Source organism: Orbicella franksi, chromosome 3, assembly GCF_964199315.1.
Source record: "Orbicella franksi chromosome 3, jaOrbFran1.1, whole genome shotgun sequence".
Classification (NCBI taxonomy): domain Eukaryota; kingdom Metazoa; phylum Cnidaria; class Anthozoa; order Scleractinia; family Merulinidae; genus Orbicella; species Orbicella franksi.
In genome coordinates this window covers 28,149,179-28,293,357 of record NC_138147.1, presented here as the reverse complement: position 1 = coordinate 28,293,357, position 144,179 = coordinate 28,149,179, and the positions used below count along the sequence as shown (strand labels likewise).

The window sequence follows — 144,179 nt, the reverse complement described above, 5'->3', positions numbered from 1 at the left end:
AATATTGTGTAACTGAAGCTAACATACTCTGGTCCCCAAACTGGGATCAGTTCTCTCCAAAAGAGACTCAAAACCTTAAAGGTATTCATTCAACGTGGTGGTTTTCGATTGGATCGCAGCCTCACATCAGGTTAACTTGCTGTTATCTGGGCCGAGTTGTTCGGAACTCGGTTAACGCTAACCCAGGATTAAAAGTTAACCGAAGAAGAAATTTTTCTTGAGATTATTTAAACCAAAACAGAAGGCGGAAAAAACAAAAACAAAATCTCACCGCGAAGTTAAAGAACTCAAATGGAAACTCTCGCTTATCCTGGGTTAGCTTAATCGGGCTTTGAACAACCCGGCCCAGGAGCTCCGCTTTTAGGCTTGGCTAAATCTATATATTAAACCAGTCTTAACAGGCAGATAAGGTAATCAAAGAGCATGTGTATACCCTGTTTTACAACAAGCGTAAGTTTAATCTACTGGTTATTGTAATGTATTCGCGAGTGTATTTAACAAATTGACGTCAGTGTTTATGCGTCTGTCCTCTTATTGATGATAAATTGCGTCATAACATTGTCAAAGTGGTTCCGCAGTAAACTCTGACAATGTTATGACGAAATTTATTATCTCTAAGAGGACAGACGCATAAAAAAACTGACGTCAATATGTTTTTTACAATAACAAGACCACAAAAGGGTCAAATGCTGGAATAAACGAGGGGAAAAGACGTCGTAAGCTTGCCATAAACAAAGATAAGTGAATTTTATTCAAAATGAAGCGAGCATTGTCAATAGCTTTTCTCGCTATTTGATTGGCTACTTAAAAAAGTCGATAAAATCTCATTGGTTAAAAAGTTGACAATTTGACAGCTGAAAATAAAACTTGAAAGCTTGCGTAAATCAAGATTTTATCCGTCTGTACTGTTATTGATGATAAAAATGAGCCAATCAGCACGCGAGAAATTAGACAGTTATTGTAAAAATCCTATTCGAGACCCTTAAGTTTTGCATTTAATTTCGAGCGTCAGATGGCTCGATTCTACTCAGTCAAAGGTGGCTCACCTCGATCTTTCGGTCGCCCATCATCGCTAATTTAAACTGCTGATGATTCACGTCATTCGCCGTTTATACCAATGACACGGATGAAAGGGGCTGCTTTGACCGGCGAAACTTAACCGTGTTGGACAACTATCCAAAAATGTTTGTGTAAAATAAACGATTTTTTTTATTCATCACTCGCACATCTCTCAGCCTTATTGAGAACCTCTGTTTTCTTCACAATGTAGCTAATTAAAAGTGATTTTTTCTTCACGCTATATTTAGAATTAACTTCCCACGCCAAATAAACATTTTATGTTAAAATACTGCTTCTCATAAAAACACATGCCACCTGTCGATTTTAATTTCTGTATTCTGGTAGACAACTCATTTTGCACCTGCACTTACAGAAATTTGGCCATCTATAAAACAAAATTTCAAACATTTTGCCTGTTCCAAAAAATGAAAACTTAAGTCATAATTTTTCCCCACGCTATATTTAGAATTAACTTCCGACGCCACATAAACGTCAACATTTATACCAAGAAATATGAGCCTTGCTAACAAGGAAGTCCTAACATTTTTTCCGTTTTTCCTGAAAGTGATTAAATTTGACGCTAAATAGTTGTTTGTTTTCCATTCCAACAACTTTATCGACATTATTTTTACGACACATTTATCTCATCTATGGTATAATCCGCCAAGAACGTCACCCTGCGAGCAGAGCCTCTTTTATCGCTTTTTTAGGCGGACAGGAGACGAAAAAAGAGGCTCTGCACAAATCTGCTTTAGCCTTTGAAGTCGCCGTATCCCCAAATCTTGGGCTAGTCATTCCGGTTTACAGTCGTCAAACTGGTTTTTCGAGTGCGAGCATCAACTTTTACGAGAAACCGATGGTCGAAACTGAGCCCACTGGATGCAAGAAAAACATGGCGGCGAAAGGGCCGGCGAAAGGAGATTGTGCGAAAATACTTGACGATGCTCTTCTTACACGCAAACATTAGTCAGCTTCTATCAAGTGTTTTACATCTGGGACTTTCGTATCTTTACTTAGGGTCACTGGTCACGGAAAATCTTTCATTTTATAAGCTCATTAACCTTCGCTCCCGTTCGCAAAAGAGTTGCAAAAGCACTCTGAACTCTGATTTTCTCTGCCCACTAACTGCGCTGATCGAAGACCAAAACCAAACTTACCAAGTTTTCGGCATGAATTGTGTGAAGCTCGAGGAATTTAAACAGGACGACCCTGGCGAAGCGAAAAAAATATTTTTGGCGTTGTTTTAATTAGATGAAACTCATTTTGTGGTTATTTGGTGAGTTGTCATTCTTTTTTCAGCTTCTTACAGATCATGAGTAATACTCATCTTTACTGTTTTTCATTGTTATTTTCCTTTGTTTCGGGGAAGGATAACTATGCACAAACCTGAAATAAGTGAAATAAAACGTTAAATAAAACCAAGAATTAAATTGAATCATGATTGTATATACCTGATAATTTAATTATATCATTTTGGTTTGAGAGATAAACTAGTTTACTAGGAAGCATATTGTGCTGTTTTTATTGTTACTCAGGCATACTTTTGAGCATTTTTATTATTAGTTTGGCATTATTTAATCTTTGCTACAATGAATCAACATTTATTACTGATTAATTATCACTTATTGATATTCACATGGTGACATTCATGCCACACTGGTTAAGTTGGACTGGTAGTCATGGCCAAGTTCCCTTCCAGGCTGCCTATTCCATAGTTGGCAACCTACAGTAAAAGCAATTCTGAAAGTTCCAATGTTTGCCTGACTGCAACAGCCAGCACAAAGTTGGGGGAAAATTAATAAAATTAATAAGATGTTAAATATGACAGCTGTCAAAACCATTAGGATATCACCTGACAAAAGAAATGTCAAATATATTGTTGAAAAAGCTAAGGGTGTGTTCCTTTGGGGTGATCTGGATTAGGATTAGGGATCCAAGATCACTCAGATCATTGTGCATCAAACAAGGAGCTGATGAGTCCATGACCAGAGTGGATTCATCAGTTCCTTTGATATACCATGATCTGAGTGATCTTGGATCACTGATCCTGATCCAGATCACCCCAAAGGAATGCATCCTTAAGAGCGAACCATAGGATACCTTTAATTGGCTTATCAATGATATGGTAAACAATGCGCATGCTGAAAAAATCACAGTTTTCTGCTAGTCATTAAAAGTAGTGACGTGGTGACATTTATGACACTTTTCAACTCTTCCTTCCATGAAAAAGTAAAATTAGGGACTATGTATCACTCAAGGACCCTTCAAGACATCAAGGATAATATGTTTTTTTCAGGACTGATTTACTGTCTCACAATGGAAATACTTGCCTGGTAATAATAGCTAGTGCCCTGGGAACGGGAGTTAACATACCCAACATCTGAAAGGGTTGTTATTTTTGGAGTGCCAGAGAACATGGAATCCTACCTTCAAGCAGTTGGAAGGGGTGAAAGGGATGGTTCTGATGTTTTGTCCATATTGTTTTACCATGCATACCACTTGTATCACTGTGATCCCACAGTGAGGGCATTTGTTATAAACAAAGTTAAATGTGGACATGTGGAAACAGTTTTCGAAACAGTTTTTTAATGAGAAGATACAAAAACCTTCCATACTGCACAAGGGCTGTGATGTGTGTGGTAAACAGTGTGATCGTGAAGCCTGGTCAAAAGAAATGTTAAAAAATTATGCTTGGACGATCAAGATAAAACTTCCTACAAGAAGGGAGATCAGAGCCATGCAAACTTTGCAGAAAGTTTTATCTTGATAACCCTTTTCATTATAATGCTATTAATTTGTATCATTTTTGACAGCTTATATTAAGTCAAGAGGATTATCAGAACACATTTAACAAATTTGTTTAGCATTGCCAGGAGGTGCAATGTCTCTTAGGGGTACAAATCAAAGATTTCGGTTTCACTTATAATATGGGTGTTTAGAACAAACTACCTCCCTTCCAGGTTGTACATTGCTGTCATTCTATTTCTGGTGTCTTTAATTTAACTTTACGTTAATTAGTATAATTGCCTATAGCTCGCTAATCCGGCAATGGTGATCAGGAGGGTGCTCAGGTGACACATTTACAGCGAAGGTGAATACAAATTACATAAAAGACACATTAACAAATAGCACACGAAACTACTCACGCATGCATACGAAGAACGATTACGATTTGTTTGTGCTTGATTACAAGGAAATTTGTATTTAAATGTCCTTTCGACTATTGTCCTCCAGTGCTGATAAGAGTTCGGTTTTGCAACTTTATCCTGCCGAATTGCTTCGGTTGTGTTTGCTTCTAAACTGTTCCAATTCTAAGTCTAAGAAGGACGACTTTTTTCCGATCTTCTTGGCAAGGCCATCGCGACTCCGCAGTATAAAGTTGTACTTATTTCCAGCACCGCACAAATTTAGGCATTCAGCCCACAACAGAGGCAGCAAGAATCCTTCTCATTCTTTACCTTAACTCTTCTATTTCAATTTTAACTAGAGTTTGCGAACCAAGGGTAGGAGGCAAAACCTCCAAGTTCTACACGACGACTCTTTTTTGCGCTCTGTTTACATTTTACATGAAGGGCGATCCGGCCTGGGTTCGAAACTGTATCTTAGCAACGCCCTGAGCATGCTCAACAAGAACTTGGCACGATTCGTGCAGAGTCTTTTCTCGGTACAAAGGATAGGTACCGTAAGAAAAGGCTTTGGTTACAGGGTGCAAGAACGTTTGTTAAGTCTAGAAGTCGATCTTCGTTCAATAAATAAACGCTTCAATTCATATTAAAGACGGATAAGCTGTCTCGAAAGAAAGACGTTTGCAACACAATCCATTGTTTTTAATAGCACGGTTTGAAAAGTTTAACAAGAATGCCGCTCACCTCAATTCAATTCTCAAATTCTAAGCAGATGTATGTTCTATCACTGAATACAGTGTAGCTTCCAAATTTTATGTTCATTATAAAATACTGCTTCACCTAAAAGCACATCCCATCTGTCGATTTTAATTTCTGTATGCTAGTAGTGAACTCATTTTGCACTGGCAGCTGCAGAAATATGCGCCATCCATAAAACAAAATTTCCACAATTTTGCATGTTCCAAAAAATGAAATTTATCTTAAGCCTCAATTTAAGTCTTAATTTTCAAATAACGCCCGCCTGAGTGTTCATTACGCATCCCACAGTATCCTTGTCTTATTCGCTAAATCTATAATAAATTATTTTGTGAATATTCCGTAAGTTTTACAACTAAAGACGAATCATGGAAACACCAGAGTCAGGCTGAACTCGAGACGGGTCATTCTAAAAATTAAGTACATAATTTTTGTCTTACGTCGTACAAGACATTTCGTGTCGGAATAACTCATCCATCTCATAAGAACTCCACGCTTTCTGCCTGTGTTATAAAAAAGAAAACATCAAAAAGCACCAAATGTCTAATTTTATGACTGTATTTTGTGTGATGTAGTCCACGCAGTAAAAAAATGGCAGTTTATTGTTTTTCATCTCTATTCGCAGTTGCAAACTTACAGTTTGAAACAACTTTTTTATTTACAGCAATGATGAAAACTTTCTCCTTGTTTATCTAATTGCTAGAGAAACATTTCATACTGATATATCAAAACGAGTAAGCACCCCTTTTAATTTCAGACAATGCTCACGAGAACTTTCAAAATCCCAGTCTTAAAACATCATTAACTTTTCACCATATTGCACTACAACAACTAACTCGAAAAACAAAGGCAAAGCACTTGTCTGATCGTGTCCTTCACCGCTTGTCTGACTTCATCTAGTTTCCAACAGTAAAGAATCGGGTTTAACGACGAGTTTAAGAAACCTAAAGTGGCTGTATAAGCCCCAGCAAGATAAAGAGATGCAGGTATTCCACTCCTAGCCCACAAAGCCTCCACTATGCCATAGGGAAGATAACAAGCGACCAGCGTCAGTTGCAGCCATATTGCAACGGACACTGCCTTTTTATATCGCGCTATGTGCAGTTGATTTGTTTGGTTCGGTTGTTGAACATGGCCTTGAACTTGATTTTGATGATTACGGAGGGTGAAGAAAATCTTTGTGTAAGAAAAAATAGAGATTATAAGACACAGTGGTATATAGATGATGCCATACCAAATGGTTATAAGGGGATTCCTAAAGTACATTGCTGAAAGGACAGCGGGCAAAATCCATAAGGTAAAAACGATCACGTAGGCCCGATTTAAAGTTACAACTTGTCTGTATCTCAGTCCCAACAACAGGGCGAGAAGTCTGTCTACGCTTATTGCAGTCAGAGTTCCGACTGACGCTCCACACAAAATATAAGCCATTATAAAATTTGCCGCTATAAGGTGAGGACAAATATTCCAATGTTCATTCACCACAGACATCCAACAGGTAACAACCAGAGGCTCTGCAGTAAGACCAACACAGAGATCAGTTGTTGCAAGGCAACGAAGCAAGAGTTTGGACGGCGGATGAAGCGAAGACTCCTTGTGAAGAGCAATTAGGATCAGAGCATTCCCAAGAAATGCAGTAACGGACAAGAAAGAGTTTAAAACTGAAAGAAATGTCAAATGGCCGTGCAGTCCAGCAGTTAAATCGGGCGAACAAAATAATTCTTCGAAAGTTTTCCGTTGTCCATCTCCAGTGAAGTTTGGTGCTGCCATAACGATCTGCAAAATAGCTATTTGAAGTTTATCTGGAATTAATGGCGAAACTTCTCAATTTAGTAAAGTTACGGCGCAGTTATCTGCCACCACAGTAACTGAGGAACTATCTAAACGCCTGTTTTATTTATTTCCTCCAACTTGTCACTATATGGATCATTGACAGGTTGGAAAGACAACTTAACTAGCCAAGCAGCTGGTGAACTGTCATAACCTGAAGGCTGACTGGTTTATGTTTTGCAACGTCAAAGAAGAAACTCGATATGTGTAAGCCACACATTCTTATGAAAAGGTGCTAGCGAAATATTCTCATGGGATTTCTGATTTCCCACCCCAAGGAAGTGTTTTGTTGCAGGTTCTTTCACAATGCGAATATTTTTTCACTGAAGGTTTTTTACAGTTGTTGAACTGTCCATGCCCCACTCCACGGCGGGAGAACTGGACAGTCCATCTTAGTTCGCTTTGTTGATTCCAATTTCGCTGGAAAACGTCAAGCTATAGACCCTTTTCATAAATGGCTACCAATTATAAATTCTTTTGTAAGTATTAAAATTAGCCTGACTAACCTCGTTTTTCAGTTGATAATTCAAAAGAATTTTTACACCCAAACGAGTTTAGTGAGGCTAATTTAAATGAAAACAAAAGAATTAAATTGGTAGCCATTTATGAAAAGGGTCTATATTTCGTAATAACTTTGATAAAATGGAGAATCTTCTCTGTACCAATCATGAATGATTTATATAACCTTTCCAGCAGTGTCACGCATGTAGGAGGTAAATATTTTTAAGTGAATAATATTTAAAAGGGACGGGGACTACATGTTTTTTCCTGTTTCCTCTCCCTTGCTTCCCCATTAACTAATTCGACTGTTCTCCAAACTATCCATAGAAAAGTTGTAGTTCACGGCAAAGATAGAGTGAGAATGATCCCTTGCAAATTTAAACGGAGTTGTTCCCTCGGTATCATCCAGAAATGTCCTTTGTTCCCGAAAGAAATGACCATTTTCACATGTTCTCAGGAAAGCCCTAATTGGCTTACATGAGGCAAAAACGCCTTGCCAGAGTTAATCATTACGTTTTCCCTAAAAATAAAATCTCTCCACAAGTATCTTTAATTCCACCAAAGCTTCCGAAGCGCGGACTACTTACTACTGTTCATTTCGTCGAAGACAACTTTAATTTGCTGTTCGTTTGTTAACTAAGATGAAATGGATGACAGGTTTCGTTTCCTGTCACTTCACCTGACGAAAAAGCTCTCCTTTATTTACTTTGCAAATGAATGTAAGCCCAAAATATGATGCAAAGAAAACACAGAAATGAATAATTGCTTTCTAAAATCTTAATTGATATTTACTCGCGGTTAAATTGAATTTTGAAGACGTTAAACACGCTTTCTGTGTTCCAACAACTCATACTCGATGATTTCTTCTTTTGATTGCGTGGATGTGGGCTTCAATTACAGTTCTTGGTTTTGTGAGTATTTTAGACTTGAAAATGTGTAAAACCAAGCGAAAAGAAAAATAACTGTTTTCCCAGGAAACGTTAAGCAGCCGAGTCTTTTGAAAGATGATATTTACTTTGTCAGCTCATTAAAGCGATGACGACAGTTTGCTAAGTTTAATTATCTTAAAAAATCTCCTTTTCAGGTCTGTTTCAGTTAAACTTGACCATATTTAGGCTACAAGGGTGTACGAAGTACCCTCACACGTTTCAATCTCTTTTTAAATAAAACAGCAATTCACGTCATTGTGGTCAAACTTTGGGACTTTTCTTAAGAACTGTTACGGAACCTTTCGGCGTGTCAACTGTTTGGTCACATGATCACATGACGTGACGTTTTTTTAACAACCGTGCTTTTTTCAATGGGATTTTACGCAAATTTTGGTTATTAATTTTAGCTTAAGTTTCCGTACTTGTTCGAAGTAAGATTTTTTTTTATAATTATTTCATTTCACAATCTTCACATTTCTTGTTGTTCTTTTTTATTGTTTTGATTTCTTCAAGAAGGCAAAGTTGTGATAAAAAATAACTCATCAATTTTGAGATTAGGTGTATTACATCATAAAGAATTGGTTCATGCTTAGCGTGCATATATAATGGTAATTGAACTGAGCGGAGTGCAATTTGGTCTGAAATCATACGCGTGATAATCGAAGGAGCGCGCAGCGCGAGTTCGATTTGAAATCACAATTATGATTTCAGACCAAAATTGCACGACACGAAGTTCAATTGCCACTTTATTAGATCCATTTTGAAATCGCACAATTTTAAATTTTAGATGTTTTTCCTGAAAGTCTCGAATCGAAGCCGTGTTAAAATGTTGATATATCGAACGTAGATTATTTAAAACGTTGTTATTAGGTACACAGAATCGAAATATATTAAAGTTGCATGAAGTTTCTTCCCGATTTGCCTCTTTTCGCCTTTGCTCGACAGATTTGTTTGTTAAAATATAGTCACTAAACCACGTAATACCAAGTAGAATTGAATTTCTACTGTGATTACCCAGGGCCTGCTACCATCTACACTCGTAGCTTAGTCGACGGAGAAACGGGTCTCTAATCTGGAGGTCCTGGGTTTGAACCCGCCAAAGTGCTGCGAGGTGCAACTTTGTGTTAGCAAATGCACCCTTAACTCCAGTCCACTCATTCACGATGCACTCTGTCTTAGAACACTGACTGGACATTGCCACTGCAGGCAACTTCGTCTCACATGCTCAGGATACTAATACCACTAATTACTTAAACTAAAACCTACAATATGGTAACTCCCATTGCCCACTTTAAACTTACCCTCTTCTGTGGCATGATACTCAAAAGCAGTTATTTTTGTTGATAAATGCGTTCATCAATCCGTTGGTCTATAATAATGGATCGAATGGTTGGATCTTATAACACCCAGTTGTCAGTAAATTACCCTCCCTGAGGAATGTTTCGTACGCGTTAGCCGTTTATTTGCATTTTTATTTCGAACTTAATTCATATTTCCTTCTCGGTCGTTTTTTCACCGCTGGTTCAAGGAACGCACATTTTTCAGGGTAACTGTTGCACAGAGTATTTCTACAGCGCCATAACAAGTGCTAGTCCAGATTTGTTTGCTCGATTTTCCGTTAAATTTTCGCCGCTTTTCATGCAGTGTTGTACATCTCGTTTTGTTTATCCTTTTGTAATTTCTGTTTAAACGTCGTCTATCCTCAATTGATTTTGACCTTCAATTCACCATTTATCTTCAAAGACTGACTGACGTTCAGGTTTTTAGCGCTTATTGTTTGCCAGGAGAGAAGTCGCCTACGGCAGTTACTAATAAAGACAGAACACGTAAAGACTGAAGCAACGTTCCGTCTGCGATGGATGTTATTTTCAAAGGGGGTGAGCGAAGTTTCGATTTCGTAGTTTCTTTTGGATGATGCCTAATCACTGAGTGATATTACCAAGGAGGACTTCCCCTCCTCACCTTCCCTGGCCCGAAACACAATGGAAGTAGAACCCCGCATAGCTGCAAGTCTCAACTAATACTTTTTGACACGAGACGATGAGACGATGATCATCGTCTCCTGTTCTCGTTGTTCTCTTAAATGAAGGTTCGTTCTGAGTGATGCTGCAGATTCAACTGTCCTCCTCAGGGCTCAGAGCAATGTTTTCTTCGGGCAGAGGGTTTCGACTCGTAAACCACCTCGTATAGCTTTTACTCCAAAGGCGAAGTGGAATTCATGGTATAAAATCCAACTTATTTAAATTGAAATTAAATTAATGCTCTGCCCTTCCAAGTGAGATCATGCGAAAGGCGAATAATTTGCTCGCTAAATAAGCTTAAGATATCAGATATTAGCTATGCTTCTACTCCGAGAAGGATTAGTTAGGTACACATGTATCCCGTAATCCCTGCATGCCTCGATCTATATTATCACTTAGTATATACCACACAAGTGAATAGTGCTTTTCGCGCGCTGTGATTGGTTACCTCGGAGGTGATTAGCAAGTACTATTCACCTCCGAGCAGTCGACGCGAAAGATTTTAAAATTTCCGACCGCTTGTCACACATAAAATAACGTTTTGGTCCGCTAATTATTCAGCTTGTGTGGTATATACTAAAACAATCATTCGCCTCATTGTCGGTGAAAGTGATGGATTTTTACCTCGACGCTTCGCGGCTCGGTAAATATCCACCACTATTCACCTCCACTTCGGTGAATAATTGTTAACTATTATTGATCACATGACCAAATCAGTTAACATGGACGCGATCCAAGAGGGCACGGAGGAATGTGTTTTATTTCATCGTCTTCTCTAACGAATGATTCAGAATACACTTCCTCGCTTACCATTTGTTGATGGGAGCTTCGTAACACGGTTTGTTCTGGAGAATTTAGTATAGGTAATCATACGATTTCGAGTTCAATTTGGAATTTATTTGCACGAGTGAGTTTTTCAAAAAAGCTGAAACTGCACGAGCCGCTTCGGCGAGTGCAATTTCAGCTTTTTGAAAAACTCACAAGTGCAAATTAATTCCACATTGAACGAGAAAAACCGTATGATGACTTATTGATAATATAGACATGAAAAAATTTGCGTGGAGAAAGTGCTGGAAGACCTTTCTTGAAGCCATTTTTTCTCATTCGAGAAAACTTTTTTCAAAGTTTCCGCACAAAATTTCCCTCATCATTTTACGTAATACCATTGGCTTGGAAAATTTCCTATTGTCTTTCAGCCAATCATAATCCAGAATTACGATGTGTAGTTTGCACTGTTGTTACACTTTTTGCACCGGTGTTACACTTTTTGCACTGGTGTTACACTTAAACTGCACTGCTCTCAGCCAATCAGAATCGAGTAATTTTTTAATGTATATTATTACTCACCGAACACGATCGAACGCTGTCAATTGAATTGTGTTCGATTGAGATCGGTTGCCGAACTTAATCGAACTCATCCTAATGAATTGGGTTCGACTGGCTTCGATTAAGTTTAACTGTTTCGGAAATCGAATTCACACATAGTTCGATTGAGTTCGATTTCCAAACGTTCGATTGTCTATGCCGGATAAACGTGAGCGGCGGGTCGAAATAACACGCTTGTGCTGATACCAACTGATCATACAGACCCTCAAACTGGTAAGAAAACAACCGAGAAAAAAAAGACAACCAAAATATCTACGCGGTGAAAAATAAAACATCATATATACTCCAGATGCAGCTTTATTTCTCTAGAACTGGTGAAGGAGCGCGCGAGCCAAAGTATGCAACCCAGAAAAATTTACACGCGAAAAGAAACAAGGAGCTGATACACAACATATATACCTCGCTACATGAACATGTTATTGTTGTTGCTGTTGTTGTCGTTGTTTTTGAGCTGATATAATGTTCCATGAACACGAGGCGAGAAAGAACAAAACAATACACCAAATATTGTTAGACCTCTCTTATCCCGCAAATTTATACACCGGTCTATTGTATTGTATTCGCGACTGTTTATCCTATTCGCGACCCGTTAATTTCGAGCCTCAAATAACTCGATTCCACTTAGTCGAAGGTGGCTCACCTCGATCTTTCGATCGCCCACCATCCCTTATTTAAACAGCTGATGACTCACGGCATCAGCCGTTTATACCAATGACACGGATGAAAGTGGTCGCTTTGACCGGCAAAACTTAACCGTGCTGGACAACTATCCAAAAATGTTTTTGTAAAATAAACGACTTTTTTTATTCGTCACTCGCACATCTTTAAATTTACTGATAACTTCAGTTTTGACCATAATTTCCTCACGCTATATTTAGATTCAACTTCCCGCGCCAAAATTGTAAACATTTATGCCAAGAAATATGAGCCTTGCTAACAAAGGAAGTCCTAACCTTTTCCCGTTTTTCCTGAAAGTGATTAAATCTGTCGCTTAATATGTCGGGATCTGTTTTCCATTCCAATTTTATCGCCATTTTTTTACAACACATTTATCTCATCTATGGTATAATCCGCTAAGAACTTATTTTAATTCTCGAAGTCGATCTTCTTTCAATAAATAAACGCTTTAATTCATATTAAACAGGAAAGAGCTGTCTCGAAAGAAAGACGTTTGCAACACAAACCATTGTTTTTAATAGCACGGTTTGAAATTAAAGTTTAAGAAGGATGCCGCTCACCTCAATTCAATTTTCAAATTCTAAACCGACATATGTTCTATCACTCAATAGAGTGTAGCTTCCAAATTTTATGTTCATCATAGAATGCTGCTTCACATAAAAGCACATGCCACCTGTCGAAAATTTCTGTATGCTAGTAGTGAACTCATTTTGCATTCACAGCTGCAGAAATATGCGCCATCTATAAAACAAAATTTCAAAAATTTTGCATGTTCAAAAACTGAAATTTATCTTAAGTCTCAATGAAGACTTAAGTCATAATTTTCGAATAATAATCGCCCGAGTGTTCATTCCGTATCCCACAGTATCCTTGTTTTATTCGATAAATCTATAATAAATTATTTTGTGAATATTCCTTAGATTTAAGAACTAAAGACGAATCATGGCAACACCAGAGTGGGGCTGAACTCGAGACTGCACGACGACATTTCATGTTGGAATAACTCACCCATCTCATAAGAACTCCGCGAAAAAAAACAAAAACAAAAAAAAAACACCAACTGTTTAACTTTATAACTGTATTTTGTGTGGTGTAGACGAAGCGGTAAAACATAGCAGTTTATTATTTTTCATCTCTATCCTCAGTTGCAAACTTACGATATGAAACAATATTTACAGCAATAATGAAAAGTTCTCCTTGGCTATCTAATTGCTGGAGAAACATTTCATACTGATATATTAAAATGAGTAAGCACCCCTTTTAATTTCAGACAATGCTCACGAGAACTTTTAAAATCCCAGTCTTAAAACATCATTAACTTTTCACCATATTGGTGTACAAGAGCTAACTTGGAAACCAAAGGCAAAGCACTTGTCTGATTGTGTCCTTCACCGCTTGTCTGACTTCATCTAGTTTCCAACAGTAAAGAATCGGGTTTAATGAAGAGTTTAAGTAAACTAAAGTGCCTGTATAATTGGTAGCAGGATAAAGAGATGCAGGTAGTCCACTCTTAGCCCACAAAGCTTCCGCTATACAATAGGGAAGATAACAAGCGACAAGGGTCAGTTGCAGCCATATTGCACTGGACACTGTCTTTTTGTATCGCGCTGTGTTAAGTTGATTTGTTTGGTTCGGTTGATGAACATGGTCTTGTACTTGATTTTAATGATGACGGAGGGTGAGGAAAATCTTTGTGTAAGAGAGAATAGAGATTATAAGACACAGTGGTATATAGATGATGCCATACCAAATGGTCATAAGGGGATTCCAAAAGTACATCGCTGAAAGGACAGCGGGCAAAACCCATAAGTTAAAAACGATCACGTAGGTTCGATTTAAAGTTACAACTTGTCTGTATCTCAGTCCCAACAACAGGGCAAGAAGTCTGTCTACGCTTATTGCAGCGAGAGTTCCGACCGACACTCCACACAAAATATAAGCTATTGTAAAACTTGCCGCTGTAAGGTGAGGACAAGTATTCCAATGTTCATTCACCACAGATATCCAATAGGTAACAGCCAGAGGCTCTGCAAATAGACCAACACAGAGATCTGTTGTTGCAAGGCAACGAAGCAAGAGTTTGGACGGCGGATGAAGTGAAGACTCCTTGTGAAGAGCAATTAGGATTAGAGCATTCCCAAGAAATGCAGTGACGGACAGGAAAGAGTTTAAAACTGAAAAAAATGTCAACTGGCCGTGTAGTGCAGCAGATAAATCGGGCGAACAAAATAAGTCTTCGAAAGTTTTCTGCCGTCCATCTCCAGTGAAGTTTAGTGCTGCCATACCGATCTGCAAAATAACTATTTGTAGTTTAACTGTAATCAGTAGCGAAACTTCTCAATGTAGCAAAGTTACGGCGCACTTACCTGCCACCACGGTAACTGAGGAACAATCCAAACGTCTTTTTTATTTATTTTCTCCCACTTGTTAATATATGGATCATTGACAGTTTGGAAATACAACTTAACTAGCCAAGCAGCTAATTAACTGTCATAATCTGAAGGCTGACTGGTTTATGTTTTGGAACGTCAAAGAAGAACAAAAGTCCTCTGAGAGGACATATGGTTACTTAATAGTGAAAAACCACAATGGTACAAAAAAAAAAGTTGCGGAGCTTTAGTTTTAATGCAAAATATTTGTCTTGAAATTTAAATGCTTGACACATATGTCCGAAGGCCAGGACGGGAACGGCAGTGGACGCGGGAAACTTTTGTTAGTCCCATCGCCAAAGAGAAAATGCTTTTTCTTATGGGACGGCGACGTCGATTACCCTAGCTACATAAAAGCTTTTCAGTATCACGTGATCATATCGCGGGCTTACTTAAACGGTCATCGAGATCACGTGGTTTTTGGAAGTCGATCGCTGGCCGAGTCCTTGTTTTCGATAGGATCGCAGGCTCATGACAGGTTAACTTGCTGTTATCAGGGCCGGGTTGATCGGAACCCAGTTAACGCTAACCTAGGACTAAACGTTAACCGAAGTATAGATTTTTCTTGAGATTATTTGGACCCGCAAAACAGAAGGCCGAAATCTCACCGCAAAGTTAAAGAATTCAAATGGAAATTCTCGCTTATCCTGGGTTAACTTAATCGGGCTTTGAACAACCCGGTCCAGGAGCTCTGCTGTTAGGCTTGGCTACATCTATATATTAAGCCAGTCCTAACAGGCAGATAAAGTAATCAAAGGGCATGTGTATACCATGTTTTAGAACAAGAGTATGTTAAATCTACTGGTTATTGTAATGTATTCGCGAGTGTATATCCAATTCATGATTCTTTTTTGCATTTAATTTCAAATGGGTCGATTCTACTCAGTCAAAGATGGCTCACCTCGATCTTTCGATCGTCCACCGTCCCTAATTTAAGGTGGCCGAACACAGTTTTTAAGAGCCTATGCCTAATTCACCATTACTTTTAAGCTATTTATGCTTTGGCGCCCGTCAAGGTTAACCACAGAAGGGTTTATTATCGCATTTTGGCTAAGGTGTGTGCTGTTGCCATGGCAACGGGGCTGGTTAAAAACAAGGCTTAAAAAATGGTTTTTGTTTATAAAAAAAAAATTCAGTCGTTAGATTTTTTTCATCATTTGCCCACTACGAATTGACATTAAATCCCTTCTGTCAACACTGTTCTAATAAAATTTTGACATAGGCGATTTTCGAAATTCGTCGTTAACCGTTTTCACTGCATGTTCTGTATTATTAAAAATTCCCTAAGTCAAAATTCAAATTTTTTGCGATAAATCATTCACGTGGTTTCTGAACTACTGTTTTGCCAAATTTCTTGAAATTCTAACGACTGGATCGTTAGAAATCGGCATGTTTCTGCAAAAGCAATCGGTCTCAATTTTTCGAGCAACTGCGCATGCGCTGCATTTAACTGGGTTCTTTCGGTAACAAAGAAAAAGTTGAGAATTGCTGGGTTTTTTGCGTCGTTACCTTTTCTAACATATCTTTGTAATAAAAGACTAAAGCCATCAATATACTGCGTTCAATAATAGAGAAAAATAGCGCAGAGAGTGCGGGTGTTGAGTAAATAAAATGATCACTCTGTTGACGGCATGTTTGTTTTTTGCAATCCTTGTGCGCGCGCTGAATTGCATCAGCAAAAGAGCGCGCGAAAACTGTATTCGGCCACCTTAAACAACTGATGATTGTCGGCATCCACCGTTCATACCAATGACACGGATAAAAGTGGCTGCTTTGACCGGTGAAACTCAACCGTATTGGAGAACTATCCAAAAAATGTTTGTGTAAAATAAACGACTCTTTTTTTATTCATCACTTTGACATTTTTAAACCTTACTGATAACTTCAGTTTTCTCCATAATGTAGCTAATTAAAAGTCATTTTTTCTTCACGGTATATTTCGAATTAACTTCCCACGCCAAATTAACATTTTATGTTCATTATAAAATATTGCTTCTCATAAAAACACATGCCACCCGTCGATTTTAATTTCTGTATTGTAGTGGTGAACTCATTTGGCACCTGCAGCTGCAGAAATTTGCGCCATCCATAAAACAAAATTTCCAAAATTTTGGCTGTTCCAAAAAATGAAACTTATCTTAAGACTCAGTGAAGACTTAAATCATAATTTTTTCCTCACGCTATATTTAGAATTAACTTCCAACGCCACATAAACATTTATGCCAAGAATTATGAGCCTTGCTAACAAAGTAAGTCTTAACCTTTTTTTCGTTTGTCCTGAAAGTGGTTAAATTTGACGCTAAATATTTTTTGTTTCCCATTCCAACAACTTTATCGACATTATTTTTACGACACATTTATCTCATCTATGGTATAATCCGCCAAGAATGTATGTTAAGTCTGGAAGTCGATCTTCGTTCAATAAATAAACGCTTCAATTTATATTAAAGACGGATGAGTTGTCTCGAAAGAAAAACGTTTGCAACACAAACCATTGTTTTTAATAACACGGTTTTAAATTAAAGTTTAAGAAGAATGCCGCTCACCTCAATTCAATTTTAAAATTCTAAACCGACATATGTTCTATCACTCAGTAGAGTGTAGCTTCCAAATTTTATGTTCATTATAAAATGCTGCTTCACATAAAAGCACATGCCTCCTGTGGAAAATCTCTGTATTCTAGTAGTGAACTCATTTTGCACTTGCAGCTGCAGAAATATGCGCCATCCATAAAACAAAATTTCAAAACTTTTCCATGTTTAAAAAAATGAAATTTATCTTAAGACTCAATGAAGACTTAAGTCGTAATTTTCGAAAAATGCCCGCCTGAGTGTTCATTACGTATCCCACAGTATCCTTGTTTTATTCGATAAATCTATAATAAACTGTTTTGTGAATATTCCTTAGGTTTTAGAACTAAAGACGAATCATGGCAACACCAGAGTGCGGCTGAACTCGAGAAGGTCGTTGTAAAAGTTAACTGCATGGTTTTTCTTTTACGTCGTGCACGACGACATTTCATGTCAGATAACTCATCCATCTCATAAGAACTCCGCGAAACAAAAACACCAACTGTCAAACTTTACGACTGTATTTTGTGTGGTGTAGACCACGCGGTAAAAAATGGCAGTTTATTATTTTTAATCTCTATCCTCAGTTGCAAACTTACAATGAAACAATATTTACAGCAATAATGAAAACTTCTCCTTGGCTATCTAATATCTAGAGGAACATTTCATACTGATGTATTAAAATGAGTAAGCACCCCTTTTAATTTCAGACAATGCTCACAAGAACATTTTAAAATCCCAGTCTTAAAGCATCATTAACTTTTCACCATATTGGTCTACAAGAACTAACTCGAAAAACAAAGGCAAAGCATTTGTCTTGCAAAAGTTAACTGTAGTGCATAATTTTTGTTTTACGTCGTACACGACGTTTCGTGTCAGAATAACTTACCCATCTCATAAGAACGCTGCGCTTTCTGCCTGTGTTATGAACGAAAAAAAAAACATCAAAAAACACCACCTGTCTAACTTTATGACTGTATTTTGTGTGATATAGTCCACGCGGTAAAAAAATGGCAGTTTATTGTTTTTCATCTCTATTCGCAGTTGCAAACTTACAGTTACTTACAGCTTAAAACATTTTTTTTATCTACGGCAATGATGAAAACTTTCTCCTTGGCTATCTAATTGCTAGAGAAACATTTCATACTGATATATTAAAACGAGTAAGCACAACTTTTAATTTCAGACAATGCTCAAGAGAACTTTTAAAATTCCAGTCTTAAAACATCATTAACTTTTCACCATATTGGTCTACAAGAGCTAACTCGAAAAACAAAGGCAAAGCACTTGTCTGATTGTGTCCTTCACCGCTTGTCTGACTTCATCTAGCTTCCAACAGTAAAGAATCGGGTTTAATGAAGAGTTTAAGTAAACTAAAGTGACCGTATAAATCCAAGCAAGATGAAGAGATGTATATACTCCACTCTTAGCCCGCAAAGCAGTCAATATACTAAAGGGAAGATAACAAGCGACCAGCGTCAGTTGCAGCCATATTGCACTGGACACTGCCTTTTTGTATCGCGCTATGTTCAGTTGATCTGTTTGGTTCGGTTGTTCAACATGGCCTTGGACTTGATTTTGATGATGACGGAGGGTGAGGAAAATCTTTGTGTAAGAGAAAATAGAGATTATAAGACACAGTGGTATAGAGATGATGCCACACCAAAAGGTTATACGGGGATTCCAAAAGTACGTTGTTGAAAAGACTGCTGGCGAAAGCCACAAGGCGAAAACGATCACGTAGGTTCGATTTAAAGTTACAACTTGTCTGTATCTCAGTCCCAACAACAGGGCGAGAAGTCTGTCCACGCTTATTGCAGTCAGAGTTCCTATCTACACTCCACACAAAATATAACCTGATATTAAACTTGTAACTAATGCGTAACGACAAATATTCCAATTTTTGTTTGCTAAAGACATCCAATAAGTAACAGCCAGAGGCTCTGCAAATAGACCAACACAGAGATCTGTTGTTGCAAGGCAACGAAGCAAGAGTTTGGACGGCAAATGAAGTGAAGACTCCTTGTGAAGAGCAATTAGGATCAGAGCATTCCCAAGAAATGCAGTAACGGACAGGAAAGAGTTTAAAACTGAAAGAAATGTCAACTGGCCGTGAAGTCCAGCAGTTAAACCAACCGAAGAAGACAAGTCTTTGAACGTTTTCTGCCGTCCATCTCCAGTGAAGTTTAGTGCTGCCATACCGATATGCAAAATAGCTATTTGTAGTTTAACTGTAATCAGTAGCGAAACTTCTCAATGTAGTAAAGTTACGGCGCAGTTACCTGCCACCACAGTAACTGAGGATCAATCCAAACGCCGTTTTTTATTTATTTCCTCCAACTTGTCAATATATGGATCAGTGACAGTTTGGAAAGACAACCTAGCTAGCCAAGCAGCTTGTTAACTGTCGTAACCTGAAGGCTGATTGGTTTATGTTTTGGACCGTCAAAGAAGAACAAAAGTCCTCTGAGAGGACATGTGGCTACTGGATAATGAATAACCACAATGGTACCAAAAAACAAAGTTGTGGAGTTTTAGTTTTATTGCAAAATATTTGTTTTGAAATTTAAATGTTTGACACGTATGTCCGATGCGAGGATGGGAAGGCCAGGACGGGAATGGCAGTGGACGCGGGAAACTTTCGCTAGTCCTGTCGTGTCGCCAAAGACAAAATGCTCTTTCGCATAGGACGGCGACGTCAATTACTCGAGCTACATAAGAGCTTTTCACAAAACCAATGACATCCTTTGGAGATGGTAGAAATCTATTAAGCTTAAACGATGGTGAACTGACGACGCTGAAATGATCTTTATATAAGCTTATATGAAGCAAACATTCCTGACCTGTCAGTATTTTAATAATAAAGAATCCAGAATTTCCATATGAAGAGATCTTATCGACTTAGTTCAGATGGCTTTTTGCCGGCATTTACCGGCCGAAACAACGAAACGAAACCACCGAAACGAAACCACCGAAATGACCGAAACGACCGAAACGAAACCCCTGAAGCGAAACGACCGAAACGAGTAAAATAGTAAGTAAATAAATAAAAAAAAGTTTAAAAAAGCCTTGATCTCTAACATGTTACTATGGCAGCCGGATCTCGTACCCAGATCCTGCTCTTAAGCCACATGTGTGACATCGTGACATCACAAACCTGAAAGGTGGATGAGCGCAAACGTGTCGAGCAGGAAGACATCGAGAAAAAGGTGGGTATTTTCACATTCTGAATGGTATTCTAGTTAAAACAAGAAATCTAATTTCAAAGAAAGGTTTTCTGGTCGTATCGTAAACTCTTAGACGGTGGCGAATCGAATGGTCTTTTCGAGAATGACTTTGCAGCATTCTTCGTGCGAACCAGAACTTTCTTTAATATATACCTCTAAAGAAAAACGAGGGCGACTTGACAGGCTTTAATCATATTAACGTCAGGCCTTCGTGACTCCTGCAGTTCTCAAAGTAATTTCTTATTAGGCGCTCAGCTCCTCACGGATAGTCTTGAGATTGTGTTTCCGTACATCCTGGGCTCGGCGTTGTGGATTCGCTACCGCTTAAGAATCCACGATACGACAAGGAAACCATTCTTTGAATTACATTTCTTGTTTTAGCTAGAACGCCATTCAAAATGTGAAAAATACTCACCTTTTTCTCAATGTCTTCGTGGTCGTCGTCGACAACCTTGCGCTCATGCATCTTTCAGGTTTGAGATGTAACGATGTCACACATATGGATCTGGGTATGAGATCCGGCTGCCATAGTAACGTGCCAGAGATCAAGGCTGTTTTTTTTTTTTTAACTTTTTCATTTATTTACTTATTATTTTACTCTTTTCGGTGGTTTCGTTTCATTGTTTCGGGTTTTAGTACATGCCCTTTTTGCCAGGAGCGTTTCATAATCCTGTCGTGGAATTCTGACTTAGGTGCATAGTTCAATTTCCATTTGTAATTGAAACAAGTATTTATATTGAAACAAACATTTACATCTAATTCCGGGTGGGTAGTATGAGAAAGTGAAATAAACATCAATTTGAGAATGTGTATTTATTTGCTTGATGGATGCTTTCAAGGCACGTAACAATCGCATTTCCAATCGAAACCTTTCGGAAACCGCTCAAAATCCTGCAAGATTCTTCAAGAAAAATACTCTGGCACATTCGGTGAAAGCTGTGCCTGGTTATATGAGAAAGAAAGATGGAAAACTGAGAAAGCATTGCGGCCACTCACCAACATATTGATTATTTAATGTCACGTCATGTCGAAGAGCGTGGGAAAACGAGTCTGCAATGTCCTTCGTGCGGGTCACCGGTGAGAGATCGTAGTCATTCGTAATGCTCCATAACGCTATGTTTCTGCTTGTAAATTTGCTTTTTCTTTCTTTCTTTCTTTCTTTCTTTCTTTCTTTCTTTCTTTCTTTCTTTCTTTTTTCACTCCAGTAGAGATCTCAAATTAAACGGAACCAATTTTAAACAGTAAAAGTAGTTTTAAAGGCGAAAATCGATCAAAAGAACTTGAGCACATCTCGAGGTATTTTCGGTCTCGCTTCGTGAGATCCGAAAACTCACTTATTTACTAACGGACCCGATGACATCAGTACGGCTTCTTCCAGTAACCACAAAAACGACATGTGTAAGCTACACATTCTTATAAAAAGTGCTATCGAAATATTCCAATGGGATTTCTGATTTTCCACCCCAGGGAAGTCTTTTGTTGCCGGTCCTTTCACAATTCGAATATTTTTAGTTTTAGCTACTGGTTTAAGCAGAATTCATTTTAGTATCACTGAAAGTTTAAGTATCACTGTAGTCGAGCAGTTAAATCTTTGAAACAAAAGAGTTTTTCAACTGTTTTAATAACTTTGATATTTTAGAATGGTAGAAGCTGCTCTTTAGGCCAAGGAAAAGAGAAGATGTACTTTTCTTAGCAGTTCCGTTCATGTAGGTTGTGAAATTTGTTATTTAAGAGAGCCTCTCAGGGAGGGGGTCTGACATTTTCCCTTGATGCCTTAATAATTTTGCATTTTCTCTCCTGTTCCTCAGTCACAGGATGTTGCCCAAAATCTCCACAGAAACGTTCCCTTTATTGATGAAAATCTAAAGCAGGTAATCTGTAATGAAAATAAATGGTGTCCCTGAAACTAGTCCACAAATGTCCCTTGTTTCCCTGTTCCCCTGAAAGAAAATAATGACCATGATGACATGTTGCCAGCTATGCGCATAGGCGTACGAGCTGGGGGGGGGGGGGCGAGGGGAGCTGCAACTCCCCCCCCCCAGCCACGGAAATTATGTAATTTTTCGGGCAAAACGCTAATGGTTCGGGCAACTACTCTTCAGCGAAAGCATTACAAAATAATGCTGTTGGCGTGATCTCCAAAACTCGTAAAGAAAGTTTCTATTCAGTTGCTTCTTTAAAATGTTTTTTCTTTTAATAAATTTTAGATTTTTCTCAGATCGAGACTGTTGATAGAGTATGACTGATTGATTATGTAAGCTTTAAATATAACTGTTTTTGGAATTATAGCAGTTTCATTAGATGTGGGAATTGTGAAAATTTTTGTTTTTCATGTAATTTGAGTCCGTTTGCATCATGATTTCAACACCCTCACATTCGCGCATTGTGTAAATTTTCGGGCAAGAAAGTCACCGTCCCCTTAAGTCCCAAGGTGCCCGTACGCCTATGGCTATGCGTGAAAGACTCTCATTTGATAGAGGACATGATTTTTAGTTTGAGTGACATTTAATATAATATTCAAGTGATTCACAGAGACAGGACTAGAGGAGACATCACATTTTTTTCTGAAACTAATTTGCAAAAGTTAATGTAAAAGGACTGGACATGCAACAGTTGAAATTCCGACAAAATCGTCTTAAAATTAATCATTACGTTGTCTCAGAAAATGAAAACTTTGCACAAGTTCTTTTGATTCTTCAAACACTTTAAAGCACTGAGTACAAGTTGCTGTTTATGTTATCGAAGACAAAATGTTTCCAGCTTTACTGTTTCTTTGTCATTTAAAATGAAATGACTGGCTTCCTTCCTTTGTTGTCACTTTGGCTGTAAAACAAGTCCTCTTTAAAAACTTTGCACGCAAATGAATGATGCAGAGAAAACACAGAATTAAACATCTGTTTTGATCTCAATTTATATTCACTGACAATCCAAATGAATCGCGCTTCCTGTGTGCAAGAGGCTTGTGATGTCATATTTGCTTTAGCCCTACTCCTCAAAATGTAGAAAAACCAAGCGAAAAGATAAAATTATGCGTTTTCCTGGGAAGAGTTAAGCAGCAGTGTTCTGAAGTATGATATTTAAATTTATAGGTTATCCTAGCGATGGCGACAGTTGGCTCGTAATTTGTCAACCTTAATTATATTTCTTTTTTGAAAATTTCATTTATTGGTCAGTTTCAATCAGAGATAACTTAATGCTCGATCCTAATTTGTGTCCATACACTCACCTCTGAAATGTTCTCATCATTTTCAAGCAAATTGGCGCCATATACTCATATTTACTTATAACTTCTATCAGAAATAGGTATGCATTTGCATACATGTGTCCAGTGCTAGCTGGTTGTTTCTATGCATCCAAAATTGTTGCAGTAATCAACAACGTCTTCTTTAGGGCTACTGGTGAGAGAGTGCTTTGTTTTCAAAGGCCTTAGTGTTACGTTTGAGATGAATTGATTCTCATTGTGGGGATGTGTGCAATTGTAAGAGAGGACATAAACAACGAACATTAATTACAAACTAGGAATGTGGAACGCAACACTTTTATTAAACAGAAACTGCTAAATATCTTTCAAGGAAATATATGCATCATTTGTATTATAATTGACTGGCCAGTACAGATAACGGCATGTCGTGGGCTAGGTCACAGGCTTACTTGGAGAAACGAAAAATGAGACAGCTCGAAGCTAGCATTATCATTGCAACTATATCAAATGTCGTCAGTCAATAGTTTCGGAATGAATTGACACTGCATAAAATCGTCTGTATAAGGAGCCTTCCTCAGGTCGTACACAGTCAGTATATCTATTGGTATAAGACAAGTATAAGGATGCGGCAGGATGTATAAGGTCCGTATAATGATCAGTATATTTCAGGGTTGGCCAAGAAAAATACCAGGATCTTATACACTTGTGGCATGATTCCTTATATGTCACTATACATGTCAGTATACATCATGTATACTGTGTGAAACAGGAGGTATACTGGCAGGTCTGTGGAAGGTGTGTATACGGAATTTTACAGTTGCGGCAGGATTCCTTCCATGTCAGGTCAAATGTCAGTATACAGTACGTATACTGGGCGAATCAAGGGGTATACTGAAAGTGGCATGGACGGAATGTGTACTGATTTCGTATATCTTATGGACAATGACCCCTGGTTTTTAGCTACAATGAAATTTGTTTTCGGGATTTCTAGTGACAGGTTTTATGGGTATTCATTTTCAAATCTTAGCTTAGAAACTGATCGTAAACAAACACCATTTACTTGTGTTCCTCTCTGCTGTTTATTTAACATTTGCAAATAAAAATCTACTTGATTACTATCTTCATAATCTCCTGAGTGTGGTCGAAGCTATTTCATGCTTCTTTAAGTCTTAGTCTACATGGAGTTAGAACTGTAATTGTGATAAGCAACAAAACAACTATTTTACACATAAAGTAAAATGTCTTCCAATGAGGTTTCGGGTACACGTCGAAATAAGTTAAAGCAGTAGAATTTAGTAAACCTCATCAAAATTTAAATCTGCATCATCTACACTCTGATCACTTTCATGATCTTCGTCATCACATGCTTCGTTGTCATTTCTGTCAAAGGAAAAAAAAATAAGTCAGCTTTAGTTCTATGACGTAGAGAATAAGGTTTAAGTAAGTGACAAACAAAAAAGAGGAGTGGAATTTCACGTCCACGTAAATCCCACGAAATTACTCATTTCACGCACGCAGCTTATTGATAACTTTGGGCAATGCGTAAAGGAGCGTACAGATACGTTATGGATATCTTTACGCAATGTATAAAGAAGCCGGCGTTAAGCTGCGTTATTGATATATTTACAGAATGCTTAAGAGGCGTTAAGATGCCTTAATGATACCTGTAAGAAATCCGGAAAGAAGCGCAAAGACGCCTAATAATACCTGCTTTTATAGCTGTTTATCTGACTTAAGGCTTCCTTTACAAGTAAGTTCTTCGGTAAGAAGCACTCATTATTTTCAGCAACCGGAGCCTTCATTTCCTTCATTTCCTTCATTTATGATGCAAAAGAACAATCAAGTTGAATTTACTTTGTCAACTCGTATAATGTTCCCTTACACTAGGTATAAGGAAATCTCCACAAGACAGTATACATTCGTATAAGGATACAGACGTATACTGATCATTATATAGACCTTATACATATACTTCAGTATACATCATTATACCTCTCCGTACACATTATGTATACGGGTTCATTATACCTCCTTATACATGCCATTTCATGCAGTGTGACGAAGACGAGCTAACTGGAACAGTTCAATATTGTGTAACTGAAACTAAGATGCTCTGGTCCCCAAACAGGGCTCAATTCTCCCCAAAAGAGACTCAAAACGTTAAAGTTATTCATTTAACGTATTCATGAAAGCGTCGTTGACATTTCCCTGGCGACCACCTTACCGATCGAACAATGAAAAACATCTTGTTAAGCCTTTCACTCGGCCAGACTGACCCGTACTTCGAAAATTGTGGCATATTGAGAAACTAGCTTAAAGGAAATTCGTCATAAAGGCTACAAAAGAAAAGCTTCACTCACTAAATTGTCTAAATTCACCATCCACGAACCCTTGGGTTTGACGACGCACATAGTCGAAATCACAGGGATTTGTCGATTCGTCGTTGTCTTTTCGTTCTCGAATTTAATTTGTCCCGACTGTTCGTCGCTCTTTTTTCTTGAATAGAATTAGTCTTTTCGTTCTCGACTGCTCACGACCATAAATCGATTTAGTTACAGATTCCTGTGTTACGCTTTCTTTTCCATTCATGTTATTAGTCACGAAATGTGAACCTGACTGTAGCCTCACCTGTATGACGTATTTTGCCGTATATAAAGTATTTTTCGAAGTTCTAGGTGTCTACGTACGTGCCAAAGCACTAGACACCAAATACTAAAATGTGCATACAGTATGCTAAACTGGTTTGGCTTGTTTGATTAGGTTGTCTTGTCTCTTCCCTAGAGTAAACAAGCCTCAAAATGATTATATTGTTGATCTCTCTAGAGAGGTATGTCAACGTTGGGGAAAAGACGGTGTATCTCTAACATAAAAGTGAGATTCTACAGCTTTTAAATATCCTCATGCAGTTCCATGGAGTGTATAATTAAACGAATATTCGCTGATATCTTATCCCGCAAATTTATAGCGGAGCTCCGGTGGCCCGAAGGGCCCCTAAGCGGAGCCCCACACACATATAGGAAAGAAAAGGAAACCCATGAATTGATTTTCTCATGTTTATCAGGGCTAGCGGTATTGCTCGTGGGCGCGTTCGCACGAAGGCGATGGTAGGGACAGGTCTCAAAAACCGCTGATTGGCTGGGGACTTTTTTTAAGAACGCGTGCGCAGAACCTTGACCGCTGACTTACTGCGGGGATTGGAAGCGCGATCGAGTGGCCATTGAACGGTAGTTTGTGTGAACTACGTTTGATTGTGCTCTTTTCACCACAAGTTGGTGCTTTTTGCTTGGCCAGTTTGTCAGCATACTTGCAGTTTTATTAATGGTTATTTATGAAGAAAGACTGGGTTGTCGAGGATGAGCATAAAATCAATGGATTGCACTTGATGTTTACCGACAACGACGATGTTAGCCTGCGCTTGGAGGAGCACAGCAAATTCGGCGCGAAATTCTGCTACATCCTTGCACTGGTTTCTGTTTGGGATTTGTGTATAATGGAAGGATCTCTTGTGGATTCGTTTCCTTGTAAATTCTACCCTGGTCCCAGAGGTTTTTCTTGATTTTACTTTTCGCGAAGCGGCGAACACGAGTCGCGAAGTGGCGAGAAAGAAAAACCTCGTTTTTCTTTCTCGCCGCTTCGCGATTCGTGTTTTCACCACTTCGCGGCTCTCTCGTAGCTCTCTCGTGCGGAGAAAAATCAAGAAAAATCTCTGGGACCAGGGTATGTAAATTCAGAAGCGCTCCGCAAATTTTGCTTGCATTGATGTCATCAACCTTTTTCCTGTAATCGATCATCGAACTTGTCATCCTCTCGATTCTCTGATTCTCTATTTGAGCTTTCTTCTGGTTCGTCGTCGTCTTCATCTCCACTGTTTTTGTTTTCTTCATGCTGAGCTGTCATTGGCGTACACCTCAGCTCATACAGTAAAAGTCAAGAATAAGAAATTGGTAAGCAGAATTCTGTATACATACAGTTAAGAAGGTCATTAATAACTTACATTGTACAACTTTCAAAAATAATAGTTCATTATATCATGTCCACTTCACAATACATGTTTGTGATGTTTCCACCTTTCAATAAAATTCCATACCAGTGGCCATAGCACCTGACCATGCAATGTCTTCATTACTTAGGAATTCGAAAACGGAAAAAACCAGGAGATTATTAACCATAATTATTTTGACAATTTTTTTTTGAAGTTTTTCTTGAGTTAATTTCAACAATTTACCACAGGTTGAATGATTCTGTTACAGTTTTGAGGCAATTTATTGCTTCTAAAGCCTCCTCTTTTGAAAATTTCATTTTCCTACACAGTTACAAAATTAGCTACCTTCTAAAATTAGAGTGAAGGATTTCAATCTTTTTCCCTGTGAAAACTTCAAGGTGGTTCTGAAAATTATGTGCCATACCTTAGCAGCACAAACCATTTCATGTCTTGTGTCATGCTAAATTCTTAAAGCACACTGCATTTTATACAAACTTAGATTACTGTCATTCCTTAAAACTTTTTTCAGTATTTGACCAGTTGAACTCTTTGAATTGCAGAGGGAGATGTTGAAGGAAGTTTTGGCAGTGATAATTTCCTCTTTCAACGGATACAACACCAAGGAGATGTTGAATGTCAATAGCCCCTTGACAAGGGCGGACTGTGCCACCCTCCATGGTCACGTGAACATTGCGGTGACTCTTAGTGATATCATCTCCCAAATCAACTACTTCCATGTTGTTGTGACTTTGTACATCCACAACTGCAGTGCACATATGCCAAGTGGTACTTGCTACGGAACTTGTGGACCAGATAGTGCTTGGCATGCAAAAAAATGTCTTCCTTGATGAAGAGCGTGAACTTTCTATTCTGCAAATTTTGGGTGAAACACTGTACATTTCTGCTCTCGGAGTATACAGTAACACTGAAACTTCTATCATAACTCTTATTGGTATTACCTCCTTGTATTAATGCAAAGTAGACTCATCTTCTGTCTACGATCATTGATTGGACAATAATTTTGTTATGATCCACAACAAATTTTTCTGTTTTCTAAGTTGGGCACAAAGTGGAAATACCAAAAAATTGCTGGCTCAGACTAACTAATTTAATTCCAGTTGATGATTATTAGCAACATGTGATCTCACATTTATTGCCTCCCCTATTAAACAAATGTTGTTTTTGTACTTCTGTCTTCTTGTCTGTCAACCAAGGTCTTTTCATAGTTAAGTAGTGGCTGTGGGTTGCAGCTGAACCCAAGAACCATGTACACATCAGTGAACTGTGACTGGCTCCTTTCATTTTGAGATTTGAGCCATTTGCCCTCTGGATTGGAGAGTTCTTCTAGCACGAACACAAACACAAAAAGATGTTATGCCAGATATCCCTGGTAAAATGCTAAGTAAACATGTTGTCTCTGAACTACTGTAGATACATGTATTTTGCCACTGACCAAACAGTCCAGCAGAATGCTGATCACAGAAAGTTTCCATTTCAGTCAGATCATAGAGGTGTTTACCACCCTTGTGTATAGTGCTTGGTCAGTACTCTGTGAAACTGCTGAACATGTTTGCCAAATTCTGGTTCTGCTACAAACGTTCACAACATTTTAAAGGAGCTCAGTCACGGTTTGCACATATTGAAAAATTTAGCCTCAATTTTTCAAATTCGTTGTTTGTAATCCATGTTAATCTTCTCCATCCTTAGCCATCCTTGTTCCTTTATGGTTTATCATTATCTCTTTGGTGTTTTTCTATCTTATTCAACTGTTATTTTCAGGTTTCCTACCATTTAAAAGTAATTTTGTATGTGGCCAAAATTACTCAAAATACCATGACTGAGCTCCTTTAATTTCTACCTGTATTAACAGTTGAGTACAGTCAAGTATAATATTATCTTTATACCTTCATTAAACATGGGTTAGCACTTCAACCCTTTTGTTGTTTATTAGCTCTGATGCATGCTCAAATATAGTTAAAATTTGTAATGAGCCTTGACTACAGAGTGATGGTTGACTCTAGGGGGAAAGGTTTATAATGATCCCATTCTCAAACTGCAGCTTCTTTTGGATTTTGCAAAAACTGACTTATTTGTGTGTTTTCAATTTCAAATAAGAAATTAAATTTACATGTTTGGTCACAATTTTTTTTTTCACTTGAATGGAATGGTTGGGGCAGAGACTGGTGATGCACAACTTGCCAGTCAAAATAGGGTTTTAGTTACTTTGTTTTCTCCGGTAACTTTGCACTGACTTGTTCAAGCTCCTCAACTACATTGTGTATGCTTTCATGTTGTAATCTGGCGACATTTAAGTTACCATTCTGCTGAATGATTTAAAAGGTCTAATGTAATTATTTTGATGCTATACCTGTATACCTGTGGGGAAACCAGATTTGATAATGATTGGTATTTTTTCATTCTTTTATTTTCTTACAGACATTTTCATTGAATGATACATTTTTTTCTGACATTCAGATTCATGAAGTAATTTTTTTTTTTCACTTTAAATCCTAAATATTGTTTTTTGGGTTTTATATTCCAACAATACTTGGATCACACATTGACCCAGGAGTGCTTTATAAATCTGGCTCTCTGTTTTTATTAAAAATCAATAAGTTGAGTCTTTTAGGTTGAGTTGTGTCAACTAGTAAAGCATTTTCTGTATGTTAAACTTTTGGTACTGATGCTGGAAAGCCCTTTTTAGGGATGCTCCGTAAAGTAAACGCAGGTATTGTATGGTGCAAGATAATTTTTCTTTACTGCTTGAAAAACAAAAGAAACCATTACAATGCCCTGATTAGAAGCCAGTGAAGTGCTTATGCTACCAACCTTGCATCCTACTACGGTGTACGATTATTTTTAATTCTGAGAAGTAAGTTTGAATATAAGCTTATGTACCTACCTATTTCGGCGAAATATAATGTTTGCTGCAAACTATTCGCTCCTGTGCGTCTGCTTGAATTAACTTAAGCTTTAGTGTTTGTTACAAATGCTCGGGTTTAAAGAAAGCTAAATGGCTGTGGTCCAGGCTCTCGAACACTGTAATGAGATGTTAGGGGTACTTTAGTCAGCCTCCCTCAACAGGTATCACCAGCGGAACTTTGCGGAAAGCAACAAGTTGTCTCGTTTAATACTTTTCCGTGAATTTTCATTTGGCCGAAAGAACAGAAAAATACCCTTCTCTAATTCATTTCATTAACAGCGATCTGATCGAGTAATCCTTTTCTTTACCGCCTCGAAGGGCCCGTTGTCCCTTGGCGCATATTATTGATTTCCACAAAAAGTACAACAAGATCTAAAAGAAATCCAGTTGCTTGTTTTGAGTTAGGTAAGCTAAATTTTTCAAAGCGGATGCACCTTGAAATGGCGGGAAAAATTCGACAGCTAACCGTGACGCTGAGAAGAAAGACTACAACTCCATCTTGATATTCTAAACAAATCCTATTTTATTTCACATGAACAAAGAGAGGCGTGCAATACACTACAATAGAGCATTGATTAAATGATGGGAATTACAATCTTGATGGTATTTAACACGAAAGGAACGCCTAATGAGAAAACAACTTGTCTCTACTCACAGAGCCACTTTTTGCATCCGCTCGGACGAGGCCTTGCCGTCAGATTGCCATTAATCCAGCCATTATTCATCGTTAAAGAGCTCCACTGAGCTGCTCCTTTCGGTTTACAACCATATAATGCCTGTGGGAAGTGTTTTCTCAAAACCATGGAAACGAAAAAAAAGTCATTTTTGATATTTCCTTGCGGAAGAAACAACGATAACGTAGTCCAAATCTCAAGCTTAACAAACACTGGGCTGTCTTAACAAACGAGAAAATCAGAGTCCAGTTTCTCTTCCACCAGTAGCGAACGTTAACACAAGGGGGAACCAGGTAAGGGTGAATATTCTGTAGAAAATAACCGCCGATCTAACTAAACACAATGCCAAGGCAAACTAGAAACGTCGAAGGCGAAATTCAACCGATTATGGAAGTTTGAATAAATGTATGAGCAGCCTGATGAAAGGCTGAATTACGTGGCGAAATCTTATTCGTCGTCCGCCATTTTGAAACATTTGAAGGCGGGAACTGAGTGCGCATGCTCAGCGGTTTTTGAGACCTGTCGATGGTAGGGATGCGCAGGATGGCGGCCATACTCCAGCTAATAGGTTGACAGAGATATACAGCCTTGGTTTATAGCGTCCCTCTTCATCACTCGCACATCTTTAAGGTAGCTCCCTAGAGTATTTACGAACACCCTCCCTATAGAGCGCATGTTAGAAAGGAAAACTTAGTTAATTTCTCTTAAAGTTTTCCCTGTAGAGATTTACCAGTATGGGTACCGTCAAAATAAGGCTTAGTTTTTGGTTGTCGATTTTTGGATTAAGGCCGACACTATAGCAACATTTCATTCAATGACAGGCAGACATATCCCTCATTTTGGCCTAAACTCCTTATATGTATACTTTCCTTCGGTGAAATTTTTCTTACTTTGCCACATCATGGAAATGAAATTGCCTGAAATTTTGAATTGGTAAAAAGTCAAGGTTGTTCAGACGGCTCATGACGTCATAAAAATCGAAAAACACTGACGTTTTCCCTTGAGCGCGCGCAGATTACTTGAGCTTTCGTCCTATGCGCGCATGTAATTGTAAAGCTATACGGAGCCACCTTAAACCTTACTGATAACTTCAGTTTTCTCCATAATGTACCTAATTAAAAGTTATTTTATCCCCACGCTATATTTAATATTAATTTCCCACGATAAATAAATATTTAGCCAAGAAATATGAGCCTTGCTAACAAAGGAAGTCCTAACCTTTTCCCGTTTTTCCTGAAAGTGATTAAATTTGCCGCTGAATAATTTTTGTCTCCTATTCCAACAACTTTATCGACATTTTTTTACGACACATTTATCTCATCTATGGTATAGTCCGCTAAGATGAAAACGCATGTTAAGTCTGGAAGTCGATCTTCTTTCAATAAATAAACGCTTCAATTCATATCAAAGACGGAAGAGCTGTCTCGAAAGAAAGATGTTTGCAACACAAACAATTGTTCTTAATGGAACGGTTTGAAAAGTTTAACAAGAATGACGCTCACCTCAATTCAATTCTCAAATTCTAAACAGGCATAAGTTCAATCACTGAATAGAGTGTAGCTTCGAAATTTTATGTTCATTATAAAATACTGCTTCTCATAAAAACACATCCCACCTGTCGATTTTAATTTCTGTATTCTAGTAGTGAACTCATTTTGCACTCGCAGCTGCAGAAATATGTGCCATCTATAAAACAAAATTTCAAGCATTTTGCATGGTCTAAAAAATGAAATTTATTGAAGCCTCAATTAAAGTAAGACTTAAGTCATAATTTTCGATTAATGCCCGCGTGAGTGTTCATTACGTATTCCACAGCACCCTTGTTTTATTCGATAAATCTATAATAATTTATTTTGTGAATATTCCGTAGGTTTTGGAACTAAAGACGAATCATGGAAACACCAGAATAGGGCTAAACTCGAGGCGGTTATGTAAAAATTAACTGCATAATCTTTTACGTCGTACACGACATTTCCTGTCGGAATAACTCACTCATAAGAACTCCGTGCTTTCTCCCTGTTTTATGAACCAAAAAACCATCAAAAAACACCAACTGTTTAACTCTGACTGTATTTTGTGTGATGTAGTCCACGCGGTAAAAAATGGCAGTTTACTGTTTTTCATCTCTATTCGCAGTTGCAAACTTACAGTATGAAACAATTTTTTTTTATTTACAGCAATGATGGCCATCTAATTGCTAGAGAAACATTTAATACTGGTATATCAAAATGAGTAAGCATCGCTTTTAATTTCAGGTAATGCTCACGAGAACTTTTAAATCCCAGTCTTAAAACATCATTAACTTTTCATCATATTGGACTACAAGAGCTAACTCGAAAAACGAAGGCAAAGCACTTTTCTAATTGTGTCCTTCACCGCTTTTCTGACTTCATTTAGCTTCCAACAGAAAAGAATCGGGTTTAATGACGAGTTTAAGAAAACTAACGTGGCCGTATAAATCCAAGCAAGATAAAGAGATTCAGATAGTCCACTCTTGGCCCGCAAAGCCTCCACTATGCTATAGGGAAGATAACAAGCGACCAGCGTCAGTTGCAGCCATATTGCACTGGACACTGCCATTTTGTATCGCGCTATGTTAAGTTGATTTGTTTGGTTCGGTTGTTGAACTCGGTCTCGTATTTGATTTTGATGATAACGGAGGGAGAGGAAAATCTTTGTGTAAGAAGAAATAGAGATTATAAGACACAGTGGTATATTGACGATGCCATACCATAAGGTTGTGAGGGGATTCCACAAGTACATTGCTGAAAAGACTGCGGGCAAAAGCCATAAGGTAAAAACGATCACGTAGGTTCGATTTAAAGTTACAACTTGTCTGTATCTCAGCCCCAACAACAGGGCGAGAAGTCTGTCCACGCTTATTGCAGTCATTGTTCCGACCGACACTCCACACAGATTATAACCTATTATAAAACTTGCCGCTGTAAGGTGAGGGCAAGTATTCCAATGTTCATTCACCACAGACATCCAATAGGTAATAGCCAGAGGCTCTGCAATGAGACCGACGCAGAGATCAGTTGTTGCAAGGGAACGAAGTAAGAGTTTGGAGGGCGGATGAAGCGAAGACTCCTTGTAAAGAGCATTTAGGATCAGAGCATTCCCAAGAAATGCAGTAACGGACAGAAAAGAGTTAAAAACTAAAATAAATATCAACTGGCCGTGTAGTCCAGCAGTTAAATCGGGCGAACAAAATAAGTCTTCGAGCGTTTTCTGCTGTCCATTTCCAGTGAAGTTTGCTGCTGCCATACCGATCTGCAAAATAGGTATTTGTAGTTTATCTAGAATCAATAGCGAAACTTCTCAATGTAGTAAAGTTATGGCGCGGTTACCTGCCACCACAGTAACTGAGGAATAATCCAATGCCTTCAAGTCACTGCGTGAAAACCAAAGTATTCCAGAGTATTCTAGACTCGAATTTGTGATTGTGACGCAATAGAATCCTGGAGTATTTAAGGCGCACACAATACGTGACGTACACCTGGAATATTCGTATCGAATATAGTGAAATATGCTCCCTTCGTAATCGTTCGTGGATTTTCGTTAAAGTATACCACACATCTGTCGTACTCCTAAAGTATGATGGCGAACCCTTTACAAAAAGAATTTTATGAAAGAAGGTAACAGTTCGGGTGCATAGCATTCTCCTGGAAGCAAAGTTTAGACTATGAATTCAAAGTATGTGCGATCTGCGTGTGTATACTTTTATCGTTGAATACGTGATCTTGACGCCAAAGCTATAGAATTCTAGAGTATTCATGGCGTGTTCAACTGTGATGTAGACCTGGAATATTCTTATCGAATATGGGCATATTGCAGGAGCACGACCGTGTATTCGCTCGTTGACCAGAACAATTGTACTTTTTTGTTTCATGTTGTGGGAGCAGCGTATGTGTTTTGTCAAAAATTTTGCACACTTTGTTGTGACATCGAATTCCCCTCATTCGGTTTTGACCGGCGTTTTGGGGGTAATCACTACAAAGCGATTTCTCTTTGTGTGACCTGTCAGTCGTCTGAAGTGGTTATGTGGTGAACAGCACGAAATCGCAAATTTACGTGACATTACGGGATACGTAAAGTTCCGTAAAGTTAACCAGACTGCTTTACGGAGATTTAATAGAGACACGTAAAGCTGCGTAAAGTTTGGTTAGTAAGAGGAATCAAGCTCGTTTCGGAGAAGTTTTGGTGTATTCAGCGGTGCAAGTCGCGAGACCTTCAGACAAAGACATTTCTTCTGTGGGATGAGTTTAACGCCGGAGCCGGCAGGGCAAGGAAACTGCTAAAGGTGTGTTCTAACTGTAACGGCCCAGTAGCTGCCTCAGTCGAATCCCTGTCATCATATCTTATCATTGCATTACAATATCATTGCATTACGTTTGAACAAGAAATCACAAAACGTATCACTTTAATTGGATTTTTCCCTCGAGGTTACTTTTGAAACGAAATTGACTTTAAATGAGAAACGAAACGACTTGTAACGAAATGCATAACGACCTACATCAGCATTCCGAGTGCCCGACCTGGCACAAACACGGATCAGCGGTTTTCCACATTAGATACCAGGTTGTCTCGGTTCTCGCTCCATTTTTTGGCGTCCTTTTTGAAAGGTGTGAAATGTCGAAGCTTCCATCGATTTCTTGGTCCTTTTTCACTATTGAAAAACTCTACTTTGGCGGACAGAATTCAGTTTACCTTTACTTCTTCTCTGTGCACGATTTCAAGCAGTTTTTGGCGGCACACAGCTGGTGAAAACATCGATACATACGGAGGTACGAGTCAACAACAGCAGGTAAGCCATTAATTGTTGTCTTCCTGGGTTGTCTTGTACGTACGATTAAGTTAAGCTGAAGTTTCCAGGATAAAGTTCAGTTGTAAAGTTTGCTTAAGATGTATGGAATTACCTCTGGTTGTAAATGTTTCTTTAACAATCAGAAGCTATACATTGGAAGTTAATGTAACCTTAGTTTCAAAAAGGACAGCAATGGGAATTAATGGTGGTGGATTAACCTATTAATCAAACTGCTGTGTAAAATTTACCGATTGATTTATTATGATATTTTCCTTAGTACAGCAAGCTTGATTTGAGGTTTTCCAATACGGATTTACACATAAATTTAACAAACCTTTTATGCTTATAGTAATTGTATTTTATTCATAGGATGAAGTAAAATTGGTAGTGCCTCATGTATAATCCCTGGCATCCTTACTTGAAGAATAAAGATGAAAAACTGTGAAGTAGAACCCTGGCTTACAAGATACATGCATGTATTTATGACTATTTAGGGGGCCATGGAGACTTTTAAGATTTATTTTTGTAAGAGCTATCGAAAAATTATATTGACAAGTAAATTTTGGCATTTCACTCGTCAGTCTCTATATATATTTTATATATAAACAAGGTGATTAGCAGATCTGTTTTCAGAGTTGCTCAATAGTAAACTAGAGCGTGATTATAACAGATGACCAACTGAGCAGCTGTAGGTTTGACTTGGCATTTTATTACTATTTAGTTTTGTACTAAACAACTTGTGTGCAGCACTCATCAGATAAAATTGCCAAATGCGAATTTACATTATTACACTGATTTGAAATACACATGCAACCGTTGGAAATATGATAGCTACAATAAGTGAATGCTTTCACAAAACAACCGAAAGTTGGCAATTGTAGATAAACGCTGTTACTATTGTGTGACAACAGAAGCTTTAAAAGTTGAAATTTAGCATTTTTTAGGAAGAATTTGTTTGCATGTCTACATGAAGTTATCAGGTCATTCTGTTTGTTCAGAGAGGCTAACTCAGGTTTACAAAGGTACTTCTCAGAGGCATAGGGTACATCGATTTGAAGTGGGGTTATATGGGATAGCTTGCTTTAAAATCTTTCAAGTGACTCTGAACTTTGATCTATTGTCAAAGTCACTAGGAAGCTGCCCCATGTAACCCCGCTTCAAATCGATGTACCCACGCCTCTGGGAGAAGTACTTTATTATTTGCAAACCTGAGTTAGTTTCTCTGAACAAACAGAATGAGCTGATAACTTCATGTAGACATGCAAAGAAATTCCTCCTGAAAAATGTTAAATTTTAAATTTTAAAGCTTCTCTTGTATTTCAATAGTAACAGAGTTTATTTGTAATTTCCAACTTTCCTTTGTTTTGTAAAAGTGTTTGCTTAATGTAGCTATCATATTTCCAATGGTCGCATGCGTATTTCAAATCAGTGTTATAATGTAAATTCGCATTTGGCAATTTTATCTGATGAGTGCTGCACACAAGTTGTGTAGCCTCAAATTTTGGACAGTAGCTAGTTTATAGTCCATGTCTACAAATTTTTATTTTGAAATATTTTTCCCCTGAGAGTGATTTTTGTACGATCACTACATGATTCTTTAATCCTGTTTTAAAAATGTTCTGTAAAATTTTACTGCGATTCAATATGGTAACATGAAGACAATTTTTTTAGCGTTTTCTGTCCACAAACTGAGAAACAAATTAAATTAACAAGAAACAAAGTCTGCTTTGACTTGTACATGTAGCTTTCAAAATGTGATGATAATAATAATGATTTATACGCTTGCACTAAATCATCTAGGAAAATTTTACGATTCATTTTATTTGAAAGTCATTGGTATAGTTTGATAACCAGCTCTATAAGTTTTGAATTTGATATGGGGTTTACATACACAGTGTCTACAGGTTAAATCAGATGCACTACATCTCTTTTGTGTGAGACCCCTCTAGAGGCAAAGGGTAATGCTAAGAGGGTTCCTGTCATTGAAACAAATACTGATGTTGAATATGCAAAATAGCAATTCATTAATTCATCCTTACAGCTTTTTGGTAACATAGCAGCATCTAGTTCTAAAGTTTGCATCCAAAATGTTAGTGTTTTTTTAGACTTTGCTTCTCAGATGGTTCCTTATGCTTTTTCATAACATAGCAGCATCTAGTTATAAAGTTGCATGCAAAATGTTAGAGAAGTGATTTTAAAGACTTTACGTCTCAAGCCAGGACTTTCCTTTCGGGGAGAAATCAGTAAAACTGTCAACTTAAGAGATCATCACGGGGCCAAATGTTATTCGCATGACAATACCAGAGTCTATAGTCACGCATTATTTGACTTACCCACAGGAATGTGGCTCCACTCCACTGAGCCGAAGAACACTCTTAAGAATCCTGACTCTTTTTTCCGCCTCTGTACGAAAGTCTCTCCAAGGTCTCGATTATATAAGTTCTGCAGGTAGTCAAGCCTTCGACGATCTCGCAGACGTAGTAACCAGATTGGGCGATGAATTTATGGGAATGACTTGGGCAAGGGAACAAAAGGAACGCCTGAAGTCTGCAAAGCGTTATCTAGAGGTCGATTTTAAGGTAAAATTGAAAGTACTTTATGATATGCATGTATAGAGATCATGACAAACAGATTCCCACTTGCCATGTAATAAACTTAGTTTTCATATAGGGCTATATAGGGCCATTTATAGGGTCATAAGGGAGGCTGCAGTCTCGACTGCAATTATGCACCCTATTGAAATAAAGTGTCATCCTCAACGTGGTGTGATGACGTCATCAGTCACCTGACTATGTCTAAAAGTGCATTTTATCTCATCACGAGGACAAGCACTGAGAAATTGGAAAGCATTTTACATAATTGAAAGGGTGCTGTTATAGAGCATTTAGAAACGGCCAGGTGACTTCTGCAGTCTCTCAAATAGGGGAGCTATTTGCCTGAGGGGATGGGAATGGGGAATATATCTTTTCTTTGTTGGAACGTACAGAAACTTAGACTAGCGTGCTGGTCAGTGTTTTATGAAGAAACACTCTATGTGACCTTGAAGTTGTTACGTCATTGGTCACGTGATTAGAATCACGTGACCAATGCACTTCTCGTTAATGAAGCATATTTTACTTCATGTGTTGACCTGGGCAAATAAAAGGTGATTATTTATGATTAACTGATATTGCCTTTGCAGGTGCAGGTATCGAAGCAATCCAACATACCAGACCATTGCAGAGCATATGCCCTGAGTGATCCAAAGGACAAGGATTATCAGATGACCAGTCCACAGGATCATCTAGACACCTGCGATCGTTGTGAGTTGCTTGTGTTGGTTCTGGCTGATATATTTGACGCTCTTGAGAAGATGTCTGATGGCAATGTGTCACGTGACGTCACAAGACAGCTGCGCGGTGCTTTCAGTTATGAAGGATGTCATTGGAAAGCTAAGGTCACTCTTGCCTTAACTGAAATCTGTCTTTTATAGGCAGGCGTGAGTTTGATTTTCAATATTGAATACAACGACGGAAGCCTGACGGTCTGGAGGGCACATGGAATAGGACCTGGTAAATGCATACGACTTTCAGAGCTGACTACTCCGCAGGTGGTGCAGTTTCCAGATCTTGTGAAATGTGATAGAGATACAGCCAAGAGAAAGCCAAATGCACACTTCATTAAAGTGGAGTCCAGGCCTCAGCCTCGCACAGGTGCCAGGTCTCAGAGATGTTCAGATACTGAAGAAGAGCCTGTAGGTGATACCTCGACTGTTTCTATTTTTTTGCTGTCCGGCGGAAGGATGTGTGAAAACGTTTCGAAGATTTTCCTCCTTACAGCACCGTCTGGATCTTGGAAAACACGATCGTGCTTTAGAGAATGACACACTTCTTGACAGCTGTGCTCGGCTACGCAGACAGCCTACAGGAGCAGTTCTGTGGTATACCGTAGATACAAGCTAGAAAGCGTCTAAACCTCAAAAGTCAGCCGTGTTTACCGATGGGATGGGCCCTGAAGTCTATTCATGTTCGAAGAACAAGTTTACAGAAAAGCAAAAAGATTACTTGACCAGTAAATTTCGTATTGGAGAGAGTACTGGCCAGAAAGCGGATGCAACGTCTGTAGCCAAGTCCATGATCACTGCCAGGAACAGCAATGGAACAGCCTTTTTACAAGTTCTGAATTTCTGACGGGCCAGCAAGTTTCAAGTTTCTTCTCAAGGATAGCCTCGAAGCGCACACTTAAAAATGACGAAATGACGGAGAGTGATATTGAAAGAAAACTAGAACGTGGAGGATGAGGAAGCCTTCAGCGAGCTGAGAAGTGAAATCCTTTAAGAAGTTGCACTCAGTCATTCCATCTACTATAACAATTATAACATTTGTGAACTTCTGGCGGATTCAAGGCTGCCAAAATTTTCAATGCAGATGCTTCAGAATATCTGTGAGCACTTTGATATCCTGATAACCGGCATCAAAGTGAAGAGGAAAGCTCCTTACATCGAGAGGCTGATCACCTTTGGCAAAAAATGCACCTTTCAGGGAAAAGTTTAAATCGCTTTTGTTAAAACGATAGCTGTGATATGTCAGAACATGTGCCGGTCTGAAAGACTTGCCTTTATGAAGGTCAACCATTAAACATCGGCGGAATTGTAGTAAAGAGTACAGCGCTTTACCACAAAAGTCTCATAGAAAACTCAACACAAGAGATTGTTTTCGATTGTTTGCTTTAAATTTTGTGACAAGTTTTCTATTCTGTAAGACCCCCAGTTTTGTTCTCTTTTTTAATTCAAGCAAAATGGTATTGCGAACATATGTGGAGTCGCAGACTAGAACACTGTATTAGAAAAAAAAACCTTCATTTAAGACTTGATGAACAGTCGAATTTTGAAGAAAAGGATGTACGAGAATTACAACTGTTTACTTAAAGTGAAATCTAAAACAACGGAAACAGGTCCTTTTTCGCGTCGTTGCTTCTCTACACCCTCCAGGTGAAATAGTTTTGTTCTGTCACGCAACACTACAGCAATCAAAGACAAATGTGCCTTTGGATACTGGAACGTTTAGCTGTAAATTATTTTGAGCCTTTTGAAAGCTTCAACTTTGAAAGTGTACAAGATGTAAAAGTTGGATAAAAAAAAGGATTGATCGAATCTAATATTTCCGATAAAATGCTCAATTTAAGTCCACGGATGAAGTTAGAGGATTCGCTGCCTCGAGTTCGTTGAGCATTGGGAAGAAGAATTGACACGGATAACCAAGAAACAAATTGCCTGGAGCAAATTTAAAGTCAGCCAGAAAAGGGTAAGACATTATGGTAATTTTGTATTGTAAATCTACTAACAAGCTCGTGCGAGTTAAGTTTTCGACAGTAGCGGCAAGCCGTCGCCGTAAACACCAACAAACCGTCACTTAGGTCTCATATTTCAACCAAATTTTGTTCAACTTCGGAGAGTTCTTGTGAAGTACTAACTGAATTACCCATGTCAGTTTTTACACATGTCTTAGTGCAATGCTTCCAGACCTTATGGCTTGAGTCTCAGGATAAGCCAAGGTGTAGCGCATGCCTAAAATTTTGATCGCGACTGTCAGCTAAAATGTAAATTTTCGTCGGTTAAGAATAAAGCAGTGCTAAAACATTGCTGTTTGTCGTCCAGATTACTGCTAAGTTGAATATTTACCACCAAACTAGAAGTAAAACCCTATATGAACCAGTGCACCGGAAAATATTTTAGCTCGCTTTCCTTCCTCTTGTATACAAGCGAAGTTTTGAGAACGGCCAATTTCGTCTCAAATTTTGGCTATTTTGAAGTTGCCGACAGCAAAAATAGATTTTATCGATTTCCTCTAAATTGAAGCAGCCTTTCTGAAAACAAACTACATCACGCTTAGTTGCCTACCAATAGCTACTGATGGGAAAGATATCAGGGAAAAAAAATTTTCGGCTTTGGCCACGAAATTTCAGTTTTGCTTGATTTTTACAGGCATTGGCTCAGGGGCATGTTTTGTATAGCAACAATAGTTTTCTTATTACGTGACACTCATCTCGGTTTGTAACAATCAGCGGTTCTTATTTATATCTGTTCCAAAATAACTTCCACATCAGTCATCAAAATCATCAGGTGATACAGAGTATACCATGTAAATATAAGAACATCTTAACAACGTTTTCGGCAGCCTCAGATCGCAAAAATAATGTGAGAGCGTTCAGCCTCAACTCCAAAATTAGAGGTTTTTTTTAACAAAATAGTGTATTTAGAATTAACTTCCCATGCCACATAAACATTTATGCCAAGAAATATGAACCTTGCTAACAAAAGAAGTCCTATCCTTTTTTCCGTTTTTCCTGAAAGTGCTGATTAAATTTGTCATTAAATATTTTTTGTTTTCCATTACAGCAACTTTATCGACATTTTTTTACTACGCAGTTATCTCATCTATGGTATAATCCATCAAGACCTTATGTTAAGTCTGGAAGTCGATTTTCGTTCAATAAATAAACGCTTCAATTCATATTAAGAGTGCCTGCCAGTAAAAATCAGGCAAATTCGTAATTTCGCGGCAGGGGTCGAAAATTCGATTTCGTTCATATTCTTATGGTAGATAGGCTAGGGCATGACAAAAACTACTGGATAGTTTTTTTGGCAAAATATCCTTTTATTTCAAAGAAATAGGCAAATTACCAAATTCCGTTAAAATCGTCATTTGACGCACCATTTTATTAAACAAGTTTGAGAGCCTCGCATGCAAAACCACATCATTCTTCCGTCTTTAAAACACAAATATTTTTGTGCAATGTTTAAATGTGTACTGGCTTGATTTTAGGGAATGTTGCGTTGCCTTTTTAGGTGCAAAATAATTAAATTTCGAATACATGTATTTCATTCACTTAAAAGTACTTCGTGAATATAATTAATTTTCACCATGTGCGAAACCTTCAAATGGACTAAGCTTCTGGTGGTTGAATCGCAGAAGGATGGTCTACAGATTCCTGTAAAAATTTCTTTGGGCAAATGATTGTGAACGACGCGAGAGCTTTCCAAAGTACGTTAAAAATGCAAATATTTGACCACCCGTCGTCAAATTTCAATTTACGGGTTAGACGTATATTGTAGCATGCGCCACATGCCTTGACCTATGTTAAGTTTGAAATAGACACAGAGCTGATAATTTCGAAATGTTCTAACCTTATTTGTTGTAAAAGGCAGGTCCAAAGCCGATTTGACGTGTTTCTAGACGATCTCTTGTTGTGTCCGGAAAGGTACCAAGACAACAGACATTAACGCAACATGCTTTAATACGGTCGATTCCTACAGCTAGCCCAATTCTCTCCCGCTACCGCCGGTCAGCGGTCAGTTAGGGCCTCATGTTACTACATCTCTCCCCATTCGTCGCACATAAAGCAGAAGTTTGCTTTTGTTTACACAAGGTTAACGTCCGATGTACATCATCTACTCTCAACCTATTATTGGTCGAATACCATGAATCTGTGACCATCTTTCTGCGCATATGAACATCACTGCATCTAAGTAAAAAACGGCTTAGTCATTTGTAGATAGTTGCTTGCTTTGCGCTGCGCCAAAATATTACGTTTGACTGATTGCTGACCATTGCTGATAAGCGTGTCGGCGCAGCACAATCTTACAGCCGTTATTTGTTCGTCACGCAATGCTCTCACGGCATATGCTGCACATTTTGATCTATTTTGTATAGAGCACTCTCAGGATAAGTGGAACAATTTAATCATTGTTCATCTGTTTGTTCATATACATAATAGTATGTGCATATTTATATAATCGTATTCTATAGTGTACGTGGCCTCGGTCCAAATCACGTTTGTTGTACGTTCTGGTGTTTCAGACAGCAGTTGATAAAGCTAGTGCCTGTAATCACTAGAATATTAAAAAAATCGCCATAAACAAATTATAGATTAATGAAGCAAGAACTAGCTGAAATAAAAATAGGAAATCACAACGTGTCTAATTGGTGAAAAAAAAGACTTTATTTAGTAATTACATGAGTAAATAGCCCTGGCCATGCCATTTTATTTGGCGTACTTTGTTTCCTTAGTGGCGTGGCATTTGTATGTTTGTAACAGAAAATACAGGACTGTTGTCAATACAGTCCAAAATTATTGTCAGAAAATATTGTAAATAAAACACCTATTGACCGGTTACCTCCGCGGTCACCATTTGGTCGTTATTGTCTTTACCCCTATTAAGCGGCCACCCAAAATTTAAAAACTTTGTTTTGGAAAGGCCGATGGCAGATAAGAGTCTGAAATTGAAAGTGCATGACGAGTGATAATTCAAACACACGTCTATCATGATTGTCTTGAATTGACTCCATATTCACCAAGAAATTTATAACCCGATAGTGAAAAATTAAATAATCAAGGTACACCAACCTCTATTTAAGCGGCTAGCTCCATTAAGCGGTCACCACCCATTTCCCCGAGGGTAGCCCACTGTATTACATGTATTACATTTCTTAATTTAATCTCTTCCTACTCAACACGAATGTGTGCTTCCTGTAGTTCTCAGTCTTACGGAGCCTTACGTATTGAAATTGTCATACCACTACCCCCTAAAATGGGATGACAGCATTGCGTGACCAACAAACAAGGAACCGCTGCAAGGAAGGATTCAAGCAGCAATAGATCATACGATGATCAAACGTAATATTTTGGTGTAGTGCAAAGCAAGCAACTATCTACAAATCACTTAGTCGTTTTTGACTTAGATGCAGTGGTGATCATATGTGTCGAAAGAGGGTTATAGATTCATGGTATTCGACCATTAAATAAGTTGACCGTTGGTGATGTACATCGGACGTTGCGTAAACAAAGGCAAACTTCTGCTTTATATGCGACGAATGGTGACAGAAACACGTCAGATCGGCTTTTGGACCTGCCTTTTACAGCAAATAAGGTTATAACATTTCGAAATTATCAGTAATTTGCATATTTCTTTGAAACAAAAGGATGTTTTGCCAAAAAAAACTATCCAGTAGTTTTTGTCATGCCCTAGCCTATCTACCATAGGAAAATGAGCGAAATCGAATTTTCGACCCTTTCCGCGAAATTAAGAATTTGTGTGATTTTTACAGGCAGGCACTCTTAAGATGAATCATTCAAACACCAGAGTATGGCTGAACTCGAGGCGATTATTATAAGTCGTCATTTAAAACAATTATTTACAACGATGATGAAAACTTTCTCGATGGCTATCTTATTGCAAAAGAAACAGTTCATACTGATATATTAAAATGAGTACCGAAGCACCACTTTTAAATTAAGGCAATGTTTACGAGAACTTTTTAATAATCTAAGTCTTGAACTTCATCCACCATTTTCATGGCATTGGTCTACGAGACCTAACTCACAAAATATGGCAAAACACCTGTCTGATTGTGTCCTTCACTGCTTGTCTAACTTCTTCTAGCTTCCAACAGTAAAGAATCGGGTTTAATGACGAGTTTAAGAAAACTAAAGAACCTGTATAGATCCAACGGTGATAAACAGATGAAGATAGTCCACTATTAGCCTTCAATGCCTCTGCTATACTAAAGGGTAGATAACAAGCGACCAGCGTCAGTTGCAGCCATATTGCAGTGGATACTGCCTTTTTGTATCGCGCTATGTTCAGTTGATTTGATTGGTTCGGTTGTTGAACATGGCCTTGTACTTGATTTTGATGATGACGGAGGGTGAAGAAAATCTTTGTGTAAGAGAAAATGGAGATTATAAGACACAGAAGTATACCTATGATACCATACCACATGGTTATAAGGGGATTCCAAAAGTACATTGCTGAAAAGAGAGCGGGAGAAACCCATAAGGTAAAAACTATCGCGTAGGTTCGCTTTAAAGTTACAACTTGTCTGTATCTAAGTCCCAGCAACAGGGCGAGAAGTCTGTCCACGCTTATTGCAGTCATAGTTTCGACCGATACTCCACACAAGATATAACTTGTTATAAAACTTGCTACTGTTAGGTGAGGACAAACATTCCAATGTTCATTCACTACAGATACCGCATAGCCAACAGCGAGAGGCTCCGAAATAAGTCCAACACAGAGATCAGTTGCTGCAAGGCAACGGAGCAAGAGTTTGGACGGCGGATGAAGTGAAGACTCCTTCTGAAGAGCAATTAGAATCAGAGCGTTCCCAAGAAATGCAGTGACGGACAGAAAAGAGTTATAAACTGATGTAAATGTCAACTGGCCATGTAGTCCAGCAGTTAAATCTGGCGAACAAGCAAAGTCTTCGAACGTTTTCTGCTGTCCATCTTCAGTAAAGTCTACTTTTGCCATGCTGATCTGATAGATGGCTATTTGTGTTTAGACGTAAGATCAAGCTGGACATATCGGTTTTCGCCAAAATTCAATTTACATGGATCATTGACAGTTTGGAAAGGCAACTTATAACTTGCCAAGCAGGTGCTCTACTGTTAGACTCCGAAGAATGACTGGTTTTGTTTTCGAGCGTCAAACGAGCGAAACGACATGTGTAATTTCACATTCAAGATTACGAAAATAATATCGGAATAGTCCCATGTGATTTCCGATTTTCAACCCCAGGAAAATGGTCAGTTGTCTCAGGTTTTTCACAGTACGGAGATGTAAGCAGAATTGTTAAAGTAACATCACTGAAGGTTTTTTTCAATTGCTGAACTGTCCCTGCGCCTGTCCACAAACGTCTGGATCCTGTGCAGAGGGCAGAGTGCGGGAGAACTCGATGGTGCATGTCAGATCGCCCGGTTAACTCCAATCTCCCTGGAAAACCCCATACTATATTTGGTGATAACTTAGCTATAATAGAGGAAGCAACTCTGTGGCAGGCGGTAATGAAAGTTTTAACTAAACTTTGTAGCAGTTCCATGCATTAAGGAAGTTAATACTTTCGAGTTTATTATTTAGTGGGCCTTCCAGGGACAGTCTAGCGCTCTGCCAACTGAGCTAACCAGGCGGGGTGCATGTCATAACACCACAATAACTCTAACTTCCCTGGGGAAAGGTATATTTGGTAATAACTTTGCTAAAAGGGTAGAAGCTGCCCTGTAGTCTAGGGCAAGTAAAAGATTCACTTTTTCTAACAGTTCCATTCATGTAGACCGTGAATATTCTCAAGCTCAGTTCACTATTTATGAGATCGTTTCAGGGAGGGAGGCTACATTTTCCCTAGGAGCCTTTATAATTCTGCATTTTCTCTCCTGTTCTCCATTTATAGGTTGTTCCCCAAAATCTCCACAGAAACGCTCCCTGTATCGATGAAGATCAAAAACGTCTCTTGTTCCCCTGAAAGAAATGACCATGTTGACGTATGCATGTTGCCAGCTATGCCTGGGAGACTCTCATTTAATAGGGGACATAGTTTTCAGTTTGAGTGACATTTATAGAGGATATTACATTATGGCGAGAAGATATAAATTTTATGTTCGAGTGGCAAGAACAATAATTCTTGCAACGAAAACATAAAATTCATATCTTCGAGCTAACGTGAAATGTTCTTTTTATTGTGTAGACATACTGATGACCGCATTTTTGACGATTTTCCGAAAATTTCTGACCACTTTCCGAAGATTTCCGAAGATTCTCCAAAGCTTGTCCGAGGGTCACACGAACATTGCCGAACATTTTCCGAAAAAGTTCCGAAGATTACCGAAGATTTCAGAAGATTGCCGAAAATTGCGGAAGACTTTCGAATAACACCCGAAGGTTTTTCGATAATACACCAACGAATTTAAGTACAATTTAAGAGACAAACTTGATATCAGTGAAATCTTCGACATCGTCACTTGTGAGGATATGGAAAATACGCCACCTAAGTCCCAGATGTGGTCTCGTATTAATTTTACGAGTTTCTATATAATAATATGTACTTATCGACTGAGTGGGAGCGCCGAACAGGAAAATATTTAACTCAAAGTCCGTACGTCCTGACTTTGAGCCAAATATTTTCCCGTTCGGCCCGACCTTACTCAGTCAATAAGCATTTTGTCATATGACCACTAAGTGTCGAAAATTTTGAAAATCATGTTTGAACCTAAATAGGACGCGATTACATAACCTCAGATGACCGCGTGCTGAACAACTACAGAAAAGATTTTACAATAAAAACTCGTCATTTATTTCTTCGCTTCGAACAAGAAACTTGCAATTCATCGAAAAGCACGATTCAGTTTCTAATTTTTGTTTTTCAATGAAGTCCACAATAGTAAAATTCATGCTAAAAAGTCAACAGAAAGTTGACATAAAGCTGTCGAAAATATGTCAAAACCATCAAGAACTTAGCGAGTCACAAAAGTTCGCTTTACGCTTCACTGAAATTGTTCACAAATCTTCTTCATCTAAAGACTAAAGAAAATGTCGGCGTCGTTTCAAGCTTTTTTTCGACCTCTTGGATTCTCTTGAACAAGGGAGAACCAGCAACTGAATATTAATCACACTGATGTTGGCTCCGCAAACAGTGCCTGGGTTTACTGATTTTGCTGGCTTAGCTGTGTGGAGGAAATTACACTATTAAACACAAGAGAGTTTTATTATCTGGATGAACTGTACGGTAGTGAACTTGTGTTCGTACTCAGTTTTGTCTCTTCAAACAACACTGATGTAGAAACTGCATAGTAATTTATCCTACTGTGCACAAGGTATGTTTGTAATGTCTCTGGTTTAACCAACTTCTCCCAGAAACTGTGGAAACTCGAAGAAAGCATTTATATCGTACTTTTTTTTCTTCACGTAGGTTTCTTGCTTTTGACCCACGATGAATTCTTTGATGCTCTCCACTGAAAGAACTTTCGCCTCAAGACTATTTGCTTATTCCAAAGGTTAATTATCGGACAGTTCATCCGGGAAAATCATTTTCTTGACCGTCTGTTTGCTTGTGGTTGGCTTCTGAGAAAGTTGTGAACTTCTTCATTTGTGACGAGTGTTGAATTTCTTTCTTTGCTTTCGTCGTGAGTTGGCGACTGAAGTAGTTCTGCATCGGACAGTTCGTCTGGATTGTAAAATTCGCTCTCAGAATATTCACTTTCATCACTCATTTTGAAAAGAACAAAATTTTGCAACAACAAAATTGTTTCTGTCATTACCTCGCATCGATTTTGCCGTACTCATTTCTAGTAGGGCCGTACGCGTCGGAGAGACGCGTACGGCCCTCATACGGGACCTCTTCTCTTATGGTTTTCCAAGGAAATTGCGCGCGAGGCTGTATGGGTGATATGATAAAAAAAATATATAGATTTAGCCAAGCCCAAAAGCGGAGCTCCTGGGCCGGGTTTTTCAAAGCCCGATTAAGATAACCCAGGTTAAGCGAGAACTTTGATTTGAATTTTGTAACTTTGCAGTGAGGTTTTCTTGATATTGTTTGGCCTTCAGTTTTGAGTTTGAATAATCTCAAAATACACAAAACAAAAGCAGTGAAAAGCATTTGTTTAAAATAACTATTTATACTTCTGTTAACTTTCATCCTGGGTTAACGTTAACCGGCTTCCGAACAACCCCGCCCCGTTTACAATAAGTTAATCTGACATGAACCCGAGATCTAATTAAAAAAACCCGGCACTTGGTCAGCGGTCAACTTTAAAAAAATACGTGACCTCGATGAGCTCTAAACTTGAGCCAGCGATATGTCACGTGATGCCGGTCAGCGGATACCTTGTTTTGACAGGTGTCAATTAACCATAACATGGATGTCCAGTATCAAAGAAGTAGGAGATAAATGTTTCTGTCAACCTTTTAGCTGGAGTATGACCGCCATGTTGCGCGACTCCGTCGTCGTCGTCGCCCTCGTGCGTACGCGCCCACGAGCAATACCGCTAGCCATGATAACCATAAGAAAATCCATTCATGGTTACCCTTTTCTTTCCTGCATGATAATGGGGCTCCGCTTGGCGGCCCTTGGGGCCGCCGGAGCTCCGCTCATATATAGATTTAGGCAAGCCTAAAAGTGGAGCTCCTGGGTTGGGTTGTTCAAAGCCCGGTCAAGATAACCCAGGTTGAGCGAGAATTTTGATTTTAGTTCGTAACTTCTGTATATTGTTTAGCCTTCTGTTTTGAGTTTGAATAATCTCAAAATACACAAAACAAAACATTTGTATACAATAAATATTCATACTCCTGTTAACTTTTAATCCTGGGTTAACGTTAACCGGATTCCGAACAACCCGGCCCCGTTTACTACAAGTTAACCTAGCACGACCCCGCGATCCAATAGGAAAGCAGCTCTTGGTCGGCGTTCAACTTCAAAAAAACACGTTACCTCGATGAGTTCAAAACTTAAGCCGTGATATGGTCACGTGATATCGGTCAGCGGATACCTTGTTTTGACAGGTGTCAATTGACCATAATATGGGTGTCCAATATCAAAGAAGGAGGCTATAAATCAAGGCTGCATGTCCCTGTTAGCCTTTAAGCTTGGCTGGAGAATTGCCGCCATGTTGCGCGACTCCGTCGCCGTCGCCGTCGTGCGTACGCGCCCACGAGCAATACCGCTAGCCATGATAACCATGAGAAAATCCATTCATGGTTTCTCTTTTCTTTCCTATATGAGTATGGGGCTTTGCTTGAGCTCCGCTATAACTAAAGCGAACTAATGTTAGAGGCAATTCATGAACTTTTCAGTCGGGACAGTCTACTCTAATTGTGCTCTTCACTACTTGTCTAACTTCTGTTACCTTCCAACAGTAAAGAATCGGGTTTAATGACGAGTTTAAGAAAACTAAAGTAGTTGAATAAATACGAGCGTGATAAGCAGAAGAAGACAGTCCACCACCAGCGTCAGTTGCAGCCATAATGCGTTGGACACTGCCTTTTTGTATCGCGCTATGTTCAGTTAATTTGTTTGGTTCGGTTGTTCAACATGGCCTTGTACTTGATTTTGATGATGACGGAGGGTGAAGAAAATCTTTGTGTAAGAGGATACAATCATAGTAATACACCTATCATGCTATACCATATGGTTATACGGTGATTCCAAAAGTACATCACTGAAAAGGCTGTGGACAAAACCCATAAGGTAATCACGATCACGTAGGTTCGCTTTAAAGTTACAGCTTGTCTGTATCTCAGTCCCAACAACAGGGCGAGAAGTTTGTCTACGCTTATTGCAGTCAGTCTATAAAACTTGTGTGTGATACATAGCGAAAAATATTTCAATTTTCATTCACCACAGACATCCAATAGATAATAAAGAGGGGCTCTGAAAAAAGACCAACACAGAGATCAGTTGTTGCAAGGCTACGAAGCAAGCGTTTGGACGGCGGATGAACTGAACACTCCTTGTGAAGAGCAATTACGATCAGAGCATTCCCAAGAAATGCAGTAACGGACAGAAAAGAGTTAATAAATGAAATAAATGTTAACTGGGCGTTAAATCCAGGAACTAAACTTGCAAAACAAACCAGTTGTGTAAGTGTTTCCTGCTGTCCATCTCCAGTAAAGTTTGCTATTGCCATAATGATCTACAAGGTGGCTATTCGTGTTTTAACGTAGACTCAAACTGGACTAATCGGTTTTCACCAAATTCAAGTTAACTCAGTATTAATGGCGAAACTTCTCAGTGTAGTAAAGTCACGAAGTGAATTCTTACGTCAATAACTAACGAACATTCTAAACTCCTTTTATAGCGATTGCTATTTCCTCAAACACGTCAATACATGATTCAATGACAGTTTGGAAAGAAAAGTTAAAGAGGGCGTTAGGTCTTCGGTTTTATGGTTTCGGTTCTTTTCAGCTTAGATCGGGTTTTCGGTTGTGCGACTTAAGATGTCTGGTTCTCGGTTCAATAAGTTTCAGTGGCGGTTTTTTTTAATTAATTCCCTTTTACAGCATTCGGGTTTTGGTAATAAAGAATCGGTTTTTCGGTTTTGGTTATTAACTTAGCTATTTTCTAGGCATCTTTATTTCACTCGGTCAATCCTTGTAAGTTCACGTAGTGTGCCATATAGATGACGCAAATTAGAATAACTTAACAAGAGAACACTTCTTGATAACTGTTGTTTCAAATGAGACCTGCATGTATTGTAACCAAATTTCAAATTTTTGACTTGGAGACTGGAACTTCTCTAAGGTAAGGTAAAGTCTGCATACGAGCCAAGTGGCCCATCAGTACACCTCGAAGTAAAAGGCAATGTTATTTTGTATGTTCAAATGAGGTTTTTGCCTGGAAGTAGGGATTTGTATTATTTCATTGCTGTTTTTTCGGAAAGATCTACCGGTCGATGGGTTAACAGCCGGCAATGATTTCAAATGAAAATGCTTAGTCCCTTAAAGAGGAAAAAGTACGCGTCTTTCGCAGCCGTGATCAAGCTTTGCGGATTAAAGGTTGGGAATCTGCACGTTTGATCATTTTGTTTGGTGGTTTTCGGTTTTGAAAAGAATTTTTAATGGCGGCTTTTCTGTTTTCGGTGAGCGGTTTTCCGGTTCTTAGTACGCCCCAATGCCCCTCTTCTTAGCGCGCCAAGCGGCTGGTTTACTGTCTGATGATTGACTTGTTTTTGTTTTCCAAAAATGGAGAACTTCCCTTTTTTCCTTTCGCTATTCCATTCCCCGCGAAGAGCGTGATGACAGGCTATGAAAGAAACAATCGGGTTTATTTACTGGCTGAAAATTAACTGACTGCAGAACGAAAAAGAAAGTAAGCGATATCTCTTAGCCAGGAATAAGTTGAGATAAGGGTATATGGGGAAGCTTTTCACAGTCAGCACTCCACACAACTGAGATATAACTTGTTATAAACTGCAGCACTATCGCGTCAAATATTCCATTATTCATTCCCTAAATACATCCAAAAAATAGCGGTCAGAGGCTCTGAAATAAGACCAACACAGAGATCAGTTGTTGCAAGGCTACGGAGCAAGAGTTTGCATGGACGGCGGATGAAGTGAAGACTCCTTGTGAAGAGCAACTAGGTTCAGAGCATTAATTTCCAAGAAATGCAGTTATGGCCAGGAAAGAGTTTACTCCTAAAACAAATGTCAAGAAGACGCGTGGTCCAGCAGTTAAACCAGCAGAATTACATACTTGTTGCTCAAATGTTTTCTGCTGTTCATCAAAATTACAGTTTGCTGCTGTAATATCGACTGGATAGCTATTTGTAGCTTTACCGCCTTTGTCAGTTTTGATCAAAATTCATCAACGATAGTCCATCAAAACTTCTTATCGTTGCAAAATCACGAAGCCGCATTTTTATTAATAACTGAAGCCAGTCTAAACGCTCTTTATATCGTCACGGTAGGGGATGATAACTCATCAAACGCTAACATCATGATTGACAATTTGTAAAGGCAAATCAACTAGCTATATACCAGAGCAGCTGGTTTACTACTTGTTGTTTTTCCGTTGAAGGAAAAAAACTGAATAATAAATCATATTTTTCATTCGATGCTTTTTTCTTGTTTCTCATTGGCCAAGAGCACATCACTTGACCTGCAAATAACTGCCTACAAATAATGGTCTGCTCATGCGTAGTACCGTCTAAATGTGTTTTGCTGCAAATAATATTCCGCTCACGCGTAATTGTAGCCACGCTCTTGTGGGAAAAATGGCAGATCGTTTCCCTGAGCTGCCAGAGAGTCATTTAAATATGAAAACAAAACTGAGTAATCGAGTGCTCAAATAACTATTGAACTCGGTTGTCGCAAATTAAAATAACGTGATTTGTGAGTCTCTCGCTGGTCAGTTATTTGCCTAAGCCGTCAGCTCCGGCAAATATTAAGCCATCTCCGAGTTGCGTTTTACCTCTGTTTCAAAACAAGTCCTGGTGCCAAACCTTTGATATAGAATGAGTTTGATTTGCAAGACAATGGACGTGCAAGAAAAACTCATTTCAGTATGAACGGTTGGGTGCCAAGACTCGTTTTGAAACAGAGATAAAACAAGCAACTCGGAAATAGCTCATTGATCTGCTCCCCACCCTGACAAATTACGATATTTTGCTCTACCTTATCCAATAGTTTTGGGGTTGAAGGGTGGTAAGGGGTCCCGGTGGAGTGTCCTGGGGCCACCAGGTGTACTTCGCAAATGCCAGGAAATGCCCACCGGGTCATAGGCTCTGCCACCAAGTTGGCAGTCGCATGTCCTCGTCATAGCCCCGGTAATGCAGTTGTACTGCAGCTGAGCGACAACGGCAAAAGGCGGGTATCCGGCGCCTCTCAAATAACGGGATATTGTGGCTAAGGGAAGGACACCCTGACAGAAAACCCAGGCCCTCCAGGTTGCGGGTTGGGCATGGGGCCAATTCCCCCATCCTGTAAAAAATTATCGATTACGGAAAAAATAATAATATAAAAAACTGGCCCTATACCCACTTAATGTTATGGTCAAAATCTATCCAACAGTTGTTAAGTATTGTAAAGATTCGTTGAAAATTTAGAACGAAGCTGACGACGAAACATGAAATGAACACCAGATTACACTGAACTTGAAGTGGTTACTGTAAAAGTCAAGAGCACACTATTAATCCTATAAGTTCTACTTTTTTTCCTGACTCATGCACTAGCAAAGTATTCATTTTGTGTCAGAATTGCTCACCCATCTTATCAGAACTCCCGGCTGACTGCTTGTTTTAATTAAACCGTGTTTTAATACAGTGTAATGTAGTCCACAAGAGAAAAATGACAATTTGTTGTTTTTCGTCTCTTTATAGCTACAGCAGCTGTTAAAATGATAAGTCGTCATTTGAAACAAGTTGTTTATTTACAACAATGATAAAATTTTCTCTGACCCACGTTTTACCGCGACAAAAACATCTAGCATCGATATCAGTATTAATTAAAATGAACACGAACCAGTTTTAATTTAAGACCTCGCTGGAAATCTTTACCTTTAAACCTCGTTAAGTTTTCAACTGTTGACGTTTAGGTCTACTGACAGGATCTAACTCGAGAAAAAACGACAAAGCACCTGTCTGATTGTGTCCTTCACTGCTTGTCTGACTTCTTCTAACTTCCAACAGTAAAGAATGGGGTTTATTGATGAGTTTGAGAGGACCAAAGTGGATGCGTAAATCCATGCGTACGAAACAGATGAAGATTTTCCACCATTCGTAACAAAAGCCGACGCTACACCATAGGGTAGATAACAAGCGACCAGCGTCAGTTGCAGCCATATTGCAGTGGACACTGCCTTTTTGTATCGCGCTATGCTCAGTTGATTTGTTTGGTTCGGTTGTTGAACATGGTCTTGTACTTGATTTTGATGATGACGGAGGGTAAGGAAAATCTTTGTGTAAGAGAAGATTGAGATTATAAGACACATTGGTACACCCATGATGCCATACCATAAGGTTATGAAGGGATTCCAAAACCACATTGCTGAAAAGAGAGCGGGCAAAACCCATAAGGTAATAACGATCACGTAGGTTCGCTTTAAAGTTACAACTTGTCTGTATCTCAGTCCCAACAACAGGGCGAGAAGTCTGTCCACGCTTATTGCAGTCAGAGTTGCGACCGACACTCCACACAGGATATAACTTGTTATAAACTGTGCCATTAATGCGAAGGGACAAATATTCCAATGTTCGTACGTTATAGACATCCAATAAATGACGGTGAGAGGCTCTGAAATAAGACCAACACAGAGATCAGTTGTTGCGAGGCTGCGAAGCAAGAGTTTGGACGGCGGATGAAGTGAAGACTCCTTGTGAAGAGCAATTAAGACCAGAGTATTTCCAAGAAACGCAGTGATGGACAGGAAAGCGTTTACACCCGAGAGAAATGTCAAGTGGCCGTGAAAACCAGGAGTTGACCCTGACGAATTACAAAGCTGTTGTTCAATTGATTTCTGCTGTTCATCTCCAGTGAAGTTTGCTAATGCCATATTGATCTACAACCGACTACAAGGTGAAGGTAAATTAACCGAACGCTGTAATCGGTTCTAAAAAAAGTCTTCGTGCAAAACCATTCATATGAAAATTTGCTTGATTTGCATGAAAATGGCCTGTAAACGGAACACATTTCATGTATATCAATTGTTTCGTTCAAAGACTCGTTTTGAAACAGAGGCAAATCGCAACTCAGAAATGACCTATTCCTTAACTCAGTATCTCTTACGACGGAACTCAGTGTCATCATTGCCAACATTCTAAACTCTGTTTATTTCTTGGAACATTAAAACATATGAATCACAGACAGTTTGGAAAGGCAAATTAATAAGCCATATAGTCAAGCACCTGGTTTACTACTTATTTTTGTCTTGCGGCTCATGGATAATTTAAAAAGAACAAATTAACAAAAACTGCAGGAATAGAGGTAATTGCGTTTTATTTCATTTGATCAGAATAGACATTGAAATAATGGCTTTGTCAATTTGGAGCCCACTCATCCCCTCCCCCTCCCTCTCTTCCGAGAATGTGTCGGCCATTTTTATAGCATTCCTTTCCTCAGGCTAGGTCATTTGCTATAACAAGGAGAGTAACAAATTTACAGGTCGGCTTGTTTACCTCCCCGGCCAGTTTGATGGGTTTAACATCTAGACAGAGCTCAGTTTTTTGTTGTGCAAGCGCCGGGGTGCCTGGCGCCCATTTGAAATAAGTTCAAACAAAATTATTTGTGCAGATTTGTGCATAAAACTCGCTCTATTCCCGACAGCTGGCCAATGGGAGGAAGCTTCGGTACAAGGCTATCTTTGAAGCGCGCAATCTCGAGCCCAGAGTCTTCCCGCCTGGGTCAGCGGTTAAGTCTTCCCGCCTGCCGACCCAACCGCTGCCAAAGCCGGGAATACTCTAGGCTTGAGATTGTGAAGTGCATTGCACTGAGTCAAATAGGTTATTTTTGTACGAAGTTCGTCTCGATCGTTCAAACCTTTACTATCCCTAGCTAATTCGAAAGGCTGACACGGCTGTTATCGCTAGCTTTAATACTGTGTAATGTAGTCCACACGAAGAAGAATAGAATTTTTTTTTGTCTTCCGTCTCTTCATTGTTTCGGCGTAAAACGATAAGTCATTATTTGAAACAACTTGTTTAATTATTTACAACAATGATAAAATTTTCTCTGAAACCCGTTTCACTGAGACAGAAACATATATAATACCAATATCTTAAAACGAGTAAGCACAAGTTTCAATTTAACCTTTCAAAAACTTCTAAAATCACTTTAAACATCATTAACCATGGTTTCAGCTTTGTCGTTCAGGTCTACACGATCTAACCCGAAAAACAAAGACGAAGCACATGTCTCATTGTGTCCTTCACTGCTTGTCTGACTTCTTCTAGCACAATAAAGATCGGGTTATTGAAGAGTTTGTGAGAAATAACGTGCCTGTAAAAGTCCAAGCAAACGTAGCAGATGAAGAATCTGCATTATTAGTCACCAAAACGGACGCCACACCATAGGGTAGATACTGACAAGCGACCGACGTCAGTTGCAGCCACATTGCAGTGGTCACTGCCTTTTTGTACCCCGCTATGTTCAGTTGATTTGTTTGGTTCGGTTGTTGAACACGGTCTTGTACTCGATTTTAATGATGACGGAGGTTGAGGAAAATCGAGCTTACTAGGGACAGTGGTATGCTTATGGTGCTAAACCATCAGGATATATGGGGATGCTTTTCACAGTCAGCACTCCACACAACTGAGATATAACTTGTTATAAACTGCGGCACTAATGCGTCAAATATTCCATTATTCATTCACTTGATACATCCAGGAAATAGCGGTCAGAGGCTCTGAAATAAGACCAACACAGAGATCAGTTGTTGCAAGGCTACGGAGCAAGAGTTTGCATGAACGGCGGATGAAGTGAAGACTCCTTGTGAAGAGCAACTAGGTTCAGAGCATTAATTCCCAACAAATGCAGTTATGGACAGGAAAGAGTTTACTCCTGAAAGAAATGTCAAGTGGACGCGTAGTCCAGCAGTTAAACCTGCCGAATTACATACTTGTTGCTCAAATGTTTTCTGCTGTTCATCAAAATTACAGTTTGCTGCTTTCATATCCACTGGATAGCTATTTGTAGCTTTACTGCCTTTATCAGTTTTGATCAAAATCCGTCAACGACCACGATCAAAACTGCTTATCGTTGCAAAATCACGAAGCCGCATTTTTATTAATAACTGAAGCCAGTCTAAACGTTCTTTATATCGTAGGGGATGATAACTCATCAAACGCTAACATCATGATTGACAATTTGTAAAGGCAAATCAACTAGCTATACACCAGAGCAGCTGGTTTACTACTTGTTGTTTTTCCGTTGAAGAAAAGAAAAACTGAATAATAAATCATATTTTTCATTCGATGCTTTTTCCTTGTTTCTCATTGGCCGAGAGCACATCACTTGACCTGCAAATAACTGCTTACAAATAATGGTCTGCTTGTGCGTAGTACCGTCTAAATGTGTTTTGCTGCAAATAGTATTCTGCTCACGCGTAATTGTAGCCACGCTCTTGTGGGAAAAATGGCAGATCGTTTCCCTGAGCTGCCAGAGAGTCATTTAAATATGAAAACAAAACTGAGTAATCGAGTGCTCAAACAATTATTGAATTCGGTTGTCGCAAATTAAAATAACGTGATTTGTGAGTGTCTCGCAGGTCAGTTATTTGCCTAAGCCTTCGGCTCCGGCAAACATATGCATCAAGCCATCTCCGAGTTGCTTTTTACCTCTGTTTCAAAACGAGTACTAGTCCTGGTGCAAAACCTTTGATATGGAATGAGTTTGATTTGCAAGACAATGAACAAGCAAGAAAAACTCATTTCAGTATGAACGGTTGGGTGCCAAGACTCGTTTTGAAACAGAGATAAAACAAGCAACTCGGAAATAGCTCATTGACTTGCTCCCCACCCTGACAAATCACGATATTTTGCTCTACCTTATCCGATAATTGTTAACTATTGTAAAGATTCGTTGAAATTTTAGAACAAAGCTGACGACGAAACATGGAATGAACACCAGATTACACTGAACTTGAGGTGGTTACTGTAAAAGTCAAGAGCACACTATTAATACTATAAGTTCTACTTTTTTCCTGACTCATGCACTAGTAAAGTACTGATTCATTTTGTGTCAGAATTGCTCAACCATCTTATAAGAACTCCCGGCTGACTGCTTGTTTTAATTAAACCGTGTTTTAATTCTGTGTAATGTAGTCCACAAGAGAAGAATTGCAATTTGTCGTTTTTCATCTCTATAGTTAAAGCAGCTGTAAAATGATAAGTCGTCATTTGAAACAACTTGTTTATTCACAACAATGATAAGATTTTCTCTGACTCCCGTTTTACTTCGACAGAAACATCTAACATCGATATATTAATTAAAATGAGTACGAACCAGTTTTAATATAAGACTTCGAAATCTTAACCGTTAAACCTCAGTAGTTTTCAACTTTTGTCGGTCTACAGGATCTAACTCGAAAAACAACGACAAAGCACCTGTCTGATTGTGTCCTTCACTGTTTGTCTGACTTCTTCTAGCTTCCAACAGTAAAGAATGGGGTTTATTGATGAGTTTGAGAAGACCAAAGTGGATGTGTAAATCCATGCGTACGAAACAGATGAAGATTTTCCACCATTCGTGATAAAAGCCGACGCTACACCAAAGGGTAGATAACAAGCGACCAGCGTCAGTTGCAGCCATATTGCAGTGGACAACGCCTTTTTGTATCGTGCTATGTTCAGTTGATTCGTTTGGTTCGGTTTTTGAACGTGGTCTTGTACTTGATTTTGATGATGACGAAGGGTGAGGAAAATCTTTGTGTAAGAGAAGATTGAGATTATAAGACACACTGGTACACCTATAATAACAAACCATAAGGTTATGAAGGGTTTCCAAAACCACATTGCTGAAAAGAGAGCGGGCAAAACCCATAAGGTAATAACGATCACGTATGTTCGCTTTAAAGTTACAACTTGTCTGTATCTTAGTCCCAACAACAAGGCGAGAAGTCTGTCCACGCTTATTGCAGTGAGAGTTCCGACTGACGCTCCACACAAAATATAACTTATTATAAAACCTATTACTACGTGGCGACAAATATTCCAATTTTCATTCGCTACAGACATCCAATTGATAACGGTGAGAGGCTCTGAAATGAGACCAACACAGAGATCAGTTGTTGCAAGGCTGCGAAGCAAGAGTTTGGACGGCGGATGAAGTGAAGACTCCTTGGGAAGAGCAATTAAGACCAGAGTATTTCCAAGAAACGCAGTGACGGACAGGAAAACGTTTACACCTGAAAGAAATGTGAAGTGGCCGTGAAAACCAGGAGTTGACCATGACGAATTACATAATTGTTGTTGAATTGATTTCTGGTATTCGTCTCCAGTAAAGTTTGCTGTTGCCATATTGATCTACAACCGACTACAAGGTGTAGGTTAATTAACCGTACGCTGTAAACGATTCTGAGAACGAGTCTTCCAGCAAAACCATTCATATGAAAATTAGTTTGATTTGTATGAAAATGAATCTCTAGGCGGAAAACATTTGCATATTTATGAATGTTTTCACTCAAACACCCGTTTATAAACAGAGGCAAATCGCAACTCAGAAATGACCTATTCCTTAACTCGGTATCACTTTCGACGGAACTTGTCATCGTTGCAAAGTTACGAAGCTGTGTTTCTTAACAAATTACGAACAGCTTAAACTCTCTTTATTTCTTGGATCGCACCAACATTAAAAAGGTATGAATCATTGACAATTACGAAAGACATATTAATTAACTATATAGTCAAGCAGCTGGTTTACTACCTATTTTTGTTTTGCGGTTGAGGAATAATTAAGGGAAAAAAAAGCAAATTAAGAGGTATTTGCATTTTCTTTCACTTGATCAGAATAGACATCGAAAGAATTCCGAGTCCACTCATTCCCACCTCCCGCCTCTGTCTCTCTCTCTCTCTTCTCCAAGAACGTGTTGGGCGTTATACAACTTTCCTTTCTTCAGAGTGCATAGGACAGTTACAAGAAGAGTTACAAATTTACGTATCGGTTTGTTACCCTGCCCAGTTTTATGGGTTTAACATATAGAGCCGCGCTCAGTTTTGTGGAGTAAGCGCCGTGGTGCCTGGCGCAAATTTCGAACGATCTGATTTGTTCAGATTTTGTGCGTAAGGCTCACTCTGTCTCCGACCGGTGGCCAGTGGGAACGGAAGCTAGAAAGGCCGCGCTGGCTATTATCGTTAGCCTATTGCCTTTTGACTCCAAGAGAGTCATCAAAGATTTCTGCGCTAACAAGGGAAAAATGAAGGCTTATATTTCCTTGAGTGGCCGATAATCAGTATTAACCTTATCATTGGATATAATTCAATTCGAGAGTTTTCATTGGCTTAGCCATCATAAGTTATGAGCCATTATACCATGTTATACAAATATGGTAAGCTCTGCCTGAGTTTTGGGTGCTTTTTATATTTATTTTATTTTAGTTTTCTTTATCATTTCATGGGCGTTTTTAATTTTAACAATTATTCCACTCGCTCTTGTTGGATAAGAGATAATTATAGCCAACTTGGCGCTACACTAAAACTAGGGAATATCCGAGTGATATTCCCCAATTTTCAAAACTGCGCGCGTGTTGCGAAAACTATTTGAAGGATGATAGACACAATAGCTTCCATTTGACGCGAAAATATGCTGGGATATTATATTTGTCCTTGGACAATTTCTGTTCCTCAAAGCTCACAGTTTTCCTCGAGCTTAGCTCTCGGGGAAGTGTTTCATGGAACAGATAATGTCCGCGGACAAATATCCGAGCATATTTTCGCGCCAAATGGAGGCTATTGTTTATACAGTCACGTTCATGAATATGACACACTTCATTGCTGTAAAATCCCATAAAGAAAAGGGATCGCAGTTGAAAGCTAAGCATAAGATTATTGACTCAGTCAGCGGTAATACTAGTATAACCACCTATTCATATGCTAAAATATCGGGAAAAGTTGGTACTCTCAATTTTTGCATTGCTTCTCGGAATTATAGTGAAAAAAATAATGGCTAGCTACTCTCCTGTCTTTCATAGACAATCAGACCGATAAAGGTACTCCTTTATACCCTGGGTTTTTTTGGTCGATTTCATCACGGCACTATTGGTCTTAAAATACCTTATCCCAAGGCTTCGGATAATCCTCTTGTATACCTTTCAAGTAAACATATTGCTGTGAGGTCAGTCGGTCCAAATAGTAGACATTTGAGAAAAATTCGCTCAGTTTCTTATGCATTTAAACAAGCCAGCAAGTATTGACAGGGGGGGGTGGGGGTTGAGGGTTACATCTCTGGGAGGGGTAGGGTTGTTTTAGTATGTGAAAACGTACCTCAGTTCAGTAGGGAACATTCTTTTCTATGGAGACATGAAAGAGCCTGTGATGATGATTCAACTGGGACGCTTTTTCACAAGTAATGGCAACTATCAAGCTGTCATAGCACAGTCACATATGTTAAGATTACTCTATAGCAGTAGCCGAACATGTTTGGCTATAAATAACGCGAACAACAAAAAATAATTCTACCAGCGCGTTCATTCCTTGAATTGCACACTTATCTTGAGGCAAATTCCGCCAGACCGTTTCAAAATGCTTTTTTCACAGGTGATGATGGTTTTAAATCTTATACGTTTAGAAAATTGACTTTTTATCAACATCGTCATATGTTAATTAGGGTGCCATCCCACCTTAAATATCCACCGCGATGTTAGTGTACCGCCAAAACAACTACTTCGCATGGGACGACCTACATGATTTGCAAAAAATTTCGGACGTTTAATTTATTTCGGACGTTCAATTCGGACAAATCAATTCGGACATTTCGGACACTTTGTTGAAATCAACTAAAGTAAAGAGTACTAAGAGAAGGATATTCAAGTCCAGTGTAATAGCTGTGTTGCTGTATGTTTTCCAGCACAAATGCCTGCGTAGGCTTTTAAAAATTTATTGGCCTATGCGAGTGTCAAATGAAGAGGTGCGCAAGAGAGCTAACATGGAAACTATCAGCGAACAAGTAAAGAGAAGTAGGTGGACATGGATTGGACACGTGCTGTGAATGGATAACAGTTTCCTCCCGGCCTGAGTTGCACTGACATCTTGGGCACCGGAATGAAAGCGCAAGAGAGGAAGACGCAGAAAAACCTGGCGTATAGGTGAGTAGAGAAAAAGGGAATGGCGATAGGTTGTTGTTCTTGGGTAGACACAGAGCTGGCGGCGGCTGACAGTTTTGGAGAAGTAAACTTTCTGGCCCCACTCTCCATACGGAGAAGCGGAACTAATGATACTTACTTACTTTGGCCCTTTACTCCTCCCGCAGCATAGGCCACCAATGACAACTCTCCACTCTCCTCTGTCCTGAGCTATCCTTTCAAGTTGTTTCCATGTGTGTCCAGTCCTTTTAATGTCCTTTTCAAGCTCCCGCCGCCAGGTGTTCCGTGGTCTCCCTCTCTTTCTTTGACCTTGGGGGTTCCAGTTCAGGGCTTGACGGCCAATGCTACTAGGTGGTTTGCGTAGCGTATGGCCAAGCCAGCTCCATCTCCTTCGTCGGATGTCCTCTTCCACTGGAGTTTGCTGCGTCCTTGCCCATAGGTTCTCATTGCTGATAGTCTCTGGCTAATGGATTCTTAGGATTCTACGTAAGCACTGATTAATAAAGGTCTGGATCTTCTTCATCGATGCTTTGGTTGTCCGCCATGTTTCTGCTCCATACAACAATACCGACTTAACGTTTTAGTTAAACAAACGTACCTTGGTGGATGTACCGATTTCTCTGGAGCCCCAGACCCTTTTTTAGCATGTTAAATGCTGATCGTGCCTTGCCGATCCTAGTTTTCACATCTGCGTCTGTTCCCCGACTTTTGTCCATTACACTACCTAAATAGGTAAAAGACTCAACTTCCTCCAGTTCTTCCCCTTCAATTTTGACTGGCTCATCAGTGCCTGCATTGATCCTCATGATCTTTGTCCTCTATTTATTGAGCGTCAGTCCTACTTGCATTGAGGTGCGATGCAGGTCCGATGTTTTTTCCTGCATCTGCTGATGATTGTGTGACAGAAGCGCTAGATCGTCCGCAAAGTCCAGGTCGTCCAACTGCGACCACAAGGTCCACTGGATCCCGTTTCTTTTCTGGTTTGTGACAGCTCTCATGATCCAATCTATAGCCAAGATAAACAGAAAGGGTGACAGCAGGCATCCCTACCTCACCCCGGTCTTAACCTCAAACTTCTCTGTCAGTTGCTCCTCGTGAACCACTCTGCAAGACAAACCCTCATAAGAGTTCCGAATCAGATTGACGAACTTCATGGGTACACCATAATGTCGGAGCAGCTTCCATAATGTCTCCCTGTCTACGCTATCGAAAGCCTTCTCGTAGTCGACAAAATTTACGTAAAGGTGGGAGTTCCATTCAATTGATTGTTCCACTATAATTCGCAGTGTTGTGATCTGGTCGGTACATGACCTGCCTGGCCTGAAGCCGGCTTGCTGAACCCGGAGGCTGAGATCTACCGGCCCTTTCAACCTTCCCAAGATAACTCTGTTCAGTACTTTCCCTGGCACAGACAGGAGTGTGATCCCTCTATAATTTGAACACAGGCCAAGGTCTCCTTTCTTGGGGATCTTGATCAGGAGTCCTTCCTTCCATTCTGAGGAGATCTCTTCTTCTTCCCAGATTTTCTCAAACAATCCATAGAGCATCTCAGCAAGCATCTCTGGATCTACCTTGAGTGCTTCCGCTGGAATCTCATCTGTGCCTGCTGCCTTGCCATTCTTCAGTTGTTTGATGGCCTTCCTGATTTCTTCCCTGGTGGGCTTACCACAATCAATTGACAGGTCTTCCTCTGCGGTGGGGATGTCTAGTGTATTTGCTGGAGCTGGTCTGTTAAGAAGCTCCTCAAAGTGTTCTGCCCATCTACTTAGCTGCTTATCCGCACCCATCAAGACACTTCCGTTCTTATCTTTGACCGGACGTTCTGTTCGTCCAAACTTTCCTGCAAGCTTCTTGGTTATGTCATAAAGCTGTTTCATGTTCCCACTTGCTGCCGCCTCCTCTGCTTCCTGGGCCATTCTATCCAAAAAGTTCCTCTTATCTGTTCTGATATTTCTCCTTACTTCACTGTTCACTTTAGCGTATTGTTTCTGCGCTTCTTTCTTTGCTGCCCTAGTTCGGCAGTTGTTAATTGCCGCCTTCTTAGTTTTCCTTTCCTGTATCTTCTGGTGTGTCTCTGCCGAAAGCCATTCCTTCTGTTCAGGTTTCCTTCGGCCCACCAATTCTTCGCAAGCATAGTTAACTGCCTCCTTTATATCCTTCCATTGCGAATTAATGTCCAAACCCTCATCGTCCTCATGTAACTCCTGTAGGATTTGGTATCTATTGGACAGTGTCACTCTGAATCTCTCTGCCATACTTACATCCCTCAGGAAATCCACATTATATCGTGCTCTTCTTCTTTCTTGTCCTGTTCGATTCCTTCTCAGCTTAAGCTTAGTTTGGCAACTACCAGATGATGATCCGATGCAGCATCTGCTCCTCTCTTGACCCGGACGTCTTCTAGCGATCTTCTGAACTTCTTTGCAATACAGATGTGGTCGATCTGGTTCTCTGTTATAAGGTCCGGGGACACCCATGTTGCTTTGTGTATCCTCTTGTGCGGAAACACACTGCCTCCAATCACCATGTTGTTTAAAGCACATACATCTGCAAAGCGCTCACCATTTTCATTCATCTTACCGAGCCCCTGTCTTCCCATTACTTCATCATACCCTGTGTTGTCCGATCCAATCTTGGCATTAAAGTCGCCCATCAGAATATTGATATCTTGGTTTCTTACCCTGCTGAGGATGTCGTGCAGCTGATTGTAGAACCCATCCTTCACCTGATCGCTCTTGTCATTTGTTGGGGCATACCACTGCACTACATTCATCCTAATGTTCTTCCTCGCTGTTCTAAAGGATGCTGTGATGAACCTTGGTCCTCTTGCTTCCCACCCAATCAGGGCTTTTTGTGCCTCTTTCGTCAGCAGAAGTGCTACACCCTCCGTATGGGGAGCATTACTCTCTTCATGTCCAGAATACAACACCATCTTTCCTGTTGTCAGTCGCAGTTGTCCTGACTGCTCCCACCTGGTCTCACAAAGTCCCAGCACCACAAGGTTGTAATTGTGCATTTCTCTAGCTACCTGGGCTGTCTTCCCTGACTCAAACATTGTTCTGATGTTCCAAGTTCCGATGTTTAAGGTTTTTCTGGTCGACAGAAGGGTAGTCAGCGTTGCACGTTCCTTTCGGTTTTCCCTGCAACTCGTCATGCACGTTCGCGAGGAAAGCCCTTCTTCTCCCGGAACTTGTGGACTTTGTGGATTCATCATTGGTGTTTCTGTAGCAGCATAGCTTTTACGGGGTAGGGATGCTAACCCTACGCCCAGCCTTCCTCCTTTCTCAGCCGGGCTTAGGACCGTCCATGGCGGAGTTGGAATGATGACCTAGAGTAAATTTGCGCCAACATAACAAAACAAGAATAAAGCTGAAACAACATCTGTGAAAATGATAGTCACGGTCTTACTGCACCCTCAAGGTATTGCAGATATACCGAGGAGAGAATAACCCAAATTCTATCAAGATGTTACGTATCTCGAGCACTGTCTCAATTCAGAGTTCGCTCCATAAATTAAACTAAGGTTTTTGGAGCTACTTAAAAATGTTATGTTATACTGTAAATGATTTCGGACGCTTTTTTTATCGGACACTCTCTGTGTCCGAAATTAAAATCGTCCGAGATTTTTTGCAAGTAATGTAAATCCTCCATAAGAAAAAAGGATGGCGTCTGTACATTTTACTACAATACCATGCGAGCCTTATACAGCCCATAAAGGCAGAAGGAAAGCCATATTTTTGCAATATTGCAAAAAAAAAAATGGCTTTCCTTCTGCTTTTGCTTCATAAAGTATGCTAGGTTTGAAGAAATCAGAACTTTACGTTACGTTTTTATAAGCGTTGTCAAGGATTTCGTGCGCTACGAAAATGTACCGGTCGCCATCTTTTTTCCTATGCAGGATTCCAAGTTAGGTTGATCCAAACGGGTAAACCTCGACCGTTGGGTCAAACGTTACTTCTATCCGTCTGAAACATTCGGATAGAACGTCTTGGTCTATCTAACTCAGTTGAGTCAAATGATGAATTTATCATGGACATAATTCGCTCAGACTGTTGGTTCGTCTTGTTCGCCTCATGTGAAGTTCGACGTCCGCCAAAGTGTCTGGAAACGAGAGGGATGCATTTTAGCCGTTGAAGCCTACACACGAGATCTGTAGCTGTTTCGAATGTCATGGAATGTGCTCCATGCCAGTCCCACACTGCCCTTTAGTGTGTGGAATATTTCTTCTCAAACACTCTCCGCTATTTTGCGGTGGATTCATGATCAGAAATCACGGAGCTCACTCAGTGATACTTTTAAAAACAGCACCTGGATGGTAACAAAGTTCGTCTTACGCGGAACACGCGTTCCCGGCACGTGTCACAACTAACCTCATTCCCAGGGCTTCCCCTCCCAATTTTTAAGGGGAAAGTCCTGTGGACAAGGCTAGCGTCCCAACCTCGTTCTCAGGCGAAGGGCTAGGACCCTGCAAACGAGGCTGATTTGAAGAGCGAGACGATTTGGCTACTACTTTTCAAGACCCGCATATATTTATTTATAGCGGCAGAAAATCGCGATATAAATCTACACTTAATCACGTACAGATTGGTGTCATTTTTCTCTTTTCCTTTTTGTTTCTATCTCCTTTGTTGTGTTCTTGTTAATGTTGGTTAAACTGTAATGCAAGGACCACTTCTACAAACAGCAGCCGAGTGAAGCCGGATCTTGGTTTAGATCAGGATCAGCAGTGTAAAATAAAGCATAAAACCAATTGAAAGGCTGACCGAACGGCTGAAAAGGGTAAATTTAATGCTCAATATTTCGGTTAGACAAGACTAACCTTCTTCAGGGGCTGCACTGAAGCTCAGTAGATGTGGATAAAACGGTTACAAACAGTTTAAATGATACTTGTTAATGTCATTTTTTTTCTCTGTTCTTTTGTTTTCTTTGTATTTCATGCAATACTTTGCCCCCTGATTTCATTTCATTTCTGTATCTTTTGCTTTTCTGAGTTTTTCTTTAATTCCCAGGCCCTATGTTGTTTTTAATATTTCAAGGGTCACGTTTGACGTCATTGCTGCTCGATTCACAACACGTGTGTTATTGTTTTACCTTTCCGCCAATCAGATGACGGCATTGTTACTTGCCAGATGGCTGCATTCATTACTGTTATTGCGTACAACACAAGACTTTGGCTCTATTTTTCCATTTATTAAAACCCGAAACGGCCTGTCTTTGTTTAATACAAAACAAGCACAGGTGCTTGGCATAGAAATACCCAACTCCAAATATGCTGATATCAAAGTCTTTGAAGATTCAATAGCAGCGTTTACCCACCCCTGCTCATCATCTTTTACTTATTTTCCACGAAGACCGAGCAAAAAGTTGATTAAAATGTCATGTTTCCTTCAGACAAGCAGTGTTTCGTGTTTCATTGAAAGCTTATTTTTTGTGACAGGAAATATGAGAACGCTAAAAAGCCAATTTTAGATAAATGAATGGATCGACTTCAAATGAGGATGAACCAATCACGTTTGTTGGCATTGTGCCTTTGACAACCACCCAGCCAATGCGAAGCGCTCATTGCGTTTCCGCGCTTTGAAGTTTATTTATGCGGCACCTTTCCGTTTCTGTTTCTTTCTGCTGTCAGCTTGGTCGGTGCTGGAGCTGGTTCTTTATTCTTTCTTTCCGTAACTTCTCGACAGTTGACTTTCGTGAAATGGCCGAAGAAGCCCCAGAGCTCAAAAGGGATTCAACCATGACTGTGACTGCCAAGGTGCGAGAAAGATCGAAAGCGCGCGAACACCGAAAAATCTTTAATGCGAAGGTTCCCTGCAACGCGATTGAATGATTATTCCTCTTTTTTTTGCCTCAGGAAGGAGCACAATTTCTTGAAGAGCAAGGGAAAGTACACGAAGATGCAAAAACAAGGGCGCAGCAAAGAGAACTCGAGGAAAGCGAAGAGGAAGATGCTGCGAGCAAACTAAAAAGAACTTCGACCATGGCAGCAACCGCTCAGGTAAGAGCCACAGTTCGAAAGTTGTTTAGTTTCGCTTTCTGTCGAAGATTTAAAATTCAGAAGTCAAGGCGTCTTGTACCATATGTTGTACATTTTTAGGAGGGAAGCGATCTCCTTGGAGATGAAGAACGCGGTAAAACACGATCAGAGACCGCCGCCATGAAAGAAGTGGACGAAGACGCCGAACAAGACGAAAGCGGCGAAGACGACGACGAAGAAGAAGAAGAAGAAGCGGAAAATGGTAGCTGCGAAGAGAATGGCGAAGAGACACCAGTTGTCAAACGAGATGGCACGATGGTTGCGACCGCTGCGGTGAGATCATCGACAATTTTCTTCGGGTTTATGTTTGGCTTGTTTGAAAAGTGTTTTCGCTGATCAAACGGTGCATTCCTCTCTTAGGAGGGCGAAAAGTTTTTGGAGGACGCTGGCCACACTGTGGACGGTGGAACACGTGGAGAAACCGAAGCTGTGAAAGCGGCTATTGAAGAAAGCGTGGAAGATAAACAAAACGGTGACACGGAAGACGAAAAACCTGACCTGAAGCGAAAGGGAACCATGCAAGAAACTATCGAGGTAAGGAAAACTGCAGCACGAGTTGTTTTGAAAACAAAAAATTGCTCATAGTTAGACTTCGATTTTAGAGACCACTGTTGGTCTGTAGAAAAAGTTCTTATTAAATTTCTGTGTTACTTTTGTTTGTCATTGTCACATGGAAATTTAAATTATGTTAATAATTTCCGCTTACAGATAAAATGGTTCTTTTTGCAAAATCGCCACACGCACTGTTTGCAAGTGGTACTTTTCCAGTGATTTCCACCCGAAGTTCAACATTGTGCAGCGAAAATGATATCGACAAGCCTGAAATGTACATTGCTGTCTGTCACGCCATTTTGGCATGTCATGCTTGCTTTATCGCGGTTTTTTCAATTGTTTATGCAAGGAAAGCTCATTGTTTTATGACAATGTGGATCTACTTGTTCCCGAGACAAACAGCTATTGAATTCGCAGCTAGACGCCACGCTTTTCACTCCTAAACTAAAGCGGAACCCGATTTCACCTTGGCTTGAGCGATGACAAAACTCCGTCTTCCGGTTCAAAATTTGTTATTGAATAACACCGGGATCATTGAAATGCACTATTTTTCAACAGGGCAAAGTCTAAATGTGTTCTTCAGAAAGTACACATTTCTACAGCTTTAGTTAATATGTGTCTTATGTGATTCAACATTTAAGATTTGCATGTTCCTTATAATTTTCGCGGCACTAAATGACATAAACTCCTGACAATCTATTTGAAATTTTTCACTAGTGACTAACAATTAAAAATCAACCCTTGAACAGTTATATCATCTATTATGTATTGAATAAATGAATGGGAAGATTTTTATACTTGCATAGAATAATTTCTGTGGGCTGGTTTATTTGGCCACCAGTTCACATCAAAATCAAATTATAGTTTTGAATTGTTTACTCAGAAACAATATTATCCTATTGATGCTCAAAATTTCAGTTTTTTAGTGTACCGATAGATTGAAAATCTAATTTTGTTGTAATTCCGAATCATGAAGTTTTCAAATCAATACAGTTTTTAAATGTACAATATTATAGGCTTGTCACAGGTCAGGAAATGGTCAGAGAAAAAAAAATTCTTCAAGGTCAGGGAAAAGCCAGCGAATTTTATTCTGAGTCAGGGATAATTGACATTATATATGAAGAAAAGTCAGGGAAAATTGAAATAATTTAACACGACTGATTTAACACCGTTGAAGGCTTGAAGAAACATTTGGGATCACTGTGATCAGAATGATATTTTTACATTATGAAGAAGGAAAATTTATGGAAAACTTGTGAGTCTTATTGAACAAGTGGAAAGGAAGGTTGTAAGTTCACGCCAGAAGCCACTACTAGATATGACATTTTATATTTATTTGGTCACTGAAATTGTATTTTTAACAGGGAAAAACATTTTAAAAGAGAAATAAACACTTTAACATGACATTTTGGTGTCATCTTGTCACCACTGTCAAATGTGGATTAAGTCATTCTGTTCATGATGAGATACATGTATATAAAAAAAATCAAGGGAAAGTCAGGGAATTTTGATAAGTAATGCCTGTGGCAACTATGTAATATTACTTGAAGGATGGCATTTGTTTTAAAATATTCCACTATTGACAGACTTTCCAAACACCTTTTCAGTCATGGTCTCGCACACTGCAATGTCAGTGAAAGACCCAGCCACATCGAAAGCAGTGTGGTTACAAATAATGCTTTTGTTAATGCTACTTAACAATAATAAAATTAATATTGAAGAATTAGAATTTGAAGTCAGAAGGTTTTTTAGAAAGCTTTGTTGTCAATAATTTTGTCCTCACTTATTTCAATTTGTTTTTCAGGAGGGTGAAGAATTTTTGAAAAAGCAGAAAACCACCAATGGAGACCATCAAGAAGAAGAAGTGACGGCTTGACCTTCTCTATTGTATTGTAATACTTTTATGGCTACAGGACAAAATCGAACACATTGTACAATATAAATATATATACATAAATCACATTTTCTTCCGACAGCAAGTTTATACCACATTTCTCTTTGTGGTAAACGTCATGTAGCATTTTATTGCTTTTTAACATGGACACTTCTTGTGATGTTTTGTATATGTGTTAAACAGGCCATTGTTTTCTCTTATACCTTTTTGCTCTCTCTAGTCTGATTAACAGTGGTTTCATTAAGAGATGGGTAGTGGGAAAATTGAGGGGCAGTTAGGATGATTTTAACTGCCTGGTTTGACCATCTAGCAGACAGTTTTTGTTATAAAGAAGTTGAGTTCAAATAGTTTTACTGCCTGTGAAACCAGTTTCCCTCCTGGTGAAAACATCAATGAAATCCCTAGATCAAGGCCATGCATTCTTTAATCTCTTTTTATCTTAACATGTCAATAAGAGTTGAGTTGCTTATCTTGAATAATAGTAGTCAAACATATTCTATTCTTGCTCTTTGTGGAGATCTTGGAAGCTTTTGTAAACATGTTCAAACAGCCACAGATGATGTCAACAAGACAGCAGAAAACAGGAGCATTAAAATGTCCTTTTACACAATATGTTGTGTTCGCACTGTATATAACTGTGCCTGCTATGATATTGTAATGGTACACAAGTGTTAGGGAATACTCTTTATACATTAAACAAATCTCATGTTCCCCTTTTGTTATTTGCATAAACTCTTTGTTGACCTTTGATCACTTTTTTCCTCACTCACAATAATTCCTACAATGTGTTTAAAACTGATAGACTTTGCAAATTCCTGACATCTTTCATGATGTTGAGAAGAAGTGACACCACATTTTTACCGCTCAACAGCTTCATTTTAGAGCTCATGCCAGGGTTAGAGTGTATATGTCTAGAGTTTCAAAGTTTAAAATAAACTTTAATAAGCTGTTAACTGTTAAAGCCACTTGAGAAGAATAACACACTGTGCTTTCAGGAGGCTCTGTTAACATGGTGTCTGTGCATAATGCATTAATTTAATGGTAGTACATAAAAACACTGCATCGTAGCTTTCATTTAATTAAGTCATCAAGCACATGCGTTACGTCTAAAGACAAAGCTAGAAGGGCTTCTGCTGCATAATATTACCAGTAGTGCATAAGCATATTGTTGATCAATAGCTTTGATGTAGGGAAGGTACTGTTCGTTTAAAAAAAAAAACTGCAAGAAAACAAATTATAGGGAGAGTTGATCCAATTTTTGTGCTGCAGCCGGACCAATGTCACTAACTGAATGCCTGGAAGAGGGTAAGATAGACGAACCAACCAAGGATTTACTAGATGTAAACACAGGTGCAGAATGAGAAACAATTACGAGTCAACGAAACGAAAGAGCTCAAAAGACTAACAAAAATACAAACAAACAAAAGGTACCCTACCCCACCCCCGGTTATTTTGAGTTAACCTTACTAGTTCCAGTTTCAAACTGTTGATGCTCGATCAAAAATCTGAGTGACTTGTACTGCATTTGAAGGGTTCTGTAAGAATACGAACGGAAGTTTTGATGTGAATTATCGTTGTATTGGAATGAAGGTACAGTATGAACCTCCTTGTTGTGTTTTTAATGGAGTAATGGAGCTAGCAACTGTTGTTTGCTCGTACGGTGTCTGGCTCTACGTAGAGGAGTGTATGTACTGCGACAAAATGGCGGGCTTTTGGAAGTCCTTCGTCGATTTGGTTTTGTTTGTGGGATCTTAAGTCAGAATGAGCTTGTTTACCCTGAAATGTTTAAGTATCAAGAGAACTCAGGAATAACACAGTGATTTTATTGTTGCTGAAGGTCTCTCGTCCTTGTGTGAGGAGTGTCAATAAATGATTATGTCAGGAACGAACGTTCGATTAAACTGAGTATCGACCAACGTTCTCGAGTTTCACGGCATATTTTGCTTCCAGCTTGCGTGAGACCTTTGCGATGTATTTGAATGCTCTGGCATCTTTTCTTTGGTGAATTTAGATTCCTAATGCGGGGAAGGGTTTGCTTTAAAATCACCACAAGGAGATGAAAATCAAGATGTTGAAAAATTGATCAGTTTAAAACAACAGGAAATCGGGCCGTGGGAGAACAAAAGCTGTAGTCAAAATTTTTAGATAAATGAGACTAATGTAAAAGAGGTGAAAAACTGGTCCACTTTATCAGTTTGACTCCAGGAACAGTGACCAGTTTGTAAATCTTAGGTCAATAGATCGTTTTCACGTGACGTCATCAAATATCAAAATCCAAAACTAAAGAGCCACGAAAATTTTTATCCTCACAAGGCATAAGGGGATCTAAACTTAAATCTGTTTACAACTTTTCAGCTCAATAGTGTGCTTGGTTTAAAAACCGGTGCCGTTTGAAGTTCAGAGTTATGTCGGTGCGTGACATACCATTCCAATCGCGTTTGTGGAGAAATGTACACTTATCTAGTGAATTTTAGCCTTTTTAGGAGTTAAAGTGTTAGGAAAAGTGCTTGTGTCAATGTTTGTTGGTTCAGTTCAGATAATCAGTCACCTAGATAGCCAAAGTAAGTTCCAGATGTTTGCACTATTTTCCGGCCACCATGTTGGTGGAGCACAGAGCTCCACCAACATGGCGGCTCCATACTGGGCTCTGTAAATTTGCGCAAAACATTTTGACGAATATCTGAAGTTTGGGAAAGCGCAGAGACCCAAAAATTGGAGAAGTGTCTCCTTTACCTGTCTCCTATAATATTAAAATTTCTCGACTTTATCCACTGAATAGTGTTCGATTTATTTTTTCGTTGCGTGACAGTGAAAACCATCTATTGAAAATCATGTCAATAAGCAGCCTTCCCCAGGGGGGGTTACCCGAAAACACTGACCCCCGGTCCGCGGACCCCCACTACGGACCAGGTCTGCGGACTACCTATGGACCGGTCCACGGACTACCCCTATGGACCCCCTCTACAGACCACCTTCTAAAATAGAATGAAAATAAGAAACAAATATTTCACTTAAGGGTTGTCTAATAGATTACTTGTGTCGGCAAAATTTCCAATGTTACAGTGTGCAAATGTAACATTCTTGGGTTCAGGCTCCGGGGCAAGTTATATCATTACACATTGCCATTTCCTTTACCGTGGCCATACAGTATATGAAAGACTGGGAAGCCTCCAGGACACTTCCGGGAAGCCTCTGGGAAGCCTTGAAATTTGTGCTCTTTCCCCTCTGCCATTTTGTTCAGCCCATTCTCGCATAGATTCGTCAAGTTGTTCCAGGCTTCATAATTTGCTTAGCGGAATTACAGATACAAATAAGCTTAAACTGCCTATTTAAACCTAAAAACACACCTCCCATAGCCTGATTGAGCCACAAATGAAAGTCAAAAACCTTCCTTCTTTTTGCCATCGGCATCTCCTTATGCTGTAAAGAGCTTTTTGGCATTTTTTTTTAGGGGGGGGGAGCATGTTAATTTCATTTGCACAGTGTAACACTCAAAATATCGCCGATATGAGTTATCTATTAGACAACCCATCAGTGAAATATTTTTTCTTATATTTATTCTATTTTGGGGGGTGGTCTGTAGAGGGGTCTGTAGGGGTAGTCCGTGGACCGGTCCATGGGTAGTCCATGGGTAGTCCATGGACTCGGTCCGTAGTGGGGCCACCCTCAGCTACCCTGGGTGATTTGGCCAAATGGCCAATCAAACCTCTTTAGGTATCTTTGGGTGGGAAGCACAGAAAATTGGACAAATCTCCACCTGATGGAGGCAAATACAAAGACGCTTGTGATGTAGATTTTTTTTTCATTTGATTAAAATCATAAGTCTTAATAAGGTCACCAGTTTATACACCATTTATACATGTACACGTAAATGAACTTGAGCACAAAATGGCTTTGAAGAACAGCCGAGAATTTGCAGGATTTAAGTAGATTGCAGAGTCATATAATTGAAGGGGTGAGTGCAAAACCATGCTAAGTGACGATTTGGGTGAAAAAAAAATTTTTTTGCAGAAGGGCTTAAATTTTTGCATGTGGTCTTCAATGTAATAGAAAAACGTGGTCCTGTATTTTTGTCGCTGGTTTTTGCTTCGTTTATAAAGACGCGCTGGGAAAACCGAGTGGTTTTTCTGCACACGCAATATCTCGAAAACGAAGTGAAGCTTAGCGGAAAAACTACGGGACATTGTTAAACATACCTAAACAAAACTGCATGCGAAATTTGGAGCGTTTTCGACAAAGTTCACTTTTGATTAAAATACCTAGCGCCCTTTTCCCACCGAGGTCTTCAAATAAACGAAGCCGGGCCTTTGTTATGATAAACAGAGCCGACCCTTTGTTATAATAGCCAAGCCAAGCCTTTGTTATAAGTTGAAGTCTCGCCTCGGTTTATTATAACAAAGGATCGGCCCGCCGCGACCGCAAGGACTTTGATTTTACTTAGAAACCAGCAAAGTGTCGATTTCATGCAACTTATGTAAGCTCAAAGTTGTTGATTTCAGGTCAAAAGTGGTTAAAACGTTGACTCATGTTAAAGCGCGACGGCAAGGATGTTGATTTCCCTTAGAAAGCAGCAAAATGTCAATTTCACGCAACGTAAAAGCTCAAAAATGTCGATTTCAGGTCAAAAAAGGTTTAAATGTTGATTTCATGTTAACCCGTGACGGGAAGGTTGTTGATTTCACTTAGAAAACAGCAAAATGTTGATTTCACGCAGCGTATAAGCTCAAAAATGTTGATTTCAGGTCTAAATAGGCAAAAATGTTGATTTCATGTTAATGCGTGATGGCAAGGATGTTGATTTCACTTAGAAAATAGAAAAATGTTGATTTAACGCAGCGTATAAGCTCAAAAATGTTGATTTCACGTTAACGCGTGACGGCAAGGATGTTGATTTCACTTAGAAAACAGCAAAATGTTGATTTCATGCAGCGTATAAGCTCAACAATGTTGATTTCAGGTCTAAATAGGTCAAAATGCTGATTTCACGTTAACGCGTGACGGCAAGGATGTTGATTTCACTTAGAAAACAGAAAAATGTTAATTTAACGCAGCGTATAAGCTCAAAAATGTTGATTTCAGGTCTAAATAGGTCAAAATGTTGATTTCACGTAACGCGTGACGGCAAGGATGTTGATTTCACTTAGAAAATAGAAAAATGTTGATTTAATGTAGCGTATAAGTTCAAAAATGTTGATTTCACGTTAACGCGTGACGGCAAGGATGTTGATTTCACTTAGAAAACAGAAAAATGTTAATTTCACGCAGCGTATAAGCTCAAAAATGTTGATTTCAGGTCTAAATAGGTCAAAATGCTGATTTCACGTTAACGCGTGACGGCAAGGATGTTGATTTCACTTAGAAAACAGAAAAATGTTAATTTAACGCAGCGTATAAGCTCAAAAATGTTGATTTCAGGTCTAAATAGGTCAAAATGTTGATTTCACGTAACGCGTGACAGCAAGGATGTTGATTTCACTTAGAAAACAGAAAAATGTTGATTTAACGCAGCGTATAAGCTCAAAAATGTTGATTTCAGGTCTAAATAGGTCAAAATGTTGATTTCACGTAACGCGTGACGGCAAGGATGTTGATTTCACTTAGAAAACGGCAAAATGTTAATTTCACGCAGCGTATAAGCTCAAAAATGTTGATTTCAGGTTTAAATAGGTAAAATATGGTGGCCGGAAAATAGTGTTAACATCTGGAGCTTACTTTGGTTATCTGGGACAATGACTACCTGCACTGAACAAATAAACATCAAATAAGCACTTTTCCAAATACAGCAACGTCTTAAAGGGCTAAAAATCACGAGATAAATACATATTTTTCGACAAACGCGATCGTAGCTTTATGTCACGCACCGCCTAACAGTTTAACAAATTAACCCTTCTGCGCAACGTACGGGTCTCCATACATCTGCATGTCCGCTGATCCCAGAAGTTCAAAACACTACAAATCATGCCGATATGAAATAAAATCAACGCAACCTGGATCACAGATCTATGTTACAATCGATCGCTACTTGTTGGCCATTATTATCTTTAAATGAAAAAAGCCGAAACAATCTAGTTACCAGTTCGAGAACCGCGAGCAGAATGTGATCGCAATGCATGCCGGGAAGGGTCTTTACACCTCGTACGTGGGAAAACATGGCGGTCGATACAAGACAAATTTTATAAGTCAAAAACCAGTTCTCGCTTTCCAAACTTTGACACTAGCAACGCTTGGCAAATGGGCCACAACTCACGAGAGGGTATTTTTCTTGGGCAAGAACTGCTCTTGGACTTTGCTGCCTGGCTCGATCTGACTTCGAACGCCAATAACACGATTACGGTATATCAGCTACCTTCGAAGTTTCAGAACACGTTTTGATTCTTTAAAACGTGCTGATGACTTACGGGTTTATCGAGGCTTTATGATGCCTCTCACCCACCAGGCAGGCATACAAGGTACTTTAACACAATGCTTAAGATATTAGTTGACAGAGCTCTAATGCGGCACATCTCTTTTTAGTTCGATGGTATTTCGTTTGCCGCTCGATCAATTCACGTGTTGTGCTCACGTCACAATAGCCGATGTAAACAATCTGTTCCCAGATTTCCGCTCTATATATGCTGTGAGATTTCATTTTGACTTCATACACTATAAACAGTCTGCCTGTTTGCTGTTCAACAAATAAACTCCTAAAGACATGGCTGGGAAAAGCCAAGTATTTTTGCATACGTTATAACTCGAAAACAAAGCAAAAACCAGCGACAAAAATACAGGGCCGCGTTTTTCTATTACATTGAAGACCACATGCAAAAATTCAAGCCCTTTTGCGAAAATTTTTTTTTTCACCCAAATCGTCACTTAGCATGGTTTTGCACTCACCCCTTCAATTACAAAACTTTGTAATCTGGTGGCCCCAGAATTGGAAAATTGATAGTTTCTCTCTTACTCTTAAGCAAAAATTGACTGAAGAATCTTCACAATGAAACTGATCTTGGCAGCAGAGTTCCCAGAAATAGTCAAAATAATATAGAATTCTCCAATGTGAAATGAAGGGAGGGGACGGATGAGGAGAGAGCTTCTCACCTCTCTCTCTCAACATTTTGTGATTATTATTTTTTTTTTTCATTTTTCTCCAAACAGTGCATGATTGATAAGAGAAGGAGAAGGAGGGAAGCAATATATTTTTGCTTCATTTCACTTGAGAGTAGAACTTTAATATAGATACATGTATGTTCCAGAATTTTACATATAACATAGTTTACGTAATTTAAATGCAACAAAAAGCAAAGAGAACTGTTTGACTGATCAAACTAAGCAATGCAGTGTTATTTGTTGACAGTTCTGGTGATGGATTACACATAGGCGCCTGTAATGGCCAGCAATTTGGATAACAGTGCTAGGAGTGAACGGGATTCAATTGTTTATGATGATGTTGCATCCCAAGCAAACTTGAGCACTGACGGCATTACTGCACCAGAAGATGCTCAAGAAAAGGTTGATACTGTTACACTTGTTAAGGAAGATGAACGTGTCAAAACACCTGGTCAAAAAGAAGTAACAAAGGAACGTAACAAGAAAGGAATCAATGGACAGAATAAATTGAAAAATGTTGATGGGGATAGAGGAGCAGAGAGGAAAGATGGCTCTAGTGAGCTAATCTCAAAAGATAGTGTTGATAAAAATGATCACGATAGTGAATCACAAAGAGATAACAGGAAAATTCGTACAGACACTGACAAGGAGCTGTGGACGCCAGTGAAAAGTGATTCCAAGGAGAGCATGGAAAGTAAAAACAGCGATAATAAAGAAATGGGAGATATTAAGGGACAGGATTCTCGTGATAACCATCCAACAAAACCACCACGACGGCATCCGCCGAAAAGACGTCTGCCACAACCTCCACAATCTACAAATTCTACATCAAAGCCTGGTCCTTCTGAGAAAAGTGAATTGGAATCGTCGACCAGTGATGATAGGCTTTCTGTGGACCAGAAACCTACAGAAATTGTTTGCAAACCTGTTTTAACATCAAGTCCGAATCAAGATGAGATCCCTAACTTGTCAGTAGAGACAGTTGATAAAATAGATACAAGCCGCAGGGTTCTATCATTTCTTGACGAATCAAACAAAGGTGGTACGAGAAAAGTGGAGTCCTTTTATGACTTTCTGTACTCTCAAGATGATACTAATTCTGCTGTGGAAGTCACCTCTCCGATAATTTTAGAAGAAGGTGACAGAATTGGTAGTGCGCTGTCAGATTCAGATGATCATCTTTACGATTCTGTTCCTGAGGATAGTGTTGCAGATAGCTTCAGTCGGAAAAGTGGTTTTGAATCATATGATGAAGTTATTGTAAATCAAGGTATGGATTCATAATTATAAGTTAAATTCATTAACAATAGATGAGGTTGGGGGTTGGTGCCTGGAAGGATGATGGGACTGAGAGCACAGGAGCCGAGTGCCAAGGTATCCATGGCAACCGTGTGAGTGGCAACCACTCTTTGGCATGGCACACTGAATGAAAAGTCATTGGAGATAAATTGATACTTACCATAAGGGGAGGGAAGGGGAGGGGCAGAACAACATGAAGGCTTTGCAAATGCTAACATGAGTGAATGCACAATGAATCTCAGAAACCAGAACCATGCAGAGGTCAGGCTCCCTGCATTGTCTCGATGTTAACTTTGCCTAAATCACATTTAGCCACATATAAACATGAAATGAATATGCATGTACATAATTATTTGTACATATCAGGGGTTTTATTTACATGTACCATTTTCAACAGGAGGGCAACTACATGTAGCGTAGTTTTCACAGGTGGACAAAACTATTTGAACTGAACTTCTAATAAATAAGAAAAAGTTTCCTCTCAATGGTCAAACCAGGTTGGCCAAATCATCCTCACAACCTGTCAATTTGCCTGGTGTTCGGTCCTCAATGAAACCCCTGACATGTACATGTGCAGCTGTACATGTAGGAAACAAATACATGTAAGAAAACAAGTGTGAGTGAACTGACTCAGTGACAGCCCTGATCAGATTTATTTTGCTATGGTGAAATTGATGAAATACATTGTATATTTTGCTGCTGAAAGTGATATTTTGCTGACAAGATGTTTATTAATTTTTGTGAGAGTTGTGGTTACAGTCGAAGCTCTCTTAAGAGCCAGTGCCCATAACTATGGACCAAACAACGGCACAAGTCGAAAAATCGATTTTGCTCATATTTTGCCCATAGATTGCCCCTAGCTAGTAAACAAACGGACCATAGTTAGTTTCTGCTAATGCAGCTTTTTTGGGGAGAAATTTGCGAAAAAACGATTTCGCCCCGATTGAGCTCAAAATCTACTTCCTGTTATGCTAAATTTTCTGAAAATTTGATTGCTTTGCGCTTCCCACAGCAGCTACTTGAGAATCTTTCAATGGTCTTTACATTCAGCTCAGGTCTTCATGGCATGACTGAGCGAAAAATAAAATAAATCGAGGTTTCGTTTGAGCCTGAAACGAGATCGAACAGAAACGCAAAATGTTACGATGTGTTGCAGACAAATTATAGCACTAAAATATCGCCATATTTTTCTATGGGCTATAACTTTAAACCCCATAAAAACACTTTCTACGGGTTAACTGTACACCCATCTGTTTGAAAATCAAAAAACATCTCTGGGCAAATGGTTTTAAGTCGCCCGCCTTGGCCTGTGCTTCTCGTAAATTTTTCCCTGAACCGCCATGAGAATGTAAACAATTGCATGACGCGGGTGGTCACCCTGAATACATAATTCGTTTCCAACAAACTGCAGATGGCTATCTTAGAACATTTGGGTGAAAAAAGAAAACATAATGGACCACTTTTAACTTTAATATTTTGAAAGTTATTGCTTTGGAAATTTCATTAATTGAAAACGCCAATTAAAAGCAATTTACTTGGAGTTCGGGTGTTACTACTATGTCGTTTTAAGCTGTTGTTCTTTCTTTGATCATTTTAATTACAAGAACGAGTTCTAGGAAGAAAATCGTTCTAAGGTCATTTGTTAAGCGTAATGACAAGTTGATATTGTTGGTTTTTCGCCTTACGTGATCTGAAGGAACGCTACAGTGATTAAATTTGTATTTGTTGATTTCGACAGATCGATTTTCGGTCAAACCTTTTTGTTTGTACCAGCACATTTAGTGCCTTTTCTCCTGCTATAAAGTCGGAAAAAGTAAAGTAAACAAATCCTAAAAGTTTAAATCATAAATAAGAGGCATCAACAGTGCGAGTGTCTCGGTAAGCTGTTAATTTGAACAATTACTGTGCTGGATGGATTGCTTTCCAGGTTACACACGTACTATACATATAGTTGATTGTGCGCAAATGTTTCTGTTTCAAACAACTGAAATGCTCAATGCTTTTTTTCTTTTTTTCTTCAGTCTTAAAACTTAAGGTTAGAGTTAGGCTAACCCTAAACTGTTTTGGTGGCCAACCTATTTCATTGAAATTTGCTCTTCCGTGGCTGACTTCCGTGAACAAATCAAGATGGATGTTCGCTGTTTATTTAAGACTACAATCCTGGTCAAAAGTGTTGGGACAGTTACGGCAGATGACTTCACAGGCAGCCTCTTTTAAGACCAAAACCGCACAAGCCCGCCTACCCCCCTCCCCCCTGTCAATGTTGATAAAAATCTCGAAGAAAAAAAAATCTTTGACAATAGCTCCAGAATAGCCACGTTTCATGAATTGTTCACCTCCTAGAACAGTATTCTCGAACTAAAGAGATGATAAGATAGATATTCAGGTCTTATTCCAATAATAACGATTTTTCAGCAATCGCGTTCAGTTCCAACACAACTGTCTAAACACTTTCTATTGTCCCTTTTTCCTTTTTTCCCACATCCGATCTAGTCTTCAGAATAGCTTCATTTTCTTGCAACATTGCTAGGGGGGAGGGGGGGTCAATTGTACTTGCTTCTATTCATCTTTTGTTCTAATACATTAAGGACGTAGTTGAAATCGTGGGTTTTAGCGCGCAAAAAGGGGAGGTGTCCCAACCACTTATGGCCAGGATTGTAGGTTTACATTAGAGGAAATTGTTCCGGATTTGTGATGAATCCGGAACGTTTTAGTGCCGGATTGATCTTGCCGTTTACACAAAAGTGGACGAATCTGAAATAAAAACTCCCCAGTTTGGTCGTGTCTCCAGAGATTTGAATCCGGAATTCAAAGTGGGAACTTTAAATCCGAAAACTTTTGAATCCGGAGAGTCGTGTAAACGATTTTCTCTCGAATCCAGATATTTTTCCGCCTGTGATCTTTTGAGTTTGCAGTGGAACGAAAATGGCGGATTACATGATCCAGTCGTAGTCGAGTCGTAGGCACATTGATGGCCATTTGATGGCGGTCGCTGGGTGATTACCTTGTGCTGTTTCAGGTGTAGGTAATCACTTTTATAATGGATAATGCCATATTCCTCAGAAACCCAATTTATACTTTACTGCGCAGATGACGACGATGGCACGATCGAAAACCTCGACGGTTCTAGATATCAAGTAAAGACCAGAATAAATACCTGGAGGGACCTGAAATGATGGCCAACAGTACCGTGGTCAGCGAGTTGAAAGAAAACTTCAGACTGTCTCAACCTACCCCTAGCCTTATTTTCGGAGCCATGTTGTTTCTCATTGTCGAGGCAACAAACTGCTTGTTAACCATTCCATCATGAATGTTCCCGGAGTTATCGTCGTGTGTAAACGGTTAAGAATCCGAATATCCTTTCACTGTAAACCCCTACTAATCCGAATACTCTAAAATTGATGAATCCGGGAACGTTTACGAGTCCAAAAAAACTCCTTTAGTGTAAACCTAGTCCTCCATCGACCACTGTAATGTTTATTTGTCTACCAGTGTTATGGTCTGCAAATTTCAGTTAATTGATCGAACAACCAAAGTAGAAAAGATGGATTTTTTTCCCAGTATGATTGAAACTTAAACGCAATTTCTTCCTCGGCTAATTCAATTCAAGAAATTCCAGGTTTTCTAGCTGAGTTTGAGTATATTGTGTAGGTACAAATTTTCTACACAGCTAGTAGAGTTGAGATGACGTCACGCAAATAGTAGTTTATAGAATTTATGGTATTTCCACTTGACTTTATTTGTCAGTCAATGATTCAATTGCCATAAACCATAGAGGATTGGTTAAGTGTATCTCTAAAACTGCCAGTGTATTGTAAGTTATCAGGGAAATCAATAAAATAAACCAGTGTTAAAATCATTTCCCGGAGTACTGTAGTAACATTCTTTATCGGGGATGTCGTGGGTGTTGCAATGCAAATGAAAAAATATATATATTTATACTAACTTAAAAAAAAAAAAAAGGAAAACATTTTCCATTATTTTATCCACACAACGTTTCAAAAATTGCTTTCATCGGATTGCTGGAAATGAATATTTACTCGAGAGTGGCTATCCGCGTCACGCAATTGTTTACATTCCAACGGCGGATTTTGGGCAAAATCTATGAGAAACACAGGCCAAGGCAGGGGACTTGAAACCATTTGCCCAGAGATATTCTTTGAAATCCTAACAGGTGGGTGTATATTTAACCCGTAGAAAGTGTTTTTATGGTATTTAAAGTTATAGCCCGTAGAAAAATATGGCGATGTTTTTATGTAATAATTTTCTTGCAACACATTGTAAAATTTTGCGTGTCAGTTTCATCTCTTTTTGGGCTCAAAACTAACTTTGATTTATTTTATTTTTCACTCAGTCATACCACAAAGACCTGAACTGAATATAAAATCCATTGAAAGATTCTCAAGTAGCTGTTCTGCGGAACGTGAAGCAATCAAATATTCGGAAATTCAGCAAAACCGGAAGTAGATTTTGAGCCCAATTGGGTCGAAATCGTTTTTGGCCTATTTCTACCAAAGAAAGCTGTATTAGCAGAAACTAACTAAGGGCCGTTTCTATTCTTACTAGGACCTATCTACGGACAAATATAAGAGAAATCAATTTTTCCACTTGTGCCATTGATAGGCGATTTAGGTCCATTTTTATAGGCATTCACTCTTAACAGACACTCTCGTAAGCGGACGGCTCTACTTATGGCCACCTTGTTTGAAACCCCGTTTTAACTCCCATACAAACTCTGTATTTTTAAATTCTCGTAAGCGGACATTCCCATAAGCGGCTATGGACACTTCAGAGATTATGACTTAGACTTTTTCTTTGTTTTTAAGTTCCTGTTAACAGCCTCTGTATCTTGTTTTTATCAATCAACTTCACATCGCCGTTTGTCACAATGATTTTACAGTAATTACAGTACCATATTTCAGTGTTTGTTTTGTCGTCATCCACGTCTGGTTACATTTTGAAACACCACTTACATGCATAAGCTCTTGTAAGCGGCCATTTATCCCCTACACCTCTAGTGGCTGCTTATGAGAACCATTCTCGTAAGCAGCCAACTCCAGTTACAGACACTTTTTTCGCGTCCCGAGGGTGTCTGCTTACGAGAGCTTCGACTGTACCACATACTTATCAACTGCCATTTGACCACAGTAATTTTGACGACGATTTTAATTCCTTCAGTTTGGCATCAGTAATCTGCAGTACCTTTCTGTTACAGTTGACTCCTGATAACAGTTACGAGAACCATTGCTACAATACAGTGTACATGTACATGTAACTCAAACTTTGCACAAATGCGAACCAAAGCGAAGCTCCCCTGGATTTCCGTCATACATTATTTTACTGTCAACTTTACCTTCAGTTACTCATACCCGTGAATACCTGTGATAACTTGAACCTTCCGCTAACTCAAAGCAATTTTTGTTTCCCCTCAGGTCATTTTCTAAAACTCAGATCATGTGTGCCAATTTAATACAATGTACGTGACAACTCAAAACAATCGGTACTGTAGTCCAAAACATTGAAACTACATGTATTTCGCGAAAAAGTAAATCACATGAATTCTGTAGCAGTTATGCCCCACATTCTCTCTGAAACTTGCAAAGTTAGTAGTAACTTGACTTCTCCTGCTGCTTTTCTTTGCTTTCTAATTGTTTCTCATTTCATTTACACATTCTGATTTATGCAGTAATTTAGTCTAAACGTATTGTTCATTTTCACTTAACCTCTCTACAATTGAATTTCATTAAAATGTGCTTTGTATGAATAGAAATCTGTACCGTAAACACCTTTTTTTCCTTATCTCTTGTCACATGACATTCTCAACTCCCGATGACAAACTTCCAATAACTCTAATGTTTTTCAATTTCTCTTGAAGGTTTGAGTTATCAGCAGTTGACTGTTCTTAGTTTGCAGTAGTTAATCTTCAGAATAGCCAAAAAAAAAAAGAGAGAAAAAATTCGCGAAATGAAAGGCATGCATTTAAATCCCAGAGTAACTCAGTATTAGTATTTTTCTTGGATTGTAGAGGCATATGTTATGCCGTCACATGAGGAGAGCGATGAGTTTTCTGACAGTGACCCATGGGGGTCAGACTTTGAGACAGAAGGTGACATCACTGATGCAGGGAGTATCCACACACAGGAAGATCTCAATGACGAGGAAGAAGAAGATCCGTATGATTCAGTGGAGATAAGCCCCATGAGGGAACGAAGAAGACCGGTAAGCATAACCATCATGATGGCTTGTTATTTTTGCAATACTGTCTAATAAACACTTTCATCTTTGAGAAATAAATCATAAAACTTTTCCATTGTTGGGAAGCAAATGCAGTGAACATTACTAAGTTTAAAGGGGTCTGGTAGGAACTGGTACTAGTGACTAGAAAAGTGGTCAGATCTCGTGTACTAAAGGCATTGTCAGTTGAGTGTTGATTGATACCTTTGATTGACACTCCATCAACATCTTGATCGGCATCTCGCTTAACACTTGATTGGCATCTTGATCAATATTCGATGGGTCAACACTTGGTTGACACTCGATGGACATCTCGATCGACACACGATTGACAATATTATTGGTCGATAGCTGGCAGAGTGTCAACCAACTCGTACATGCACATGTATTATTGGTCAACGCTCTATGGCATGTCTGTAAAAATAAGTCAACTCTCAACTGACTTGTGACATAGTATCTATGGAGATATCTATCAAGTGACAGTGAAGAATGATCATCGCAGTTAATTTTCCAATTTAAGCAATTGGAAAGAAGAAGCCTGAAAAAAATCAGGGCTTCAACGGGATTCGAACCCGTGACCTCCCGTGATACCGGTGCGATGCTCTACCAACTGAGCTATGAAGCCACACATTGGGAGCGAGGTCAATTAATTGAGTTTATATCTTCCCGTGAGGAGTGAAATGATGTGAAGTTTATATGAAATAATTCATATATGAACTGCGGTTGTAGATGACAGTGAAGAATGATCATCGCAGTTAATTTTCCAATTTAAGCAATTGGAAAGAAGAAGCCTGAAAAAAAAAATCAGGGCTTCAACGGGATTTGAACCCGTGACCTCCGCGATACCGGTGCGATGCTCTACCAACTGAGCTATGAAGCCACACATTGGGAGCGAGGTCAATTAATTGAGTTTATATCTTCCCGTGAGGAGTGAAATGATGTGAAGTTTATATGAAATAATTCATATATGAACTGCGGTTGTAGATGACAGTGAAGAATGATCATCGCAGTTAATTTTCCAATTTAAGCAATTGGAAAGAAGAAGCCTGAAAAAAAAAATCAGGGCTTCAACGGGATTTGAACCCGTGACCTCCGCGATACCGGTGCGATGCTCTACCAACTGAGCTATGAAGCCACACATTGGGAGCGAGGTCAATTAATTGAGTTTATATCTTCCCGTGAGGAGTGAAATGATGTGAAGTTTATATGAAATAATTCATATATGAACTGCGGTTGTAGATGACAGTGAAGAATGATCATCGCAGTTAATTTTCCAATTTAAGCAATTGGAAAGAAGAAGCCTGAAAAAAATCAGGGCTTCAACGGGATTCGAACCTGTGACCTCCGCGATACCGGTGCGATGCTCTACCAACTGAGCTATGAAGCCACACATTGGGAGCGAGGTCAATTAATTGAGTTTATATCTTCCCGTGAGGAGTGAAATGATGTGAAGTTTATATGAAATAATTTATATATGAACTGCGGTTGTAGATGACAGTGAAGAATGATCATCGCAGTTAATTTTCCAATTTAAGCAATTGGAAAGAAGAATTGCTTAAATTGGAAAATTAACTGCGATGACCATTCTTCACTGTCATCTACCACCGCAGTCCATATATGAATTATTTCATATAAACTTCACATCATTTCACTCCTCACGGGAAGATATAAACTCAATTAATTGACCTCGCTCCCAATGTGTGGCTTCATAGCTCAGTTGGTAGAGCCCGCACCGGTATCGCGGAGGTCACAGGTTCGAATCCCGTTGAAGCCCTGATTTTTTTCAGGCTTCTTCTTTCCAATTGCTTAAATTGGAAAATTAACTGCGATGATCATTCTTCACTGTCATCTACAACCGCAGTTCATATATGAATTATTTCATATAAACTTCACATCATATCTATCAAGTGTTGATCAAGATGTTGAGGAAGTGTCGATTGAGGTTATCGAATGACACTCAACCTTGGATGCCTTCATCATGCATGATCCAAGGTTTATCGCTCTCAAAGAAATTAAACTTTTCACTGACCAGTACATTCACACTGCAATGTTAAGTTGAGATACATGTATTGCTGTAGAAGACCAGTTCTTTGGCATCGTGGGAATGTGAAACAAAAGTACTCTCAAGATTTCATTTTTGATGTTTACACCAAGATGTTTATGGCAGAAATAAATAGTGTCCTGTCTTTAATAAATGCTTTGAACAAATATACATGTAGTGCCTTTTAGCCCAAATAAAAATACACCCTAGCTGTTAAGTCAAATCATCTTGGTGCTGCAAATTTTGAACCATACATCCAGGCCCAGGCAGTCCAAGTTTTACTGAAGTCAGCCCCCTGCGAAAATTTTGTTAACACCGGCAGCCATGTCTAGGCACCAAGCAAGAATACCACTGCTGACAGTGTATTCCCTTAAAAGTGTTGTAGATGTCTTTGGATTAGCATCTTTATTTTTGTTTTTTTACCTCAGTTTAGGTTTGTGTCAGAAGTTACTAGTTTCTCACCATTTTCCAGTGGAAAGAAGCCGTCACTTGGTATTCCAGGACTGAAGGGCCAGATAAAAGGCTGCTTGGGATTAAACAAAGCCCCAAGTCTCCCATACTTAGCCAGCGACCAAAAAAGTAATGAAGTGGTTATAAATAGCTCTTGATCTTTTATAAAATACAATTTTGCACAACCTACTGAGAGGTAGATGTTGGTCATAACTAGTCAAACCAGGGCTCCTTTGGAGCGACAGCAGCAACTTGACCGATCTGTAATGTAGAGTATTGTTGGATACCAAATATTTATCATCCTTTATTTCAGATGATGAAACAGATGCAGTTTATGTTGACCCTGACATCACAGACTCTGTAAACTATCAACAACCTGTGATGCCACCTATGCCTGAAGGACTGTCTAACGAACAGGTAAATACTGTAGTGTAGTGCGTAAAATCCATTTGATTCTTCAAAGAATACACATGTCGCAATAAGGAGAATCATTAAATAAATATCAATATGACTTGTAAGCTATACATTGTAAGGTGGGGTTAAATTGCATTTAATGCATGCTTGAAGATAGTTGAAGATACATGTAGCGAGTGGACTTCTATTGGACACCTATTGTGACAGACTGTTACTAACCAGGGATTTCATTAAGGGCCGGGCACCAGGCACATTCACTAGCTGTTACTAGGACGGTTTTGCCTGCATAGTATCACCACCTACAGGGCTCAAAAAAGTACTGTCTGGTCGTCCAGGACAAGTAGGTTTTCATTCTAACTTGCCCAATGGGCAAGGGCCCGGGCAAGTTGTCGTTCAACTAAATGAAAATAGTAAACTAAGACTTGCCCAGGCTGGGACAAGCAAACTTTGAGTGCTACTTATCTGAAGGGCAAGTTAGAATTCAAGTCTTTTTTGAGTCGTGCGTCTTCTTATACACTGTAAAAAAAGTTCAGTTCAAAAAGTTTTGCCCGTCTGTGAAAACCAGTTACCCTCCTGACGAAAACGTTAATGAAACCCCTCTGTTACGAAAACCAAATTACAATCCCAAGGGTTCAGTATATATACAGTGGAATCTCGATTTCTTGAACCCTCATTTTTTTTAACCTCCCGATAACTTGAACCAAAAGTCGTTTCCCCCTCCTCAGCCGAACACTGTAATTTTACCCCCGATTTCTCAAACTCTCCGATTTTGCTTGCTTTTGAAAGGAAACTTTCCAAGGGAAACTTTTGTTTCCTTTGGAGGTTCAAAATATTGGGATTCCACGGTATCTGTTACATGTATAACGACAGTTGACTATACCTCCTTCGGGGCTTTTCCTCTTTTCTGGGTTTAGCTGGGTCATGAGCTATCTTTTAATATCCCAGGGAACATAGAATTATTAAAATCCATTGACTGATAGACTTGAAAACTAAATACACATTGGGAAAATGAAAATTCAAATCTGCTCTTATTAAATGGTTTTTTCGTAAGTTCCGGACAGATGCAAGCATGATTTACAACAGAGTGGAAATACACTGTGTATACAAAAAAAAAAAAAAAAAAAAAAAAATACAGGATTTTGTTCCTCGTCAGAAAAACCCATTCTAACCAATGATTAATTACATGTACACTTTAGATCAAAAGATACCAGATTGTGAAATTTATGCTGGAAAGTGAAGCAGATTATATGAGACTACTGGATCAACTCAGTAAGGTGAGATGAAGGGTCAGGTAAATTATGGTTACTGGGTATTTATTTTTCAGGATCACAATGTTAAAACATAATTAAAAATTATTTTTGCAGTGGTCACATTTTCAAAGGAAGTTACCTAAGGCAGGTGTTTTTTTAAAGGGATGTCAAATTTAATAAATTTAACACATTGGGAATTTCTCAGGTTTATCTTGTAAAATCTAAATGTATGCTGACTATCTGAGAGCTTTTGTTTTCTCTGCTACAACTTAAATCCAATTACTAGAAGATCCTTTTTTCAAATGCCATATGATTGAGAGACACAATATGGTGCATACATGTACATGTGTGCATTTCACAAAGTAACGTTATTCACTGGATTAAAAACCAAATTTGAGTCAAAAGGTTTAAACAAAAGAAGTTAGGAATGTCGATCTTGCTAATGGCATTCAAAGGAAGTCCTGTACCGTAGGCCAGGGCTAGAGGATTTTTCTTTTCAGTTATGTAAGATTTTATCCAACACTTGCTCTGTGGGTAGTAATGGTTTTGGACTACACAATGACACAATGACTCCAACTCACCAAATGTGTGACTTGAAAGATCCATTTTTTATGCACCCTTAGCTATGCTGCCAACTTGTAACAGGAAATATTACTAATTAACGCAGCTTAATGATCCTAGTAACTACATGTAAGGTTGCAGTATGATATTAATTGCAAAATTTTTGCTGCAATGTTTTGTTATTTTTTTTTATATAGCATTATGAGTTGCCCATTAGAGAACGTGATCTCTTGGAACCAAACAAGATTGATATCATATTCCAGCATGTTCACAGAGTCTTACAGTGCCATGCCATGTTCAATATTGCACTCAGTGCTAGGATGGCCGACTGGACCCCGGAGGAGAAAGTTGGAGACATCCTATATGCCCTGGTGAGATTGAGTGTTCTGAACATGTAAAAGCTTGCTTATAAATCTTGTGATTATAAGTTATGTTCACTTGTTTATTGAGAAGAAAACTAAATTGTGAAATGAGTACATGTAGTTATGCACTGTAGCATGGCTGAGTTGTTAGGGTGCCAGACTTGAAATCCAGAGGTCACCGTTTCAGGCCTCATTCTGACCAATAATATTTATTGCTGGTGTTTTTCTCGGTAATCTTGAGTTCAACTCCTCGGCCTTGTTTGTACATAGCCAACTGCTCTACCCTTGCCAGTTAGGATTTTTAAGCATTACAATGTATTTCATAGTCTAAGTTGTTTCTCCAAATTTGGCAAAAATTGAGCAATTTCATTTTGACTTGTGAATCTTTGAAGGCTTCGACCAGTTTAGAATATGTTGCAAAAAAAGAGCAGTAGAAATCTTCATACCCCAACATGGAAAGCCCTAGGTTACAGGAGCAAACAAGAAAAGTTAGTGGAATTTAAAGATCTGATCATCCAATTAAAGATGTCTGACCAACAATCTTATTCTCCTAAAGAAAATCTGGAACAAAACAGTAAGGAGAATTCAAACTACTGTACCTGTTGATTGCATTGATTTTGTTGTACTGACTGCTTAAAGTGCTTATTCTCCACAGTTTTGTAAATCAATGGTTCTTGATGCATATAGTGGATATGTGAACAACTTCGCAAAAGCCATGGACACTGTTAAAACTGCCTGTAGAACCCATCTTGCATTTGCACAGTTTTTGAAGGTTAGTGGAGATGAATAATAAGAAATTATAATCTCACTTATTTTTAGGGGCAAAATTTGATGGGTAAAAGCTCTGATTGTTTTGAGTTTTGTTTGATTTTTTCCATGAACTTGCAAAGCCACTTCAAAAAAATATGGTCAAATGTATGGAAAATTTAAAACGTGACTGAACGTTGTCATACACTGTATATGTAGCCACATCAAGGACAGGATACTGTAAAAAGGATTTCATAACAAATATTTTCAATCATATTTCCCAGGACAAAATAATTATGATGGTTCAACATTTTAGAACTTTAATCATGATTGCGAGATCAGTCGAAATTTATTGTAACAAAAGAGATTTATTTATTTTCAATTTGTGTGATTTGCTTTCTTTCTTGCAGTCTCGTAGACAGTCAAGCCGTGAACGCAACTCTCTCCACCATTTGATGTTAAAACCAGTCCAGAGGTTTCCGCAGATATTGGCTCTCCTTCAGGTTGAAGACGAGATCTTTTTTTTTTTTGTAATGTAACAATTCAATTCAATAAGTGTTTTATAACATTGTTATTTAATATAACATGCTGTCTGATTGATTGATTGATTGATTGATTGATTAATTAATTGATTGATTGATTAACTTCTTAACCTGCATAAGACAAAAAGTTTGGGTTCACAGGGCCATGCACTGTACTGCAGTGTTTCAGCCAGAAAATTTTACTTGAGGGCCAAAGTGGCCCCTGAAGATCTTTTTTAGAGGCCAATTTTTTAGGAAAGGGGCCAATAAACTGAAAGCTACAGAAGGAAAAAGTGCATCAGGGTACCAAGGAAAATAAAGCAGTTTATTAGGATCTATGATAAAATTTAATAGTAAGTGCTTTTTGAAGGGTTTCTACTCAATAAAGTTTCTTTTGAATCAGATACTAGTATGAAGGATCCGTGCATTACAAAAGAACAATCCTTAGGCCTACATGACGTAGTCAATGATCAAGGGCTTGCAATGCATTATAGGGCGATTTCAAACACGGTCAGCCATTTGGAAGTTTTCCGATATGAGAGAATCAATACAGCAAAGCAAAAGGACGGATTGACTTCTTTTCTTATGTTGAATGTTTTAGAAACAAAGATCTTTCAATATGATTTTCTAGAAGAACATAATGTGTGACAAAATAACCGTTATTGATCATCAACACAGAGAAATGTAGTCGCCATTATGCCGTACTATGGCGACTAAACCAGAATCTTTGGTTGCCAAGGATGAAATGCTTGTTGCATTGGCTACCGTATCGATCACAATTTCCAGCACTGGGATGGCTTTTAAATTATTATGCCTGTGTTAAGCCTGCAGTCTTGTAAAAGGAAAGGGCCAAATTGGCCCTTTTTTCGTTTTTCTGGGGGCCATCTCTAATTGTAACGCGGGATTCCCGCAATGGCGCGCTCTGGCGCAAACACTGTGTACTCACTGGAAAAACAGGTGTTTTGTATGAGGCTGTAGGCTATGCATTTTAGATATAATATTATTTGAACAACATCATCGTAATCATCATCATCATCATCATCATCATCATCGTCGTCATCATTATCATCATCGTCATCAACATCAACATCATCATCATCGTCATCGTCATCATCGTCATCGTCATCATCGTCGTCGTCGTCATCGTCATCGTCATCATCATCGTCATCATCATCATCATCATCATCATCATCGTCATCAGATCTCTATAGTGCCAGTATCCTATAGTAAATGTTCAAAGGCGCTTTACAATGTCAGAGAAAGTCTAAAAAATTATCTAAAAATTAAAAACATTAGTCTAAAATAAATTGCAAAAAGGCTTTTTTAAAACGAAACGTTTTGAGTCTATTTTTAAAGATGGACACAGACAAACGATTTCTTATTTCAAATGGTAGAGAATTCCATGGTGTAGGTGCTGCTGCGGAGAAGGAGTAGTACATCCTTGTAGTGAAGTATATAGTAGGTGCTGCCACGGAAGAATATCACGAACATTTTCCCACCCCACTGGAGAGACCTGTACCACAGTCATGCACTAGAGTTCTTCGCATTTTGCATACTCCTTTTATTCCTCAGTCAGTGAAAAGTGAACTTTTTTGATTGCTGGTCTCATTCTGTTTTCAGGAACTTCTGTTAGTGACTCCCAGAGATCACCCAGACCGTGTTCCTCTGCAGCTTGCTCTAACTCAGCTGGAGTGTCTGGCAGAGAATCTAAAAGAAAGAAAAAGAGAAGCTGAGCTGAGAAACAAAGTCAAGTTATTGGATGGGCTGGTGTCGCAAAGTCACAAGGTAATTATTTATTAGAATTATTTTCCTCAAACTTTTCGTTAGATTTAGAAGCGCACAGGTCCTGGTGTGTAGTGGTGTGGCATAGCATTGCTGGCATCGCAATGTAACTTACATGTAGTGCAGTATTGCACAACATTGCAATAGCTTAATTTAGCCTTGCCTAGATTAGAGATGGGTTAGATTAGAATACATGTGGCTTAACCCGGCTTATTTTTCACATTGAGCTCAGGTTAGCATTGTATAGCTAATTTTAGGCCTTGTTTACAAGGTGGTTTACAGGGTAACCCTAGTGCCTTGTAAACGCTCTGCTAGGGACAACTTGCCTTCCCCAGACAACTTTATTTGGGCTCCAAGAAACAAAATAATTGTGATGAAAACACATTGTTTGGCTTAGCTTAGTTTGGCTTAGCTTAGCTTGGCATAGCTTAACAATAGCCTTGCTTAGGTTTGCTTACATGTAGCTTCGCGTAGTTTTTATTAACTTAGCTTGGCATTGTCAACATAGCATAGCCTTGCTGAGCAAAGCACACTGATGGCATGGCAACGCAAAGAGTAGTGATAGGTAAGCTATCTAGCATTGGATGTCAGTACATTATTATCAGGGCAATATAACAATCAACACACTGGTCCATTTGAGAGGATTCTCAGAAATGATAATAAAACAAATGTGTTGTTAGTAATCATTCAAGAGCTCAATGGCTGAAGGGGATGTCACAATTTGTTTTTGTCAATTTTTTTAGCCCCTAGCTTCTGGTAACCGATACTTCATCAGACAGGATGACTTTGTACAGTGTGTAAGTACCACTTGTTAAAATAGTATGTATGCAATACACACTACAAATATGTCCTGGTGATTCTTAGAACTGGTTCACTGGGCACTGCTAATGAACAGCTCTGTTGACATGTAGGAACTTCAAATCTGGGAAGTCAGTTTTCTTAAACCAAACTGGGTAGTCTCTGTGGAATCCAGGGAATTTACATTAAGTTTGTTAACGAATCAAAGAAAATCAACCCCTACAGGTATCGAAACTGCCGTTGGAAAGTCAACCTCTATCAGGTGGCATTGGCCAAAACTGAGTTTTCCCAACCTAACTTAGCCTGCAATGCAAGTTCTAATTACCTCACTTTGACTGATAGATTATAATATGTTGGTTTACCAGACTGTTGAAGGTGAATCAATACTTGGAACAAAGAAACGGCGAATAATCATGCTTTCGGACATGCTGCTGTGTGTTTCCCTCATTAAAGGGTAAGAGCTTGCTAAGTTAAAGTCGTGATGTATATTCCTATGTGCGCTCATGTACGCACGCTAATGACGCGAAGATTGTGCGCAGTAGGGATGCGCAATGCAACACTAAAGAATCACCTTAAATGTACGACGAGGTCCACTCGCGTAAGAAAGAAAAAAAATGTTTTTTTTTTTTTTGGCTCAGACTGGCCACAAGTGTGCATCTTTAGAACGTGACGTTCGCTCATGTATAGAGTGTTTGATAGCGCGGTTTTGCCAGCTATGTTATAAATGAAAATAGGACAAGTTTTGATAAACATTGAGGTTTTATTATACCAACACAGTGAGCTATGAGTTTCTGCTGTTGTTGTTTTCAGGAAGAAAGATCGTGCCATGCACATGGTCATTGACCCTAAAGCAAAGTACAAGCTGAAATGGAACGTGCCGCTTAATGATGTTGATATCGTGGAATACGGTCCAGGAGTGAACATATTAACCAATTCGTACAGGACAACAATAAGCCATTCCAGGGCAGGTAATTGTACCATTTTTATCTGGTAAATGGTTTGAATTTCCGAGTATCAGTAGTTCATCCAGTGTGATGGTCCCGGTGAGAGCATACAATCCTGAAAAGAACTGTTGTTGGTGACGAGCCTCTTCCTGGCATTTTGGGACCGGTGGGAGAAAAACTACAGGGGAGGGCTACTCATTTCGCTCCTCGTCCCAACCCCCCCCCCCTCATATTTTCCCTAGCTGTTTTTTTCACTGCTCTCCAACAAATCGAACGCCTATAATAAGCGAGTAGTTGGTGGGTGTTTCGACGACTTTAGAAGTTGATTCTGAGAATGACTGCCGTCAGTCTTTGTCTTTCAGGCTTGCCTTCACCTAGACGAACACTCCAGACCAAACGTTAATTCCACTGCAACTGACATTTTTAAAGAGAAAAGTAGCATTTACAATGCTAGCCAAAAGTGCTCGAACACTTAACCATTTTTCCCCTCTCCAAGGTCGTGTTTTGTCGGCAAAATCCTTGAAGATAGCATTAAAGAACTGGATTGGGTGGTTTAGTGTTGAACTATTTTTTTGTTCTTCTCAGGTCAGTATCGAGGTACTTACAGTGGCTGCCGTGAGCACTTTGAAGACCTGCAACAGGACTTGGCTGTGATTGGTCAAATAGCTGGCCTTGTTGCTACGCTACGGCGTTCATATCGGGTAAGGTTGATACATTCGATATTTCAGAGTTCAAATGTTTGGCTGTCACGGGCTTTCGACGTCACCGCGCCCCTTTGTCAAGTGAATGTTGATGCGCGTATTTTTCTTTAATTATGTCCGTTACAGAGTCTGGCAACAGTATCTTTCCTCAATCTTCTAGTTGTTATACATCAGTTTTGATTGACTTAAAAGTACGATGCTAGAGGAGTCATACATGTACCTTAGCAAAGGAAATTAAAGTCCAAAAGTGCGAAACTCTCCAAAATAGCTTTTAACATTGAAGTGTCTCGAAAATGTTGTCGCTCCTTGTGGGTTCAAATGTGGCAAGCATTTAGTGAGTGAATTTGCCGAAAAAGGTGATCGTACATGAACATGCTTCATGTGGGGCATGCTTATGTTAAGCTTGGTTGAAATATGCCCGCGTATCTTGTGTCATACGTCTTTCCATTTTCTCCATTGGATGTTAAGAAACGTTCTTCTCTTCACTCAGCTCATGTCGGAGTAGAATTCCTTTTACTCTCTCTTGATTTTGACATTTGGTAGACGCTTTCTCATACGATCAGTTAAAGACATGAAGCTGCTGTCTTTTCTGTAGTAAAAATGGTTTACGTAGTTTTGCTCTCTACAGGTTCTTGATGTCGAAAAAGTTCAACAGTGGCACAAAGCCGTGCAGAGGACGATAGAGGAAGAAACAAGACTAGCAAATCTTTATTGGCTGGAGTTGTCTTTACCATCCAAGTAAGAAATATAAAGCTCACAGCAGTCATTGTAATTCTTATCTGGCCATTACAGACCCTTCTCCTTGCGCGATTAATCCTTGTTTGTTTTTAAAGTTCACGGTATTTACATGTAGGAATGTACCCTTCGTTGTTACCAGTTACAATCGAAAAACGCAAAACTGTATTGATGAATTTGGAAGACATATAATTAATCTGACACTAAAGGTAAATAAATACGTGTAATAAATCAAGTCAAACTTCAGAGTCACTTAAGAAACTTAATTCCTTTCAAAGGCACATAAACAGACATGCCCTTGTTCTCGCACGAATAATACTTCAAGATTAATACGGGACGTGAAATGAATAGTCGAGGTTGTTCTCTGTCGTTTTCGTCAAAGTGGCTTCTAATGCTAAATCGTCAGAGAAATGGAACATAAACTCTCGGTAGCTTTGAATGTGCAGTGCAAATACTGTACATCCTGGGCTTATCTTGACATACTTACTGACAAGTTTTTCCTTCCCAAGGGACCTGCTTACCGTTACCCGACTACCCAGCGCTTATCGGCTGAACCAGTCTCTGTAAATCGTTCCTAACTCTTACTGGACTGGCCCGATCAATCCGTTTTAGGACTGACTGCGCATTTTCGTGTGTCCACGCAGAACCGATACCAGATAGATCCGATCCGAGACTGCTTTAAGTATTCTGCGCATGATTGAAATAGGTTATTTTCTCGCTTTGATTCAGTAGTGGACGGCACCCGACCGATCCCGTATAAACAGACACTAACAAAGGAACGTTCTCGAGTGATGAGACAGACCTGAACCATTTTGGGTCCGGTACCTTAATTTTAAACAATACCGACCTGAATAGAGCAGACTATATGAACCAATCAAAACTCGAATTAAATACATGTAGCTGACGCAAAGCGTGGGAAAACGTGCGTGAGCGCGCCACGATTGGTTTTGGTATTACTTCTGATTGGATGATAAACTGGCGCGAGTTTTTGTTTGAGCCAATCGGTAGCGTAGTATTTGAATTAAAAACCAATTAATCACTGTGACTGTTACTACGGGAGATGTGTCGCATTAGTAATGAAAAATGGTTGTTTTTCAGACACGGCCATGTAAACTATATATTTAGCACGGACTCTCCTTCGGTGAAAGCAGAGTGGGTCACTGCTCTTAACACATCTAAATTAAGACTGGGTGAGTGAACTGAAATATTGTGTTTTTGCTATAATAACTGAATTTGAACTCAATTCTGTGATTTCACTATGTGATATTTATTAAACATTTGTTGTTTTTTTTGCAAAGAGCATTTGTATATCGAACAATTTATATTCAAAGAGGAATACAAATTTAAGCGCGCATGGAAGCAAACTAAACGAGATGACAACATGTGATTAAAGTTTTTCCAAACTATTCCAGGAGAAAGGTGTGGAGAATGAACTTTTTCGGCGATAGGGTGGCCATTTTGAATTCAAATAGCTGTTATGAGATGCTTAGGGGCAACTGCATACTAATTTGTCCCCTGAGCATCCCATAATAGCTATATGAAATAATAGAATTCAAAATGGCTGCCGCATCGCCGAAAAGGTGCATTTGCACATGGATATCACCGCTTTATGCGTTATGACTTCTTGCTTAGTATTAGTCCGTAGTGTACAGTGTGATATGATAATTTTCCTTTCAGCGCCAGAGAACAATCCTGGTTGGTATCTCCCAGAGGATGACGGGACTGGAGGCGTGGCTATTCAGCGCCGAAACATGCCGCTTCTTAAAGATAACTCAAGCTTGTTTCTACTCAATCAGAAATCAAAGGTATGGTGTGCTGTGGTTATCCAGAACTACGGGTCTCTGCGCTAGTCTCACATTTCTTTATCTGGCATTTTTTGTGTGGTCTCAAGGATTATTAATTTTTTTACATTTGTTTTATTGGTCGGTGTGATTATTTTTTGGTAAGTTGGGGATTTACAACTCTTAGAACGGTTTTCGTTGAGTATAGAAAGTAATCCAGAATAGCGTTGGCTTTGCGAGTCCTCTGATTGGTTAAAGAAAAACCCCGCGTCATCTTCTCAACTTTCAGGTTCAATGCATCGTAAGTTGTCCGGACACTGAAGATCCACTCCCGGGCGTCCACGACAACTACAACATTCTGTGGCTTCTCTGTGGAGGCGGAGACCATGCGGGTCACGTGACTGTGGTCAAAGTTTCCCTTCCCTCCCCTCCACAGGTGGTAGAATCGTTCCACGTGTGCGAGTCAAACATTTTGTGTGGGGTGTATGTGGAGCGAACTTGTGGAGAGGAAAAGAAGTTTAAGGGTACGATGTCTGGAAGATTCGGCTTTCCTTTTCCCACGGTCTGGCTTGGAACACAGGGAGGAAGGTACAGTGAAAAGGTTTAGCGTTACTTAGCTTACGTTACAGTCCTTCGCGTCGTCGCTCAACGATTTTTCAGAAAAGTTGCTTGACGAGTCGACGAGTCAGCCTATATATATAACGTATCGAAGTAGACCATGATTCAAAGCTCGCGTCAAATATTTGTGTCTTCTTGTGTAAAGAGAAGGAATTACCAGGGTTCTCGCAAGGTGTAAATGAAAATCATTTGCCAGAGTCTCTGAGTTTCTCCATCATATGATCTCCTTCAAAAACTGTTGACGATTTCTCCAACAGTTCTTGATTCTTATTAAGCTGTTTAGTACAGAGAGAAAACCAAAACAGTAAAGTCTGTTTTCGAAGTATAGTATCTGCTGGTAACCAGGGAATAGCATACTATCCCCCCTTCTTCCCAGCACTTTGCCAGGCTACCACCACTTTTACTCCGGAAGAGCGGAGGAACGGGGGGGGGGGGGGGGAGGGGGCGAGGGCAAGGGTGGAGAATGGTTCTGTGAGAGTACAGTCTTACCAAATAACTCAACATCAGTCCAGGCTAAGAACTCTCGAATTCTGAAGCTTTTTCCTAACCGAATGTGGAAAATCGATTTGTCATTCTGTAATTTAACACATATGCATAACCGTTGTTTTGCAGAATTTTCATCTACAATGCCGTGGACTCTACTCGGCGTTACGTCATGTCTGTGCGGCTTCCTGATGCGGTGTTGGCCATCAAGTAAGGAATTACTGTTTGCTTGGTTTTTGATAAATACCTACTAGGTTAATATGAAAATCATCACATCAAATGAAAATTGAAGTGACAACAACCATCACCAAAATCGCTTTGACTTTTATGCTTCTCATGAAGATTACCGTGAATTTGGCGCAATTGGATTTTTGTTCTGCTGAAAACCATGTTTGCTTCTTCTTCAAGGACGGTAAATATGAAGATCTTTGCTGGAGTGGCCGATGGTAGCGTGGTCATTTTCAAACGCAATCAAGGTAAAAAGGAGGGAAATTATCTTAAATAAACTTTGACCTAGAACTAAGACAATTAAGATATAGCTAACTCTGCGAGTGGACAAGATGAACCAAAGTCTGCGCTCTGATTGGTTATCTGCGCGCGCAAGGTTGGTGTAGCTTGCGCTCTCGGGATCGCCCGCTGTGTCCCATAGAAAAATTGTGTCTTGTATGCCACACAGTAAATTCTCATTCGTTCAAGACACGCAAAATGAAGTCTTGGTAAAATGTCCAGCCATCTTGATCTCAGGCTTGGTCAATAACCATTTGTCACAATACCTTTTAGCGAATTCAAATTCTGCCTTCTGTTCTTGTTGTTGTTTTTTTAATTTTTTTTCTTTTTTCCGCCTACTTTGCGCTTGTTGGCTGTTTTGGGCCATTTATTGAAATTAACGTAGTCAAAGAGACAGTGACGTGACTTGCACGTGAGTTACGACTAAAGCTACCAATAGCACAAAGCCATCAGTTCTCCAGTGAAAAGGGCGGGAAAAGCGAGAACTGATGTAACACGTGAAAAGCGCGGGAAAAGCAAAATCGTGTACTAGTAAAAAGCGCAAGAAAAGAGTTAAAAGCCAAAAGGAAGTCATTTTGAAAGTGTTTTTCGTTTGTTCAGTGTATTTTGTTTTTCAACTGTATTTCAGAGGGTACGTGGAACTTCAGTGAGCCAAAAGCCGTAGGTCTCGGTAAGTCTCCCGTAATGGCGTTGGCGGTTGTGAGAGAAAGCCTGTGGTGTTCCTGTGGAAACAAGTTGTTTATTGTAAACCACGATGAAGAAGTTATCAAGGTATCTGCGCATTTTACATTAGCATACAAAGCCGCATTTTAAAAGCTTGCAGCCATATACCAACCACGCTCATTATTCTTCGCCATCATTTGGAAAGTCGCTGGCTTTGTTCACAAAACTTTCTTTTACAAAATATCTGGAGTTAAGGAATCTACTACTCCATGTCTTCAAAAGGAGTGCAGGACGCATCCCAAGTAAATAAAATTGGAAATAGACTCTTTCGCTGAGCATGTTCGCTGTAAGAACCTTCACAAGCGTCAGCTTGATGTCAAACATGATTTGTACATCGCATAATTTTAAGGCTTTCACGACGGAACTTGACGATGAAATAAGCACTGTATAAGTTCATTACGTTCCCTCGCTGCTCCGTTTTTTTCTTCCATCTCTTCTTCTCTCGCTCATTTCTTCCCTTATTCATTTCCTTCCTGGCTCTGTTCCTCCCTCTCCTCTCTCTTTCTCCATCCCTTCCTTTCTCCGCACTTATCCATGAAACCCCTGTTATCCCTCTTCTCTTTTCTTTTCTTCCTTTCTTTTCCTCCTTTGTCCCTCTCACCACCACTTATTCATTCATTAGTCAGCCTCTCCCTTCTAACTCCCTCTCACGCCGGCTTCCCTCCCTCCTTCCCTCTCTTTTTACTCACCCACCCCCTCAGCCACTTACTTTGTCACTCATCCCCCATGTAGTCATTTTTTTCTTTACTACGAAAGAAAGCGGTAACTTCATTCCGTCGAACGTTTTTTTCACAGCACGTCATTGAAGTTGACGATAACCCGAAAACCAACATCAAGCACCTTGTTAGTTACGGTGTGGGTGTCTGGGTGTCTGTTTGGAAGTTCCCGTCGATCAAGCTGTTTCATAGCGAGACACTCAAGCACGTACAGGACATTAGCATCTCTTCTCCGGTGACCAATATGCAGCGAGGTTAGTTTGAAAACTGAACGAATAATGCCAAGGGGGAGCCTTGTTTGTCTTTCAACGACCCTGTGTAGTCGTAACAGGAATGCGTTGAACAACCTTTGAATTCTTCATTTGGAGTCTGGAAAATCTGCAAGAGTCCTGACAAAGGCCTGAAGAAATTTGTCCTGAGAAACTATGGGCTAAATGGCTTTTAACCCTAGTTTGTAAAGCATGAAGCGAACAGGAGTCCATCGCAGGTCAACGATAATTTGGCAAAACCCCATTTATAAGCTTATCCTGCTGGTTGTTCAAAGTGTGGCTAACTATATTTCTAATAATTATAAATATCCAGTAGACGTACTATGTTGTTAACGCTTACCCACTGACTAGTGATTTAACCATTGAAAAGTTTTATTTTCACTTGTCCGCTCTTTAAATAACAAGGGTCTGATTGAATAGGAACATTGTGATGTAATGTCCCTCTTCTTACAAGTCTAACGACATAACACGAGGGCCGCGTTTTGTGTCGCTTGTGAAAGCCTGGCTTACATTTAGCTTCCACATTTTTCTTCACAGATATCGATTCTCAGTTGGAAAAAACGAAACTTGATCAAGTTTATGCCACAGCTTTAGCTGCGGATGAAGGTTTGCTGTGGGTGGGGACGAGTGTGGGTGTTACTCTAGTATTTCCACTTCCAAGACTGGAGGGGATACCACTCGTGTCAGGTAAGAACTGCCATCTATTTTACCTTGATTGCAACGCGCTCGAAAACACACCTAGATAGCAGCGAATCAAAGCTAGTGGTTTGATTGTGTAGTACAGAGTTTGACAGATGACAAGAAGGCGTTTTTGTAGAAAGTGAGTAAGGCTAGGAATGGATTGAATACGGGAAACTTGTGAAGTTTGGCCCGAACGGGCTTTGAAATTTGGCAAGAAAAGTTGGGGTAACAAAACGGAACTCCCTTCTAGATCCTTTGCTAGATTCCGTAATAGGCGATTTCCAAGTTGCCTCTGTGTCAAAACGAGTCTTAATCCAAAACCATTCACATGAAAATGTGTTCTTCTCGGGTTTATTTTCATGAAAATAAAACTCATTTACATATGAACGGTATTGCACGAGTACTCGTTTTGAAACAGAGGCGCAAGGTAACTTGGAGCAAACTGAACATAATCGTATCACTTCAACTTGAAAACACTGTGATTTTGTTGCGTAGGAAAATAAATAGTACGTGAAACGTAGATCATGCACTCAGCTGTCCTCTAAACGATAGACTACGAGTAGTCCCTCTTTCGCTTAGTCCGTCGAGCGAGGCTGTAAATAAACCGCGAGGAAAAAGTGGCCGCGTGAAATCCTGGGGGCGAGACGCACGCTTCTCGCCCACAGAAGTTCGCGCGGCCTATTCTGTCTCGCAGTTTTCTTTCGCAGCACGCACGACGGACTAAGCGAAAGAGGGACTACTCGTAGTCTAACTGAAGTAGTTAAGACTTTTCATTTTTTTTCTTTTTTCCAGGCAAAGCGTGTGTAGCATTCCACTCGTACGGCAGCAGCGTGCGATGCTTTTACCCGTTGAAAAGCAACCCGAGTCCCGGGACGGGGACGGGATACGGACCCGAAGGAAGTAAACTTGACTTTAGTTTGTTCCGGGAACACGAGGTCAGAGATGCGTGTGTGCAGACGGATGCGGGAGTGTCGGGGGCCTGGACCTACTCGTCACGTGGTCCGGCCTTGGCCAATCAAAGTAAAAGTTAGTGCCCATTCTTCTGTCTACCATAGTTGGCGTCAGACCGAAGCAAGTTTTGAGGTCCAAGGTCGTTGTCCTTCCTTGCAATGCAGTATTAAAGGGGCATAGGTCGTGCTCTAAACCTCAAATTGGCAGAGCAACAGTCTTAATTCGTGGGTAAAATCACGGCCACATAACCAACAAGGATGATATCTGAGCATTATGGATGCAACTGAAATAGATTGGGATAAACTTAAGCGACGGTCTTAAAAACTTAAAAACGTCGTCTCGACGTTTTTCAAGTTGAGCCGTAATGCAATCCGTTTCACTCTTCTCCATTGTTGTCCATCCATGCTCCTTTTTGGCGTTTCTGTGTTTCTTGTGCGTTTTTGTACAAATTTAAGCCGCTATTGTGATATCTCAGTTAATTCTGTAACACGTTCATCAGCTCTAAAATTGCGTAAAATTGCATGACCTAGCCCCTTTAACACAACACCACTGTTAATCGAACCGATGAACCCGATTTATCCCCCTTCCCGTGCCCCACAGAAAAATGACTTTATTTTTGGTCAGTAGATTTAGCACAGTAGATTAGTAACTGTGCACACTGTAAATAAAAATTAATACGACAAGTTGAATATAAACTCGTTAAAAATCCAAACTCGTGGTTTGTTAAACAGCTGATTGTTTTCAAAATTGTTTTCCTATACACCACAAGTACAATTTCAAGCAGTTTTCATTGAAAGGCGGGACTGATTGTCATCAAATTCTCCAAAGAGCAGAGCACCAAAAAGTATGTTGAAACTGGTTGGGAGAATTGTGATGTTAAGATTGCGTTTGAACTCCGCCGTCAATGTTTTATTGCAGCTTCTCCTGAAAAAGGCAACAGCAATAAAATGCCAGTGACTGGCGGACAAACTACTGACCGTGGGGGAGAGGGTGACGGGGATTTCTCTGACCAAGATGTTCATAGTGATGACGAATTTAACTTCGTGGAAGATAGACAGCAAACGTTGAGTGGCATGCAAATACCGCGATTATCAAGCGTTGGGACTGCGTCTTCAACGGGTTCGTTCAGTGTGCGGTTTGAGGGTAGTGGAAACCCTTCCAAGAACGCCACTTCGAGTTCGGTCCAATCCGAAGATTTAGTAGGCAAGACTGAATTCCGAGTTGACGACTTCGCCCGAATGTTATCCGAATTTAAAGGGTTCGGGAGCACGCCTCCGCCGAGTATTTCCGAACCTCCACGAATCCCGCTCGTTCTTGTAAACGAGCAGGACCCGACACTGTCGGCTGTGGATGCGAACGGTGATGTAAATTCCGCTGAAAGCGAGGAAACCAGAAACGATCCTACTGTCAATGGTGATGTGTCCGGAAGTGCTTCTGCGCCCGGTGAGCAAGGAAACGGAAGTGGAAGTAGGAGCGAGACAGCGGATGTTAGGGGAAGAATAAAATCTGTAGGTGAGTATGTCAAACTTAATGATGCCCGTGCAGCGGCTGAAGCTCAAGGAATTCACTTGGAAAAGGTGAATGAAACTAATCCAGCATCTAAAGATCACCCCAGCCCAGAGAGCGGCCTTCGACCGGAAGTTGAAACCAAACCGGAGGAGGACACCGCTTCCGGAAATCTCCTTGTTACTTCCATTGATGTGGGGGCTCCGAGTTATATAGAAGTTCTTAGAGACACTGATCCACGAGCCGCAAAATCACCGGAAATTCCGAAAACACCGGAGGTGATTTACGACAGTCCTCGCCAAGACGATAGCTACAATGTATTTGATCAGAGTCAAGCGCGCGATTCTGTTGCCGGAACTTTAACGACCCCTAAAGTGGAGAACTTAAAACCGAGGCTGCCGTTCCCAGTCCTCCTCGTAAGCGCTGGTGAAGGGTATGCAGACTTGCGACGCAAAAGGCCCAACGAGAACGAGAAAGAGCCGAGAGTCATGATCTGGCAGATTAGCTAAACTGGGTTATGTCGGAAAATCTTCGGATCGCGGTCGGTCAGCCTCGGCAAGTGAATTTCTCAAAAAAGTAACGCTGAGAGAGTTGTATTAATGAGCTACACAAAGTTATAAAATTGTTAGAATTATTACCGTTGTGTCACTTTAAGTAGATAGCTTGGTTTTTCTGTTTCTCGATTCGCTCGGATGTGCTTGCAACAATTGTTGAGTGAGTTGTTTCAGTGATTAGAAATCTCAAGTACTTCAGGTTAATCTCATCTTAGAAGTTCATTTTAGAAGTTACTTAAGCAATAGACCACAAGTTTTTATGGTTTATAGGCTGATAAACCACGCGGGATGTTGGAAGAACACGAGAAGAATTCGTAAATCACTCGCCTGCGGCTCGTGATTTACGAATTCTTCGGGTGTTTTCTTCAAGTGGTTTATCAGCCTATAAACCATAAAAACTTGTGGTCTATTGCTTTTATATAATAATTCCGAAGACACGCGTTTACTGGCACAATAAACCATAGCTGATTGACCAATCAGAGCGCGCGCATTCATTTAATCATTATATAAATGTTATAATAGATTTTAAATAAAAAATACACATATTTTTTAGTTAAAACATAAAATTATTTTTATATATAAGATTAAATAGGTTGGGGTTTTATATTTTCAAATTAGGCAACTTGTACAATTTTTTTTTGTATTCATATCGCGTTGTTTTAAGATTTGTCGGCTGGTCCGTATGTTAGTATGTTGATGTTTTCCCAAGGGTTAGGTAGTTTCTCAAGTAGCCTTCATTTTAGGTTCAGATGCCCCACGGTTCTTATAGTTTACGGTATTGAAAAATTGATCAAACTCTGTTTTAACATTACAGTATCATTGCATAATTTGTCAAAAACAACAGTGGTAAGAATACAGAAAACCATCAGCTTGAGACACATGTCTTGATGTACTTCCAGTTTCTCAGAACTAACAATTAAAGAAGTACACAGCTATGTAAAGAGAATCGTTATTTCAATCTAAGGACCTAAAGTATCAAAACAGTCTGGTTGGTTTTCTGGCCTCTAATTGCAGTAGTTTAACGACAGAGAAAACTTCAGTTAAATGAAAAGAGACGGCAAAATGCGTTTTCCACTTGACGTCACGGCGGCCATGTTTGCGTTCCCAAACAATGACGTTTCTCTTCATTGGGAAATGAGGCCCCGTCCAAGTTACAGCAGAGAAATTCGAAAATGCAGCTTTATTTTTTACCGTCTACACTAATCCGTCATGAAAACGGAGCTTTTCGAAAACGCTCTTCAAACGGGGAGAATTTGAAAACGCCGGCTTTGCGTTTTCGTGGGAACGGAAAACATTTTGAAAACGGAACTTTTCGAAAATGATGACGTCACGATAGTCATGTGATTTTCCTGACCGAGTTTTCCTCAAACACAAATCCGAAATGACCGGTGTTTGCTGCGGTTTTACATTTCTCCGCCGTAGTGTGGACGGAAAACATTTGATGCGTTTTCAGAGTGAAAACCCCGTTTTCAAATTCTTCGGCATATTGCGGACGGGACCTGAGTGATTTTTTAGTGCAGAGTGCACTATTGGGATGGTTATGGGGGTTGCCTGCCGCTAAGGAACTAAGGCGCTATGGCGGTATGGCGCTAAGGTGTAAACTTTAATTTCAATTAATTAATTAGAGGCAAGGAAGTAGTGGGAGTAGGGTGGGAAAGGTACATGTGTACTCTACGTAAAACACATTCCATCGCCGTCGCTTAACTTTGAACATCGCAAAGCTATATATTTGTTTCAGGTAACCCCTTGCTCTCCTTGTGGTACCATTCTCCTTAGAACAAAACTAATTTGCCCTAAACGCATACGTAGATTAGTTAGGGTTCGTGGCCTCTATATTAGGTGAAGGATATATTGCATACGGAATCACGCACAAATGTTGACTGGTTTTCCTTATGGTAGAGCTCAACATGTAAGACGCATGCGTTCTAGCATTGTTAGTGTTATACACTATCTTTACACGCAGTATTTTATATATCGTGTCATGTGACCAAGGACGGCAGTTATTTTTCAGGTAGCGCCAATTGTCCCTTTTTATTGCAAAAGTGTAACGTTACTGTGGCTGCGTAGCTTTTAGAATTACAAACAGGTCGGTTCAACAAATATCATCTGCTGTTTTCAATCTACAATAGTGTGCTTGTCAGGGTTCAAATATATTGCTTCTCCTTAGCGACTTGTTTATTTCTTGCCTTAATTGTGTCTGTAAGAGAGACCAAAAAGTTCTCAAGTTAGTGGCTTTAATACTCCGCAAATTGTAAATTTGTAACAAAAGAAACCAGGAAAATGCTCAAATATTGCTGCAGACGCCGTGGCACCTAATGAAAGCTCAAATTAATTTAATCAGTCTTTGAGGAGACTCATTCATATCGGCCAAGTAGCGCTGTTTATCTTCAATACTTTTCGTTGAAAAGCTTCTCAGCCATCAATATCCTTGTGTGTTAATTTTGAATTGTTTTATTGTTAACAACAAAGGTGGCAACAGAAAAAGAAAGTGGTATTTCGTGAATATCTGATAATTAAATTAGTTCTTGTTCATCGGTAAAAATTTGCATTTTTAGTAAAACATCGTCTCTGTTCCGTTTCTTCATCACTACATCAGATATTTAACTTTCTTTCATTTATCTCCAAAAAAACAAGGACATCTTCCGTATGTTTTGGAGAAAACAGGGGTTTCATATTACATGGCTTTGCGAGGAAAACAAAAGTATCAAGTTACAAAGTTGGCGTGAAGAGCTAAATTGTCACGTTTGCTGCTTCAGCGTATTGTTGAATTTAAAATGAACGAAAATCAACTTAAAGCACCAGTAGTAATTAATTTGTGCGTAATGTTTGGGCCTTGAATGAAAATACAACCTTGAAACATACACACTGCAAAGGGGAAAAGCCGTAGCAGACTACCAAGGCAGACACAAACCGGAAGTGAACCGAGCAGGGGTGAGTACTTATGGGACTACTGTATCAGAGCTATCAATTGCGCTCTGCACTATCTGAGATTGTCTCACTAGTTTTCCCTATGCAAAAAATTTTCCGTTGTTCGGGATCACTCATTTGGTCGCCAGGGAAAGGCTCCCTGCAATATTGCCTCGTCTTGGATGAATTTATTGCGTGCAATGTGGGGCGTTGTCAAGGGAAAGGAGTGCAAAACATTGAGCTTTTTCAATAATTGTGAAGGAGGTTTTATCTGAATATTTGTATCAAAATGCCCTTGTGATTAAAAAAATGTGCTTCTATGTAAATGAATATGCTGTAATAAACTGGGCTGATCCGAAAACGACTCAATCTCCTTTGTTGCAGTTACTCGTTGAAAGAACGTTAGTGCAATGATAAAATAGTTATTCACCGAGCGTGAGGTCCAGATAATGGGGAACTTACGTAACCCACGACGGCAACGGCAACGAGGACGTCACCAACCAAAATGTTTAATGAGCAAAACAATGGCTGTGTACGCGCACTATGATTCTTGGTACATTTCTTTGCCGTCCTCTACAAATTCTGCGTTGTCTGGAGAACGTGAACCCCAACGGCTAATTTTTCGTATTTCTATTTGGAACTGAACGCATTCGTAGCATGTTCAGCAGCGGCAAGTTTTAATACCGACAGACACACTGAATAGTTCCAAATAAATGCGAAATTCTAAAGTAAAATAGAAACACGTGCTTTTTTACAGGGCGTCGTCTTTGCCGTCGCCGTCGCATATTCGTAAGGTACTTAATACCTTATGAGCCCTCCGTCTGAAAGTCGTGGCTAGCACCAACAGGGATGAAGATGTTGTTTGCTTGGCTTGTTTACCCCTCAGTACCTCTGATAAGGGTGGACACCCCTGGTTACGTGTTGGTAAATGAAACATCTGTCTCTCTGAGACACAAAATTGATTCTCGGCGACCTCGTTTCCCTGGCCTTGGAAACGCGGTTCCATTATGCCCTCCCTCTGAAAATAGGCTTGATCACTGGGTAGGGACACTTCATGCTGTGGACATGACGGCAGGGAGGGTTCGTGTTCGTATTATGAATGGCTGGTATCTAGTGGAAAGAAAAATGGGAACATAAATATTCTTTCTGGGAGAATTCTCATGTTTTAATTTGCAATCAATTCTGACACCCTGTTGAATAAGTGCCAACAGAAGCATGACATACTTAAAATACTCACTGTTGGTGTTGGCCAGCCCAAAGTGTCATCTCAGGAGGAACGATTAGCGCGGCTTTAATTTCTTTTGTGCTGTTTCTCTTTTTAGCTAAGCGTGGGACCCCGCGTGGCAAATCCTCGCAAAATTCCCTGGCGCACTCCCTGTTGTCGAATTTAGCAGTGGCGTCTGTATTCTTATGTGGTCCTTCCGAGGAAATCAAGCTGTCTCGTTTCTCGTGCCCTTTGTCGCTCCAGACAACTTTTAGTAGATTACTACTGTGTCTGCAGGGAGGTTTCTGATGAGATTAAACCTCGTTAATGTCTGGGATTTTGGAAGCGATCTGTTCTCGCGCGTCAAAACACTTGTCTCCAGCTCGCTACCGCAACGTTTCTGGTGTTAAATGAGCCTGTCTGGGGGATTTGTGAAATGGTTTGCAGACGTTTCAAGCACATAACGGTCTAAAAGTGGTCCAGACGAGCATTTTACGGCTGCCGTGCCGCGGGTTTTGGCACAAAGCAAAATACGTGATATTACAAACAGGGTGGACTACAAAGTTCAAGGACTATTTTAGTTCGTTCATCCTCGGAACAATCTCGACTTTAATTACAGGTACAAAGGGCTGGACTCTGGCCAGTGGTGACCATCATAAATCTGTTCATTCGCCGACGAATGAAAGCGCGCCGACTAATCTGCTCTATCTATAGAACATGTTTCTTTTGTATTGACGAGGTCAGCGAGTCAAGCATACGTTGGATCGTGTTTTGGATTTTTCCAGACTGCGCGTCCGACTTTTCAATGGATAATTGATTTGTCTGCTAAAAATAAAACCCTGCCGTTGACCCGGATATACTCTGTTTCTGTCGGTGCTCTTTCACGCTGCAAATTGCTAAATGCTTTAGATGCGATGGCGAGGACCACACTTAATAGTTTGCTTGTCGCAATTTGGCGCGCTTCGGTATAACATGAAGCATGGAGCTGAATATTACAGCGAGAACATTCTCAGAAACGCAGAGCCTTCCAAACACTCGTTCCGTAATGACACACATCTAGAAAACAAGCTTCAAAGATTACCTCGCAATCGTTTAGTACAATCTTTTTCTCCTTTAATCTACCCAAAATCCTATTATAGATAGATAAAGATGACAATGAAATCCATCCCTAGTTGTTGGCACAATCTCCTGGAATTATTAAAATGCTTGGGTCAGCGATGTGACTTGTCAACACCTGAATGAAGTCCAAGAACAACGGAGTTCGTTTTCCTTCGGGGCGCCTAGACAAGCACGCTGTTGAGACAGATTTTACGGCGCAAAACATTCAGTTCTGGGCAAGACTGTCTGTTCTAGATATTCTACTGTAACAAATTTTGAAATATCAGATAGTTTATCTGTAGCCGGCGCGCGTCTTCTCGAGTACACTCGCGGGAAGTATTGAGCGTGTAAACTCGCGCGTGTTACGCGGGACACTATGTTTTTCTATGCCACGTTTGTTGAAAAATGGTCTAGCTTGCAGCAGGTCCGTTCTTTATTCTTACTGTGTTAGTGAGCGGTAGTCTCTCAATTCTCATTTCATTCGACAGATTTCGCGCTAAAAATGAGTTATGAAACATGGCGGCGTCGCGAGGTTTAGCTCGTGAGGCTCAAATATATAACAAAATCAATTACAAATAGAAAAACTGCAGTTAACGCAATTATTTTGTGTTACTGAAGTTACAATATTGAAATAAATAATGAAGTCATCCTGTCATATGCAGAATATTTTTTGAAAGTAAGATCTATTTACAATGTGCTTCTAGTGATCAAATGTACTTCTGTACTTGAAAACTAAGCTTAGGTTTTAAGTGTATGCTATGGATTGTCTTCCATTATACTTGACTCTTGTCCACTTCATTTACATAGAAAGTCTTCCGCTAGTTCTGTTGCTTCTATTAGCAATCTGGCTGACGTACTACAGAAAAACAACTGAGAAAATTAAACCCCTATTAAGATGCCTGTACGGCGGAGCCCATTCAAAGCAATGATCGTTGCCGAAATTCTTCTTTAGCTTAAATTCGAACTCTTTATATAGCTTGGCTAATATGAGCTCTTTGCATTCTGTTTCCTCTCTTTTGTTTTCAGAAGATCTTTGTCCAAAAACTGTGTATCAAGAAAACGCCATGTTGAAAATATAAATTCTCATTACACGTGCACTTTCCATGGCGGGTGGGGGGCACAATATTCGCTGGTTGGACTCGCCACGTTGTTGATTGTATCGAAAGTATGGGGGCCGGGAAAATGCATATCTATCACTTGGGAGAATATTTGAACCGAAGGCTAGTAACCATGACAGAACAATTACAAAGCAGTTTTCGCTGGTCAGAAACTGAATGAATTCGTATTGGTAATTTTTCCCGCGGCGAAGCGATAGAGCGAGATAAGGCAGTGAATTTCGTGTTGGGTAGACGTTATGGTGGCAATGCACAGTATTAGGCCACACCATTTTTTATTCACTGTCGGCCAGACAATCACAGTGTTTTTGTAACTCAAGAAAAACAGCTTGAAGTTATCAATCAAACTGTCGCCGAGCATGTGGACACTCCGAAACAAATGGCTTTGGCGTCAATTTGGCTTTATCTCTCACCACAAAGCGTTTTCGTCTCATTTGATGCACAGTTCTTGTCTCATATATTTTTAAGATTGCTAATATCTGTTTCTGCCAAATTTTAGGCGTCCGCCGCAAGAGGGATCTAATTTACAGAGTTTTTTTCCTGTATAGCATAACAGACAAAATTAAAACAAAATTATGAGATACACATTCTATTAAGTAGGATATTCCTTGATAGAAACAAAGCGATATTGAATTTGTAGATCTTTCAGTGGTGTATAAAATTGTCTCGCAGGGCTTCTCATTACTTCAAACACGGCTTTTCTCTGTTATCTCTTAAATTACTGCCATGAACATGTACCCCTAAATTAACTTTCTCAAGAATTATTATTTACAAAACCCTAAGTCGTTCCTCGATCGTAATTAAAACAACTTTGTCACTAGTTTTTGTAGGATTACGCGCAAAGTTGCAAGCTTGTTTACTTCCCACTGTTTTTTTAAAAGAACGTTTTGCGGTTTTTTTTAGCTGTTTAGCAGTTCGTAGCTTCCGATGTAAATTATTATTATTATTAATTTTTTTTGCATTTAAACAGCTTTGTCTAAAGCAGTGCCACTTGGTCCTTACTGCTTCGCACGCAAAGCTGTTTAGCTTTCTTTTCGGTCACATGTGTTTGAGGATAATTTCAGCGACGTTCACGCCGGATCGCTCCGAGAAATCGAAAACCGTGAAACTTTTCCAGCTGTTCTTGCGTTTCATATCGGACGCAGACGCTCCAAAAATAGCCTTTCTTCTTAAATTACATCCAGCCCGTTGTTTTGAGACTTGAAATATCGGTTTCCTGTTGAATAACCCAACGTGAAGATAGTTATGTCTAGCCACTGGCGAAGCACAAAGAAACTCGGCACGCGAATATCAAACAATTGTTTCCGAGGCCATTAGCCAGAAGCTTTCATGCTATTATTTTGTCTAGCGCATTTCAATAAAACAAAGTGCATTTTTATTAATGTTAATTCTCTGAGAGTTTTGCAGACGAAGAATTTTATTAGATGGAAATGGAGTAGGGGAGAGGAGGGTTCAATTCGACAGACAGACAGGTCGCGAGCTTTTCTAAATTCTTTTTTTCTTTATTTTGTTGGTTATAGGGTGGATCCGGTAGAACTTTAGATGACGGCTTCCTCTTTTTCAGTTTATGAAGTCGACAAACGCCGCTGTCTGTTAGATAATGGTAAGCTGAAATGTGGATATGTAAGGCGCCGTTAAGGAAGAGAGCGAATTACATGTTTAGCCTACGAACACTAAGAGGCTTCTATGCGATGTATGCCAACCGCACCGTGCGGTCTTTCATTAAAATACGATTTATATCTGCATGGCAAAAGCTTACTACAAATGAACATTTGGGGCGACAAATAAGCTTTTTAATTTTCCTTAATGTTTTTCCTACGTCTCCTAAATTTCAGTGGGCAATTTAAGGAAGACCAACAAGACAAAGACACCTTTAGCAAAATCAAATTTTGATTGGAATAAAGAACTGTTGATTTTATAATCTTACGGAAATGGCAATGTTTTTATCTGTCCAACTGGGGTTGTTTTGGTTAGATTAGCCTGTTCCTGGTTGCAATATGAATTTACGGAGTGTTTCTCAGTTGTGTCGTCTAAGTTTTTACGCGCTGCATGACTACTTTAAAATCTAACCGTGTAAAATTCATTGCTCTTCTTCTGAGCTCTCTCCGTTGAGGAGCGAGCCATTAGTTTTGTTAACACTTGTTTTGCGAGTAAAACCACCCGCCGAAGTTCCATTTAATATATGTCGACTCCTAATGACTGACTCGGAATCTCGTCTTGGATTGTTCATAGTGTAGATAAATTGGGAACCGGCGTTATGTAATCTTTGATTGTTAATCCAAGAGTGGAAACCCTTAATTTCATTCTCCAGCTCTCGACAGTAGCTGTCTTTTTCCTCTAATTTTTTCGACAAGTCTCTCACATCTTGTTGCAGTACATTAATGGTCTCTTTTGAGTTCATAGAGAGAATGTCATCTTTCTCGGCTTTGTATTTTTTAACTTCGAGCTGTAGTTTAATATTTTTCTCATTCAAACTGTCCATTTCGAGTCGTTGACTCGTCTGCATCATTCTCAATTCTTTTTGAACGCCTTTGAGTTCTTGCAGCGCTTCCTCCATTTTTTTGGCGTGCTCTTTTTGCAACGACTCCAGTTCCGCGCTAAGTTTGTCTCGTACATTGGTCAGTTCTCTCACTTTATCCTCCCCGTGCTTGGCAAATAAATCTTTGATTTCCTTGGCCAATAAGCCACTTAACTCTCTGGAAGAAGCAGGGAGCCTGTCGTTCTTAGTCAAGTTCGCGAGCATGTTTTGAATACGCTCTTCCAAAACAGCACTTTCGTTGTCATTGACCTCGGGTTCCCTGTCTCGGTTTGGACTGTACGATTTTTCGTAGCCTCCCCATCTTTCGTTTTGAGCAACAACCTCGAGCATTTCCTTTGCCGTTTTCTCTAGCGATCTAGGATCTTTAGCGGACGGGGTCGCTAGAATTTCGCTGACGGTGTGCGAAACCGTGGCGGAACCCATTCTGGGCTCGACCTTTGGAATTGGCTTTCGTATGTCTCCCTTGAAAGCGTGACGGTGAAAATTGTGCGGATGTGGCGGTGTGTAAGGGCAGTCGCTCGCCAGGTACGGAATGGTGTGAGGAGCGAAAAGCCTTGCAGGAGAACCTGGCGACATCATTGGCACGGAAAGTGCCCCGCTAGGAGTACTGGGGCTCTCTGTGCTTTTCGCGCGGCCGTGCAAGGGAGACCACGGTCTAAAGGCAGACCTTCTGCACACGATATCGCCATTAGAACTGCTCCCGCAATTGCTACTGTTCCCATTCGAGTCGCTGCTGTCACTATTTGCCACTTCGCGCGAGTCTCTGGGTCTGTCCACGCGCGGCCTCTTCGGAGGGCTCGCACCACCGTCGCGCTCGCTCCCATCTGAGTCTTGTTCGCTCGATGGCGACGCGCGCTTGTAGCGCTGTCCGTCCGAAAATTTATTCATAAGCATCTCCCAGAGTTTCTGTACGTGCAGCGTGGGTTGCTCATTGCACAGCATCAAATAAAGGCGCCATTTCGCGTCGTCGAAGCCCCAGTGACAAGTGTGTATCTCTCCTGAGGAATGATTATGGACAACAAACCTTCGCGGAGAGAACACTCCATCACATTGGGAACACGTAATACACTTGGCGTACGGATCGGTGTACTTGTCAATTTCCAGAATGCCCGCGCAGCCGCCAAAACACTCATGGTACACTTCTAAACTGTCCTTCGGGAAACTACGACTCGTCCGCCGCGGGACCTCGCTCGCGGTTAAAATACCGATCAGGCGAAACGAGTCAGTCTTGGAAATAAAACTCGCCGAAGTCGACGACCAGGACAAAACCCCGGCCAGTTTAAATAATTCCAGCTGATGTGGCGAGCAGCGCGGACAGTAGATCTGAAGGCGATCCCGATTAGCATCAATGTCTTTGCCGTCAAAATCCTTCAGAACTTTATTCACCAGCTCCGTGTAGCACACTCTCTTTTCACCGCCAGAGCTGAAGCAAGCTAACGGCACGCCATCGATGATAGTTTCTTTGAAGTTGAAACCGTCTTGGCCCTTTGGCGGTGGCATTCTTACTGTGACAGTCTTCATGCTCATGGTCCTAGAATGTTCACTAGACGAAACATGCGAGCTATGTTTAGCACCGTCGTCTGATGTCGAATTCCACGATTTCTTTGCGGTGAAGCCCTTCGGTCCAGTGATGGAGTCTGTCGAACAGTCGCGGTACTTCTGTAGGATTTCGTCTATAAGCGGGTTGTCCGAACGAGAGAATTTGCCACGCTCCATTCGCGTTGCTTAATTTCACCCAAATAAGTTACAAAAGCGTGTCGCGTGAAACGTCTGAACGGCTTTCCCTATAGCAGACGAGACGAGTCTGTTCACTCACTGCACATGCTCGGTGAAAGGCCTGTTTGGACCGTTATTGTTCGCAGTTGATTTGTCATCTGGACATGTGATAATGCTATTCAGGGGGTAAAATTACTGAAAAAACCCCTGACGAGGCTCGTGAAATCTTGGGTTAAAAATATGACTCACCCGCTTTGAAAAGCGTACGTGCCACTCGCAGGCCAAAGACACAACGTCACACCGCACCTGGCGTACAAAACGGGGTCTCTGAGAATCAAATTATGAGAAGCCGCGACGAACGCGAATTCGTTAATCTCGCTCGGGTACCGTATATCAGATGAAATAAAAGTCTACTGGCGTGAATTATTCAATACTTCGCCTGATAATAGCGCCAAAACAGGTAGCCTTCAAAAACACTTGGTTGTCTTTTGTGAAGCTTGTCTCTTCTGCCAACGCAATTACTGCATGGCTGAATGAACCAATTGCGTGCCACTGACAAAGACAAACAGAGTCGTCCGTGTAAAATGTTGTGTGCCAAGGCCCCCGCCACTGTCTAGACAACGTTATTGTATTGTCTAGACATGTTTTTGACGTCTTGTTACAGCTTTGTTTCGGCGCTCAAGCCTTTTAGGCCGCGATAATCAGTTGGGCGGGATATAAATGTTATTGACGCCTCGTGCATTATTTTTAGCGCCAAAGAGACACGCGTTCGTTTCGCGGCGCATGCAAGCTCCTAACTGAAATAAACCACCCGAAATGTTTACGATGAAGAGCAAGTTCATCGAATTTGAATCGAAACAATGACGGGAAATGAAAGAAAACAAAGCCACAGCTGTCGCCGTGTTTTTAATTATTCATGTCCAGAGGACAACGAGTCGGATGTTTTTCAAAGAAATCGTTTAATTCGGTGAAAACCAAATTCATCTTGTTTTAAGTTATTTTGTCTGGCGCAAGCGGCCAAATAAAGCTATTTGCAAATGTTTACGAATCTTTGGGATCTGTGTATTTATGAAAGCTTCTTGTTAACGAATATTAGTGGTTCGTGATAGATTTTAATTTTTCGCATTTTTCTTGTTCTATTTTCTTGTCTTTATTAATTTAAACTAGGAGACATGACGGCGCGGACAGTTTGAAAGACAATCAAGTATCCCCAAGTTACCTGGTGAAAAAAAAGCCCAGTTAATCAAAAGTTGTGAAAATTCTATTTCAGCAGTGAGCAGCGTTCGAGTCATGGCGAATTTGATATTTTCCTTCGCCAGTCACCTGCCAGTATTGTGAAAGAAATTCATCGAAGCTTGAATTATGTCAAAACAACACTTATTATTCGTGTCGTTTCTGTCAGACATCGAAATGGAAAACCTTCCGTCTGCCTAGCTATTTTAATTCCGTGTTAAGGTTTGATGTGTTCTTGTCAAACAATGAGAGGTATTTCACAAACACATCAGAAACCCTGAAACCGCTATCTCTTTCATGTTTCATTGCGTTTCGTTTAACCACTCCATTGATACTCTTTAATAAATGCTTTGAATTGAATAGATCTGAAAACATAAAAGCCGAAGCGAGGCAGGAATATGGCCTTACTATAAACTTGCACGGTTCACGAGCCGTGCGTGGCTTTCCGTTTTTCTAGAGATAAGATAAACACAGTGGAGCTAATAATGTGACTCGGCTGAGCTTTCGAAAGCCCGTGTCAAACACACTGAAAGCCAGTTTGTTGACTGAAGTAGGTCTCTATGCTAATCTGTTTGCATATTCATATATTTAAACCTGACCATGCTTGATGTTTTCGCAGACAGTTCAACGTTTTAAAAAGAGTATCATAAAAAAAAATAAAAAAAATAAAAAAAAAAAACGAGTGTATTTTCTCGATTTACAGCGCGCTTTCTTTCCGCAGAGCTTCATCATGGTAATTACGGAATAACAAAGTAAAATTACTTATGTTTTTAACTTTACAGCCAATGGCTGCTAACCAGGAATTGCTTTAGCCGAGCTTTGGCTGCGACTGTACAAACAAAGCTTTTATGCACCAGACAATTGCGATATCGCACCTACACACACAGTCAAGTTTTAAAATCAAACACAGACATATATGATGTTGAAACACTCTCGAACTGGGAGAGCAAACTTCCGAAATTTGTAAAACGTTCTCTTATGTAAAGTTGTTTGAACAATAAAAATTTGTTGACGCGTGTTTTACGCGAGAGAAAGAGGGAAGAGTTGTGAAGGCTTGAAATAGAGCAGGACAGCTGATTAATCCGTGTGTCCGCAATCCACTTCATAAATAAGCTTTTGTGAAAGATCCTTTGATGATAAGGAAATCTTAATAAGCCCGTTCGCTCAATCATCAGATATTCCGTCGCCTAAACCTCTCAAGCTTATTTTCAAGTCACGGAACGGTTGAAAACGTGGCCTAATTTGAAAATAAATACAAGTCAAAAATAAGCACGGATAAACTAGAAAAATAATCCTGTTTTCTTATGTGATGTTTTTGACAGAACGTATAAGAGTCCTTTTCCGTCAGTCAATGTTCTTTTGGTGTGATAAAGAACATCAGTCGCATCGTTTTTCAAAAAGGTATATATTCCACTGATATATTCTAAATAAAGATAATTCATTGTCGCTAATTGTCCAATGTGACATTTACCTATTGTAGGTCTCGTAACAAGTTTGTATAAAAATAAGCTTTACATGCACGAAAGTTGACTTCTGAGTAAAACTCATTTTCATAAAACAATTTTTTCTAATGGAAGCCAAGAAAAGTTGAGAAATGGCTTATTCTATTGTGACTATTGTCGCTAATTGATCGGTACTTCGGAATTGTAACTAATTAGTCGTTACTTTTCGGCCCCGTGTCGGAATTTCTAACAATCTTGTCGCTGATTGGTCCCTACTTTTCGGCCCCATGTCGGAATTTCTATCCATCTTGTTGCTGATTGGTCCTTACTCTTTGACCCCTTGTGAGAATTTCCAACAATCTTGTCGCTGATTGGTCGTTACTTTTCGGCCCTTTGTCGGAATTTCTAACTATCCTGTCGCTGATTGGTCGTTTCTTTTCGGCCCTTTGTCGGAATTTCTAACTATCTCATCGCTGAGTGATCGTTACTTCAAGCAATGTAGCCTTATGTAGTTTCGTCCGTCCCTTGGACTACATGGTACCATGTGGCACTACTTATAAATTTTTGCGGTTTTTTCCACGATCCGCAAAAAATAGTTCCCGCCAAAAGAAATTCCCGCAAAAATTTTCTCTGCAAAAGTTGACTCCACTGGGCGAAATTATACATACAAACATCACGAGTAGAATCTTGTTGTTGCCATTTATTTGTAAACGTCTCGTTCTTTCAGAAACAATTCGGTGAAATGAGAAACAAAACTGTTTCAGAATAGATAAAAAAAATGGTTTACAGTCAATTGAATGCAGTTTAATTAAAAATGCGAAATTGTTGTACTGATTTCAATTAAACGTGACTTCCCGAAAATCGTAAAAACTAGTACCCAGCGAGATAGCCCGAACAGGCGGAGTTAGCGCTCCGCACTCGTGTATCGCGTTTCCGGCTCTCTGCCTCGCTAATCCGCCTGTCCTGAAGGCTACCAGCAAGAAAAACCAGTCTTTAACAATCCGGCAAAAATGAGTTCCCACAAAATAGAAAAAACCGCCGATTCCCGGCGATATTTTGGCCTTTTTACGGCCAATGGTTAATGTAATTTCCTTTTGGTTAACAGAAATCTCATTGTAAATGGTTTGAACCCAAGAGTATCAGCAGTTCGTATAGTGTGATCGTCCGGGTGAGTGTAGTTCTGAAAAGAACTGTTGTTGGTGACTGACGTTTCGACAACCTGAGCGGAAGTCATCCTCAGAGTCAAGTGAATAGTGTTTGTCAGTCGATGATGTTATAAGTCTGGTCCGTTGAACGTGATTGGTCAGCATAGCCATGATGGTATTGGCTGAAAGACTCGTGTAAAGTTTGTCATCAGTCATTGGTGGGTTTCGATCCGTCTATTGTTAGTCAAATAAGTCGGTTTTTTGTCCGTGTATTGTTAAGTCGGTCTGTTAGAAGTCCGTTTGTCGGTTTCGTTTCCGACGTGTCACTGTTGTTATGGACAAGACTGACCACTTTGACAAAATGGACGCACTTGTTAACGACAAACAAACTTACGAAGAACTTAAACGCGACCCGACGCCAGCACTTTAACGTAAACTTAACAGCAAAATACTTACGCTAAAAAAGACTGACGCTATTGACACTCAACGCTACTATCGACTGAGGTGCTCAGTACCTCAACCGCCGAAACTTTACGGACTACCGAAACTGCGCAAGCCTGGTATACCTATGCGACCTATAGTGTCATTCTGTGGGTCCCCTACGTATCAACTGTCTAAGTACTTGACGACCATACTGCAACCCCTTACTGACAAATCAAGACGCAAACTACAATCTACGGAGAACTTTATTGACGCTATTAAGACAGTACAGATACCCGACGACTATAAACTTGTGTCTTTTGATGTGAAATCACTGTTCACCAGTATTCCACTTCAATTGGCATTACAGTGTACCGAGACCGCTATACAACAATCTACTGTTAAACTACCGTTACCGACAGAAGACATCATGGACTTATTGAACCTTTGCCTTACATCGACTTACTTTCAGTACAACGGTAAACACTACAAACAGTTGCATGGAACAGCCATGGGGTCGCCTGTTTCTGTCGTTGTCGCAGAAATTGTGATGCAAAAGGTGGAGGAACGCGCCCTTGCAACTTGCCGACAAACGATACCGCTTTGGTTACGCTACGTTGACGACACCTTTACCGCCGTTCACAAAGACGAAATTGACGATTTTCACGACCACCTAAACGAACAGAACGCCGACATCCAGTTTACTAAAGAGATCGAAGAAAATGGAAAACTTCCTTTTCTAGACTGTTCGGTAAGCCGCGACAACAACGATCTACGAACGACAGTGTACAGAAAACCGGCGCATACCGACAGATTACTTGACGAATCATCCTACAACCCGACTTCACACAAAGCCACGACTATAAAGACTTTGACGAGACGAGCGCAACTAGTTTGTGACACACCGGACAGCTTACGTGACGAAAACAGATACCTTGAACGTGTTTTTCACAAAAACAACTACAACGCTGACTTTATTAGACGAAACATTTACCGACCTACTGAAGCTGACGCTACGAACAGGAACCCTACACCTGTTACTACAGTGACCATACCTTACATTAAGGGCACTTCTGAGACCATCTCACGGATCCTGCAGCCCTACAACATCCGTGTAGCCCACACACCTACAACTACGTTACGACACTTACTGACTAACGTGAAAGACAGAGACGAACCTAACAACAGACAGGGAGCAGTTTACAAGATCAAATGCTCCGACTGCCAGGCTTCCTACATTGGTGAGACTGGCAGAAACCTTAACACGAGACTGACTGAACACAAACGAGCCACGAGAAATGGTGATGCCAACAATCACATTGCTGTACATCATCAACTGACAAACCACAACATTGACTGGGACTCTGCTCAGTGCTTAACCTACAGTACCAACTATTTTCAACGACTGACTCTGGAAAGCTGGTACACTAACCTAGAACAAACGCCTCTTAACAGATGTCAACAACTACCGGCGCCTTACAAACGACTTATCCATGACGGAAACAAAACCGACAAACGGACTTCTGACAGACCGACTTAACAATACACGGACAAAAAACCGACCTATTTGAAGAAGGAACTTGAAGAAAAAGGAACACTCTTCCGCTTATTTCTTGGACAATTGAAAAAGATGTAAAAGCGCTTACCAACAAGTAGCTGAAAATGTATCTAAAGGAAAAAGGTCTTAAGATAATTGGAAGCAAGGCTGAGTTGATTGATCGAGTTCTCATCCATGCACGCAGGAACCTTAGTGCCTGAGATGCTGTAGAAGATGAGGAATCTCCCAATTCATGCGGACACGAGACAAGCTGAGAGTCCAGTGGTTCTGATGACTCTTCAAATGAGTCTTCGACATACGTCGAAGAGGCATTTGAAGTGATTTTTGTACCGGAGGAAGAACTCCAACAAGTAAACTAAGTATGAGGGAATCAATGGGAGGAGACTTTTTTCAAGGGGGCAGGGGGGGGGGGGTTAGCCTTAATATTATCATTATGTGAGCGGGGGTTGAAATTAATTTTTGCTTAATGAGAAGGGTAGTATGACTAAGTTTGGGGCATATTTCACCCATTTCCCAGCCCCTCCCCTCCCTCCCCTCTCCAGGTAATTATTGCACAGTCCCTAAGTGATTGGATATCTCATCTGAAGGATTTAGTTAGAATTCTGATAAAGCGATTCGATTATTCGCTCTCGATTTCTGTGAGGTGATAGTTATTCGGCGTGTGGCCTCGCCAGCTATCAGCTCTTAGTATAAATTTACTAGCGTTCTATCACGAATGCCGTTCTACGCTAGCGCTATACTCACTATTTAAAAATCTATCGCGAACGGCGTTCTCTGATTGGCTATACTACTCACTATCCATTCTGTTGTAGACAGTAAGTAGCGTAGCAGTGAGCACTTGTTAACAAACTGGCGGCCGCTTCTGTGCATTTTCGAAATGTCTTTGAAGAGGATTTGGATAAAGTTTTGAACGACGAGTAGATTTATACTAAAACAATTAGATTATTCGCTCTCGATTTCTGTGTGGGATAGTCAACTCACGTGACAAAAATCTCGAGCTCATAATCTAATTGTTTAACAGATCACAGGAGACGTCAAAATGTGGTATGGACATCAGTGACAGACGCACGGCAACATGGAATCTATTTGATAAATAGAAACACGAGTTAAAACCAATCAGCGCGCGTGTTTTCTTTGAGCGGCTTTTTTCTTATCTGTTGTAGTTAGTAAGTAACCAGATGAGTAGCCCAGCATTGTGCGGTTGCTAAGAAAAGGTGGCCGCTTCTTTGCGTTTTCGAAGTGTCTGTAATTAAGAGGATTTAGATAAAGCTTTGAACAACTCTGACATAATTCAGTCCCTGGAACGGCTCCACTATAGGGCTGCAAGACTCATTCATAACTTGGTGTGGGTAGAAGTCCTTGAACGATAAAAAGCGGAAGGTCCACCCTCTTTTTGCATTATAAACCTGCTATTTTTATCTGAGACATAGGCATAAATCAAACATTGTGTTATAAAGAAGCAGGTCTCAAGTTATTCAATTCGGCAGGCAAGCGACTCCTTCAATGTTAGTTTTGCGCTTCAGTTCTCGCTACACGGAAGATTCTTTAGCGTACAGAGGTTCAACTCCTGGGAATACTGTGACATACAAACATAACTATGGCCTTGTGTGTAGGAATCGATACAGCGACCTTTGGTGGAAGCTTAATTTTCAGTTATGTTTAAAGACTCTAATTTCAAGGTGATATCTCCATCTACTCGTACATGTACAGTAGTTTTAGATTTGTAAAATTGGTATATACTTGATGTTAGATGATTCTTATTGTAAATTCAGTCTCAGTTTAGTTTTAGTACAAAATCCGGAAACCTTCTTAGCTTCTAATCTCATCCATTTGTTTCTTAATCTCTTATTGGCGACGGTACTTTTCGCGTGAATTTAATTTATCTCCCAATTCTGTCTTTTTTAATGTACACAGATACTGCAGTCTACAATAATTTTAGGCTGGGCCAGGCGTTAGGCCCAGGTCTAACGACTAGTACTGAAACCTGGAACGGCAGAACGCCGGAAAATCAGGAATACTTAAGCCCGGAATACTTAAACGCGGAACGCCGGAAGATTAAAACCAGGAATACTAAAATCCGGAGCACATCAGAAGCCCTAACGCCGGATTACTTAAACCCGGAACTTACATAAAAACCCATACTCCCGAAAATACTAAAACACATGCTTCAAGCACGAGAAATTGTGCACATGTAGGCATGTGGTGATCTTTTCCCGCCATATTTATAATTATGATGATGTATCTACTGTGGTCTGGTGTACGTTCATATCCCGGGGAGGAGGGGGAGGAGGGGGAGGGGGGGAACCCAAGAGGGAAAGGTCGGGGATGCTCGTCGGAAAGTTTGAATTAAACCCCTAAAGGAAACCAATCTGGGTGTGGCTTGGACTTAATTTGACCCCTAAATCAAAAGATACCCCTTAAAACGAAAAAGCTCGATTACCAGCCGCTGCTCCCGAAAGGAGCGTTCGCTATAGAAGACCGGACTTGAGAAACCGAGCGTTTGTTTTATTATTATTTCTTCGAGTGCACCCTAAAAAATACTTTGACAGCTAAAAATAGTGGTGCTTTGCCATTAATACCTTTGCATCCTTTTCATTTGAGAGTTCCTCCCGGCCCCATGGGAGAGCGCTTCCACAAGGTGAGTTTTGTTCTCATTCAGCTCGTTTCTTTTCATTTCGGATGTACAAAGGGTTATAGATCAGCTAATTAATCATCGCTTTACTAATCATGTTTAATAGTTTCGGTCCCAAAAGTCCGGAGTAAAAAAGGCAGGCATCTACGAAAATGAGATCGAAGATTTGCGTTTAACTCAGTGCGTTGGCCGTGGAAATGTTCACTGAACAATCGATAGACCTTGCCGCGGTTTTGGTTCGACATGTTATTTTGTCACGCTGGCAAGGAAAACCTTACATAGCCGTAATTTGATACAGTTATCGTATGTTAATACACTGAAATGGTTTCCGTAATTTCGTTGAATTTGATCACGAAATTAAATCATGAAATGCTTGAGTTTGCGACCGCTCACCAACGCATTGCCTTTCGCGTAAAATTGAGCTAATTTCAGGAAATCCAGCAATTTTGGGCCGTAGAAAATCCTTTAATTATGATCATTAGGCTATTGAAATTGTTTTACAGAAATTATTTTGGGAAAAAACTTAAGGAACAGCAGAATTTCTGAATTTTTTACCAGATACATGTAAAATTCAAGTTTGTATGAAAAAGTACTCAATAAAGTTTATTATTATTATTTCGGGCTTTAGTATTCCCGATGGTTACTTACTTATATACTATTTATTTATATTATATATTTTTTGGCGTTCCGCGTTTTAACAGGATTTTCTTATGCGTTCAGGGTTTCAGTAATTTTGTGTTCCTGGTTTTAGTTTTCGGGGTTTTGGTATTCCTCCGTTCCTGGTTTTAGTATTCCGGTGTTCCAATGTTCCGGTGTTCCGGCGTTCTACCGTTCCAGTAAAATTTTACTGTAGTGAGTAATTTATTCAAAAATTGCAGCACGTGCTTCCTTCATTGACAAGGGTTTGGTGCGAGAGTCGCCGACTGTATGGACCAGCCAAATGAGAGCATTTGTGTTGGACGTAGAGTTAATAGAATGTTTGGGGAATTCACAAGCTTTGGAATATCAAGAACAACAGTTAAATGCTGTTTAGCGGAGATCATTAGAGGCAAGCCAGGGCTCGAGGTAAGTTAATTAGCAATCGAATATGAGCTTACATGGCTTCCAAACTCTCAGAAACGCTAAAGTTTAAACAGTTCAGTGTAAAACGAGAAGTCCGTTTTAGAAGCTTGTGGATGGTTTTCTTTCTCATACTGGTCCTGAATTGTAATCTCATTTTCGTTGAGTTGTTTGTATTTAGATCTCTTGACTGTGCAAAACAAGATGGCGGCTGTAGCGTACATTTTACATTTACCACTTTGAGTTTTTTTTTGGAGAAAACACTGAGAAAAGGAGATTGGCTGCAAAAGATATATATCCTAGGGGAAACAATGTAGTAAGAAATCTTTGCTTTATAATATTATGAACACATCAAATGAACTTTCACATATTAAAGATGATTTCAAGTCCGTATTCTGCAGTCTCATCGTCCTAATGTTTATAAAGTCTCAAGTCTCACTCTATGGAATGCAAATCGATGTTATTTGTTTACGAACCGAATACCTTATCTTTGAGGGCTTTCAAATTTTTTTTTTCCCGACAGTTTCATTTTTTACAGCTGCGAAGTTGTTTCAGCAAGTGATACGAGAAAGAATGAAGTGTAATGCTTCGTGTCCATAATGGCGGTTGACATGAAACTTTGAATTTAATTCATGTAAGTAGTTACGTAATGTTTACATTTAGTGATGTCTTACATGAAACATGGCAAAAAACGCAAACAACTCTCGAGAGCGTGCAGTACGGACTGGAAATCATCTTTAAACCCAAAAGACATCAGATATTTCAGGGAAGGTAATAGTGGAACTCCGGCGGCCTGAAGGGATGCCAAGCGGAGCGCTATAACTATAGTAACAGAACCACATGCATGTATAGAAATAGAAAACTATGCAACTCTTTTTTCATGGTCAACATGGCTAGCAGTGTGGATCGTGGGCGTCAGCACCCAACCACAAAAAAAAAACGTTGCACAACATGGCAGCCATACTCCACCTAATACCAAGTCATGCAGCCTTGGTTTACAGCATACATCTTTGATATTGGACAAACATGTTATGGTCAATTGACACCTGTCAAAACAAGGTATCTGCTGACTAGTATCACATGACTATATCGCGAGCTCAAGTTTAGAGCTCATCAAGGTCACATGTTTTTTAAGTGGACCACTGACCAAGTACTAATATAAATGGGTTTCAACTGGATCGTGGACTCCGGCAAGGTTAACTCGTTGTAAACAGGGCCAGGTTTTTCTTAAGCCAGTTACATAGTTTACGCTAACCCATGAAATTAGTTAAAAGTTAGCCAAAGTATAAATTTTTCTTGTATAAAAATGTTTTTCACTGCTTATGTTTTGTGTAATTTGAGGTTATTCAATCTCAAAAGAGAAGGCCAAACAATTTAAACAGAAAACGTCACTTTCAAGTTACAAACTCAAATCGAATTTCTCGATTATTCTGGGTTGGCTTAATCAGGCTTTGAACAACCTGGCCCAGGAGTTCTGCTTCTAGGCTTGGCTAAATCTATACATTATGGTATTTTTACCTGTTTTACCCATGCTGTTCATGGATACCATGTGACACAGTCTATATGACATACATGTTGGTGACAGATATTATTTCCATTCTAGATAATTTAGTAGAGTTAATATTCTGGTGTTTTGGTTTGCAGCTGGTACTCTGCAATTGTATAGTTCATTCCAATTCTCTTAATTTTATTTTTCATCTTTTCATAGGCTTGGTTATCAGCCACTGTGTTTAACAGTTTGCAGATGATTCATGATGATGAAACAAGTCACAAGGGATTGGGGAGAAAAGTATTCTTAAGTTGTGTTTTATCATAACAGGTGAATACAGTTTCTTCTGTAGTACCGGTATTCCATTCATTCAATACTGATACAGTCAAAGCTCTCGTAAGTGACCACCTTGGAAATTCGAAGAAGTGGTCGTAACTTACATGTATAGAGCTGGTCGCTTACAAGAATGAGCTCCCTTAAGTGACCTTATGGTTAAACAATAGAGGGTGGTCGATTACGAGAGCTTCAGAAACTCATTCATAATTCCTAAAGTGGTCGCAACGGAAATGACCTTGAACTTTTACAAATACTGTACAATACTGCACTGTACAAGATCTTTATCGACGAACCATTAGTGCAGTGTGCAGTTTCATTTAAGTGTTGAATTTATATGTAAAAAACTCTGAGTGGTCACTTACAAGAGCTTAAAAACAAAGGAAGAGTCCAGTTGGCTGTAATCCCAAAAGTGGTCGCAGTCGCTTTTGGGAGTGGTCACTTACGAGAGCTTTTGATTACAAAGTTTAAGTCACAGTTCAAATGGGGTTTCACAAAGGTGGTCGTAACTAGAGCTGGTAGCTTATGAGAGTGGTTGCAAGGAGAGCTTCGACTGTAGTCTCTTTCGTAGCAGCTACTAGTGCAGTCATGCAAAGCCTCTCAAGAGGGAAGGGAGAAGATTGGTGTGACATCCCAAATAAGACTATACCATAAACTGCCGCTTACATGCCCTGGGCTTATACAACTTCCCCAGGGGTTTTGGATGGGCTTTTAAGCGGAGGGGCTTACACCCAAAGGGGCTTATAAGCTAAGGTAATAAAAATATTGTTTCGAAATGAGTTACAGCAGTGTTGATTGAAATACATTTTTTATAGTGGTTTTTAAAAATTAAGCACGCAAAAAAATTAAATACATTTTTTATAGTAGAGAGAGGTGCGGTGGCCTCTTGGTTAGTGTGCTAGTCCCTGGAGCGAGCAGTCCGGGTTCAAGCCCTAGCCGGGGACATGGTGTTGTGTTCTTGGGCAAGACACTTAACTCTCACAGAGCCTCTTGCCACCCAGGAGTATAAACAAGTACTGGTGAATTGTTGGGGATACCTAACAAATTGTGGGGGAGTGACCTGCAATGGACTAGCATCCTGTCCAGGGGGAGTAGAAATACTCCTAGTCGCTTCATGCTACAGAAACCGGGATAAGCTCCGGCAGCTATGAGCCATCCACTCCAAGGCTTCACTTTTTTACAGTGGTTTTTAAAAATTAAGCTTCAAAACATCTTAAGAAATCAAATTCATTTCATTTTAAATTAGAGTGGGGCTTATATCCAGTGGGCTAATAACTGGAAGTAATTTTCTTTGTTTACAGGTAGATTGACCTATTACCGGGCTTGTCAGGCTTTTAGCCAGATGGGCTTGTTTCCTTATAAATTGTTCATTTGAGCAGGCCCTATAGCACATTTTGGACGGCTACTTTTCAAATCCTGGCTAAAAGCCCTGGGGGTGGTTATAAGCACAAGGGCTTGTAAGTGGCAATTTACTGTATATCTGATAATGTAACCACTTGAATAACAATCGTTCCAGTGTGTTTTACACTAATTTGGAATCATTACTTGTGAATCACTGTGGGTGATATGGCCGACCGTGCTTACTTACAGTAAGTTGGTGATATTCCAACTGAGACCACAAGCTGGGATATTAGTGGCTTTGGTATCAGGGAAACATTTAGTTCTCCTACATATGAAACAGACCCTACATATAGGTCATCATCATTTGACAGCACTAAGCAAAGAGTCTTTTAAAGTACAATAATAGAGAATTCTTCTACATGCATTTACTGTACATTTATTGCCTGAAATGTCAGTCATCTTCTGCCCTCAACCTAATAAGAAAATAACCTCACGTGAGATGAGATACGAGAGACACCTGAATACTGAGTGTTGTAATTCTGCCTGTTGATGTCACATCCTAACTTATGACAGTTTTTCAGAAGTTTGTATTTTTAAACAGACAGCTTGCATTTTTATGTTAATGTGTGCTAACGAATCTGCGATGCAGCATGATTTTGTGTAGGGACTTCCTCGGTTAAGATACATGTATGGTGTTGCTTTCGATTCCTAATACAACATAAAATCGAGACATTGCTGTAAAATCATTTCATTTTGAACTTCAATCCATGCACTGCTGGAAACCAGATGAAGCAGAGTTTATTCTGAACAGTCCTAGTACGGGGCATGAATTTTCCTTTTCTTTCATCCTGCAATACAGCACAGAATTGTTGTTTGTGAACTCCATTTTATAAAGGAATGTTAATTTTTTCCAGCTGTCAAATGACGTATTGCAGTAAGAAAGTCAAGAAATCCATTCAGGAAAATATTTAAAAGAACACACTGAAAACTAATTACAGCAAAGTAATTACACCTCAACTACTAGAAATAAACAGTGGAACCCTTTAACGGTATAATAAGGTTATCTTGACTTGCTAAAAAATTATATTCATTTGGCTTGGATTCATCTTCATAACATTTTTCTTTAACTTAAAGTGTTACTCTGAGGATTCAGGTGAGGAAAAGCAGACAAAATTATTTAAGAACATTTACGGCCGAGCAGTCGAACGTGATACTTAAAGATCTATGACTATTTATTCATGCCTCATTGCACCTTTGCCGGCAACACCCACAAGTAAACCAACAGCCCTTATCTCTTTTTTAACTAATAAGAAACTTATATCCATCCTGCCCAAACTGAAAGCCAATCAGAAATTACTTTAGATATCAGAAACAGTTATTGACATCGCCGGATGGAATTGCATCTATAATGCTCAGCATTCCTGAAAGTGTCTCTCATGCGGGGATCAGGCTGAGGGTGGGAGATAACTGACATTTAGGTTACTGTATATATAATGCACTCCTACTTAGTCAGTTGCCAGAAAGTTTTTGGTACTGTAGTTCCATCCCGGTTTTGTCTATTTTGTAGGTGTATCATTGTCCTGGCCTCTCCAATACTTACCAAGAAAGGATTGATTTAGTTTGCTTTCTCCAACAGTTTCTTGATGACTGATTTCATTTACAATGAAGCAAGTAACTAAAAGATTGGAAAGGAAGTTATCTGTCATTGGGTAATCTAGCAAATGGTAAACCGTACACTTTTCTTTTTCAGTAAAATCAGTATTTCTTTGAGACAGACTGTTTGCATGTACATGTAGTTTATAAACCTGTTCCTGAGGACATTAAATTTTCTTGTTATTTTAATGATTTTTTTTTTTTTTTTGCAAGAGTTTGTTCTGCAAAGTCTTAAGAGCCTCCCCATTGAGGAAGCTTGTTGTTTTGTAAATACTGGTATCCAGAAATGTTGTTTCTTTTCCAGAAATTTCAGCCATAAATGGTTTGTGGGGTGGTGATAATTTTGTTTGCTTATTCAATGAACTGGATGAACCTTTCTCTGTTACTTTATACAAGTTCAGAGGAGAAATATGTTGTCTATATAAGGTCTCCAAACAAGTGGTAATGCAATCTATTTTATTTTAACACTTTTTTTTAATCTTAAGTCCCTGCTACTCACCCCAGAGGAAAAGTTGATAAATTATTTAGTAATTTTGAGGTAAACTTTTCCCTTGAGTCACAGCCTGTTGCATGAAAAAAAATTGCAAATTTACATTACTCCCTCCACTATATACATGTATTGCCTGGTAAAATACTTGCAGGTTGTGGGGGCGGAGGGGAAGGGGAAGGGGACAACTTGGAAAACTGCCTAGTGCATTATTCCGAGCATTTTCTTCACAAATTTAATAAAATAATAATTAAAAAAAACAAAAACAAATCAAAACTTGAAAAAGTGACTTCAAGAGAAACAACATAACTGAACTTTGCCAACACTGTAAAAAATGTATAGCAATTCTTTGGGGTCGAATTATCCTGAAATTTATGATAAATAGCAGGTAGTGATCTCTGCTGTCATGGGCCTTTCTGATTTCCTTTAATAATGATTTATGGTTCATTCTGCCAGATCTCCAAGTTAGAGTACAGTTATTTATTAAACTGCTTCTTTCAACAGTTAATGTTGATGATTCTTGACGATGGATCAGTTTGAAAGGATTGAGAAAAAAGCTTCTCTGTTTCATTACAGCAGGTGAATACAGTTTCTTGTCTCGTGTTCGGAACCATGTTAATCTGTTTTGAGCTGCGTCATTCTAAGGAACCATGCATCAGATAGTCCCATATGTAGCTGTTACCTGTGTCATCAGGCAACACTTCTTTCCAGAGAGAAAGGTGTTTTAAAGTGTTTGGCTGAATAATGACCCGAATGACAACTGTGGAGACTATACATCTGCTATTTTAATTACTTGAATAATACCGGGTAATTACTTAATTCTAATGATCACAGCAATGAACTGTTACACCAAGGAACCATTACATTTACCTTTAAATCACCCTGAGTAATATGGCCAACCATTCAAAGTTAAGTTGATGATATTCCATCTCTGGTTGGGCCAGGACAACCTTTTGCCCATGTAAAGCAGACCCTATACAACTTCATAAATCGATCTCCCAGTGTGATTCGTCAGCTCATATAAACAAACACTTTACATTATTTTTCTTAAAGTACAATTTATAACATGTTTACCCACAACAACAATGCATTTTGCCAGCTGCCAGAAATTTTGGACAGTACCGCAGTTCTATTCATTTCTCAAGTATAAAATTGTCATCTCTACTAATGAGCGAGAAAGCATTGATTAAATTTGCTTTTTCCAACAGTTTCTGGATGACTGATACCATTAACAATGGAACAATTAGCAAAAAGATTGGATAGAACCTTATCTCCATCATAGCATTGAAATGGTGAGTACAGTGTCTTCAGCGACTTTTAAATAAAATGCATAATAATCTCCTCAGAGCTTTATTATCTAGCTCTCTGCACGCACTGCAGGCCTATGATGAGGGAGCATCATAGGCCTGCAGTGCGTGCAGAGAGCTAGATAATAAAGCTCTGAGGAGATAATTATTATCTTTAAGTAAGAGCCTGTTTACTACCATGGTCCCAGAGGTTTTTCTTGATTTTTCTCCACATGAGAGAGCCATAAAGCAGTGAACACAAGGTGAGAAGGGGTGAGAAAGAAAACTTTCTTTCTCACCACTTCGAGACTCATGTTCGCCACTTCGCAGCTCTTAGACCAGGACACCAGTTTACTGGTATGATTAAATCTGGGGAATCAAAGCCAACTGTAAGTTTGAACAACATCCTTAAATTGAAATAACCAAGGGATTTGTCCCAAAAAGATATGGAGAAGGGGTGGGCAAGGGGGGGGGGGGGGGGTAGGAGAATGCTGTGAGTGATGGACAAGTATCTGGGTTGAGCTTGCACGGGAGCACCTCAAATGGGTGAACCATTTTGTATCCAGAGCTTCGATCTACAGCTGTCAAGAGATAGTGATCTAAGGGAAACCTCGCCCCCTCTGCCTTCACCAACATGTAGGGGCTCCTCCAATCAATTCAACCAGGATGGAGTGCCCTCATGAAAACCAGCGAAGGCTGATGTGGCTTTCCCTCTAAATATTATAATTTATCTTTTATCTTTATGAGCGTGGTTAATACATGTACTGCGTTAGGCACCTGATGGAGTGTTTGTAATCTGTAAAGAAATTTTAAATTTGGTGATGACTGCAGTATGTGTTGTGCACATACAGTTAAGGAGAAAAAAAAGGTTACTCTCAGACAGGAGATATTGTCTAGAATGATGTATCAAAAAATCCTCATCAACAATGAGATTAATAATGAGCTGAGATTTCTATCGCGTGATATTGCACCCGAGTCAAACTGTCTGTTTTACTGATGAAAACATGATTTTCAATTTGGCATCTAGAGAGGTTATCAAATTTGTAACATTAAACAAGGTGTTAGGTCACAGTGTAATGAAATACATGTAGTTATGAAATATCGCCTAAAACCTCGAAATATTGTTTTATTATTTTTTTTTTATGAAACCACACATGAAATGCCAGGGATGGATACTGTTTAATAAATTTTATAAAGTACATGAAAGATGATGGCCAAAAATGGCGTCAATAAATGTTCCAGTCGATAAAAATATTAACCTTCGCATGGGTTGTCATTTCACCAAGCTGGGGCAATAGTAACTTGTAACTACAGGTTTGATCTACAGTGTCTAAAATAATATGCTATACAACTTACTTTATATTTGATTTTTCTTTCTAGGTTGACAAAGACATACATCCGAAAGCTCCCTGCAGTCATCAAAGAGCAAAGCAAGGCAAAGCAGATTGTAATAAAACGACTTTTGGCAGGAAATTGCCCGAGATAAATGCTGTGCTTTTTTAGTGGCTGAGGAAAAAGCCAACAAAATTGTCTTAGGAGTAACAGTTCACACTTTCAAACCAAACAGGAGAAAAGTCGAAAAAACTCCTCAAGCCTTTTGACAGCGATATTGTTATTAAAACATTTGCGTTTTTTTAGCGGGAAAATTTCCTTAGTTTACGATATTGCGCTTTTGAGAGACCAAAAAAAGTCGGAAAAAAAATTAAGTCTTTTGGCGGGAAAATGTTTCCTTTGTTTACGATATTGCGCTTTTAAAAGAGGCCAAAAAAATGTCGAAAAAAAAAAACTAAGTCTTTTGGCGGGAAAGTTGTCCTTAGAAAAAAAAAGGTCTGTGCTTTTGAATGGTGTCTGGTTTTGAGTCAAAATATATACTAAGTCTTTTGGCGGGAAAAATTTTGCACTGTGCAACAGATTTATCCCATCAAAAGTCAAAGTATATGTTTGATTTCTGGCTAGACTCTGTTCAAAAGGCCAGAATTTTTTTTCTCTTTGGCAACCCTACATAGTCAAAAAATAGTAAAAGAGATAGCCTACATTTCTTCTAGTTACCAGTCCTCTTTTAAAAGCGCAATATTTTTTTTCTTTCTGTTGTAAAATGAAAGACAAAAGAGAAATAAAACAAACACTAGTTGTAAAATATTTTATTGTTTTCCACCGTTAATGTAATTTACAAGTTTCATTAAGGTAAACTTGTGTGCAACACTTAAATTGGTACATAGAGTATACTATTAAAGAAGTGGGAAAAAAATTCAGTCTGAAAATCACTTGTAGTAATTAGACGAAATTGCTTAGGCGAAGAAATACTGACTCTGAAACATCTAAAATTATTACAAGGATCGCCAGAAATAAGTACAATTCTGGCAAAAAAAAAACTAATCATGAAATGTCTAAATTAAGAAATACAGAAATCGATCCTAAAACTACAGATTAGTAAAAAAATTACCCAGTTTTTATGAAGGAAGTGTTCCGAAGTTATTGGTAAACATTGAAATAAATTCAAACTAGCTCATTGGTTTTTTACATGAATTTCAAGTAACCATTTGCTCTGGTTTTAAAAAATAAATTTTTCGTTGACTTATACTTGATAGTCTTGCAACAATATTTTTTTGTGAAAAGTTCTAAAAGCGTTAGATATGTATTAAATGCGGACCCGTGTTGTAAACTGAAGCCACGCGGAATATACAATTCATACGCTAAAAACGCTTAAAAACTTGTTTGTCTAGTGCTTGCCGAATTTACCGTAATGAAACAGCGAAATTTGGCGACATAGAGGACAATTCCAACTGACTTCGTGGTAAACAAGCAAGCGAAAATTTTCTCCAACTAAATGAACGTCGGCAAAGAAAAATCCATGCTATGAATCGAAATGTTACTGAATGCACAATTCATTCGCTAATTTTTAGTTTCAAACTTTGCTGTAAACTATTCCGTAAGCTTTAGAAAGTGTCAAATTTGACTGTAATCAAACAGCAAAGACTAGAGAGATTCGAGACAATTCCAGCTAATTCAAAATTTGAATGATCTGCTGAAAGATTTGAGTGTAGTATATAGTACATGCCAAATTTGACTGCAAATGGCGAGAGTTAAGACAATTTCAGCTGACTGCGTTAAACAAGCAAACGACAATTTCTTCCAAGAAATTTGTTTTGGTCTGTGGTTTTAATAACATGGATCCGCGTTTATTCAATACCTTCAAACACAGTAGACTCGAGTTCAAGGTATGAATTCTCTTTTCTAATTCCTATACGTCTCTTTTAGCATAAGTTGTGAGAATTTGCAGATACATCAAGAAAATAAAGATGCAGATTTTCACATCACTTTTGACTGTCGCGGTCACGGTTTCTACGGTTTTAGAATCTAAACTATTGTTCTATACCTAACAAAGCACCGAAACCACACAAGCATGATCAAGAACCTTCATGTAAGCAGACATCTGACGTCCATAAGAATCCAAGCTATGCAAGCCATAAAAATAAACCATCGAGAGTCCACCAGACAATGATGATTCGCAGCAAGGAATTACTATAAGATAATAAAGGCAAAAGATCAGGTTAACACTCGGCAACTAAATACATATTCCACTGGTCAAATTGTGAATGCACATAACGTCCGAACTCGAGTAACAACAACAACCATTTTATTTTGCATAATACAGAGAATATCATACAGCAAAAGAGTACATGAAACTTAAATAAGCAAAAAAAAAAACTACTCAAAATAGTAGAAACTAAACGAGCTAAGTAGTTACAAGAATTATTACGCTTTAAATCGGTTGTAGGAAAAATAAAGAAAAGAAGAGGTAGAAAGAGAAAAAAAAATATAGATATAAATGTAAAAAGAAATATAAGTAGTAACAGTACCAGTTATAGACAGAGCATTGTTTAATTAAGAGCGATAGTGACTTAAAGAAAAAATACTAAGCTAGAATTAAGCGCAAGAACTTAGAAGTTGCTTAGTCGAGTCCTTAGTCAACGAGTAAAATACGTTCACGATAATAATTTTGTGTTATAAGCAAATAGACCGATTTCGATTTATTAAAATTCAGCTTAGAACAATCGACCTCAGCACGAGGCTCTGGGGAATAAACCCCACAAACTCTGTAGTTATTCCCCAGAGACTCGTACTGAGGTCGATTGTTTTAGGCTGAATTTCAATACATCGAAGTAGGCCATGTTTGATATATCAATATTCTAACATGGCTCCGAGGCCTTCAGGTCACAATTGCAAATTTTTAAAGTTTCTTTTGTCCCGCAATTTCCAAAAGACAGTTGGATACAAAGAAAACAACGCCTAGACGTTTGTCCCGAAAGCCTCGGAGCCAAGTTAGAATATTAATATATCGAACGTGACCTATTGTTCTATTAGCCATGCGGTCCTACAAGACAAAAACACTAGCCGGGTTGTTCGAAAGCCGGTTAACACTAACCCAGGATTAAACGTCGACCGAAGTATTAATTTTCCTTGTATACAAATGTTTTTCTGTGCTTGTGCTTTGCGTACTTCGAGACTATTCAAACTGAAAACTGAAGGACAAGCAATATAAACAGAAAACCTCGCCGAAAAGTTACAAAAATGAAATCAAAATTCTCGCTAAGCTTGGGTTAGCTTAATCAGGCTTTGAAAAAACCGGGCCAGGAATCAAACTGGCCGTTTTGAAAACATCGGAGAGCAACGGATAATTTTTTAACTGTCAATTACCAAGTCTTTTATTTTTCGCCTTTTTGTTGCAAACGTGACACAAGTGTTTAAATTTTTGGCGTATTATTTATTTCATTATTGTAAACACAAAGGCGTTGTGAAAAAAAAAGTAATAATGAGACTGGAATCTGCTAGAAATCTTCCGATGTAGATCTGTTTATCTGTGCAGAAATCACGTTACTAATTATTAATTTGCATTATAATGAAAAATGCAAAACAAACCGCCCTATGAAGGTTATTCAAGGTCACCAAACTTCAGAGGGGAGAATAAAAAGTGAGTGTTCTGAACAGCGAAGCTATTTGTCAATATTCGTTAATACCACAATGAAAGCCCGTGAAAAATATAATTCAGTTGTATAAACTATTTAGTTATCCGTTCTTAAGAAATGTGATGGATACCTCAAACAAAACTTCTTACGTAGAAAAATATCCACAAGAAACTTTGGTTACAATTTGACTGGAAAATGTCAGTTGCGTTTTTCTAATAAAGGTTTTCAAAAGCCCGCAATGCATTCTCGACAAGATATGACAGATATATCCTTTCGAAGCAAAAACAAATTTCGAATCTTGTTGGCCCTTGAAATTATCCAGTTGCCTTAATTGTCAAAACTCGTGCCTTTTGGCGTAAAAGTGTAATTCACTAATTTAATTCACTAATTGAGAGATTATTTCAGTTCACACAAGCGAGGTTTACTGCTTTGTAAGTTCACGGTGATTCGACTGAAGTTTCCGACAATTCAACTATAATGAGGATACGGACAATTTCCAGGAAATTTGAATAGCTGCCCGTGCTTAGTTACAGTTTTGTTCATAACTCAACAACCAACAAAAATCGTAGTGTGTTTAACATGACCAGTAATACAAGATAAATACAATGGTAAATAAATATTTATAAACTCACCATTTTATATGTTAATCAGAAAGACATCCTTCATCTCATTTCATTACAGCTTCATTTTCATTCGTTTTCCTAAACCATGAGGAACTACAAACACACCAATCTACAAAGTGATCGTAAAAGCAACGTAAGTAATAATAAAATCAAAGGTTTTTTGGCAAAAACAAAAACAACAACAACAGCGACAACAACGACAAACAAAATGCGTGCAAGAGAGGTGGCATAAAGAAGAAGGCAGAGGAAAAATATCCATGAAAGAACGTAAAAAAATTCTTCACAAACAATGGCCGAAATAACAACTCTTGCAAGCTAAAAATCAAAGTCGAATGGTAAACATGCGCCTGCACTCATAGTGTTCAACGGATTCTTCCCACCCGAAGAAGGGCCTTAAGGCTTCTGCGGAGAAGAGAGCAAGATCTCATCCAATCAAGGCGACGTTTGTGTCTTATGATATCCCTAAATTGTCATGAAGCAGATGGGTGATGACAGAAAGCAAAAATCTTAAACTTTGGCATATTGGCTTGATGTACTACCAAATTCTCAGAACTGACATTAAAAGAAATGCATTGCGGTCTGTGAGGAGAATATAAATTTTGATTTATAAAAGATGTGAGTGAACGGTTCAACTTACCTGAAGTAATCGTGCCATGGATCACACCACTGAGACCTCTGTCCGTTTCATCGTCATTGCTCAGTCCCGGAAAAGAATAAAATTTAAAAAAATACACAAATTATTTGCCAGTGTTTTTCAGGATACCTAAGCATTCAGCCTTCTCTAATCAAGCTCGTAATACTGATACTAATACATGCCTGTAACAAGCCATTTCATTGCGTTGAAACAAGTAATTTGAATATAATGAGCGAATTCAACATGCAGTTTCGAAAATAAGAAATCAATTGTATCAGTTCTTCGGAAGTTTTTTTATTACAAAATATCACCATCAGGATGAATTCACCGATAGTCTGAAGTTCTAAATGTCGACGTTCATGATTGAGTGGACCGAGGGTTTAGCTGATAAATTTGAAGAGTGCTTATTGTTTCGAAATGTTTACCAGTATTCATAGAAAACGTTCGAAGAAGAAAGAGGGTAAGTTATATAAATTAACTCTACAAAATATATTGTTTTCAGTCACAGTCTGTTCTTACCTTGGTAGACGCAAAAACCATCTTATTCGAAACACGCCCTTGCAAGGTTTGCTTGGAGTAAATTCTTATTGCATGTTTTTCGTTCAAAACGAAAGGACAGTCCAACTGAGAGCTTGGTACTGCAGTGTTCCTAGAAGTGGCCGAGAGCTACTTAAAGAGCTAGTTTAGAGCAAATTTCCGCTAGTTGAATTCTTGAACGGGATGGTACATGCAGATGTGCGACCAAGAAACTCAACGGAGAAAATGTTTCAGCGATGTATGATTTGCAATTTACATTTGCACACGTTTTGCCACCACACAACCCATGGCTGATTAAATGCAATCATTTGATTGGTTCGTCTTCTCATTTCAATAAGTGCGGGATATCTAAATTTCATTTGTATACGCGCAGGAACTCGTGCGAAACCGATAACTGCCAATGTTTCGTCAAGCATTGATTGCACAAACATATCTTTTAAAGCAATGGCAAATGTTTCAATTACAGGAAGACTCGCAAAAATGCTTCTATTGCAAAAACATTATTTCGACTCCGTAAATAATCAGTTCGTCGTGAAATAACAGCTGAAGAAGCTCAAAAGTCATCTCTTTAAAACAGTTTAGCCCATGATTTCTAATTCCGCCGGAACAAGGCGACAGAAAAAGTGGAAGTTGCCCGATTTAAAGAACCACTTTCGCCTTAGGCCGCGCGGTTAAGACTGACTGGAGTGCAATTTGGTTTGCAGTCATACGTGTGAATAGGACGATCGCGAAGCGGATGACCGATTTATTTAATCACGAGTATGATTATAGGCCCAGTAGGCCTATTGCAACAGCTGGTCACGTGAAGTGCTTTTCAAGAACAGACAAGGGAGCTTAAGCAAACCACGACGACGACGGCAACCAGACCGTCACCAAACAAAACGTTTAATGAGGAAAACAAGCTGTGCACGTGCGTTATAAATCTTTGTACATTTCTTTGCCGTCCTCATCAAAACAACAACGTGAAATGACAAAGTTCTGCGTAGTCTGAGCAACGTGAACGACGACGGCCAATGTTTCGTATTTCCATTTGGAATTGGACGCTGTCATTGCATATTTAGCCTGAACACCTTTTTAAAGCCATTGGCGTACTGACCAGATCTAGACAATTGCGAATTTCGCTGGTAAAATGTAAATAAAGTTTTAACTTGGCACCGTCCTCGCCGTCGCCGTTGTCGTTGCTTAAGCTCCCTACTAGGGAGCTTAAGCAAACCACGACGACGACGGCAACGAGAACGTCACTAAGCAAAAGGTCTAATGAGCAAAACAGATGCTGTGCACGTGCGTTATAAATCTTTGTACATTTCTTTGCCGCCCTCTGCAAAACAACAACGTAAAATGACCAAGTTCTGCGTCATCTACGGAACAAGGTCGACGAAGGCTAATCTTTCGTTTTTCCATTTGGAATTCAACACCGTCGTTGCATATTTAGCTTAAGCACGTTTTAAGAGCCATTGGCGTACTGAACAGATCTAGACAATCGCAAATTTCGCTGTAAAATATAAATACGTTTTTTACTAGGCGTCGTCCTCGACGTCGTCGTTGTCGTTGCTTAAGCTCCCTATTGACGTAGTGTAGTCCGCTTTGTATGGGCGGGGCCTGATTTAGGCCCCGCCCATATTACGCCGACTACACTATGTCAATACGCCCACACTATACGCCGGAGAAATTTGAAAACGCAGCTTTATTTTTATGGTTAGACTTGCCATCGACACTAATCTATCACGAGAACGGAGCTTTCCATAAACTCTCTTCAAACCGGAGGAATTTGAAAGCGCCGGCTTAGCGTTCTAGTCTACACGGAAAACATTTTGAAAACGGATCGGAACTTTCCGAAAATGATGACGTCACGATAATTATGTGATTTCCCTACTCGAGTTTTTCTCAAACACAAATCCAAAATGACCGGTGATTGTTGCGTTTTTAAATTTCTCCGGCGTAGTGTGAAAGGAAAACATCTGATGTGTTTTCAGAGCGAAAACGCCGTTTTCGAATTTCACCGGCGTGGTGTTAGCCTTCGAACGCAGACGTATTTTCAGCTCTCGCTTGTCACTTCATCACTTCATCACTTCTACACAATACCTTCTAATTTGTGCAATATATAAATCGTCATTAGAACTCAACCTTACTTGAAATTGGTTTTCTGGCTATTTAAAACACGCTCTTCCCAATTCCGAAATTCACTTAGCTGTAGATAAAAGTTTAGAAATTATCTGTCACGTGACCAAGTGTCGCAAAAAGGCCTATTGGACGACTCAGTCATGTTATAAATCATAACAAACTTGAGATCCACGCGAGGAAACCCATTTAAGTATATCTGTCCTACAACAGCCGAGCTGCTGGTAACCAATCAGATTTAAGAATTTTGTCATACCTGTGATTTTTCCTCAAATTTAAATGTTGAAAAGTTTGCATTGAAACCAGTTTGAGCTTGCCATTTAGAGTAGCTTGTGCTTTCTGTTGATTTTCGAAGGACTGTTGGTGAAGATGTAAAGACTTTGTTTCTTAAAAATACCTTTTTCCTTTTGGAGAACTTTTTTTGAAGGATCTAGCAAACTTTCAAGGACTTGACAAAAAAAAAGTGACTTAGCAAAAAATAATTTTATGCTCATTCTTGCTATGACCAGTTAAATCATTCTTTTTATTAAGAGAAACATTGGAATGTTACATTAAGACGTTGATCGTATTGCATATAAAATAATTTACTGTAGAAATTCCCACGACCAAAGTTCTCCAAACATCCAGAATTTATGTACCTAAATGCATAATATCGATACACCAAAATCGCAAACTGCAGTAAAAAAAGACCTTTTTTTACAACCTCCACAATTCAATGCTTGTTATAAATAATTTCAGAACTCTGGATCAGAATATTCATCATCATCGTCCCATCCTGACTCTATCTTGCCCTCATTAAACTCCACTTCCTTGTCATACACGAAGTCTTCATCTCCAGGCTTGATTCGGTTCTTTTCAAAATCCTTGTCCATGTCAGCTTTTCTCTTGTCGAGCTCGTAGTCATCCAGTTTATTTAAGTCTTCCTCTTGGTCACTGTTGTTTGGTGATGATTTTAATCGGAGTGCGGAATCCTTGAGTTGAATTGGATCTTTGCCATTCATTTTGTTTTGTATCATTGTTAGAAGATTCTCTAACTGAAAAAAAAAAAAAAAAAAAAGGATATTATTTCTGACTAACTGCAGTGAAAATGTAGATCAAGTCACAGGTGGATCCAGGATTTTTCTTAGGAGGGGTGCACCACTAAGGAATGACCAGTGTAACCAACTGGTGAGATAAACAAATTTTAAAAGCTAATACGAAGAAGAAGCGTTCATCTCGGGGGCGGTACGATACGAACACTAAACAATCACCCCAGAAGACATGATAATGTCAGTACAAGACACTGACTCAATACAGACTTAACTTTAGGTACGGTGAAATAGCATGTACATGCAACTATCAAGCCACAAACATCTGGTCATTTGATAGAGTGGGTTGTATTAAAGGGCTTCTTACAGTAAATACATGTAAATAAAATTATTTTAAAAACGACAAATTAAATTATAAACTTTTGGGTCATCTAATAGAACGTGGCCATACTGTACATGTAGTAACAGGCATGACGCCACTGAATCAGATGTCAGGCTAGTCATCTTGCTAGCTTGAAGAGAGGCTGGTGTCTATATTGCCTATTAGGATTTTCATCTCCCAAAAACTTTAAATTTTGATGGCTTTACTCCTGAAATCGAGCTTCCAAGTTCCAGCTTGAGCCATGCCGTATTGTTTAATTGGTAATTAAGTTAATTTTACAGTTCAAATAAGCCTTGTTGTTGTTGTTGTTGTTGTTGCCCATCAAAGATGACCAGGTATCTCAGAAGAAAAGAGTAGCCCTATGCTCTCTTATTGTCAAAACATCATTTCAGAAATCTCGCTGCAAAAGGCTTTTCTCATGAAGCCTATGTCAAAGTTGTACCCTTGAGACACTTCAGAGCCCATGCAAACTAGGCAACAGCGACAAGAACGTCATGCAGAGCAATGGCTCAGCCTGTATTTAAATTATGCATATCTTTAAAATTCATAGACGTTCTACATGTATGAAAACAAGAACAATGTGAAATGACCAATTTCTAAGTATTCTTGAGAACTTGAACCACAACAGCTAATTTTTATATTTCTGTTTTGAAGTGCACACATTCTATTGGCAATTAGTAAAAATCTACTAGCATTCTATCACAAATAGTGCTACCTGATTGGCTACACTACTCATTATCTATTCTGTGTTAGTATAAATCTACTAGCATTCTATCTCAAATGGCATTCTCTGATTGGCTACTCACTTTCTATTCTGTGATAGATAGTGAGTAGCGTAGCAGTGTGCCCTTGTTAACGAGATCACAGTCGCTTCTTGGCGTTTTTGAAGTGTCTGTGAGG

At 39.4% G+C, this 144,179-nt stretch overlaps 9 protein-coding genes, 2 long non-coding RNA genes and 2 pseudogenes across 14 annotated transcripts in view; 3 read left to right on the top strand and 10 right to left on the bottom strand.

Annotated features, from left to right (window-relative positions):
- Positions 1–5,771: 5,771 nt before the first annotated feature.
- Positions 5,772–6,710, bottom strand: LOC145483176 (beta-4C adrenergic receptor-like). The gene has a single exon (XM_081461764.1). It carries the CDS (start codon positions 6,708–6,710, stop codon positions 5,772–5,774), a length of 939 nt encoding a protein of 312 aa, XP_081317890.1.
- Positions 6,711–13,628: 6,918 nt separating this feature from the next.
- On the bottom strand, positions 13,629–14,645 carry LOC145483175 (beta-4C adrenergic receptor-like; annotated as a pseudogene).
- Positions 14,646–18,387: 3,742 nt separating this feature from the next.
- LOC145483172 (melanocyte-stimulating hormone receptor-like) lies at positions 18,388–19,669 on the bottom strand (annotated as a pseudogene).
- Positions 19,670–33,613: 13,944 nt separating this feature from the next.
- On the bottom strand, positions 33,614–34,559 carry LOC145483171 (adenosine receptor A3-like). The gene has a single exon (XM_081461762.1). It carries the CDS (start codon positions 34,557–34,559, stop codon positions 33,621–33,623), a length of 939 nt encoding a protein of 312 aa, XP_081317888.1. The 3' UTR covers positions 33,614–33,620.
- Positions 34,560–45,316: 10,757 nt separating this feature from the next.
- On the bottom strand, positions 45,317–46,390 carry LOC145483170 (melanocyte-stimulating hormone receptor-like). The gene has a single exon (XM_081461761.1). It carries the CDS (start codon positions 46,388–46,390, stop codon positions 45,458–45,460), a length of 933 nt encoding a protein of 310 aa, XP_081317887.1. The 3' UTR covers positions 45,317–45,457.
- Positions 46,391–54,919: 8,529 nt separating this feature from the next.
- LOC145483169 (adenosine receptor A3-like) lies at positions 54,920–55,935 on the bottom strand. Its single transcript, XM_081461760.1, has one exon. The coding sequence runs from the start codon at positions 55,895–55,897 to the stop codon at positions 54,956–54,958; it is 942 nt and encodes a 313-aa protein (XP_081317886.1). The 5' UTR covers positions 55,898–55,935; the 3' UTR covers positions 54,920–54,955.
- A 3,482-nt stretch (positions 55,936–59,417) lies between these two features.
- On the bottom strand, positions 59,418–60,577 carry LOC145482491 (melanocortin receptor 4-like). The gene has a single exon (XM_081461092.1). It carries the CDS (start codon positions 60,354–60,356, stop codon positions 59,418–59,420), a length of 939 nt encoding a protein of 312 aa, XP_081317218.1. The 5' UTR covers positions 60,357–60,577.
- An 8,165-nt stretch (positions 60,578–68,742) lies between these two features.
- On the top strand, positions 68,743–72,323 carry LOC145481788 (uncharacterized). The gene is made up of 5 exons (XM_081460324.1): positions 68,743–68,891; positions 68,991–69,134; positions 69,234–69,446; positions 69,534–69,707; positions 71,530–72,323. Exons 1-5 carry the CDS (start codon positions 68,835–68,837, stop codon positions 71,599–71,601), a joined length of 660 nt encoding a protein of 219 aa, XP_081316450.1. The 5' UTR covers positions 68,743–68,834; the 3' UTR covers positions 71,602–72,323.
- A 115-nt stretch (positions 72,324–72,438) lies between these two features.
- LOC145481782 (uncharacterized) lies at positions 72,439–107,840 on the top strand. The gene is made up of 25 exons (XM_081460314.1): positions 72,439–73,209; positions 78,953–79,975; positions 86,030–86,223; positions 88,708–88,858; positions 89,043–89,146; positions 90,340–90,417; positions 91,152–91,325; positions 91,972–92,088; positions 92,474–92,566; positions 94,205–94,369; positions 95,110–95,163; positions 95,530–95,618; positions 95,975–96,132; positions 96,694–96,809; positions 97,438–97,547; positions 98,643–98,734; positions 99,222–99,349; positions 99,615–99,913; positions 100,556–100,636; positions 100,835–100,902; positions 101,562–101,704; positions 102,452–102,626; positions 103,179–103,328; positions 104,115–104,348; positions 105,192–107,840. Exons 2-25 carry the CDS (start codon positions 78,985–78,987, stop codon positions 106,286–106,288), a joined length of 5,061 nt encoding a protein of 1,686 aa, XP_081316440.1. The 5' UTR covers positions 72,439–73,209; positions 78,953–78,984; the 3' UTR covers positions 106,289–107,840.
- On the bottom strand, positions 94,221–113,326 carry LOC145481789 (uncharacterized). Its single transcript, XR_014048687.1, has 3 exons — positions 110,478–113,326; positions 110,046–110,350; positions 94,221–94,291 (listed from the first exon to the last, which is right to left on the bottom strand). It is a non-coding gene; the product is annotated as an uncharacterized LOC145481789 (long non-coding RNA).
- A 155-nt stretch (positions 113,327–113,481) lies between these two features.
- On the bottom strand, positions 113,482–117,949 carry LOC145481785 (uncharacterized). The gene has a single exon (XM_081460319.1). The coding sequence runs from the start codon at positions 116,910–116,912 to the stop codon at positions 114,738–114,740; it is 2,175 nt and encodes a 724-aa protein (XP_081316445.1). The 5' UTR covers positions 116,913–117,949; the 3' UTR covers positions 113,482–114,737.
- An 8,177-nt stretch (positions 117,950–126,126) lies between these two features.
- Positions 126,127–136,010, top strand: LOC145481780 (uncharacterized). Of its 4 annotated transcripts, none has more exons than XR_014048684.1 (5): positions 126,127–126,407; positions 128,110–128,220; positions 131,201–132,283; positions 132,913–132,996; positions 134,371–136,010. It is a non-coding gene; the product is annotated as an uncharacterized LOC145481780 (long non-coding RNA). The 4 variants fall into 4 exon arrangements; XR_014048683.1 differs by having other exon boundaries at positions 131,132–132,283; XR_014048682.1 differs by having other exon boundaries at positions 128,110–131,288; positions 132,209–132,283.
- Positions 136,011–140,982: 4,972 nt separating this feature from the next.
- Positions 140,983–144,179, bottom strand: part of LOC145481779 (centrosomal protein of 19 kDa-like) — an 11,203-nt gene continuing 8,006 nt past the window's right edge. Inside the window, exon 4 of the mRNA XM_081460312.1 lies at positions 140,983–142,903. Within this exon, the coding sequence (XP_081316438.1) occupies positions 142,604–142,903 (300 nt within the window). The 3' untranslated portion in view covers positions 140,983–142,603. The remainder of the gene's footprint in view (positions 142,904–144,179) is intronic.

What these genes read in the sequence shown, in the direction of transcription:
- LOC145483176 (XM_081461764.1), bottom strand. Translation starts at nt 6,710, where the DNA reads ATGGCAGCACCAAACTTCACTGGAGATGGACAACGGAAAACTTTCGAA.
- LOC145483171 (XM_081461762.1), bottom strand. Translation starts at nt 34,559, where the DNA reads ATGGCAGCAGCAAACTTCACTGGAAATGGACAGCAGAAAACGCTCGAA.
- LOC145483170 (XM_081461761.1), bottom strand. Translation starts at nt 46,390, where the DNA reads ATGGCAAAAGTAGACTTTACTGAAGATGGACAGCAGAAAACGTTCGAA.
- LOC145483169 (XM_081461760.1), bottom strand. Translation starts at nt 55,897, where the DNA reads ATGGCATTAGCAAACTTCACTGGAGATGAACAGCAGAAATCAATTGAA.
- LOC145482491 (XM_081461092.1), bottom strand. Translation starts at nt 60,356, where the DNA reads ATGGCAACAGCAAACTTTACTGGAGACGAATACCAGAAATCAATTCAA.
- LOC145481788 (XM_081460324.1), top strand. Translation starts at nt 68,835, where the DNA reads ATGGCCGAAGAAGCCCCAGAGCTCAAAAGGGATTCAACCATGACTGTG. An exon ending in CCATGACTGTGACTGCCAAG is followed by an intron (nt 68,892 to 68,990) that starts GTGCGAGAAAGA and finishes TTTTTGCCTCAG; the next exon opens with GAAGGAGCACAATTTCTTGA. An exon ending in CCATGCAAGAAACTATCGAG is followed by an intron (nt 69,708 to 71,529) that starts GTAAGGAAAACT and finishes TTTGTTTTTCAG; the next exon opens with GAGGGTGAAGAATTTTTGAA.
- LOC145481782 (XM_081460314.1), top strand. Translation starts at nt 78,985, where the DNA reads ATGGCCAGCAATTTGGATAACAGTGCTAGGAGTGAACGGGATTCAATT. An exon ending in AAGGACTGTCTAACGAACAG is followed by an intron (nt 89,147 to 90,339) that starts GTAAATACTGTA and finishes TGTACACTTTAG; the next exon opens with ATCAAAAGATACCAGATTGT. An exon ending in TACTGGATCAACTCAGTAAG is followed by an intron (nt 90,418 to 91,151) that starts GTGAGATGAAGG and finishes TTTTTTATATAG; the next exon opens with CATTATGAGTTGCCCATTAG.
- LOC145481785 (XM_081460319.1), bottom strand. Translation starts at nt 116,912, where the DNA reads ATGGAGCGTGGCAAATTCTCTCGTTCGGACAACCCGCTTATAGACGAA.